The sequence below is a fragment of the Mustelus asterias genome, chromosome 3 (genome assembly GCF_964213995.1).
Source record: "Mustelus asterias chromosome 3, sMusAst1.hap1.1, whole genome shotgun sequence".
NCBI lineage: Eukaryota > Metazoa > Chordata > Chondrichthyes > Carcharhiniformes > Triakidae > Mustelus > Mustelus asterias.
In genome coordinates, this window is record NC_135803.1 from 9,540,504 (window position 1) to 9,684,682 (window position 144,179).

Consider the following 144,179-nt stretch of genomic DNA (forward strand, 5'->3'; position numbering starts at 1 on the left):
TTTCCTGTTCTGTTTGGATAAAGTTTTATTGCAATCATTGCTTTCGTTGTAGGAGAAAGGCAAAAGCAAAAAGGTAGAACATGAAGCAGTTTTACAAAAAAAAACTTGCATTTATATAGCTTTTTTAATGTTCAGAAAATGTCCCATGTCACTTCACATTGATCTTACATTTGAACAGCATGGTGACACAGTGCTTAGCACTGGGATTGATTCCAAGCTTGGGTCACGGTCTGTGTGGAGAGTGCACGTTCGCCCTGTGCCTGCATGGGTTTCCTTCGGGTGCTCCGGTTTCCTCCCACAGTCCGAAAGACGTGCAGGTTAGGTGCAGTGGCTAAGTTAACTTCTCCCTCAGTGTACGGAACAGGTGTCGTCGGAGTGTGGTGACCAGGGGATTTTCACAATAATTTCATTGCAGTGTTAATGTAAGCCTACTTGTGACACGAGAAACTGGATCCTGCACGTTTTTTAACCAGACACACAACTGATCACCCAGGTGAGTTTTTGACCAGACACACAGCTGATCAAACACAGAAAAAAGGCTGGAAAATCTCAGCAGATCTGACAGCATCTGTGGAGAGAGTGGAGCCAACGTTCCGAGTCTGGATGATCCTTGGTCAGAGCGTTGCTCATGCACCTGATCTCACAGGTGAGTCACCAAGCCGCTCCAGAGGTCCTGGACTACAAATCCCAGAATTCCCGCTGATGCGCATGCGTGTTCATTCGGTATGCGTGAGACGCAGGAGGTCTGGAATGCGATCGATCCAAACTGAGAATGTAGGGTGAACAGATTAGCAAGTTGTTCGACCCGAGATAGATTACACTGAAAAAGACACGCTCCAAACACATATAGAATAATGAAATATAACATTTTATGTTTTTAGTGTTTTGAGGGATATTTATGTCAAGTGTACTTTGTGATGATATTGGTTGATGTTACTGTTTCCCCCCCCCCCCCCGTGCCTGGTGGTGGAGTGGGCGGACCCGGAGCTGCGCGCGCAGCGGTGGTCGGTTGGCTGGGCCGGGCGCGAGAGGGTGCCGAGGGAAGTGTGTGTGTGTGGCCGGCCCTATGAGAGCGGCCAGTCTGCGGGCTTCCGATAGGGAGATGCCCACGAACCGGGACAGCATGATGTCCTACACAGCGGAGAATCACCACCAGGTCCGGATGAAAGCCTATTACAAAGGGTAAGAGTTGGAGGCACGGCCGGGTTTGGGGGGGGGGGGGGGGGGAGTAGGCACGGAGCCCCGGAGCGGGTTGGAGGGGGGGCTCCCTGAGTGGGGCCTGGGCGCGGTGTGAGGGGGCTCGGTTGTACTGTGGATGCGGGCGGGCGGTGCTAGGATCCGAGATTATGAGGGGGAGGATCACCCTGCACCAGAGCAACAGCCTGGGAGGGCTTTGAGGAAAGGTAGGTGCTCGCCTCCATTCACCTGGCCAACCTCGGGCTGCCCCAGAGCCGGGAAAGTAAGTCCCTCACTGAGGATTGTGACTGTTCTGTAGGAGATGTGAGAGCCAAATTGCACACAGCATGCTCCCAGCAACTACCGATGGGATAATGTCCACATAATTGGGTTTTAATTATGTTGATTGCGGGTTAGCTGTTGGCCGGGACGGTAGGCAAAACTCCCCTGCTTTTGTTCGAGTGTTGTGAGACTTTTTATTGTTCGAGTGGCCAAGGGATCTTTTATATCCACCCGAGAGGGCAGGCAGTTGGGTTACTTTGTCATCTGAAAGGTGCTAGTTAGGGCTGCACTGGCAGTGTCGACTTAGATTGTGTGCTCAGGCCCTTTGGAGTGGGACTTGAAGCCAAAACTGCAGACTGAGGCAAGAGTGCCCTTTGAATCACAGCTGATACAACAAAGGGAACAACGTTTTGTTTTTTGTGCGGTGTCAACCTTGACTCGAGATAATTGACCTATTGCAGGAATCCTTACCTTGTCAGCCAAATAATAATGGTCTTTTAGTCACCTCAGACAGTATTGCAGAGGATTTTGTAATAAATTAGAATCATAGCACCTCTATAGTGCAGAAGGAGACCATTCAGCTCATCAAATCTGCACCGACAGCAATCCCACCCAAGCCATATCTCGGATTGTGGGCGGCATGGTGGAACAGTGGTTAGCACTGCTGTCTCACAGCGCCAGGGACCCGGGTTCGATTCCCAGCTTGGGTCACTGTCTGTGTGGAGTCTGCACGTTTTCCCCGTGTCTGCGTGGGTTTCATCCGGATGCTCCGGTTTTCTCCCACAGTCTGAAAAACGTGCTGGTTAGGTGCATTGGCCGTGCTAAATTCTCCCTCAGTGTACCCGAACAGGTGCTGCAGTGTGTCCACTAGAGGATTTTCACAGTAACTTCATTGCAGTGTTAATGTAAGCCTACTTGTGATACTAATAATAAACTTAAATAAACTTTACACTATTTGCCCTACTCATCCCCTTGACACTAAGGGGCAATTTTAGCCTGGTCAGTCCACCTAACCTGCACATCTTTGGACTGTGGGAGGAAACCAGAGCACCTGGAGGAAGCCCACACAGTCACGGGGAGAACATGCAAACTCCACACTGAGTCACCTGAGGCTGGAATTGAGCCCATGTCCCTGGCGCTGTGAGGCAACAGTGTTTACCACTATGCCGTCCCAGTTAGTTGTTACATTATATTTGTTTATTAGTTCCTTCATGTCTAGAGTTTTCCTAAAAGCAGCGAATAATCTCAATAGGTTGGGCTGAACCGAGTTTACATTTGAAGAGAAGCAGTCATATTCTCCTCAGTGCCCTGGTGACCATCCTTTTGTGATGTGGAGATGCCGGCGTTGGACTGGGGTAAACACAGTAAGAAGATCATCTTACTGTGACCATCCTTTCAGCAGCCTTGCTGAAACAGATGCTCTCATCAATTACAAAAACAGAACATCCTGGAAAATCTCAGGTCTGACAGCATCTGTCAGACCGGCTGAGATTTTCTAACGTTTTCTGTTTTTGTTTCAGATTCCAGCATCCGCGGTATTTTGTTTTCATAGAATCCCTACAGTGCAGAAGGAGGCCATTCGGCCCATCGAGTCTACACCGACCACAATCCCACCCAGGCCCTACCCCCACATATTTTACCCGCCAATCCACGCATCTCAGGACTCTTAAGGGACAATTTTTAACCTGGCCAATCAACCTAACCCGCACATCTTTGGACTGTGGGAGGAAACCGGAGCACCCGGAGGAAACCCACGCAGACACGAGGAGAATGTGCAAACTCCACACAGACAGTGACCCGAGCCGGGAATCGAACCTGGGACCCTGGAGCTGTGAAGCAGCAGTGCTAACCACTGTGCCACTGTGTTTTGATCTCATCAGTTATCCCATTGCTGTTCGTAGGAGTTTGCTGTGTGCAAGTTGGCTCCCAGATTTCTGTACATTACAAAAGTGATTCTCATTCAAAAGAACTTCATTGGCTACACAGCACTTTGCGATATAGAAAAAATCTATTGGCTTGGATTGCAGTGTCATTTGATATATTGCCAATAACTGATCATTCTTTAATCACCCAAATTCAATTGGGCAACTTAATTTGTTTTTGTTTTTAAGTGTTTAAGTGTTAAGAGCATATTTTTGGAAGTTTGTGTTTGAGCATAGTGGACTAAGTGGGAAAAGCTGACCTGGGTTTGACATCTGTCAATTGCTTTAACATATTAGCGAATCTGCTGTGGTGGTGGTGTTAATGGTGATCGGAGGACATGTAGTTTCATAACAGTAGGAGTGTTATCAACAAAATGGGATTTGTTAGATGCAACATTAAATTGTTAGTACATACATTATATGATAACTTGCATTTATACAACACCACAACATAGCAAAGTATCTTGCATTGCTGCACAGAGACAGGACTGAAAAGTATCGACACTATCAAAATTAGTATGGATACACGTTTGGTATGCAGAGAAACTGAGGATCATTTTGTGCTGAATTGGACATTCTGTTATTGGAAATCAATCAAATCATTTAGTTTGCTGCAGTTTTGTCCTTGAAATGCTGTCAGGATTTCACATAATTTTGTGATAGCATGACTTTATCCTCTGAGCAAAGTTGTTTCCAGGCAAACTGAAATTAAATCAAGTCACGAGTACAAAAACAAAGAGCTGTCTACCACAATGAAGGATAGAGATAATTAAATATTATGAAAAGGATGGACAACATACGTCTCAGTTTTTCTCGAGTGGGTCCAGTATGACCCCTGTGATCTTAAGCCAGCTTTATTGTGGTCATTAAATTTTTTAATTGGTTCTGTGAAATTTTCACACTGTGTCCATCTCACCTATGGAAAAACAAATCCTGACTCTTTTATGACCCATCATATTTGGATAATGTCTAGAGACAGTATGCTTTGTGCTAGTTGTTACAAAGCACTACTGATGACGAAGACCCGAGATTTGATCTTCAGTTTTTGCCTGGTAGATGTGATATAGTTAAGCTTAGTGTTACTTTATTAAGGGAGGAGAAAATCAGTAAGATTTTTGCTGGGCATCATCATTCTGAGACAATTTAAAGACTGTGTTGGATTTCAGGTGAGGACAGGATAAGACTTGACTGTCATTATATGAAAACTGGCAACTCTGTCTCCACATGAATGTGTTGTTGCGTTACCAGAAATTGAGTAGGACTGTAACTAAAAATATATTTTGAGTCTGCATTGTATTTTCTTCTTCTTTTGAATTAATGGCCACTTCTTAACCAGGATAATCCCCCAATAGATGATTTGAAACGGATACTGTACATTTTTAAAGGAACCAAGTGCTGATTGAAGTATTGATGCAATTCAAGGAACTTTGTAATACCTGCATTCCTTTGGGTAGCATCTATCTAAGTATATATATTGCCCTCTTGAAGCACAAAAAGTTAGTGCACAAGTGCAAAAAGCAATCAAAAGGCTTCATTAAAATATATCTCAAGGAAACTGGAATTTCAGCATGAGGAAGTGATTCTTACAGAGCCTTAGTCAGACCTCATTTGAGATACTGAGTTCAGTTTTGACCACAGAATCCCAGGAAAGATTAATTGACCTTGGAAACTGATAGAATGATACCAGGAACAGGAGTAGGCCATTCAGCCCCTTGATTGTTTTGTGCCATTCAGTTAGAGCATGGCTGATTTGTATAACTTTGACCTGTAACTTAACCTCAGTTGTGTGCCCCTCAAAATGTTGCCCACCATGACCAAAAGGGTTATGTTGTGAGGAGAGGTTGTATAATCCTGGCTTGTGTTTATATGTTAACCGTAATCTAATTGAGGTATTTGAAAGAACAAAGGGATTTGATAAAGTCATTTGATTTGATTTATTATTGTCACATGCATTAGTTTTCAGTGAAAAATATTGTTTCTTGCGTGCTATACAGACAAAGCTTACTGTTCATAGAGAAGGAAACGAGAGAGTGCAGAATGTAGTGTTGCAGTCATCGCTAGGGTGTAGAGAAAGATCAACTTAATGCGAGGTAGATCCATTCAAAAGTCTGATGGCAGCAGGGAAGAAGCTGTCCTTGAGTCGGTTAGTACATGACCTCAGACTTTTGTATCTTTTTCCTGACGGAAGAAGGTGGAAGAGAGAATGTCCGGGTGCGTGAGGTCCTTAATTATACTGGCTGCTTTGCTGAGACGGGAAATGTAGATAGAGTCAATGACTGGGAGGCTGGTTTGCGTGATGGATTGGGCTACATTCACGACCTTTTGTAGTTTCTTGCGTTCCCTAATCATATTTGAATGATTTATTCTGGTTGGGGAATATAGGAGAATAGTTCATCTTAAAATTAGAACAAAGCTCTTTTGGAGTGAAATTATGAAGGACTTTTCACAATCATAGAAATCTGGAAATTGAACCTTGTAATGGCTGTAAATATAATAATTGAAATTTTCAAGACCAAGAATAGTTTTTTTTGGGAATGATATGGAACAAAGACAGATTAATGCTATTGATATACAAATAAGTCATGAATTACCAAACAAGAACACTAGCTTAGTGTAGTTACCTCTATGTTGGGGAGAATAAACACAGACTGGGTGACCACTTTGTGGAACACCTTCAGGAACACCTTCAGTCAGCCTGGAAACATGACTCCAACCTTCCCCTTGCTTGCCATTTCAATTCAGCATCTTGATCTCATGCCCATGTGTCCATCCTTGGCCTGCTGCAGTACTCCAGTGAAACTGGAGGAAACTGGTGGAGCAGTTTAGGCACGCTACAGCCCTTGGGACTCGATGTTGAGTTCAACAACTTTAGACTGTGACCTTTCTCCTCCAACTTAATTTTTTTCATATATCCCAAACATTTATTGATCGATGCAAAAACTTTCCTTCACCCTCCCCTACCAGGCCATCTGTCACTTGTTCTTGAATTTTGCTACATCTTTGTTGCAATCTCTCCCAGCTCCCACTGATCAGTGTTCAGGGTGGTCCATCCCCTCTTATATAGTCTATAGTCTTAATATACGTTTTTCTCTCTCTCCAGTTCTGGAGAAGGGTCATGTGGACTTAAAACATTAACTCTGTTCTCTTCCTATGGATGCTGCCCAACCTAAGTTTTTCCAGTTTTTTTTGTTTTTGTTTCAGATTCCAGCATCAGCAGTATTGCTTTTACTAACAGTAGCATAGTGTTTTGTTTACTGGGCTAGAATTCCAGAGACTTGGGCTAAGAACCCAGAGATATGAGTTTGAATCCCAGCTGAGGAATTTATACTCAGTTATATTCTAATTCTTGATTTATTTAATTATTGGGCAGTTCCTGGATTGTCGTAACATACCCATCTTGTTTATTACCTGTTGTACAAACATATAGAATAAGAGCGAAAGGAGGCCATTCAGCCCCTTGAGCCTGCTCCACCATTCGATGGAATCAAGGCTAATCTATTTGTGTTTTGAATTCCACATTCCCATCTACCATCTTTGATTCCCTTGCCTAATAAATCTATCTACCTCTGCCTTAAAAAGCTCAATAATCCTGTCTGCATTGATTCTCTTGCCTAATAAGAATCTACCTACCTCTGTCTTAAAAAATCTTGATAACCCTATCTCCACTGCCCTCTGAGGCAGATAGTTCCAAAGTCTCTCAACCCTCTAGGAGAAAAATATTCTCCTTCTCTGTCCTATAAGGGAGACCTCTAATTTTACATTAGTGCCCTCTAGTCTGGACTCCCCCACAAGAGGGACCATCCTTTCTATGTCCCTTAGTGATGGAAATCTGTTAACTATCTTTGGTCCATAGGTGAATCTGGACCTGCAGCGATGTGGTTGACCGTTAACTGCCCTCTGAAATGGACTAGCAAGCCAGTCAGTCAGAAAATCAAGAAAGCAGCTCACAATCACCTTCTCGAGGGCAACTAGGGATGGCAATACTGAATGAAAATGATAAATCTGATCTAATGGTGAACTAGTCCTTTAAAGCGGAATTGGTCTCCCTCTACCCAGATCTTGACCAATACCATTTTACAGTAATATTTCAGGAAGTTGAATTGTAAATTTACATCTGGTGATTATGATTCATTGTCATTTGATAAAAGTTCCACCTGTTTCCTTTTAAAAAAACATATTGAAGATCAGACAGAGCTTTAGGAATGTAAGTGGAATGTTAAAGCTCCTGTATGTCTCTTTGAGTAAACATTCTTAAGAGAAATATGTATGTGGCAGCAGAGGTAGGCCGACACTTCACATAGCTGGTTAACAAGCCTTTATTTTCAGAAGTGAGGGCTGATGTTGGTAAATATCACCACAGCTGAGACTCATGATTTCCCCTGTATTGTAAACAGATTATAGAAAATCAAAAACAAATACTATAATAAAATATAGCGTGGTTTGTACATGGATAGACTTAAGTTAGCCTTGTGCAAACTTAGGGTCATTTTATTCATTGTGCTTTGAAGCTGAGATTCTCGTCAAAGTTGACAAAAACTATATTATTCAGGAGAATGAAAGTATGCTGTTTATATAATTATTTGAATTTTATCATAGTATAATTTGTGAGGATGTGCTGCCCTTGTCAGCCAATATCTCCATAACATTTATGATGTATCAATTGGGACAAACACATATGCTTATAGGGTAGGGCCAATATTCCCAATTATGATCACTCCACCGTTGGAGCCTTTAGTTGCCTAGGTCTCAAGCTCTAGAATTTCTTCCCTACATTTCTCTGCTTCTCCACCTTTAAGACATTCCTTAAACTTTATCCCTGTGATTAAGCTTTTTGGTCATCTGACATATCTCCTTACGTCGCTCAGTGTCCTACTTTGTTTTATAATGTTCCTATGGTGTGCCTTAGGATGTTTCATTATGTTAAGGGCGTGATATAGACACAATTGTTACATTTGAAGGGGATAAGTTCAACAGGATCAACAGATATACGTTAGTGAGTGACTAGTAATTTACTGAAACAAGGGAAGCAAATATTGTTGATTCATTCAAATTCAAATATTTTGGAGTGTTGTTTGATGAGTAATTTGAGATGTAAAGCAAGTGTTGCATGCTCAGAACGAACAGTTAACTTTGGAGCGAAAATTGCTGAAGTTTTCCACCACTATGGGGCTTTCCTTGATTCCTGTTTGTTCGTCTCCTGTTATAGACAAGCTAATGGACGTTGATTGCCATGACGGGTAAAGAGTTCCATTATTTTATTATATGGCTATCGGAATAGTAGAAGGCAAACAAGATGGACCCTTTTCTACTGTTTCGCATGTTCTTGTGTTAAGTAATTAAACAGGCTAATGGAATGCTACCATTTGTATCCAGAGGAATAGAATATAAGCCCCTGGTTAGATCAAGTACTGTAAGCAGTTCTGGGCACCATACTTCAGGCGTGATATATTAACCTTGAAGAGATTGCAGCATGGATTTACTAGAATGGCACCTGGGCTACAAGGAGAGGTTAAGGAGACTAGGATTGTATTCCCTGGAAATTGTAAGAATGAGGTAAAATTTTATTGAGGTTTTCACAATATTAAAACAGTTAGGAAATCTGGAAGACAGATTTTGCTGGGTGGGGAGCCTATTACCGGGGGCATAGTCTACAAATTAGAGCCAGACCCTTTCCGGAGTAAAATTAGCAAACACTTTGACTTTGCTGACCAACGATATTGAGATAATAATGAATTATGTCGCAGATCAGCCATGATCACATTTGAGTGGCAGAATAGATTTGGGAGCCTCCTGTTCCTGTAAATACCATATATACACCCTTGATTCGTAGTTCATTTTTTTGTTGGTATTTACTAAAGGATGAATTCTGGCCTAAATTACCGATAGCTCCCAGTTTCTTCATGAATTGTGGTCGACTATAAAAGATGAACAGATGGGTACAACTTTAGTTTGTACATTGCAACTAAGTAAGCTACTGAGTTGTCTAGGATTGGTGAGAAGAAAGCCCCTGAGCAGTTTATAAGTCTTGAAATCCTATTGTGGACTTGATTGTATAATCTAGGCTGACATCAGTGGAATACTGAGAAAATGCTGCATTGTCAGAGCCTTTTGATGAGATATTTGCCATTTCAGATGGATGTTAAAAGGTTCCATGGTAGTGTTCAAAAATGAGCAGGGTGTTCTTCCAGTACCCTGGCAAACATTTCTCCACTGATTAAAACTACTAGAAAAGTGGAATATTTGATCCATTTATTTGCTGTTTGGGACCTTGCTTTTTGCCTGTCGTGTTGTTGTAAAGCCTGTGTGGTTTCATGGAATCAAATTTATTACCAAGAAGGAGGCCATTTGGCTTATGGAGTCTTCGCTGGTTCTCCGTGGGGCAATCCATTTGGTTCAGTGAAGTCTATATTGCTTCCCTTTGTTACATCCGTGAAAATGCATCACCTCATACTTCTATGTATTAAATTCTATCTGCTACTCATCAGCCCATTCTGCTAGCCTATGTCCTGTTGCTGTCGATTAGTATCATCCTCACTGTTACTGCTTCTGCAAGTTTGTTATCATCAAATTTTGAAATTTTACACCTTGTTCCTATATGCAAGTCATTTATTTTAAAAAAGTGACTGTTGAGGAACTTTGCTGTCTACCATCCTCTGAAAAATAACTATTTAATATGACTCGGTGTTTTCTGTCCTTAAGCAGCTTTTTTTAATCCAAGTTGATACTTGTAGAATAAAGGCTTAACCCAAAAAGAACATACTGAGCATGTGCAAAAGAAGCTAGTGATGTCACTCACTGAGAGCAGATTGCTGAGTAGCGTCTCAAAAGTTGTCTCTGTCATGGTCCTGTGTCTCTGTCGTAGCCTTAGCTAACCTTTGTAAATAGTTTGCATGCAAATAAATGTTTTTTGAAACATCTAGCCTTCAGCTAGATCTCTTTTAGAGTATGAAGCTAACAAATCCTGAGATCAAATCACGATAACAGAAACAATATTGTTAACCAGCCTTTGAGGTGGGGCAGCAAAGTGGCACAGTGCCAGGGACCTGGGTTCGATTCCCGGTTTTGGTCACTGACTGTGTAGAGTCCGCACGTTCTCCCTGTGTCTGCATGAGTTTCCTCCGGGTGCTCTGGATTCCTCCCACAGTCCGAACGATGGGCTGGTTAAGTGCATTGGCCATGCTAAATTCTCCCTCAGGCGCCAAAGTGTGGTGACTAGGGGATTTTCACAGTAACTTCATTGCAGTGTTAATGTAAGCCTACTTGTGAAACTAATAAATAAACTTTAAAACTTTGTAAACTGAGTTTTTTTGAGTCCATCTGCACAACATTCATTGCATCCTCTTCACAAACTTTCTCTATTATCAAAAATTCAATCTAAAGAAGATGCATCGTAAATGTAAATTGAATTTTAGGAATATGGGAAATTACCCAAATGCATGGAACCTGAGAATGATGAGAACGAAGGCAGAATAAAACATTTAAAAACAGAATAAGTTTGACCATTTTGAAAGAAGTGGCAAATTTAGGATTCCTGAAACAGCACCGATATCCTCCCAGGGGTGTAAATGGTTATCATTATTCTTGCGATTTTTGACACATGGCACTCATTGTTGACATGGCATTTAGTGGTTGAGTTGTACTTGTCTCAGCCAGATAAGCAAGATTTTTCCTTTACTGCTTCATGAAATATGTGCTCACTCTTTTCGTTTTTGTATGTTTTGTGTTACATTTCGCTCTCGTGGACACATTGTGAAGACAGCTCAGTAAAATCGCTGCGAAAAGGCAGGCCTAGAAAATCTAGTCTATATTGAAAATTTTGGGAATGCTGTTAAACTCCTGAACTTCTCATTTCCATTTGGCATAGCTGATTTTTTTAATGATATATAAATTATTTACCTTTGACTTGCATGTTTCTGTTATTTTGCTCGACAAGTGGTAAATGTGGGGTCACTTTTAACATTTAAGAAAAACTTGGACGGGTTCATGGATGAGAGGGGTGTGGAGGGATATGGTCCAAGTGCAGGTCAGTGGGACTCGGCATAAAATGGTTCGGCACAGACAAGAAGGGCCAAAAGGCCTGTTTCTGAGCTGTAATTTTCTATTGTTCTATGGTTCTAATGATTATTTGTTAAAATTGTTTTTAAAAAATTTAATATTGGCTGGAAAAGATTCATTTTATATTCATGACAGTTATTATTTTGTCATCCAGTTATTGTTTTTGCTACTTCTATAGCTTGTTTAACCTGCAAAGCTCCTTTGTTGCTAAATAGCGCAATAGCCGAATTCTGTGTGTTCCTCTTCTGTTAATTATACTAGATGGATTTATCACTTAAAAGAAATCCCAGTTGAGATAGGCTAAAGTATTATAAATAGTAAAAACCTAATGTGACTACACCACATTGAGGCTGTTGGTAATTTTTAGGCAGCTACCCCTTTTACTTTGTCCCTCGGTTTATTTGATTTGCCAAAAAGATTGGCAGGCATGACACTCTACACACACCCTGGTTGATCTTGTGTTTCTGACAGTTTTGCATTGCAAATTCCTCTCTTTTAGTTGAATTACAGGCTGTACCTGAAAGAAAATCCAAGTGAAGAGGTGGTGTGTTGGAAAAGTGAGACCGGTTTCGGTGTGATTTTCTAAGAGAGAGTGAGCCCATTTTAAATGAGTTGAGTTATATTCAACCTGAAAAATGGAATGGAATATTTTAGCAGTTTTATGCTCACATGAGTAAAATGCTTGCTATTAGCTTGTCCACCGTGTAGTTTAGTGTTGTAATCAGGCTGATCATATTCTTTTGAAGTTGTAACTGCTTACTCTTTAGTTATTTCAGATGATCATTGATCATTTTTGCACATTTTCTGATTTCAATCAACTATTGTCTTGACACTCTATCAAATGCTGAGCAATTCCAGCATCTCGTGTGACTTTCTCCTATTTCCAGCATATTTTTCAGTCATTTGTGGGACATGCTGGCCAGCATTTATTGCCCATCCCTAGTTGCCCTTGAGAAGGTGGTGGTGGTGAGTTGCCTTCTTGAATCGCTGCAGTCCGTGCGCTGTGGGTCCCACAATGCCGTTAGGGAGGGAATTCCAGGATTTTGACCCAGCGACTGCGAAGGAACGACGAAATACTTCCAAGTCAGACCGGTGAATGGCTTGGAGGGGAGCTTGCAGGCAGGGGTGTTCCCATGTACCTCTTGCCCTTGTCCTTCTAAATAGTTGTGGGTTTGGAAGGTGCTGTCTAAGAATCTTGTAGAATTTCTGCAGTGCATCTTATAGATAGTGCACACTGCTGCTTCTGAGCGTTGGTGCTGGAGGGAGTGGATGTTTGCATTAATGAGAGATTTAAATACATAATTCTGTGAAAGTGTAGGCAGTCAAAAGGCAAAGACATTTTTTAGGGCATAAAGTATAAGAGTAAAGAAATTATAATGGAATAGTCTGAAAAATTAATTCCATCTCGTTAGCAGCTTATATTTGCTGTTGACACTGGGTGATGTTTCCTGCAGAGGTGCCTGTGTGACACATCCTTCCCTCTGGTATACTGAAAGCCAGGGTTGCTGGCTACAGTATTAAAGTCTGCTCCAGGGATGTGGATCATGTGTCATGGTGTGATATCCAGTTTGCACAATATTATGGAGAGTACATTTGTTACTTAGATTGCATGTTTGTTAACTGCAGAGTCGCAACAAATTGAAGTTGTAGAATAAGAGGTGATATAACTGGAGAATGGAATAGTTTCCTATTGTAGCCCCCCCATTGTTACCTGTTGTATGAGCAGCACCCCGTACACCTTGCCTAAGAACAATGTTGCTTGAATTTTTCCATGGGCACTCCCAAATGCAAAAATGTGATACATTCATTTCTTATGTCAGTAATCTGTGAGCTTGCGTTCGGTGTTGTGACCCACACTTGGAAAGTGACAAGTTCTGATCTCGTAAACTAAGTTTTACAAAGAAAGACTTGGCAAGCATTGTGCCAGGCAGAGTTGCATTCAAACCCAGTTCTCAGAGGTGACTGTATTCTCACACTTTTACCTTATTTCCTGCAGACTCAGAGGTCTTTAATTGCAGAACGTTTGCAACATTCCAAAGTCAGGAGCATGAATCACTCTGATCTGTACTGTGGTGAATCAATGCTGACTGATCACTTAGGTGTGGATTGGGAGCTGTTAGTTTCGGGTGAATAATGCTTTTGACTCCATAAAATTTGTGAACAGGGTTCATGTTAATTCTCATTGTATGAGTAAAATGCACCTGCTGTATTTTTGGGAGAATCATCATTTTGTCATGATCCAAATTTTCATGTTGACTTTTTGAGAACTCTCAGATATCGATTCCAGTTTAAAACATACGACGTTTCATAGAAGATCATAGAAGATCATAGAAACCCTACAGTGCAGAAGGAGGCCATTCGGCCCATCGAGTCTGCACCGACCACAATCCCACCCAGGCCCTACCCCCACATATTTACCCACTAATCCCTCTAACCTACACATTTTTTTTTAGGATTCTAAGGGGCAATTTTAAACCTGGCCAATCAACCTAACCCGCACATCTTTGGACTGTGGGAGGAAACCGGAGCACCCGGAGGAAACCCACGCAGACACGAGGAGAATGTGCAAACTCCACACAGACAGTGACCTGAGCCGGGAATCGAACCAGGGACCCTGGAGCTGTGAAGCAGCAATGCTAACCACTGTGCCACCGTGCTGCCCCATTTCATTTTTGGCATTTATACTCGCATATAAAGCACGCTTTTCCATCAGTCAGTGAAACTAATGCATTACTTACACAACTACTTGGAATGTAAAAAACACCACAATAGTGTTAGCAATTAATTTTGAAATGATGATTTTGCCTTACACCCTGAAAATCTGTAATTGTCATTTAGACTTATCAATTATAATGCCAATAATCAGATACCCCATTAAAATTGAATGACAAATGCAGTGCAACAATGATCATAGAATCCGTACAGTGCAGAAGGAGACCATTCGGACTATTGAGTCTGCATCGACTCTTCAACATAGCGTCTTCCCCAGGCCCAACTGCCCCCCCCTGTTAAGACAATTACTCATTAAGGCTGAATCCAAGATCACTTGACTCATTGCTGTCATGGCCAGGCTTTAGCAGCCTCCGGTTGACACTTCCTCAAAAAGGTCAATTGAAGTCCGTCGAAATCATGGCTCTGAAGGTGAAGGTAAATGAGTTGACGGCACAAATCATTGCGAACGAGTATGATTTGGTGGCCATTACAGAGACATGGTTGTAGGATGGTCACGACTGGGAGTTAAATATCCAGGAGTATCAGACTGTTTGGAGGGACCGACAGGAAGGTAATGGAGGTGGTGTAGTTCTGATATTTAAGGATGACATCAGGGCGGTAGTGAGAGATGATATAGGTTCCATGGAAAAAAAGGTTGAATCCATTTGGGTGGAAATTAGAAATAGTAAGGAGAAAAAGTCACTGATAGGCATAGTCTATAGGCCACCAAATAATGAAATCATGGTGGGGCGAGAAATAAACAAAGAAATAACTGATGCATGTAAAAATGGTACAGCAATTATCATGGGGGATTTTAATCTACATATCAATTGGTCAAACCAGGTCGGTCAAGGCAGCCTTGAGGAGGAGTTCATAGAATGAATCCGTGATAGCTTCCTTGAACAGTATATAATGGAACCTCTGAGGGAGCAAGCTATCCTCGACCTGGTCCTGTGTTATGAGGCAGGAATAATTAATGATCTTGCCGATAGGGATCCTCTCAGAAGAAGCGATCACAGTATGGTTGAATTTAAAATACAGATGGAGTGTGGGAAGGTAAAATCCAATACCAGTGTCTTGTACTTAAACAAAGGAGACTACAAAGGGATGAAGGAGACGTCAGCTAAGTAGACTGGGACAATTGAGGAACAGTGGAGGACTTTCAAAGCGATCTTTCACAGTGCTCAGCAAAAGTATATACCAGTGATAAGGAAGGACTGTAGAAAAAGAGATAATCAGCCATGGATCTCTTTCTCCTCCGCATAGTCATTCACCCTCTTCAGATCCACCATTCCATTGTCATGTTTCCGTGGTTTCTCCACTGGCTGCTCCAGGTCCATGTCTCCATCAGCCTCTTCTTTTGACAGTGCTCCTGGTCATCCAACCATCCTTGATGACATTTGTCCTCCCATCAAAGTGGTGTTTCTGTTTATCCAACACTATCTCACTGTTGCAACTGATGAACCAGCGGGTAATCACATCCTGTCAGGCCTTCGGGGATACTGAGAAGGAAGGTGGACTCTAAAAAATTCAGGAAGGGCCTCAACATTTATCACGCAGTTAAGAACCTGGGTGAGGCATGGAATGAGGTCACACAACTAAATGGTGTTTGGAGAAAATTGTGCCCTAAGTTTGTATATGAATTCCAAGGCTTTACAGACATTGTTAAAGAGATGACCAGAAATATTGCTGAAATGTGCAAAAAACTAAAGTTAGATGTTGCACCAGAGGATGTTGATGGTTTGCTGGCAAAGGATTAAGAAGATTCACCCACTGTTGAAGAGACCCCTCCTTGTAAAGTTTTGACAGCAAAAGTGTTGGTTGAATCATTTCAACATTTAGAAGCGCCATGTCCCTGACTGAGGAACATGTCTCCAACATTGAATGCAAACATCATCTCTCTTTCTGTCTCCACATATGCTGTCAGACTGGTACAAGTCAGGTTAGATACTTCAAGGTGTTCCATGAAGCTCGCCTGACCTGTAACATTTTACGTTGAATTTGGCTAGGATGAGCATTAGAGGTTTCACTTCAGGCGTGATTCAACTGACCCACGAGGAGCTTTTGTCAAAAACAAAGTTTAATTAAGACTATTGTTGACGTGTATAGTAAGACAATTAGCAAGAACTTTAACAATTACAAACAAAGAAACACAACAACCACGATAAAGTTTAATTCTTAAGGAAATATCGCTAATGTGTTCCAACCAAGCCCAACATCAATACACAAAACCCTCCAAATAAACACAATATTCAATAGGTTAATGCCCACTTGTTGCAGGAATCCAGCCTCCTGAGTTGAATGCTGAAAATCCCTTATGAAGAAACTCAGAAGAGGTTGTAGTCGAATCTGTTTCCCAAAACACAGCTTCTTTAATGGCAGAGTGGCAGTAAGCCTAGTTTCAGGACCAAACAAAGGGAACAACAGGGAGAGAAAGAGACTGCTTCTTGCTACTAAACTGCTTCAAAAAAAACCTCCCCAAAACGAAACTGAAAGCCCAAAGGAAAAGCCCCCATCACCTGACTGCCACAAATGAATGAAAGCCCTATCACCTGACTGCCAGAGCTTAACTCCACCCCCCACGACATCGCTGAAGCTGTAAGCTGCATGATTTTTAAAAAACCTTTCTTAAAGGTACACTCACATGACAAGACCTGTGTATTTTCAGCATTTTGTATTTTTATTTCAGATTTCTGGCATCTGCAGATTTTGCTTGTGTTGTGTGTATTCCTTTCGCAATCTTTCAATTTGACTGGTTAAATTAACAACATGTGATTAAGATGGAATTGTAAAGTCGAGTGCATGAAATAGAGACGGAAGAATGATTGGATTAAGAGAGGGAAAAAGGCATAAAGGAAAAATTTCTTTTAAAAAATCTAATATATTTAAAATATCCAACCAGAAATAAAACCTGAAGGGATAAAATTCTACACTAGAGGAACTCAGGATGTGAAGATGCTGGGGTTGGACTGGGGTAGGCACAGTAAGAAGTCTCACAACACCAGGTTAAATTCCAACAGGTTTATTTGGTAGCATGAGCTTTCAGAGCGTTGCCCCTTCATCAGGTGAGTGGAGAATTGGGTTCACAAACAGGGCATATATAGACACAAACTCAATTACAAGATAATGGTTGAAATGCGACCATCCAGCCATTATCTTGTAATTGAGTTTGTGTCGATATATGTCCTGTTTGTGAACCCAATTCTCCATTCATCTGATGAAGGAGCAGTGCTCTGAAAGCTCATGCTACCAAATAAACCTGTTGGACTTTAACCTGGTGTTGTGAGACTTCATACAGAGGAGCCCAGTACAGTTCATCTAGTAATGCACCTATGGTTTGAGTAATATTAAACATGTTGCTGTTTTGTGTGTTGTGGGAATTTTGAAATTAAACTAAGCATACTTTGGAGTATGGTGGAGTGTTCTTTGAAAAGCATCAGCTGGAGAATATCCCCACCAAACCTCATATCTTGATAATTATTGTTGCTTTTTATCACAGGCAGAAGCTAGAAATAAAAACAGAAAATATAGAACAATGTTATTTCTTTCCTATGGAGTCTTCTTTCAACTGCTGCCTTTCACAGTTTCTTATGGAGTTTTCACATTCATTTTTAAAAAAAATGAGTTCCTTGGCAGTTGTGTTTTTTTTTTCTTGTGAAGTATCATGAACAAAAATAACATTAGTGTGAATCTTGGAGGAAAGATGCCCCTGTTTTGGAATTAGTTAGAATTTACTTTACAATTTCATAGCATTTGTGTGAAGCAGTATTTGTTTGGTGGCGTTGATTTATTTCTCACTGGTCTTTTATTTATTTCTTTGCTCAGGGACATAATGATCACGCACTTCGATCCCTCCATCACATATGAAAATCTCTGCACTGAGGTTCGTGACATGTGCTGCTTTGATAATGAACAACTCTTCACGATGAAGTGGATTGATGAAGAAGGTACAATTTTCATTGTTTATTTGCTTACTTTGTATGTCAGGCATAAGAAGTCTTTAAGAGGGACTAGAGTAGGAAGAAATGTGTGAATGGTGTGTGACCCTAGCTTGTCTTTTTCAAATCAAGTTTTTCATATTTTCCATTTTTTGCCACTGAATCAGAAGCTTGATGATTATCATGTCAACCTTTATATTTGAGATTGTGAAATGTTTTGCTTATGCAGAAAACAAAAGCATGATAACAATAGGACCAAATGTTACATCACAGTGGGGGAAAAAATCTATCGTCGCATTGCAGTTTGTAGCTGAGTTGGCTTTTAACAGCAGATTTAGAATTCTGTGCCACAGACTTCATCTGGTGATTATCACACATGCCCACTCCTCTCGATCCTAATCTCAGCCTTGCTGTTGTGGGCGAGTGCTGATTAGAATGGTAGGAGAGATAGGTGGAAAAGACACTCAGATCATGTCCTGTAGATGATCACAGCAATATCTTGGCATAGAAGCACATTATTTCTATTAGTTTGGGACAAATAGCTGGTGAATAACGAGCAAGCTGAAAGAGGAGAAAAGCACTTTAGAGGAGATTAGTGTCTCATTTGCTCCACCGTAAGGAAGCTTGCTCACAATCTCAATAACTTTGTTATCGAGGAAGTAGGAGGGCAGAAAAGCTGAAACAAAAGTGAAAAAAATATTAGAATGAAGGGAGGATGTAGATATAACGTTGTGGAAATGTTACACATCAGGTTTCAGATGTAAACGGCGCACTTTACTAAACAGGGCAACTTGTAAGCTTAATATTCCTGTTGAACTAATGAAACAATTTATGCTTTGGCTAAACTTGAAATGGTTTAATCTTTACGTTACCCAACACAGGATAAAAATGAACAGGAAACGTTGTACATTTGTAAATGATGTAAAAGATTATAATGTGATAAAAGGATTTCATTGTCTTCATGGAAGTATTGAGTTTGTTGGTGATTATGAAGCATAATGGGGGCGATTCTCCTACCCCGGTGTGCTGCTTTTGTGGTGCAGCAGGCCGGGAGACCTGAGCGGGAGCCGTTTCGTGGGCTTCCCATGAGGCGCCACGGCCTCTGCGAGTCTCCGAGTGCTGGATTTCTGGTACCATCAGTTCCATGTCAGAAATCGGCGCGGAGCTGCATAATATATTAAAATACTAATTTTAGTATCATTTAAATCCCATCAGCAGGCTTGGGACTGAAATCTCTGGGCCCACTAGCGTCGCTTGTCGCCGTGTTCCCTCCCCCACTCTCCCCATCCCCTGTCAGGGATGGTTCACTCCAGTGGGGTTTAGTATAGCTCCCCACTTTAGTATAGCTGGTGGCCCTACCCCTCTGTAGTGAAGGGAGGCTGGCCCGGACATGTTCGGGGGGCCAGCGCTCGGGCCGTCGGTGGGTCCCATGGCTAGCGATGCGAGGCCACGGGGCTTGGCCAGTGATCAGGAGCCGGCAGTGCAGGGCCACTTTGCATGCACTGATCTCCGCTCTGATGATTGGTGCATGTGTAGTGGCCCACTCAATGCTATGTTATCGGCCTCTCCAGTGGGAGTAGGCCCCACCCACTGATTTTTGGACTGGTTTACGCTAGTGCACTCTGCAGTGCACAGAGTGTGGGAGATTCATTTTGAAACTCCCTCTGAAAAAAACAGCATGATTTACTCCAGTTTTTACACAAATTCGACACTTAGTATTTTTTTGGGAGAATCGCCCCCAATAGCTTTGAATGGGAAATTCCTATAACTCATCTGAGCATTGTTTGAAACCCTGAAATTGGATAGATTGTTTCTAGTTAATCATTTCTTCAAAACTCTCGAGTCCTTCTCTGACTTGAGTTGAATCTGGTATCTTATGCTGCACTTAAGGAAAAAGAAATAACTTGCATTTATATTGCATATTTCGCAACCTCCTCAGGACACCCAGAGTGATTACAACATTGAAATAGTTTTGAAGTGAAGGCATGGTTGCAATTCAAAAATATGCAGCAGTCAAATTGCCTATAGTAAACTCCCACAAACATCGAGATACATGATTAGGTAATTCGCTTGACCATTGGTTGAGGGGTAAATATTGAGCAGAACACCAGTGTAATTCCCATATTGTTCTTCAAATGGTACCATGCAATGTTTTTCCCTTATCTGCGAGGCAGACAAGGCTTACAGTCAACTTCTCATCTGAAAGGGAACATCTCTGTCAGTGTAGTTACTCATTCAGTATTGCCCAGGAACATCCACCTCCAGTTTTGGGGTGAGGCTTGAGTCCATCAGATTTTAATTAAGAGTATGCTATTCAGCCTGTTCAGCTTGCAGCACTGGATTTGTTGCTTCTTCCAGAGGTGTCAAGACTTATGAAATGATTTTTTTCATGGTGGTTTTGGGGGTTGTAGCAGCAGAGTAAATGAACATTTTTGCTAAAGAAGCTATCAGCTTACAAACATACAAAATAGGAGCAGAAGTAGGCTATTTGACCCGTTGAGCCTGCTCTGCCATTTCGTAAGATCATGTGTTGGGTACCGTAAAGATTAAACCATTTCAAGTTTAGCCAAAGTATAAATTGTTTCATTAGTTCAACAGGAACATTAGCTTACAAGTTGTCCTGTTTAGTAAAGTGCACCATTTACGTCTCAGACCTGATGTGTAACAATTCCTAATTCTCATCTGCCCCGATAGCTTAGTTATGCAAATGGTACGCTGACAATTGTCTGCCCTGGCATTGGGTCCACTATCATAAAATTAAGTAAGTCACAGATAATGACTTTCAAGCTGCTCAGTTGGTGCTACATGGGTTGGATTCCACTGTATGAGCATCTGTTTGTGTTATCTTTCTACTTGAGGTTGTGCTGTAAATATGTTACATATCCAGATTAAGAATAGGTGAGAGAGAATGGATTTGTTTGATAAAACTTTGTTTATCTGGGCAACATGGTAACACAGTGGTTAGCACTGCTGCCTCAAAGCACCAGGGACCCAGGTTCGATTCCAGCCTTGGCTAACTGTGTGGAATTTGCATGTTCTCCTGGTGTTTGTGTAGGTTTTGTCCGGGTGCTCCGGTTTCCTCCCACGTTCCAAAGATTGCAGGTTAGCCAGATTGGCCATGATCAATGCATGGGGTTACTGGGAGAGGGTGAGGGGGAGTGGGTCATGGTAGTGTTCTTTCAGAGAGTCAGTGCAGACTCGATGGGCCGAATGGCTTCCTTCTGTACTTCTGGCGATGATCTTTGCGTCGTCGATGGAGACGGGAGAGGTTCCGGAGGATTGGAGGATTGCGGATGTGGTTCCTATATTCAAGAAAGGGAATAGGGATAGCCCAGGAAATTACCAACTGGTGAGTCTAACCTCAGTGGTTGGTAAGTTGATGGAGAAGATCCTGAGGGACAGGATTTATGAACGTTTCGAGAAGTTTAGTATGCTCAAAAGTAGTCAGCATGGCTTTGTCAAGGGCAAATCGTGCCTTCCGAGCCTGGTGGAGTACTTTGAAAATGTGACTAAACACGTTGGCGAAGGAAAAGCGGTAGATGTGGTTTACATGGACATCAGCAAGGCGTTCGATAAGGTCTCCCATGCAAGACTTCTCGAGAAAGTGAGAGGGCATGGGACCCAAGGGGCTGCTGCCTTGTGGATCCAGAACTGGCTTGCCTGCAGAAGACAGAGAGTGGTTGTAGATGGGTCTTTTTCTGAATGGAGGTCGGTCACCAATGGAGTGCCCCAGGGATCTGTTCTGGGACCCTTGCTGTTTGTCATTTTCATAAATGACCTGGATGAGGAAGTGGAGGGATGGGTTGGTAAGTTTGCTGATGACACGAAGGTTGGTGGTGTTGTGGATAGTTTGGGGGGATGTCAGAAGCTGCAGCGTGACATACATAGGATGCAAGACTGGGCAGAGAAGTGGCAGATGGACTTCAACCCGGATAAATGTGTAGTGGTACTTTTGGCAGGTCAAATGGGATGAAGGAGTATAATATCAAGGGTAAGACTCTTAGCAGTGTAGAAGATCAGAAGGACCTTGGGGTCCGGGTCCATAGGACTCTTAAATCGGCCTCGCAGGTAGAGGAGGTGGTTAAGAAGGTGTATGGTGTGCTGGCCTTCATCAATTGAGGGATTGAGTTTAGGAGTCAGGAGATAATGATGCAGCTTTATAAGACCCTCGTCAGACCCCACTTGGAGTACTGTGCTCAGTTCTGGTCGCCTCATTACAAGAAGGATGTAGAAATGATTGAAAGGGTGCAGAGAAGATTTACAAGGATGTTGCCTGGATTGGGTGGCATGACTTATGAGGATAGGTTGAGGGAGCTCGGTCTTTTCTCCTTGGAGAGATGAAGGCTGAGAGGTGGCCTGATAGAGGTGTACAAGGTGTTGAGAGGTATAGATCGGGTGGATTCTCGGAGGCTTTTTCCCAGGGCTGAAATGGCTGTTACGAGAGGACACAGGTTTAAGGTGCTGGGGAGTAGGTACCAGAGGAGATGTCAGGGGTACGTTTTTCACTCGGAGGGTGGTGGGTGAGTGGAATCGGCTGCCATCAATGGTGGTGGAGGCAAACTCAATAGGGTATTTTAAGAGACTTCTGGATGAGTACATGGGACTTAATAGGATTGAGGGTTATAGGTAAGCCTATATATAGGCCTAGGTAGGTAGGGACATGACCGGCGCAACTTGTGGGCCGAAGGGCCTGTTTGTGCTGTAATTCTTTTCTATGTTCTATGTACTGTAGGGTTTCTATAGTTCCAACTGAGTTGTGTCCCCTATTTAAATTTTCAGATTTACAAAGGCCAGTTTGCAGAAGAAAGCTGAGAAAATCACAATGAACAAGATGACTATGTGCTGGACGTTGTTGATAAATGTGATTGAACTTAACTAGTTTCAGGGTTCTGGTGTTATGATTGTCCAACATTTTCTGTTGAGAAATATTTAGACAATATTGCACCTTCGCATTTACTTAGCTGTTGTTTCTTTTTATTAACTAATATTTGAAAATGTCTGTAGAATTTTAGCAAAGATGTGCAACAAATGAAGTTTTTGTCTCTCTCAAACCATGGGATGGCAGTGTGCATCAACCCTGCGGCCTGAATCTCATTCCTGTACTGATGCTATTGTGATGAGGCAGTCTGGTGTTTCCAAAGGAAATGTGACAATGCAAATTGCATTCCATTTCAAGCTTGTGAATGATTTGGAACAAAACTGAAAATGTCTGATGGATCTTACTATGTGTGGGAACAAGTCAGTTTCTTGAGGAAGTGGAGGAGGTTCTAAAGGAAACTGCACCGCATTCTGAAATGGACAACACCCATTGTGGTTTATGGGGGAAGAATTGAATGAATTAGGCAAACCTGACTCATTTATGGTAAATTGTTGACTTCTAATATATTTCACGTTTCTACCACGCATATCCCATGCAATGAAATAATCAGAACGTTTTTATTTCCTCCCGGGTTACCCCCAGCTCTTCTCAAACTGCTGACTCAAACTGGAGCACTATCTGAAGTGGTGTGAACAACTCACTGGTATCCTGTCCAGATGGTCAATATTTAATGTGCAAGCCTATGAATGTGTCTGCAGCCTCTTCAGCCTTGTGAACAATACTATGGCTAGGCCTGTCCAGTCTTGCTCAGCTTCTACACACCTGCATATTCCAAGCAGAACTGCAGGACGCTGATTGGACTGCAGGACGACAATCGATGTAATTTTATTTCACGACGCTAGGACAAACTGGCAAGAGAACTTTCCATTGAAGTAATCTTTTTTAGCCAGAAGCAATATTCAATATCAAATGTGCTATAAATGTTTAATTGTATACAGCACAATGTAACCTTTCTGGTGAAATACATACTTTAAGTAACTAGATATTATTACTTTGCAGCTCATGATGTCTTTAATTTCTGAGTTTCACCTTTTCCCGTGTTATCCGAATAAATTTGCTGCTCAAAGGCAGAAAGAAGTGCCTAAACTTGCTAACTAAATTTTCACGGCATTTGATAAAGTACCATCTAACATACTTATTAGAGAAATAGAAACACATGCTGTTAAATTATGATGGTAACTTACATAAATAGATCAGAGATGTCAGCAGAATAAGGTTTTAAATCATCTTTTAAATCATTTGGAATGTTGCAGTTCCATCCAGTCATTATACTACTGAATATAAATGGTCAATTGATAGCACAGAATTTGAATATTTCAGTTCCCAATCTGTGCATCCTTTTTCTGACCCTCTCACCCTTTTTGGGATTGTGTTTACATCCCAGCCTGCTGCCTAGTTCTGTGAATAAATCACAATTCAACTTCTACTTCCTTATAACCCAATGACTGGTAAAGTTTGTATCAGGAGCACCCTTTCATAATTTCATCAAACAAATGTATCCTTTGTTATGGTAAATGCCATTAAAGTTTACCTCTCCGGACAAAAGGAACAAAGTATAACTGGTTTTATGGATTTCAGTAAGGGAGCCGTGATAGGCTGATGTCTCAAAGGATATTGTAAAGGGACGCCATCCTTGTGACTGTCCTAGAAAAATGTGGAGAACCATCTATTTTAAGAGAAAGGGAGATCTGGATTTAAATGTGCCAGCTATAGCAGGGGTGTTAAAGCAATTAATTTTAGCTTTATTTCCACATGTTCCACTGGGGCTGTAGAGAGCCCATTTAGAATACAACTATAAGATTTTACTTTTCCCAGAACTATTTTTACTTATCACACCAAGAAGTTGTATATTATGGTGTGGTACTGTGGCAAAATAATTTCAAAGTTTAACTATGTTGTACCACAGTTTAATTTATATACATTCCTTGTATCAAAGCTGTGTATACTTAAACCTCGATAAAAGTGTGTTTGTTTATTTTTAATTTTCATTTTATGGTAGGATAGCACGGCTATTGATGTAAAATCAACATTACACAAAAGCAAAATACTATGGATGGTAGAAATTGAAATAAAAACAGAAACCAGTTCGGCAACAACTGGGGAGAGGGAAACAGTTGATATTTCAGATTTGTGATCATTTCTCACAGCTAGAAAGAATTAGTGACATAACAGGTTTTAAGTAAAGTCAACGGCAAGGAAAAGAACAAACAGGGAGGACAGAACAAATGGGCAGGTCTTTGAAATGGTGGAAGACAAATTGGGCAATGGTGCATGGCAAAATGAAACACTCCCTCTCCCATGTTTCTTCTGGGTTGCCCTGATTGGACATGTAGCTGGTATCCATTGTGCTAAGGTTGTTGGGAGGAAGCAAGAAAATGTCCAGAATGTGGTGTAGCTGACCAAGGATCATGATGCACATCTCTGAGAAGACAGAAATGAACTTTTTAAAAAAAAAATCTACTTTCAACTATTAACCATGAAGCTATCAAGATTCCCATGCAGACAAGGAGATCGAGTGTTGGCATGTAATTATACCACGAGTGAGAAATGGGTAACTGCCATAAAAAAATGGCAAAATCAGGTCCAATTTCGTACATGGTTCAAACCGAAGGTAAACTCGTTTGGCGACGCCATGCTGACCAATTATTGTCATCGCGAAATGATTTCTCCGAATCACTTCCAGAAGTACCAACTTCTTTAGTCCCTAGTGTTGTTGATGATGGGTAGACTTAGTTGATCTGAGTTGCCAGATGATTGTATGTATGCTACAAAACCATGATACCGAATGAGAATGGTACAGAAGTAGTTCAGAGAGAAGAAATGTCTACTGAAATTCAAAATTATGAATTAGGCTCAAGGACAGCAAATTCCAGGGTGTCATACTGGAATAAGGAATAGACTTATTCCTTACTAACAAGGAATAGACGTCCTCCTGATCAACTTTCTTATTGACTGTAAAATGATTATAAATGCATAGTACTGAGTCTAGAGGATGATTGATCCTATCAATAACATTGTCATGTTTGTTGTCATGACTACACAAGTAAAGGGGGAGAGATGTTGTATATTTTAAAAGATTGCATGAATGCTTTAAGAGCTGATCACATGACTTGATGTCATTTTGGTGTTTGCAGTGGCTGTTTTTCTTTCAGTTTGTATTCTGTGCAGTGCAGAGAACATCTCTTTTAATAAAGCCTGTTGTGTTACTTTGAATCTACATATACAAACCACATTCTTTTTTTTTGTTAGAATCCGCAACCCCTTACATCGTTATGACATTACAAACACCACCACCTGCAAGTTTCCCTCCAAGCCACACAATATCCTAACTTGAAACTTTATTACCGTTCCTTCACTGTTGCCGGGTCAAAATCCTGGAACTCCCTCCATGATATCACTGTTGGTGTACCTACCTACACCACATGGACTGCAGCAGTTCAAGAAGGTAATTCACCACTGCCTTCTCAAGGGATATTCAGAACTGGCAGTAAATGCTGGCCTAGCCAATGACACCCATATCTTGTGATAGAATATTAAAAACGTCCCATCAGGATCTTGTATGCTTCAATAAGATCACCCCTCATTATTTTTCTGAGCTTCAATGGGTATAGGCCCAACTCACAAAGTAAGCCCTCATTTGATCTGTTGCAAAAGCAGTTATGTCTGTTTTCAAATAAGGAGATAAAAATTGTACACAGACCTCAATGTTGTCTCGCCAAGACCCTGTACAACTGCAGCAAAAACTCCCTACTTTTACATTCTGGTTCCTGGGATGGCGGAACTGACATATGAGGACAGATTGAGTCAGTTGGGATTTTATTCACTGAAGTTCAGAAGAATGAGGGGGGAATCTCCTGGAAACTATTTAAGAAGTGTTGTAGAGATAAACCAGGGAACTACAGACCCGTGAATCTCACGTTAGTGGAAGGGAAACTATTGGAGAAACTCCTGAAGGAGAGCAGCTATCTCTATTTGGAGAGGCAAAGCTTGATCAGGGATGGTCAGCATGGCTTTGTCAAAGGGAGGTCATTCCTAACAAACTTGGTTGAGTTTTTTGAGGAAGTGGCCAGGTGTGTAGATGAGGGTAGTACAGTCGATGTAGTTTATATGGATTTCAGTAAAACCTTTCAAGGACACTTGCCTTCATCAATTGATTGTCTGTATCTTTAAGACCTGGCTGGTTGTAGGGATTCGCATTCTAATCAGTATTCTGTAACTTGATTTTGTGTCTCTGTGCACTGTTTGAGAGCACATTTCCACTCCATCTGACGAAGGAGCAGCGCTCCGAAAGCTTATGGTATTTGCTACCAAATAAACCTGTTGGACTTTAACCTGGTGTTGTGAGACTTCTTACTATGTCCCCCACGTGGGACACTTGTAAAGAAGGTAAATGCATATGGGATACAGGGTAATTTGATCAAGAGGATTCAAAATGGGCTCAGTTGTAGGAGACGGAGGGTGATAACAGAAGGCTGCTTTAGTAACAGGAAGCCAGTGTCCATTGACGTACCACAGGAATATGTGTTGGGCCCCCTATTTTTCATCATTTACATAAATGAAGTAGATGATTTTGTGGCAGTTGGATTAGTAAATTCGCAGATGGCACAAAGATTGGCCAGGTGGTTAACAGTGAGACTGGGTGTCTTGGGCCACAAAAAGATATAGCCGGAATGGTCAAATGGGCAGATAAGTGGCAGATGGAATTTAACCCTGAAAAGTGTGAGGTGACGCACTTGGGAAGGAGTAATTTGACAAGGAATGGTAGGATACTAGGAAGTTCTTTGGAACAAAGGAACCTTGGCATGTTTGTCCACAGATCTCTGAAGGCAGAAGAGTATGTTAGTAGGATGGTGAAAAAGGACACTTGCCTTCATCAATAAGACCTGGCTGGTTGTAGGGATTCGCATTCTAATCAGTATTCTGTAACTTGATTTTGTGTCTCTGTGCACTGTTTGAGAGCACATTTCCACTCCATCTGACGAAGGAGCAGCGCTCCGAAAGCTTATGGTATTTGCTACCAAATAAACCTGTTGGACTTTAACCTGGTGTTGTGAGACTTCTTACTGTGTTCATCAATTGAGGCATAGATTACAAAAGCAGGCAAATCATGTTGGAGTTGTATAGATCTTCGGTGAGGCCACAGCTAGGGTATTGTGTGCAGTTCTGGTTGCCACATTTATAGGACGCTGTGATTGCGCTGCAGGGGGTGCAGAGGAGATTTACCAGGATGCTGTCTGGGATAGGACATTTTAAGTTATGAAGAGAGGTTGGGTAGGCTTGAGTTGTTTTCGTGGGAGCAGAGAAAACTGAAGGGCGACCTGATCGAGGTGTATAAGATTATGAGGGACATGGGCAGAGTGGATAAACAGCAACTGTTCCCTTTAGTTGAAGGGTCAGTCACGAGGAGACATAGGTTCAAGGTGAGGGGCAGGAGGTTTGGGGGGATGTGAGGAAAAATGTTTTTACCCAGAGGCTGATGACGGTCTAAAGTACGCTGCCTGGGTGGGTGGTAGAGGCAGGTGACCTCACGTTCTTTAAAAAGTACCTGGATGAGCACTTGGTACATCATAACATTCAAGATTATGGGCCAAGTGCTGGTAGATGGGATTAGTTGGGAGTTCAGATGTTTCTCGTGTGTCAGTGAAGACTCGATGGGCCAAAGGGCCTCTTCTGCACTGTATGATTCTATGAAACCTACAAAATTCTAACAAGACTAGACAGGTTGGATACAAGAAGTTAGTTCCCGGTGGTGCTTGTGTCCAGAACCAGGGATCACAGTCTAAGGATGCAGAGAGACAGGTTAGGACAGAGAGGAGGAGAAATTTCTTCACTCAGAAAGTGGCTAGCCTGTGGAATTTGCTACCACAGTAAGTAGTTGAGGCCAAAAGATTGTATGTTTTCAAGAAGCAGTTAGATTGGGGTGAAGGGGATCAATGGATATTGGAGGAAGGTGGGATCAGGCGGGATTTTGTTGATCATGATGAATGGCGAAGCAGACTCGAATGGCCTCCTGCTCCTATATTCTATGTTTCTGTTCTGGTTGCATTAAATACCAACATTCCATTTACCTTCCTGATCACTGGCTATATCAGCATTCTAGCTTTTTGTGATCCATATACTAGGACACCCAGTTCCCTTTATATCACTAAATTCTGCAGCCTCTCCTCATTTAAACAGTGTACTGCTTTCCTATTTTTCCTGCAAAAGTGGACATGTTCACATTCTCACGCATAATGCTCCCATCTGCCAAATTTCTGCCCACGTTAAACCTATCTGTATCCCTTTGCAGGCTCTTCACTTCTCTTGGCAACTTGCTTTCTTACCTATTTTGATGTCATTGACAAACGTAACTACCATACATTTGGTACATTCATACAAGACATTGATATAGCATGTAAATAGTTCAGGCCCCAGTACTGATTCCTGTGGCACTCTACTAGTTGCAGCTTGCCAACCCAAAAATGACTCATTTATTCCTGTTCTGCTTCCTGTTAGCTAACCAATCCTTTCTCCATGCAAATATGGACTGGAGTTTCTATTCTAGTGGTTATCATGTTCGCCTCAGGTGCGAAAGGTCCCCGGTTTTGGAGTGCAGCAAGGATCAGTGCTGGTGCCTCAGCCATTTACAATCTATAGGGTCTTTTTCCGGCTGGAGGTCTGTGACCAGTGGTGTTCCGCAGGGCTCTGTACTGGGGCCTCTGCTATTTGTGATATATATAAATGATTTGGAAGAAGGTGTAACTGGTGTAATCAGCAAGTTTGCGGATGACACGAAGATGGCTGGACTTGCGGATAGTGAAGAGCATTGTCGGGCAATACAGCAGGATATAGATAGGCTGGAAAATTGGGCGGAGAGGTGGCAGATGGAGTTTAATCCGGATAAATGCGAAGTGATGCATTTTGGAAGAAATAATGTAGGGAGGAGTTATACAATAAATGGCAGAGTCATCAGGAGTATAGAAACACAGAGGGACCTAGGTGTGCAAGTCCACAAATCCATGAAGGTGGCAACACAGGTGGAGAAGGTGGTGAAGAAGGCATATGGTATGCTTGCCTTTATAGGACGGGGTATAGAGTATAAAAGCTGGAGTCTGATGATGCAGCTGTATAGAACGCCACATTTGGAGTACTGCGTCCAGTTCTGGTCGCCGCACTACCAGAAGGACGTGGAGGCATTAGAGAGAGTGCAGAGAAGGTTTACCAGGATGTTGCCTGGTATGGAGGGTCTTAGCTATGAGGAGAGATTGGGTAGACTGGGGTTGTTCTCCTTGGAAAGACGGAGAATGAGGGGAGATCTAATAGAGGTGTACAAGATTATGAAGGGTATAGATAGGGTGAACAGTGGGAAGCTTTTTCCCAGGTCGGAGGTGACGATCACGAGGGGTCACGGGCTCAAGGTGATAGGGGCGAAGTATAACTCAGATATCAGAGGGACGTTTTTTACACAGAGGGTGGTGGGGGCCTGGAATGCGCTGCCAAGTAGGGTGGTGGAGGCAGGCACGCTGACATCGTTTAAGACTTACCTGGATAGTCACATGAGCAGCCTGGGAATGGAGGGATACAAACGAGTGGTCTAGTTGGACCAAGGAGCGGCACAGGCTTGGAGGGCTGAAGAGCCTGTTTCCTGTGCTGTACTGTTCTTTGTTCTTTGTTCTATATTAATGACTTAAGACTGAGAGCAATGTATCCAAGTTTGCTGATGGTCCCAAACTATGTGGAAAGATAAGCTCTGGGAAAGATGCAGAGAGGCTGCAAACAGCTATAGACAGATTCAGTGAGTGAGCAACCAGATGGCAGATGGAGTATAATATAAGGAAGTGTGAAGTTTTCACTTCAGTGGGAAGAATTAAAAAGGAAAATATTTTTTGAAAGGTGAGAAACAAGTAAGTGTTGATGTTCAAAGAGGCTTGGGTATGCTTTCACAAGGAGTGCAGAAAGTTAGCATGGGGATAGCAAGCAATTAGTAAGATAAACTGCACGTTGGCCTATATTGCAATGGGATTGACGTACAAGAATAAAGAAGCCTTGCTACAAGTTGTACAGGTTTTTTGTGAAACCACATCTGGAGCACTGTGCAGCTTTGGTCTCCACATTTAAGAAGGGATACATTTGCATTGGAGGATGTACAGTAGTACAGTGGATTTTCAATAAAATGGTCCCTTGGAAGAGGGCATTGTCCTATGATGAGACGATGAGTAAATTGTGCTTATATTCTCTGGTGACTAGGGGGAGTTTCACAGTAACTTTATTGCAGTGTTAATGTAAGCTTTGCTTGTGACTAATAAGTAAATTTGGAGTTTAGAAGAATGAGAAATTATCTCAACAGGTGAAGGGAATGCACCGTTGCTTGCACCCTAAGCTGCCAGTTCTTATGAAGCTACCAAAGGAGCAGCATATCCCCAACAGCAATTCCTCGTTGTCTGACGAGGGGTCATCCAGACTCAGAATGTTAGCTCTATTCTCTCTCCACAGATGCTGCCCGACTTGCTGAGATTTTCCAGCATTTTCTGTTTTTGCTTCAGATTCCAGTCTCCGTAGTATTTTGCATTTATCCTTGTTGTCTGCGTTTAATCAAGCATGCACTCTCCCCTGAATCATTGAATCCCCACAGTGCAGAAAGAAGCCATTCGGCCCAGCGAGACTGCACCAACTCTCTGACAGCACAGGCCCTATCCCCATAACACCAGGTAATTCCCCTAACCTTTATATCTTGGGACACTAAGGGACAATTTTACATGGCCAATCAACTTAACCTGCACATCTTTGGACTGTGGGATGAAGCCACAGCACCTGGAGGAAACCCACGCAGACTCATCATCCAAGGCTGGAATAGAACCCGGGTCCCTTGCACTGTGAGGCAGTGTTTGCAGTTCAAGAACAGTTATTAGTCTCACCGTTATTTTGACAGCAGCTTTTGAGCCATTGAACGTTTTGCAGCCACTGTTCAAGCTTTATACTTTCAGACTAAATAAATCCACTGATTAAATAAAAGCCACAGTCCTGCCTGTGGAATTTCTCTGTAACCAACTGAAGATTATGCTTCTAAATTTGTAGCAATGTTACGCTACTACCAGGAGACAGTTAAACATAGACTGTAGATGCGTTATCTGGAAATACCAGAGCACTATAAGTGCATTAAAAGAAAATTGGAGTAATTGATGTGAAACCTGACCACAGCCTTCTGACAGTTTGCAAACACAGGAATGGGATCCAGAAAACAAGGACTAGCCCTCTAACAATCAACATTTCTCTCTCACATTGTGGAATTTAATGCCCACTGGCCAGGTTTCATGGCAGTGGGATATTTAATCAGTAGGAGAGTGACAATTCTACCCCTTGGGTACTAAACTTGGGAAGGCCCAGCACTGGCAAGTTGAGTACCAGATGGGCATTTAATAAGGTGGGCCTTCCCCAACAGATGATATTCCATCCTTGTGTTCTTCCCCATTGTGTTTGTCAAATCCTTTATTTTGTATTTCCTTTTTTCAGTGTTGTTTTTGAGCAATAGGAAATCATTACACTTCAGTCATGTGCCCCAAACCTGTGCTACTTATGAGACACTTTAATTTCCTACCTAAGTTGCTGCCACAACACCAGAACCAATCTTTCACCCCAGAATTATACTCCTCTAAATAGTTTCTCCAGACAGAACCCATGTATGAAGTGGCAAAATCTATAATTATATGACTGATTTTCACTGTTGAAGTGAACAAATCTGGCATTCACTCTGGTTCACTAAAATTTGAGTAGAAAAGCGCACTTAAGGGGTTTGCAAAGGAATATAGATGGGTTAAGTTAATGGGCTAAAATTTGGCAGATAGTCTGACGTGGTGTGAACTTGTCCACTTTGGCAGGAAGAATAAAAAAGCAGCACGTTTTCTAAACGGAGAGAGATTGCTGAACTTGGCAGTAAAGAGGGATCTGAGTGTTCTGTAAAATTGACCGTGGTTGCTTAAAAAAAAACTAATTATTTCCCCAATCTCTCTCTTTGTACATCAAATCCTCTCTTAGCATGATAGAAACAGTTTGAACTGAAACCAAAAACCCCCATACATGCAAATACCCTTGTTTGACATGAATCTAGCTAGAGCTGTATCCTTTCCTACACGAAACATTAAATTAAACCCACTTAAATCTATGCCTTATTTCTAATATTTAACAATATAAATATAGATCACTGAAAACTACTTTTGTTTTCCTGACATCAGACATTATTAATGAATGTGGTCAATGCAAACGAATATTGGTTCCAGTGGTAAGTTTTTGAATGAGTCTGAGATGGTGGCTCCACATGGTTGTCATATTTATGTTTGAGGCACAACATGCACCAGAAACACATAAATAATTCTCCATTTTTCTGTATTTGCTAACTTGCTACCATGTTATTTCCATTGCAACAAACCATTTTCAAATAAAATAATTACCCAAGAAAAGCTGGTGTTGTCTTTTGGAAATTAGTATGCAGGTTGCCAAAAGTGTATTTGTGTTTGCAGTGGGATCCATGCACAAAAGAGCTTGAAAATTCCTGGCCAGAAATGTGTCAAATGTCTTGGCATTTGCCTTTTCACAAGGTGCCATATTAAAGGTTGCTGCAAAAGTAAGAGTTCATGGTTTTGAGGGTAACATGTTAGTGTGGATAGAGAATTGATGAGCTAACTAGAAACAGTAGGCATAAATGAGTTATTTTTGGGTAGGCAAGATATAACAAGTGGAGTGCCACAGGGATCAGTGCTGGGGGTCAGTTGTTTCCAATCTATGTTACTGATTTGGATGAAAGAACCAAAATATAGTTACTGATAACACAAAAAAGGGAAGTAAGTTGTCAAGAAGACTTACGGGGACTGCAAAGGGATATAGATGGGTTAAGTTAATGGGCTAAAATTTGGCAGATAGTCTGATGTGGTGTGAACTTGTCCACTTTGGCAGGAAGAATAAAAAAGCAGCACATTTTCTAAATGGAGAGAGATTGCAGTACTCGGCAGTGAAGAGGGATCTGAGTGTTCTGTTACATGAATCACAAACAGTTAGCATGGAGCTATAACCAGTGATTAGGATGGCAAGTGGAATGTTGTCATTTATTGCAATGGGGATGGGATATAAAAGTAGGCATGTTTTGCAACAGTTGCACAGGGCATTAGTAAGATCACATCTGTACAATTGTGGTTCCTTTAAGAAAAACCATAATTGCATTCGAATTCAGAGAAGTTTCACTTGACTGTCCTGGCATGACGGGGTTAACTTATGAGGAAAGTTTGGACGTGTTGGGCCTGGATCCATTGGAGTTTAGAAGAACGAGAGATAATCTTATGGAACATACAATATCTTGAGAGGAATTGACATGCTGAAAGGATGCAACCCCTTTTTTGTTTTGATTTATTATTGTTACGTATTATATACAGTGAAAAGTATTGTTTCTTATACACTATACAGACAAAGCATACCGTACATAGGGGAGGAAAGGAGAGAGTGCAGAATGTAGTGTTACAGTCACAGCTAGGGTGTAGAGAAAGATCAACCTAATGCAAGATAGGTTCATTCAAAAGTCTGATGGCAACAGGGGAGAAGTTGTTCTTGAGTTGGTTGATACGTGGCCTCAGACTTTTGTATCTTTTTCCTGACGGAAGAAGGTGGAAGAAATTATGTCTGGGGTGCATGGGGTCCTTGATTATGCTGGCTGCTTTCTGAGGCTGTGGGAAGTGTAAACAGTGTCAATGGATGGGAGGCTGTTTGAGTGATGGGCTTCATTCACGACCCTTTGTCATTTATTGCAGTCTTGGGTAGAGCAAGAGCCATACCAAGCTGTGATACAATGGGAAAGAATGCTTTCTATGGTGCATCTGTAGAAGTTGGTGAGAGTTGTAATGGACGTGCCAAGTTTTCTTAGATTCCTGAGAAAGTAGAGGCATTGGTGGGCTTTCTTAATTATAGCATCCCACATGGAGGGACCGGGACAGGTCATTGGTGATCTGGACACCTAAAAGCTTGAAGCTCTCGACCATTTCTACTTCATCCCCATTGATGTAGACAGGGGTATGCCCTCCACTACACTTCCTGAAATTGATGACTACCTCCTTCATTTTGTTGTCATTGAGGGAGAGATTGTCGTCGCACCAGTCCACCACTTGTGGCACAGACCAAAACTAGGGGACACCATTTAAAAACAAAGGGTCTCTCATTTAAGATGTAAATGAGTATATTTTTTCTCTTGACGGTAATGAGTCTATGAAACTTTCTTTCCAGAGAGTGGAGGAGTAGAGGCAGGGCCATTGATTATTTTTAAGGTAGTGATAGATAGATTCTTAACTAACAAGGGAATCAAAGGGTATTGGTGATAGGGGGGATAGTGATGTTGAAGTCACAATCCAATCAGCCGTGATCTTGTTGAGTGTTAGATTAGGCCCGAGGGACTGAATGACCTACTCTTCATATGCTTGTATGTATTTTTTCCCTCCACCCATCCCTAGTCTCATCTGTTGTTACAATGAGCTTCTTGCCAATTCTAACTTTAATTTGGGATACTTAAAACTGAAGTAATGCAATTTTCAGAAGTCAGTGTAACTAGATTAAAATTTCCTGAAGATATAAATTATGTTGTTCTTGTTTATTGAACAGGTGACCCCTGCACTGTCTCATCCCAGCTGGAGTTAGAGGAGGCATTTCGGCTTTATGAGCTGAATAAAGATTCTGAATTGATCATTCATGGTGAGATAATTTTTTATAATCTTTACATTTTGTAGCAGTATTGAGGGAAAAAATTGAAAAATATTGGTTGTTTTGGGTTAATGGTATAAAATAATTCTCCTGTGCTCAATCAAAGCACTTGGCAATGGTGGTACAGCTTGTAGTTTTCACTAGCTGTAAAATAAACATATTTGCACTTTTGCTGTCATTGATTTTGAAGGGTCAACGGTACGGTGGTTAGCACTGCTGCCTCACAGCGCCAGGGACCCGGGTTCAATTCCTGGCTTGGGTCACTGTCTGTGTTGAGTTTGCACGTTCTCCCCGTGTCTACGTGAGTTTCCTCCAGGTGCTCCGGTTTCCTCCCACAGTCCGAAAGGCTTGCTCCTTAGGTGCATTGGCTATGCTAAATTCTCCCTCAGTGTACCCGAACAGGCGCTGGAATGTGGCGACCAGGGAACTTTAACAGTAACTTCATTGCAGTGTCAATTTAAGCCTTACTTGTGACTAATAAATAAACTTACTTACTTTAATTTGATTTATTGGTGGAGAAAACAGAACTAGTTGTGCCTGTGTTTTGAGGGGATAGGATAATAATGCATATGAATAAAAACGTAATGCACTTGTACCTAGTGACAACATCAAGCTTCTATATGGTAGAGTGTGTATTAGACTCTGTTCCTGCACCTATCACTTGTCAAGGAAAAAAATATTTACTTCCTGATATATAAAACCACTCAAACAAGGGAAAATTGTCTATCTGAGCCTGTTATAATCTTGTAAACCTCTATCAGGTCCCCCCTCATCCTCCGATGCTCCAGTGAAAACAATCCAAGTTTGTTCAACCTTTCTTCACAGTCCATATCCTCCAAACCAGGCAAAATGCTGGTAAATCTCTTCGGCACCTTTCCAATGCATCAGCATCCTTCCGGCAGTGTGGCAACCAGAATTGTACACAATACTCCAAATGCGGCCAAACCAAAGTCTTATACAGCTGCAACATGATTTTTCAATTCCGATACTCAACCCCCCAACTGACGAAGGCCAGCATGCCATATGCCGCCTTGTCCACCTGAGTTGCCACCTTCAGGGAACTGTGGATCTGCACGCCTAGATCCCTCTGTATGCTAATATTTTGAAGGGCTCTACCATTTACTGCATACTTTCCTTCTGCAGTAGACCTTCCAAGTAGCATCACCACACTTTAGTCCAGGTTAAATTCCATCTGCCATTTTTTGGCCCAGGTCTCCAGCCGATTTATATCCTGGTGTATCCTCTGACAATCCTCCTCACTATCCGCTACTCCCTCAATTTTTGTATCATCTGCAAATTTACTACTCGGGCCACCTATGTTTTCCTCCAAATCATTAATATGTATTACAAACAACAGAGGCCCCAGCACTGATCCTTGTGGAACACCACTTGTCACAGACCTCCAGTTAGAAAAGTACCCTCCCACTGCTACTTTCTGCTTTCTATGTCCAAGCCATTTTAGTTAAGTTTAAGTTTATTTATTAGTGTCACAAGTAGGCTTACATCAACATTGCAGTGAAGTGACTATGAAAATCCCCTAGTCACCACACTCCGACGCTTATTCGGGTATACTGAGGGAGAATTTAGCATGGCCAATGCACCTAACCTGCACATCTTTGGAGTGTGGGGGGAAACCGGAGCACTTGGAGGAAACCCACTCAGACACTGGGAGAACATGTAGACTTTGCACAGACAGTGACCCAAGCCAGGAATCGAACTTGGGTCCCTGACGCTGTGAGGCAGCAGTACTAATCACTGTGTCACCATGCCGCCCATACATATCCATCTTACCAGCTCACCTCAGATCCCATATGATTTCACATTCTGTATCAGCCTGCCATGAGGAACCTTATTGAAGGCTTTACTAAAGTCGACATATACAACATCCACTGCCCTGCCCTGGTCAATTTTTCTTGTTACTTCCTCAAAGAACTCAATCAGGTTTGTGAGAGAAGAGCACCCCTTCACAAAACCATGCTGCCTGTCGCTAATAAGTCTAAACAATGGCAATAGGTATACAGTAAGACTCGGCTCTTATGGCTTCTGCTTTTGAAAACTCTGGAGCACAGTCTTCACTTCTTCCTGTGGCCTGTTGACTATAGCCTGCCTGTCTTCCTCTAGATGTGTGCCAATGATGTCTTGTAGCTCCCTTTCTCTTATCCCCCTGGGAGACCATTACCATTCCACATTATGCCTAGGTTTGTTTTCAGTTTGTTTTTAAAGTTTATTTATTAGTCACAAGTAAGGCTTACATTAACACTGCAATGAAGTTACCATGAAATTCCCCTAGTCACCACAGTCCGGCGCCTGTTCGGGTCAGTGCACCTCACCAGCATGTCTTTCAGAATGTGGGAGGAAACCGGAGCACATGGAGGAAGCTCACGCAGACGTGGGTAGAATGTGCAAACTCGACACAGACAGTGACCCAAGCCTGGAATCGAACCCGGGTCTCTGGCACTGTGAGGCAGCAGTGCTAACCACTGTGCCACCGTGCCGCCCATATCACTATGCCACTGGGCCACCCTTTTATTTTGTCCTGACGAATATGATTGGATCTTATAGTCCATGGACTCCCTATGCACCAGTATGCAGGTGTTTCCTGTTTTTCCCAAAGGTTCTAAGATTCATGTTTCTATTCATCGATCAACTGCTTGCATTTCTGAAGTTTCATCTTCTCCTGCCTTTCAGCAAGCAAGCAAGCACTAAGGCCTCCATCTTATCTCTCCCATTGTTATTGCACAAAGATTTTTTCAGAGTAAATATAGCCTTGAACAATAATTCATAATGAAGTAAGCATTAACTGAAACAGACTTCAATATGTTGGTGCATTTAACATTTTAGTTCTATTAGTTTAACTGTTAAGACCAAAGGAGTAGGCCTTTCAGCCCTTCAAGCCTGCTCTGCCATTCAGTTAAGATCAGGGTGTCCCAAACCTATCCAGCCACAGAACCCTTTTGAATACTGACGGAATACCGAAGAAACATTCTTAATATGTTCAAGAATTAAGCCATAAAAAAAGATCAACTTTGTGCAGTGGGTGCAAACATACGAAAAACAGTCAAGTGACATTTATGTATTTTATGTACATTTATTCTAATCAAAAAGTTCTCTTAATTCAACAAATACTTATAGAATCCTACAGTTTGGAAGGAGGCCATTCAGCCCATCAAGTCTGCACCGACCACAATCCCAATCAGGCCCTATCCCCATAACCCCATGCATTTACCCTGGCTAGTTCCCCCGACACTAAGGGGCAATTTAGCATGGCCAATCCACCTAACCAGGACATCCTTTGGACTGTGGGAGGAAACCAGAGCTCACGGAGGAAACCCACGCAGACACGGGGAGAAGGTGCAAACTCCACACAGATGGTGACCCAAGCCGGGAATCGAACCCAGGTGCTGTGAGGCAGCAGTGCTAACCACTATGCTACCCCATGTGTCTTACCTTTTTGTAATTTCTAATGGGAGTAGTGATGCTGCTTCTTTTACTCCCAAATTTATTTAATATTAGGAGTGTTGCTGGAGAGCTGGATTCTGATATCAGATATGCACACACAGACTCGCACCCGCCCCTCTCTCTCTACATGTGGTCACGCAGACAAGTTCCTCAACATTGACTAATTAACAGTTTCCACCAAGGCTAATTATCTTGCTTTACAGTCCAAACTTGATATTGCAGACTCATAAAGAATGTTACAGAATGATTATTCTGAACCAGAATATTTACTAAACCCAACAGGGGGTGGACCTTTTGACTATCTGGAAAAGTCATGGTAATAAGTCCTCAGGTAAACCACTTTGGTGATAGAATTATTATTTTTCAGAGGCTAAACACTCCTCTTCCATTGCACAGCTAATTTGATGATTATCTCTTAGTGTGTGAACTGGACAAGGGTGAAGTGCTACAAAGTTCACGGAATGCATATAGTTCATGCCTTTATTAGAGCACTTGTGAGCAGATTCCTGCTGTTGCTGGAGGAGATTTTGTTGCATTAGATCCTCGGTGTTTGTGCCAGTCTGAGGTAGCAACTTTTATGCTGCCTGAAATTGTTACTTTGTGCACTCCATAATGCTATCAGTACCAGTAGGTCAGTCTCTTTCCAGAATTAACTTTGCCCAAATTTAAAAATTTTTTTTTATGGTTTCCTGCAGTAACAAGTCAGACCTGATGGTAACGATGTAAATCCCCAGATTTTTAAGTCGGGAGAATTTAAAGATCATCATGCCACTTGTGCATTATCTCATAGTAGAAAGGAACATTTGTGTGGGTCTTGGAGTAGATTATTTCAGGGGTCTTACTGATGCAACAACTTAAATTTATATCCTGCCTTAATTGTACTGTGGTTCGGTCATGGAGGGCATTAGCTATGAGGAGAGGTTGGAGAAACTTGGTTTGTTCTCACTGGAACGACGGAGGTTGAGGGGCAACCTGATAGAAGTCTACAAGATTATGAGGGGCATGGACAGAGTGGATAGTCAGAAGCTTTTTCCCAGGGTGAAAGAGTCAATTACTAGGGCACACAGGTTTAAGGTGCGAGGGACAAAATTTAAAGGAGATGTACGAGGTGAGTTTTTTAGATAGAGGGTGGTGGGTGCCTGGAACACACTGCCGGGGGAGATAGTGGAAGCAGATACGATAGTGAGTTTTAAGGGGTGTCTGGATAAATGCATGAATAGGATGGGAATAGAGGGATATGATCCCCGGAAGTGAAGGGGGCTTTAGTTCAGTCGGGCAGCATGGTCGGTGCAGGCTTGAAGGGCCGAAGGGCCTGTTCCTGTGCTGTAATTTTCTTTGTTGTTTCTTTGTTTATTCCAAGGTGCTTGACAGGAATGGCAAAAAATAGTATTTGATGGAGAGCCACGAGCAAATAACAGGGCAGTTGACCAAAAGATTGATCAAAGAAGTACATTTTAAGGAGGATAGAGAGTCAGACAGGGAATTCCAGAGCTTAGGGTTTGGGAAACTGAAAGCAAAGCCACCAGTGGTAGAGAGGTTAAAATAGGAATGCATAAGAGACCAAAAATGGAGGAGCACAGAGATATTTCAGGATTGTATGACTGAGTTAGGGAAGGGCAAGGCCATGGAGACATTTGAAGATGAGAATTTTAAAATTGAGGCATTGCTGGATCAGGAGCTAATGTCAGTCAGTGAATGAACCAGGTGCAATTTAGGCAGCAGAATGTTGGGTAAGCTTATTGTAGAGTGAAAGATGGGAGAATGGCCAGGAGAACATCAGAGAAGTCTAGAAGTGATGTGGAGACACCGGCGTTGGACTGGGGTGGGCACAGTAAGTAGTCTCCCAACACCAGTTTAAAGTCCAACAGGTTTATTTGGAATCACTAGCTTTCGGAGTGCTGCTCCTTCATCAGGTGAGTCCTGATGAAGGAACAGCGCTCCGAAAGCTCGTGATTCCAAATAAACCTGTTGGACTTTAAACTGGTGTTGGGAGATCACTAGAAGTAACAGAGATAGAAATAAGAATTCCAGCAGCAAATGCACTGAAGCGGGGTAGAGTTGGTTCAATGATATGGAGGTGGAGGTGGAGTTAGACAGTCTTGGTGGTGGAGCAAACATGTGGCAGAAGTTTATCTTGGGATCAGATGTGATAACATGATTGCAAGATCTGGGCCAAGCTCAGCTGGCTGCTTGGGGGAGGAATAAAGAACAAAGAAAATTACAGCACAGGAACAGGCCCTTCGGCCCTCCATGCCTGCACTGACCATGCTGCCTGTCTGAACTAAAACCCACTATCTTTCCGAGGACCATATCCCTCTATTCCCATCCTATTCATGTATTTGTCAAGACGTTCCTTAAAAGTCACTATTGTTTCTGCTTCCACTACCTCCCCAGGCAAACCAGGCACCTAGCACCTTCTGTGTAAGAAAGCTTGCCTCGTACATCTCACTTAAACCATGCCGCCTAGTAACTGAATCTCCCACCCTGTGGAAAAAACTTCTGACTATCCACTCTGTCCATGCCCTTCATAATCTTGTAGATTTCTATCAGGTCGTCTCTCAACCTCCGTCGTTCCAATGAGAACAAACCAAGTTTCTCCAACCTCTCATCATAGCTAAAACCCTCCATACTAGGCAACATCCTGGGCGACCAGAATTGAACACTGTATTCCAAGTGCGGCCTAACTAAGGTTTTATAAAGCTGCAACAATACTTGCCAATTTTTAAACTCAGTGCCCCGGCCAAAGAAGGCAAGCATGGCCTATGTCTGCTTGACTATCTTTTCCACCTGCGTTGCCACTTTCAGTGACCTGTGTACCTGTACACCCAGATCTCTCTGCCTTTCAGTACTCTTAAGGGTTCTGCCATTTACTGTATGTTTTCCATCTGTGTTAGACCTTCCAAAATGCATTACTTCACATTTGTCCGGATTAAACTCCAACTGCCATCTCTCCGCCCAAGTCTCCAACCGTTCTCTATCTTGCTGTATCCTCTGACAGTCCTCATCACTATCCGCAATTCCACTAACCTTTGTGTCGTCTGCAAACTTACTAATCAAACCAGTTACATTTTCCTTCAAATCATAATATATAAATATATATATATATATACTATAATTGGCAAAGTTCCCAGCAGTTATCCCTGAGGAACGCCATTAGTCACAACACTCCATTCAGAAATGCACCCTTCCACTGCTACCCTCTATCTTCTATGACTTTAGACAGTTCTGTATCCATCTTGCCAGCTCAGCTCTGATCCCGTGCAACTTCACCTTCTGTACCAGTTTGCCATGAAGGACCTTGTCAAAGGCCTTACTGAAGTAATGGCATTTATGGTGGCGCTTGGTTTGGAGCAAGGTGGCTCAGCAATGCTTAAAATATATGTACAAATAGAATGCTATTATTTTTGAGGAGTTTGTTTACATTTGATATTAGAAAATACATTGCGATTTAATTTGGAATTTTCATTGTGCAGATAACATGCCCTTATTTAGTATTAGCTTTATCCAGTGCCGCATAATTAAAATTTGTACTAAAAACCCTTATAGCTGTGGTAAAATCCTCTTTACTCATTAACTATTGGAAGTAGAGAAAGGAAGAAAAGAACAGATTTGCATTTATATTGTGCTCTTCATGATCTGTGAACTGACAAGACTGATGCAAGATTACAGAGTTATGGAGCGAGAATGGGGCAATTTTAGCAAAGTGATTGCACAGATATGATGGGGTGAATGGCTTCTTTCTCTGCTGTAAAGTTCTATGGTTCCACAGAATCAACAAAATGTAATCTTCTGTCCTGTGGGATTGCTGACACCTGGATTTGGCATTGTCACAGAGATTTGATAAATAAGGGATGAATTATACACTTCAATGTCAACCTTCATTTGCTGTAATGAACAATCAGGATTTATGATCATTTTAATGGAACATCTTTGGATGGTTTCTGCCTTTAAAAGTACTGTATAACTGCAAGTGATCTGTAGAACATATCCCATTACAGGAAGATAGTGCATAGATCAATCCTAGCAAGTAGTATCCAGTCAGATTCCCCCTTGGGTATGGAGTTTTAAATTATGTTTATTTTCCTCTTTGTATGAACCCTTGTACCAGCTACTTGCTCTCGTGGTGTAGGCTGCCACTGGTCAATAATGATGCATACAAGGATACAAGTCTGTTCAGATTTTCTTTTCCAGCTGAGAATAGCAAGTTCTTGTGTGGGGAATACAATTAAGAAGCATTCATAATTGCAGATGTGTGCCAGATCAGCAAAAACATGTTAATCAGCTGGTCATTTACTCTCAAGGTGACAAAGGTTAAAAATTAAATCCTAGGTTTCTCATATTTGATGGACACATTTTTTTTGGTATGTTGCATTTGATAGCTCAGCCTTTGAAAGCTGTGTCTCCCCCCCCCCCCCCCCCACCCCCCGTCCTCAGGATAATATTAAAAGATTCTGGATATTTTATCTGCCAATTCTAGAAAAATCATGAATTTTTTTTATGACTCGTCTTTAAGACTTCATTAGAAATAGTTAATAGAAGAAATCTTTGCAAATTTGTTAAAGATATTGCCACATATGAGTATTGGAGGTTTTGCATTCTCCTCTCCGTGTCCCCCTCCCCCAACCACCATCTGTTGCACAGCTTCATCACATTGCATGCTGTGTATGTTTCGCACTTACTGAATCACAGCCCCAAAATTCAGTTACTGTGTTACACCCTCCTTCAAAATCTAAGAGTAGGATGTGTGCTATTTGTACAACTTGAAAGTGAAGTGGGCTTAGCTCCTAAATATTTAATATAAGAGCTAGCCAGATAAAGAAGTTACAGACCTAATTGTGGAATAGTGTATTGGCCCCTTAACCATCACATCACGCTAGGCTGCCTGGTTGAAAGTTTATGTATAATCAACATGATATGTGTCTCTGATATTGACTGGATTTTCATCTTCACAGTGTTTCCCTGTATACCAGAGCGACCAGGGATGCCCTGTCCTGGGGAAGACAGTAAGTATTTCTTATTTTCCTTCGTGATTTGACTGCTTATGGTGTATATTTGCACCATTAATTCATGAAATCAATTATTAGCCAAATCCCATTGAATATTGATTACATTTTTCACCCTTTAAATTATGTTGGTATTTGTTTTTTTTCCTCCTCCGCCTCCCTTCCTAAATACACTGACTCACACAGCCAGTGTTGCTGGATTACTTAATTGTGGGAGGCATTACAACTAAATCTGGTTCTGGCTCCTCTCAGTATAAATCAGTAGTTACCAATTAGGAGCGGGAACCTCTGGTTAGATTCTCCCCCCTCCATCTTCCAGACACAGTAAAGACAGACTACACTGTGCCAAATCACTATTACAGCTTAAACTGAAAATAATACCTGGGATCATTCTATGCATTTTAATAACTTATATCATAAAACAGTTTGTCTTTCAAATTGTACTTCATTTCTATCTGCATTAAAAATTTGTGGGAAGCCTTGATTTGAATCTTTATAAATCGGAGTATCGAGTATAAAAGTTGGAGTGTTATGGTACGGTTATATAAGGCATTGGTGAGGCCGAATTTGGAGTATTGTGTACAGTTTTGGTCACCTAGTTATAGGAAGGATGTAAATAAGGTTGAAAGAGTGCAGAGAAGGTTCACAAGGATGTTGCCGGGACTTGAGAAGCTGAGTTACAGAGAGAGATTGAATAGGTTGGGACTTTATTCCCTGGAGCATAGAAGATTGAGGGGAGATTTGATAGAGGTGTATAAGATTTTGATGGGTATAGATAGAGTGAATGCAAGCAGGCTTTTTCCGCTGAGGCTAGGGGAGAAAAAAACCAGAGGGCATGGGTTAAGGGTGAAAGGAGAAAAGTTTAAAGGGAATATTAGGGGGGGCTTCTTCACACAGAGAGTGGTGGGAGTGTGGAATGAGCTGCTGGACAAAGTGGTAAATGCACTTTTAACATTTAAGAAAAACTTGGATGGGTTGATGGATGAGAGGGGTGTGGAGGGATATGGTCCAAGTGCAGGTCAGTGGGACTAGGCAAAAAATGGTTCGGCACAGACAAGGGCCAAAAGGCCTGTTTCTGAGCTGTAATTTTCGATGGTTCTATGAAGAACTTGCTGAAAAATTTCTTAAAATGTGTATAAATGCTAGTCTCCCTCCAGAGCATAATTGTGTTCCTCTCCCAAACAGACCTTCTGTCACATTATATTGATGTTTTATTCTGATCTGTATATTCTTTTAAAACGAAAAGTTCTGGTTAAAGTTGTCTAATATTAGAACACAAACTTTAGCAGATCTTGAAGACATTTCTTTTCTCTCACTTCTGGTGCAATCATATAGTAGATGAAATACAGTCATTAATATAGCAGCTGAAATAATTTTGTACAAGTTTATTAACTATTCATCCGCAGATACCACTGTGTGCTGATAGATTTTCATGAAACTCATAACAGCTCACCTATATATGTAACAAAGCTTTTATCATATTTTTAATTAATTATATATATATATATGAGCCTCAATAACCTCATGTTTGTAGTCTTTGGCTTCTGAACAGACTGGTTCGTAGTTCTGTGGGCTCCCAATTCAGCTCCAAAAATTTGATTACATTTTACTTCAGCAACCATTAAAACTTTGGTTGCCAAGAGTGTTCAGCCCATGTGAACTTATTAATCCAGGAAGAATTGCATTACGCTGACCATAATGTCCATCTATATCCTCAATGATTGCAAGAATATAGTGAAGAATTCCATTCCATTTTTTGACTACCCTGAATGTAAAGAGCTCGTTGTATAACTTCTTACATTGTTCTAAATTTGGACTTTGCCATTTTAAATTGGTACCCCTTTGTCCTGCTGAAGTAGAGCTCAGGATTTACCTTTTCCACACCTTTGACATAACCTTTAAAGTTGCTTGTCAGTTGTCTTTGACTTTGGCTGAAATGTCCAAGTTCCACCTGGTTTTCCTGATACACTAACATTAGATGATTGAGTTATGGGTTTGGGCAGGAGAAAAGATGGAGAAAGAGTGTTGAAATAGGGCCAGTTTGGCCCTGTGACTAAACAATCTATTCTGATGGATATTTTTGCATTTCTAAATGTGATATCACTTTCCTGGGATATAATTTAATAATCAGACAGCTTAATTTGTTCTTGCGAGTAGACCGTAAACATGGCTCCAGATTTTTATATCAGTTTTTGCATCATTTTTCAGAGTCCATTTACAGACGGGGTGCTCGGCGCTGGAGAAAGCTGTACTGTGTAAATGGACACACTTTCCAAGCCAAAAGATTCAACAGAGTGAGAACAACTGTTACCTTTTATTTTCAATGTGTTGTTCAAGGTCAGTGCCAGGGAATGTAACACTTTCTACTTGTCATCAGACACTCACAATTGAGATATAACCAGGATTAAAGTTCCTTCTGTGCATTTTGTGCATGCGATTAACTATGTTGGGTTCAGGAGCAGTAAATACCAATCGCAGGTAGTTAGAATTAGAATTTAAACAGCACACACAAGCTAAGAGTGCATGGTTCATTAATAGAGAAGTCTGTAAACAGATTGTTTGGAAAAATAATATCCAGACTTGCCCAGGAATGGGCACTTTCTGATCCAAGTGCTTTCTCCATAATACACAGTTTTACTATCATTCTTTATTGGCTGATTCTGACTGTGTTCAAAACCTTGTTTGGGCTTGTACAAGGTTGCAGTTCAACACATCTTACTAAATTCTTCATAGATTATATCATATCTACTTGCAGAAGAAGGCCTCCCACACCCTAACTTTCTTCTGAAGAATCAACAACCCTTGCGCAATAAATGGGCAAAGTGAGTCACCAGAGTTTTAGGAGACCAGGAAATTTCAATTTTAATGCACAGCAGCTGCACTACATGTTGTCACCACTATACAGACACAGTGAAGGAAAGATAGTTCCTGGGAGGAGAGAGGAAGACTGAGAATAGCGCAAACACTTTGAGAGTCTAGAATAAGTAATGTTCCCAGGAGGAGAGAGAAAGAATGAGAATCAAAAGCACTTGAGAGTCTAGAATAGGTAGGGGAATGGGCCTAGACCAGAAGTAGATTGGAGTGTTCCCTATTTTAGCTACATTTCCAACAGGAACACTTGCAGGAACATGTGTAAAATTTCACTCCCTCTCACTTCCAAGTCCCAAACAATGACCTAAATTTCTAGTCTTATAAAAAGTATACACAATAATTAAGGTCACAGTTTAGAAGTTATTTTGGAGTATGAGTAGTAAAATTTGTTGTGTTGTTTTAATAAAAAGTTGCTGTAACCAACGTGTTCTGTTTGTGCTGAACATTAAACACTTAACTAAGTTTATTTTCTTGCTCTCTTCCTCACAGCGGGCTCACTGTGCATTTTGTACTGATCGGATCTGGGGCCTAGGTCGTCAAGGCTATAAATGCATCAACTGTAAGCTTCTGGTCCATAAGAAATGTCACAAACTGGTTACAATTGAATGCGGACGTCATGCAGTAAGTCTTTTTTCTTTTAAAACATTCGAAATCTTAACTCTGTTTATGGAGGAGAAAATGGTTCCATTGAAAGTATTGGCATTGGCTGCGGTGTGTTAGAATTTGCGGTGTTAAAATAAAAATGTAATTTTATTTTGGTAAGAAATTTGTTCCACGACAAAGTGTAATGCTTTGTCTGAAACCCTCCATTGGCACCTGTGCTGTCAGAGTCTATTGGAGAGGAAAGATTACAGCCATAAAATGTACTTACCAGATTGGTCAGCATTGGAAGGAGAAATGTGTGCTTGTGGACTTTTCTTCTTCATCTCTGATGTATTCATTTTCTCAAGGCTTCATCCCCATATTATCATATTACTTGCTAATGTTTCTCAGTTTTGAGTGGGAGAAAATAGTTTCAGCACAGAAATAAGCAGCCACCAGTGCCAGTTTTTCTTTTAAAGCTAGTTTAGAAACTGGTACCAATAAATGACAATGCCTTTATTTAGCGTACTGTACATGAAAAGGATTGCTTTTGCACGAGAAGAAGGCACAATTTCCGTATTAATTGGAATTGAATAAAAACTTAAATGCTTAAGTTCACTGTAGTTACAAACAATTTACATTAACGAACTACCAATATTTAACTGCGATGTAGAAACAGGAGGATACCATTCAACCCCTGAAGCCAGTTCTGACATTTAGTGAGATCATAACTTCTGCACGTTAACTCCATATCAGTTGACTTACCAGCCGCAACAGCTTTTTGCAGGGCAGTTTTCCAGATTTCCACTAATGCATTGTGTGAAAAAGTGCATCCTGAAGTGGGGAGGGAATACTTTCTACCTACTGTTACCAATCCACTTTGAACATAAACGCTTCAATTACATCACCCTTAATCTTCTGTGTTCAAGGAAATTTAAGCTTAGTTCATGCAACCAGAGAACCACGGAAAACCACAGGAAGAGACCATTCAGCCCTTTGTGTCTGCGCCGGCCGAAAAAGAAATCTAATCCTTCTTCCAATCACCTTAAATCTATGTCCCCCTAGTAATTGAACCCTCAGCTCAGGGAAATTAGTATTTCCTGTCCAGGCCCGTCATAATTTCGTACATCTTAATCCGGTCATTCAAGAAAACAACCCTAGCTATCAAAGGCCGATGAGCCTGACGTCAGTGGTAGGGAAGCTTTTGGAGAAGATACTGAGGGACAGAATATTTGGAAGAAAATGTACTAGTTAGTGACATTGTTTTGTACGGGGAAGGTCATGTCTCACCAACTTGATTGAGTTTTTTGAAGAGGTGACAAAGATAATTGATGAGGGAAGGATGTAGATGTAGTCTGTATAGACTTTAGTAAGGTGTTTGACAAGGTCCCATGTGGCAGACTGGTACTGTTGATGTTAAAATGCTCAGATTGAAGTTTCATAGTTTGGAAGCTAAATTGTGCGGAAGCTAAAATGTTCAAATTAAAGTTGCATGCCTTGTTTGTACAATTTTAAAAAATGTTTATCAGCTTGCAGACCTTCAAAGGAGTCAGTGTCTGCTATTGCAGCATCTGCATAAGCCCCATAACATTCTGCTTTTCGGCCTTCACCAGAGGGTGAGCAAGACCAGATTTTTCCATAACAAATACTAAAGGCAAAATATGGGGATATGCTGTGCAACTGAAGGATTAGCAGAAGCCAGTTTTTCATCGAATGAGAAAGGGCAAAAAGCCAAGATTTAATTGGCATATATGTATGCAAATGAAGGATTAGAAAAGTTGCTTGTTTCTGATTTGCTGTAATTGACTAAAATTGCTAAGTTGTTTTTCTGTAACTTCAGAAACACTTGCAGGACAACTGAAAGGTGGTTCTCCTTGTGCACAAATCATTAAAGACCTCACATAGGAATATGCATGGTGTCTAGTGCAATTTATACTCAAGTCGACTAAGAGTGCCTAAGATTGCTGGTACCCAGGATCTCTGAGTTGCATGGGATTCGGGGTGGGCTAGTTAGACGGATACAGAACTGGCTTAGTTATAGGAGACAGAGAGTAGCAGTGGAAGGGTGTTTCTCAGAATGGAGATCTGTAGCTAATAGTGTGCCACAGGGGCCATGATTAGGAATTCTGTTTTTGTAGTATATATAAATGATCTGGAGGAAAATATGGGTGTCTGATTACTAAGTTTGTGGATGACACGAAAATTGGTGGAGTTGCTGATAGTGCTGGGGATTGTCAGAGGATACAATAGAATATAGATAGATTGGAGACTTGGGCACCGAAATGGCGGATGGAGCTTAATCCGGACAAATGCGAGGTGATGCATTTTGGAAGATCAGATTTAGGTGTGAATTATACTGCAAATGGCAGAATCCTTAGGAACATTGACATCCAGAGGGATCTGGGCGTGCAGGTCCACGGTTCCCTAAAAATGGTAACACAGATGGCCAAGGTGATTAAGAAAGCATATGGCACGCTTGCCTTCATCAGCCGAGGCATTGAGTACAAGAGTTGGGAAATTCCAGCGATATAAAACCTTGGTTATGCCGCATTTGGTGTATTGTGTGCAGTTCTGGTCACCACACTACCAGAAGCCTTGAAGAGAGTGCAAAGAAGGTTCACTAGGATGTTGCCTGGTCTCAGGTGTTGACTATGAGGAGAGGTAGAATAAACTACTTTGTTTTCACTGGAAAGATGGAGGATGAGGGCTACAAAATTATGAGAGACATAGATGGTGGATAGTCGGAGGCGGTGGAAGTGTCAATTACAAGGGGGCACAGGTTGAAGGTGAGAGGGGGAAAATTTAAGGGAGATGTAAGGGATACATTTTTCACGCAGAGTGGTGGGTGCCTGGAACGCGCTGCCAGAGGAAGTGGTGGAAGCAGGCACATTAGCAACATTTAAGAAGCATCTGGATGAGTACATGAATAGGGAGGGAATAGAGGGATACAGACCGAGTAAGGACAGAAGGTTTTTTAGTTTAGTTAGAGCATCATGATCGGCACAGGCTTGGATGGCCGAAGGGCCTGTTCCTGTGTTGTACTTCTCTTTGTTCTTTTTTTCTCCACATAGCTACAGCTTTCAGGCCTTAGCAACAATCTTGTAAATCTCCTCTGCATTTTCTCCAGATCAGTTGTATCCTTCCTGTAATGTGCTGACCCGAACTGTTGACAAAATTCTGGCTGTGGCCTAACCTAATTTAATCTTTTAGTCCTTGTATCACCCCAGTGAATCTGCACTACACCAACTCCAAGGTCAAAATATCGTTCCTGAGGTGTCTTCCATCTCCCTGATTTCTCTCACGCTTTTAAATCTGCTGCACTTATTTTGAGGCTATGCCCCCTAGTTCTAGTTTCACCCGCCAGTGGAAACAACTTCCCTGCTTCTATCTTATCTATTCCCTTCATAATCTTATATGTTTCTATAAGATCCCCCCCCCTTCATTCTTCTAAATTCCAGTGAGTATAGTCCCAGTCATAAAGGTTTACAGCATGGAAACAGGCTCTTCGGCCCAATTTGTCCATGCTGCCCTTTTTTCTTAAAACCCTAAGCTAGTCCCAATTGCCCACATTTGGCCCATATCCCTCTATACCCATCTTACTCGTGTAACTGTCTAAATGCTTTTTAAAAGACAAAATTGTACCTGCCTCTACTACTACCTCTGACAGCTTGTTCCAGACACTCACCGCCCTCTGTGAAAAAATTCAATTCAGTGGCACAGCGGTTGGCACAGCTGCCTCATTGTGCCAGCGACCCTGGTTCAATTCCGGCCTTGGGTGACTGCCTGTGTAGAGTTTGCACGTTCTCCCCGTGTCCGTGTGGGTTTCCTCCGGGTTCTCCAGTTTCCTTCCACAGTCCAAATATGTGCAGGTTGGGTGGATTGGCCATGCTAAATTGCCCCATCGTGTCCCAAGATCCGTAGGTTACGTGGATTAGCTATGGTAAATGCATGGGATACGGGATACGGGGTTACGATGGGGAAGTGGGCCCCTTTGGAGAGTTGATGCAGACTCGATGGGCCAACTGGCCTCCTTCTGCACTGTAGAGATTCTTTGATTCTATGATTCTAGTTCCTTCTCATGATAAATAATAAGAACATAAGAACTAGGAGTAGGAGTGGGCCATCTGGCCCATCGAGCCTGCTCCACCATTCAATAAGGCCATGGCTGATCTTTTTGTGGATTTAGCTCCACTTACCCACCTGCTCACCATAGCCCTCAATTCTTTTACTGTCCAAAAATCTATCTATTAAAAACATTCAACGAGATAGCCTCAATTGCTTCACTGGACAGGGAATTCCACAGATTCACAACCCTTTGGGTGAAGAACTTCCTCAACTCCGTCCTAAATCTGCTGCACTTATTTTGAGGCTATGCCCCCTAGTTCTAGTTTCACCCGCCAGTGGAAACAACTTCCCTGCTTCTATCTTATCTATTCCCTTCATAATCTTATATGTTTCTATAAGATCCACCCCTCATTCTACTAAATTCCAATGAGTTTAGTCCCAGTCATCGAAGTTTACAGCATGGAAACAGGCTCTTCGGCCCAATTTGTCCATGCTGCCCTTTTTTCTTAAAACCCTAAGCTAGTCCCAATTACCTGCATTTGGCCCATATCCCTCTATACCCATCTTACTCATGTAACTGTTGAAATGCTTTTTAAAAGACAAAATTGTACCCGCCTCTACTATGACCTCTGACAGCTTGTTCCAGACACTCACCACCCTCTGTGAAAAAATTGCCCCTCTGGACCCTTTTGTACCTCTCCCCTCTCACCTTAAACCTATGCCCTCTAGTTTTAGAGTCCCCTACCTTTGGGAAAAGATATTGACGATCTAGCTGATCTATGCCCCTCATTATTTTATAGACCTCTACAATCACCCATCAGCCTCCTACGCTCCAGAGAAAAAAGTCCCAGTCTATCCAGCCTCTCCTTATAACTCAAACCATCAAGTCCTGGTAGCATCCTAGTAAATCTTTTCTTCCCTCTTTCTAGTTTAATAACATCCTTTCTATAATAGGGTGACCAGAACTGTACACAGTATTCCAAGTGTGGCCTTACCAATGTCTTGTACAACTTCAACAAGACGTCCCAACTCCTGTATTCAATGTTCTGACCAATGAAACCAAGCATGCTGAATGCCTTCTTCACACTCTGTCCACTTGTGACTCCATTTTCAAGGAGCTATGAAATGTACCTCCAGATCTCTTTGTTCTGTCACTCTCCCCAACGCCCTACCATTAACTGCGTAAGTCCTGCCCTGGTTCAATCTACCAAAATGCATCACGTCACATTTATCTAAATTAAACTCCATCTGCCATTCGTCAGCCCACTGGCCCAATTGATCAAGATCCTGTTGCAATCTGAGATAACCTTCTTCACTGTCCACTATGTCACCAATCTTGGTGTCATCTGCAAGTTTACTACCCATGCCTTTGATATTCTCATCCAAATCTCAGTCTATGTTGGGGAAGTTAAAATCGCCCATCACAACAACCCTGTTGTTTTTACATATTCCCATAACCTGCAGACATATCAGTCCCTCCACTTCATGCTGGCTGTTGGGAGGTCTGTAGTTCCACAGTGTGATTGCACCGCTCTTGTTCCTGAGTTCTATCCATATGGCCTCACTGCATGATCCCACCAAGGTGTACTCCCTCTGTATAGCTGTGACATTCTCCCTCATCAGTAAAGCAACACTCCCATCTTTTTTGTCACCCTCTCTATCTCGCCTGAAGCATCTAAATCCTGGAATGCTAAGCTGCCAGTCCTGCCCTTCTTTCATCCAAGTCTCCGTAATTGCTGCACACCATAGTTCCATATAGTAATCCAAGCTTTAAGTTCATCCGCCTTACCTGTCGTACACATTGCGTTAAAGCAAACACACCTCAGACCATCTGTCTTGTCATTTTGTACAGACTCCCTGTGTTTTATTTCTTAGCCTTACTGGACCCATTCACTGAGTTCCCCACAGTCTCTGTACTAGCTCTAACATGGTCCGCTATCTTGATGACTGAATACCATTTGTTCTGGAAAACTATACCAAGTAGGCAGAATTTTTTTGTGTACTTATTTGGTGTGGACCTGGAAAATCAGCAAGTTTGTGTGCAGATCTTTAACAGTAATGATGTTACCCTTAATCAGTGGCCCCTGGGCTAGTGACGAGAAAAGAAATCAGTGTCGGATCTTAATGCTGCTCTTGGCCAGAGACCCTGTTGCTCATTTCACAGATATTGATTTAGGACAAGACTGGGCTTGCCTTTGAGGCCAACTCTACCCCTCTCATCATCTCCGCTGTTATGAAAAATGAACCTTACTGCAGAGTTGCTGTGATGTTTGAAGCGGCATGCAATATAAACCTTTGCTTCCAGGAAAGAAAGAAAAGCTGGAAGAGAAACAAGCATAGCATATGTTCATTCCATATTACTCTTTTGAAAGATATATAATGCTTCAGTTTTGGAGAAATATCAAATGCTTCTGGTATTCGTAAAGTTATAATAAAAATGTAAAGAGAACCTTGAAAATTATGACTGTTATCGAACTGAAATGATGGACAAGATTTTAGCTTCAACATTCTTGGCACACCTTGCACATTGGGAAATGAAAAGGCAGAAGATTGAGTATAGAGGGTACTGAATATCAGTATTCTATCATTTAAATGCTCGCTTCACAAATGGCCATGCCCAGGCAAAACTTGGTAATTGCACTGTTGAGGGTATGCAAATTTTAAACTTTTAGCTGCCCATACTACATACAAAATCCAAGTGACAGTATTAGTGTCATCGTAAAATACTTGGTTTCTGCCCATAAAAATGAATGTTTTTGTAATTAACTGTGTTCTGTTTTACAGATCAGCGCACATCCTCATTATCCTTGGGGAAGCGGAGATCAGGTGTGAGAGTGATTCTTAGTTAATTTGATGACATTGCTGAATTATCTTCTTGCATTTTACTTGCTATAATTTACATTTGCATACTGCTTCACAGCTGAGAATCATAATTTTGTGCTTTGGTCTAGGAACATATGATTCCGGGTGCAGAAAATGCAGAAAACATTGCACCAGGTAAAGAGGATTTTTATTTTTAACTGGGAATATTTTAAACACATCATCTTACAGCGGTCATAGAATCCCGACAGTGCAGTAGGAGGCCCTTAAGTCTGCACCGACTCTCCAACTCTCTGAACCAGGCCCACCCCCACCCCATTCCTTTAACCCCATGTATTTACCCCACTAATCCCCCTAACCTACACATCTTGGAACACTAAGAGGCAATTTAGCATGGCCAATCCATCTAACCTGCACACCTTTGGACTGTGGGAAGAAACAGGAACATGTGGAAGGAACCCATGCAGACACTGCGAGAATGTGCAAACTCCACACAGTAATCCAAGGCTGGAATAGAACCAAGGTCCCTAGTGCTGAGAGGCAGCAGTGCTAACCACTGTGCCACCATGGTTTTGAATCAAATGGACAGAACTAGTGGACATACTAATAGCGTGGAACTTTTACTGAGTTATTTGCTCCCTTCAACTTTTTCCCCTCCTTCCTTGAAGACCCATACTGGAACACAGATGACAGCCTTTTTGTAATTCATCCAAAATCATTGTTAGTATGAGCAAGAAAAGTAAGTGCCAGCAGGCTGCATGATGATGCATAAGTGAACTCAGTTCTTTCTCACCTGGCAACTGCACTTGCAGCTTGGGTTATTAAATAGCAGTTGGGTACAGAAAGTATGGATGGACTTTTCCTCCTGCCTTACCTTTTTCCATCTTTACAGTGTTGTTGAAGCTAACTCAACATAAATTATACTGAATCTGAGAGCTCCCTGGCATTCAGAAGTCACTACTGCAGCCGGTAACGTATTCATTAAGCCAGCAGAGAAAGACTTTCTGGCAAATAACATTGTCCTGAGCATTCATCACTGTTCTTACCTGTGGATGGGAAGCAGTGTGAAAATAGAATAAAATTATATTGAGTGTGTGTGCGCATTTGCATGTAAATGTTAGCTGCTTTTTGTCCACAAACCTTGCTTGCTTTAAAATATTACTTATGAGTCAATATTTACCATTTTAACTAATTCTGTGTTTCTCATTCAAATTTGCAATGTTACCTGTCACAGTTTACACACTGGCACACTAGGTGCTGCTCTCGATTACTTTTCCAACTCTACCTTACATTTTCTTTTTCTTTTTCTTTCTTGCACATGAATTAAGAGCAGGAATAAGCCACTTGGCAGCTTGAGCCTGCTCCACTATTCAATAAGATGATGGCTGACCTGACTGTAACTTCAATCCCATATTCCTGCCTCCCTCTGAAAATCCTTCAACACCCCCCCCCCCCCCCACACACACACACCGCTCCTTGTTCATCAAGAACCTTTAAAAATATTCAAATACTCTGCTTCTACTGCCTTTTCAGGAAGAGAGTTCCAGAAACTTTGAATCCTCTGACAGCAAAAAATTCTCCTCATCTCTTTCTTATATGAACAAACCCCTTTTTGTTTGAACAATGACCCTTTGTTTTAGATTCTCCGACAAAAGGAACATACTCTCCATATTCACCTTGTCAATGCCCCTCAGGATCGTAAAGATTTTGATCAAGCCGCTTCTTACTCTTCTAAACTCTAGTGGATACAAACATAACCTTTCCAACCTTTCCTCATAAGGCAACCCGCCCATTCCTGTATTAATCTGGTAAACTTCAGAACTGCTTACACCTTTCCTTAAATAAGGAGACCAATACTACACACAGTATTCCAGACGTGGTCTCACCGGTGCCCTGTACAACTGAAGTATAAACCCCCCCCCCAACACTTCTGTAATCAATTCTCCTCACAATAAATGATATTCTATTAACTTTCCTAATTACTTGCTATACCTGTACACAGGCCTTTTGTGATTCAAGCACGAGGACACCAACATCCCTCTGCACCTCAGAGCTCTGCAATCTCTCGCTGCCATGGTCTGTTTATCGTTTCCCATATTAGTACCTATCTCTCGTCTCTACTCTTTGGTATATCACATCTTCCCAAATTAATGTCTTGTCTCCATTATTTAGTTTAAAACTCTCTATTTCCCTAGTTCTAAAGTGACTCACTAGAACATCAACTGCAGCACTCTGCTGCAGACCATCCCAATGGTACAGTCCCACTTTCCCCAGTACTGATGCCAGTGCCCGTGAACTGGAACCCACTTTTCCCACACTTGTCTTTGAGCCACGCAATCATTTCTCTAATCTTATTTGTCCTGTGCCAATTTGTGGCTCAAGTAATAATTCAGAAATTATTACCTGTGAGATTTTGCTTCTTAATTTGGTGCCTTGGTCCTCATGCTGACTATGCAGAACCTCCATTCTTGCCCTGCCTATGCTTTGGTACCTCAATGGGCCATGACCACTGGATCCTCCCCCTCCCACTGTAGGTTCCTCTCCAAGATGTGGAAATGCCGGCGTTGGACTGGGGTAAACACAGTAAGAAGTTTAACAACACCAGGTTAAAGTCCAACAGGTTTATTTGGTAGCAAAAGCCACAAGCTTTCGGAGCCTTAAGCCTCTTCTTCAGGTGAGACTGAAGAAGAGGCTTAAGGCTCCGAAAGCTTGTGGCCTTTGCTACCAAATAAACCTGTTGGACTTTAACCTGGTGTTGTTAAACTTCTTACCGTGTTCCTCTCCAACCCAGAGCAAATGTCCCGAACCCTGGCACCAAATAAGCAACGCAGCCATCTGGACTTTCATTCTTTACTACAGCGAACAGTGTCAATCCCCTCACTATACTGGCCCCTACTACCACTGCATTCTTGTGTGCTTCCCCCCTCTTGAATGACATTCTGTACCACAGTGCTATGGTCAGCTAGATCTTCCACTCTGCATACCCCATGCTCATCCAAACAAGCTGAAAGAAACCTCAAACCTGTTGGGCAATTGCAGAGACTGGTACTCCTGCCCTCTCGGTCCCCTTACCTGCCTCAGCTGCAGTCATACCTTCCTGTTCCTGACCACTTTCAAAACCAGAAGATTCTATCCTAAGGAGCGTGACTGCCTCCTGCAGCAAGCGTCCAGGTAACTCTCACCCTCCCTGATGTGTCACAGTGTCCGCAACAGTCTACAGCTCAGTGACTCTGAGCCGAAGCTCCTCGAGCCACAGACATTTACTACAGACATGCTTGCCCTTGATAACGCTGGAATCCATGAGTTCCCACATGCTACAACTTTGACACATCACCTGCCCTGCCATACTTATGAACTTTAATTACTTAGTTATTTTCAGTTATCTATTTTAAATATTTATAATCTTGTCACAAACTCCAGTACTATTTTAACTTTGGAAAATACCACTTATGGGATATACACCAGATACTCACCAGCAGCACAGCTCCTCCCCTGTAGTAGAGCGGAACCCAATTCCTGCAGATTGAAAAAATTAGAAAGAGCAAGGGAGTACCTTCCTCCCCTCCTCCTCACTCAACTTCCTCTTTTCACCAAACTTCTGTTCCAAGTCACACTCCAGTGCTAGTCGCACAGAGTAATGTCTGAATTTGTATGTTCTGCAGAGAGGGACGAGCTAAGCCCAGGTACAGCAAGACCAGCTCAAGTCAGTTTACTCAATTGACCCTTTCATCACGGCTAGTAGATAGGTTCTATCTGCCTATTTAGGCTCCTGGATGAGGTTTAGAAGTTAAACAGTATTTCCCTCTTCTTATCTTCTCTCTTTCAATCTTCTCCCTGCTTCTCCTTGGGCCTGAACTACTTTTACACTGCTGGATGCTGCCTTTCCATTAGCTGCCATTCTTAAGAGAGTTGAGTGCTTCAGCTACTTCCCGCCCCTTCTCTACTTTTGTTGTGTCATTTCTGTTTCTCCTGCATCATTGTCCATCCCATTTACCACTGGAGTATTAATATATCGAGCATCATTCCAGACACAGTGGTAGAAGGAGACTGAAAACTGCTTTAAAGATGGAAATGGATAAATATTTGAAAAATGGGAAAATGGGGCAGTTCCTACTCTTAAATGGATAGTGCTTTTAGAGAGCCATTGAAGGCGTGATGGGGCAAATGGTCTCCTCCCTCTGCGACTGGACCATGAACTTCCTAACTCAGAGACCACAATCAATAAGAATGGGCAACAACACCTCCTCCACGATCATTCTCGACACCGGTACCCCAAAAGGCTGTGTTCTCAGCCCCCTACTATACTCTTTATACACCTATGACTGTGCAGCCAAATTTCCTTCCAATCGATTTTTGAGTTTGTTGACGACACCACCGTAGTGAGACAGATCTCAAATAATGATCAGACAGAGTACAGGAATGAGATAGAGAATCTGGTGAACTGATGCAGCAACAATAATCTTTCACTGTCAACAAAACAAAGGAGATTGTCATCGACTTCAGGAAGCGTAGAGGAGAACATGCCCCTGTCTACATCAACGGGGATGAAATAGAAAGGTTCGAGAACTTCACATTTTTAGGTCTCCAGATCACTAACAACCTGTCCTGGTCCCCCCATGCTGACACTATAGTTAAGAAAGGCCCCCCAACGCCTGTACTTTCTCAAACGACTAAGGAAATTTGGCATGTCAGCTACGACTCTCACCGACTTTTACCGATGCACCATAGAAAGCATTCTGTCTGGTTGTATCACAGCTTGGTATGGCTTCTGCCCTGCCCAAGACCGCAAGAAACTACAAAAGATCGCGAATGTAGCCCGATCCATCATGCAAACCAGCCTCCCATCCATTGACTCTGTCTACACTTCCTGCTGCCACGGCAAAGCAGCCAGCATAATTAAGGACCCCACGCATCCCGGACATTCTCTCTTCCACCACCTTCCGTCAGGAAAAAGATACAAAAGTTTGAGGTCATGTACCAACTGACTCGAGAACAGCTTCTTCCCTGCTGCCGTCAGACTTTTGAATGGATCTACCTTGCATTAAGTTGATCTTTGACCCTAGCTATGACTGTAACACTACATTCTGCACTCTCTCATTTCCTTCTCTGTGAATGGTATGCTTTGTCTGTATAGCACACAAGAAACAATACTTTTCACTGTATAGCTAATACATGTGACAATAATAAATCCAATCAAATGGTATGGAGGGCATTAGCTATGAGGAGAGGTTGGAGAAACTTGTTTTGTTCTCACTGGAGCGACACAGGTTGAGGTTGTAGAAGTCTACAAGATTGAGAGGCATGGACAGAGTGGATAGTCAGAAGCTTTTTCCCAGGGTGGAAGAGTCAATTACTAGGGAGCATAGGTTTAAGGTGCGAGGGGCAAGGTTTAAAGGAGATGTACGAGGCAGATGTTTTACACAGAGTAGTGGGTGCCTGGAACTCATTGCCGGGGGAGGTAGTGGAAGCGGATACGGTAGTGACTTTTAAGGGGCGTCTTGACAAGTACATGAATAGGATGGGAATAGAGGGATAAGGTCCCCGGAAGGGTAGGAGATTTTAGTTAAGTTGGGCAGCCTGGTTGGTGCAGGCTTGGAGGGCTGAAGGGCCTGTTCCTGTGCTGTAATTTTCTTTGTTCAAATCCTGCCAGCATTTTATTTACTAAATAGAGCACTGTTGGGTTGCTGATTAGTACGCTCTTTGACAACCAACCCTCTGAGTTTGTGTGTATGATTTTAAATGAAGAAGGATCAACATTAATTGTGCTGGAAAACCAAAGCCCACTGAAGTCATTTAGAACTATTTAAGAATAATAAGTGTAAATAGAACTATTTAAAATAATATGTGTAAAATAGGCTGTGACAGCAAGGCCCAGAAGAATAAAGGTCAGTGAAAACCTGGTGAGTGGGGGGGGAAGGAGAGGGCTGATCTATGAGGTGAGATTGGGTCGAATGGGCCTATTTCGATGAAGTTTCGGCGAGTAAGAGATTATCTGTTTGAAATGTCTAAAATTCTACAAGAAAGTCCAAGGTTGTTGGTTGGAGGAGACAGGAAACTGGAGTTAAAGCCATGATAGATCAGCTGTAATATTATTGAATGATGGAGCAGGCTCAATGGGCCAAATGTTCTGTACCTTCTATTTCTTATATTCTGAAAGGGCTTGGATGCTAGATACCTAGGGCTGTTTAACCCTTGCTGAAGAGTCTAGGACTAAAGGTTAGAAACCCAGGTTGTGGAATCAGCCATTTCGGAGATAAGTAATTTCTTCACTCAAGATTATGAATCTGAATGCTCAAGCATTAAGTATATCCTAGACTGATCAGTATTTGAATACTAAAGGAAACAAGGGATATGTGATAGGGTAGAAAGTGGAATTGATATAGAAAGTCAACAGTGATACTGAATGGTGAAACTGGCTCGAGAAGCCATATGGCCTGTTGCTGCACCTGTTTCTTAGATTCTCTTTACTCTTGGAAGTGAGCCAAATAGCAGCATGTAAGCAAAGATAGCCAATTTAGTGTGTAAGTTACACCATGATGGGATAGTTCATGCTTAATGGACCAGTTCGTCATTTCCTTTCCTTTGTTGATGTGAAATCATTTGTATTTCTGTTAAACAAAGAATGGAGATTGCATAACTTGCAGAACCAGATTTGGGACTGGAATGGTGACATTTTGGCAATATACTTTGTACATAAATGTTGTTTAGAAAAGAATTTGGACAAAGCCCATGCCAAATAAAGTTTCAAGTTTCTAATTGTTGCATTCAGGTGTCTTAGAAATCCTGCCTGGGCTTCCCTTTTGTTAGTTCCTTTTTCTCTGTTTTTTTATCACAATTGCAGCAGTTTGAATATCTTTAGCATATGTGAACAATTAGGATAAACCACACCAAGTTTGAGCAGTTTGTGTTCTTTCAGCATTCTTGTTTTTTTTAAATTGAGTTTCATTTACTTTTATCACATGCTGCAATGTGAATTTTTACTGTCCTCTCTAAAGCGCACTGATGTATCTACACTTACAAATGGATTTTTATAAGTAGCAACATTCTTTAAGTCCATTATTTCAATGAGATCTGACGTCACGCTCAACCAAACTTTTGTGCATGCATTCTTCATGGTGTTGATTTTCTCAATTTCTTCATGCAACCAATGAATAAGGTTGTAATTTTTAACAAAATTGTTCTTCCCAGGATTACATTCTGCAGTCCCCTCTTTGTTAACTGATTTAAATAATCTTTACACCATCACGTTATATTGCCCATTGCATGTGGTGGAGACATCTTCAATAAACAACACGGGCGCTTTTTTAATGCATCCCCTTTGGGAGTTTTTCCAACTTCCAGTCCGACTATGAGCAATCTCTACAATAAACAATTGAATGTTAATAAGGACTTGGGCCCCACACCTCAGGAAGGACATACTGGCACTGGAGCGGGTCCAGCGGAGATTCACACGGATGATCCCAGGAATGGTAGGCCTGACATACGATGAACGTCTGAGGATCGTGGGATTATATTCATTGGAGTTTAGGAGGTTGAGGGGAGATCTAATAGAAACTTACAAGATAATGAACGGCTTAGATAGGATGGACGTAGGGAAGTTGTTTCCATTAGCAGGGGAGACTAGGACGCGGGGGCACAGCCTTAGAATAAAAGGGAGTCACTTTAGAACAGAGATGAGGAGAAATTTCTTCAGCCAGAGAGTGGTAGGTCTGTGGAATTCATTGCCACAGAGGGCTGTGGAGGCCGAGACGTTGAGCGTCTTCAAGACAGAAATTGATAAATTCTTGATTTCTCGAGGAATTAAGGGCTATGGGGAGAGAGCGGGTAAATGGAGTTGAAATCAACCATGATTGAATGGTGGAGTGGACTCGATGGGCCGAATGGCCTTACTTCCGCTCCTATGTCTTATGGTCTTATGGTCTTAATTTGAACTCTTTTTTTTCCCCAGCAATTTAATACCTAACAATAACCTATCCTTTTAAATCTTGAGTAATAATGTGTCTTGTTCTTTGCTCTCCGCAGTTATTCCATACAAATCTTCCAGCCAAGAAAACCTGGATCATGTTGGTGAGGAAAAAGAGGTACAGGACCAAAGTCTATGTGTTGGTTGGCGGTTAACATTTTAAAACACTGTAACATCTTAAGAGCTGGAACTACATTAAAGAAAGAGACTAACCTTCAGGTTCCCTTGCAGATAGTCAATATTAGTGTCAGTATGTGAAGAGGGAAGTGATGGGAAACATCAAATGGTTGCAAAGAATTATTGCTGGTGTTGAATGTCCTTCTCTTGCATCTATTTTACAACTTTATCAATGATTTTTGTTTAAGCTGCAAGTTGAGTAACGCAGTGCCATTATTGACTTCAAGAAATTAGTGAGGCTTATTGAAGCTTAGGGGGAGATTTGGAAGAGAGACTCATTAAGGGTTTCATAGAATATAGAATCATTGACTAATTTGGTGCAGTGTGCCTGTGTCAGCTTTTTAGCAGAGCTATGTTCCTAGTTCTACTTGTTCACTCTTTCCCTTAGCCATCCATGTTTTCCCCCTCAGGTATTTTCGCACTTTCTTTTTAAAATTACTGATGAATCTGTTTCTAGAACCCTTTCAGGCAAAGCACGCGAGATTACATCAGCTTGCTATATTTGTAAAAAAACAAAATTCCCATGTTGGCTCTGATTCTTTTGTCATTCACCTTAAAGCTGTGTCGTCTGACCCTCTGCTGCTGGAAGCAGTTTGCCCTTATTTCCACTATGAAGGCTCTTCATGATTTTGAACATCTCTTCCAAATCTCCTTTTAGGCTTCTTTTCTCGAAGGAGAACAACTCAACTTCTCCATCCCTTGACATAGCTGAAGTAGATAGGAAGAAACTGTTTCCACTGACAAGAGGATCAGCAGTCAGAAGACGCAGGTTTAAGATAATTGGCAAAGGGAATGAGATACATTCTTGAAAAATAGAATTTTGCAGGGTTCTGGGCAGAGAACAGGTATGTGATAAACATTGATTTGCTCTTTCAAGGGCCAGTAATGAGCTTGATTGGGCTCCTTCTGTGCTGCATGATTCTATGACTGTTATGGAGCTGAATTGCCGTTTGTAGGAAGATATGTTTGTAAATTCAGAACTTCTCTTTTGAACAAAGGTCATGGAGTGACTTAATAGAGGCATTTAAAATGTTTTTGGTATGTTTTGATAAGAGTGGATACAGAATGATGCCTCTTGTAAGGATGACCATAAAAAAGGCCATGAATATAAGATGGTCACTAAGAAACTGAAAGAGCGATGCGAATATGCAACTCGCTACACAGTTGAAGTGAATAGTATGGATGCACTTAAGGGGAAACTAGAGAAATGTATAAAGGAGAAGGGAATAGATGGTTATGATGGTAGATTTAGATGAAGAAAGGATGGAAGTTCAAGTGGAGCATAAACACCAGCATGAACTGGTTGGGCTGAATGGCCTGGTTCTGTGTCATTCATCCTGTGTAAATATTTAGTTGTTAGTTTAAAGCATTTGAAGGGTGCTTCAAACTTAGGTGGATGTGCTGCATAACAGAAAAGCAATGGAGTACTGCTTGGATCATAATTATGTTTACAACATGTATGTATTTCCCTAGATTCCTTCCTGATGAAATGCAACATCATTAAAAATTATAATTTGAGAATTCCCAATTACTATTTCAAATATAAATTCACCATAGCAGTTATGTTGGATCAGACTAGACTTAGTTTAAATAGTCAAAATATAGTCAACAAAGATTTATTTTGTTATTTTGTCGGTGGATTCATTGAGAGTTATAATAGTGAGGGACTGTTATGTGCTCAGAATGCAATTTGCAAACGTAGATGAGGCTGCCTGCAAAAGAGGCAGTTGAATAGACCTGCTGCCTCTAACTTATTCAGATCATCACTCAGATTCCTGGTTTTGCTGCCTTTAAAGCAAACTGATATTGGTTTGCTGTCTTTGCTGACAGGCCATGAGCAGCAGGGAAAGCGGGAAAGCTCCCACCAGTTTAGGTGTTCCGGATTTCGATCTGATCCGTGTCATTGGAAGAGGCAGCTACGCCAAGGTCCTCCTCGTCCGACTGAAAAAGACAGAACGCATTTACGCAATGAAAGTTGTGAAGAAAGAACTGGTTAATGATGATGAGGTGAGAAACTTTTAAGCATTTTTAGTTGTTAGATTCTGAAAAGGTAGAACTGGGAACAGATAACATTTTGAAAATTGAATGGTAAGAAAATTCTTGGAGATATTTACGATTTTCAAAATCTTTGAAGGATTACATGGAAGAAATTTTGGAATGTTTCGTTGCTTACCAATGCCACAGTTAAAAAGAAAGAAGGTCTCGTACGTTTTTATTGGGTTTAGTTTGTAAGGAAGCCAGAGATCAGAATCACCAAGGACAATTGTGGCAACAAGCCCAGTATATTTCTGCAAAGCAGAAAGACATTCTGCACTACTTGACTTTCTGGCCAAGGGAAATCCTCCATACACATACCTTATGCTGAGAAGATTCACTAATCCAAATGGCTTATTTTAATTGTCGTTTGGAAACAATCCATATTTTCTTTACTGGCCTTCAAGCTGTTGAATCACATTGGCATGGAGTGTAATAATGTGGTTTCTTTGATAATGTGATAGTGAATACAGAGTGCGTCCAACTTCACTGTAAATCATGCTATAGGAGTGAAATCCAAGGAATGAGCCTCAGATTTTCAATTTGAAAGGAAAATTCCTACTTCGGGTTTAAATTTGTAGTAGACCCAGAGTGCATGATGTTCATGGTAAGTCTTGGCTAATTGAATCCATTCTTTGAGGGGAGGGACTGCTGCATGGTGCATTTCCTGTTGAAGTATTCCTTGAATATTTTCTTTGCCAAACCCCTGAGTTAACAATCATTCAGATGTCTGGTTGATTTCAGATGGAGCAGGGGAGTGGTATGAGGGAATAGAAAAGTCACATTTGGTCTGCAGCTCTTCATTACTTTGAATTTTACTTTAAGGAATCTACACAGTATTTTGGCCTGCTTTCATGTAATTCAGGAAACCTTAGTTTGATTTGCAGTAAAGGACAATTGTATCCATCGAGAGCGTTCATTACTTGCAAGTGAGCTTCTGTCTGTTAAGAGGTATTGTAAACTCTTCTGTCATGGTGGTCAAAGTTGGACACAGTTAACAAATATTGGACCAAATTTTTCAAAGAAGTACAGTCATTGTCAGATTGCCACTTTACTCCTTTCTTTTACACTAAGATGCAGCTCTGCGTTTCTGGCCCAGATTTTATAAATCGGGCCTTTCTGGGAGTACGTTTTCTGGGGGAGTCCTTTACAGAGTAGGATCATCAAGGGAAGCCAAGCCATGTGCCTCCACCTACATTTTAGACACTTCATTCACCAGCACAGTGAAAAGCTTTAGGACATTTAAATAGCATTCATGAATGAGTGTGCGTAAAGCAAGTGGGTACCGTGCCAGTTGGTTAGGGTGTTGCAGTCAAGGTGAGCGGGAGGAGTCAGAGAATTGGGGATAGGGGAGGGTCAGTGAGTGTCTTTGAGATGTTGGGGGTAATTGGGACAGTTGACCTGTTTCTTTTTTCAGTCGTCTTCCATTTCCTGGGTGTAACTATCCAGGTAAGTAAGTCAGAGCCATCCAAAGTTCCTACTCTAACTCAGAGTGGGAGACTTTTTTGGAGGGTCCTAGGGAAGATGGGAATTTGCCCATCAGAAGTAGAAACTTCCCAGGCAGTTACTGTAGAATCCTTGCGTTGGGATCTCCAACGGCTTCCTCAGCACATCTTTTGGGTTACATCCAGGGCATGACCATCCAGAGACCAAGATGTTTTATGAGTTTCAAAGAAAACTTGGAAGATGTTTACGTTTGAGACAGTGCTTTGAGTTTTTTTGTCTATACAAGTCAAGTGTCTATAGGCACGACCCTGTGTTACTAATCATGTGCTTAAAGTAATATTTATGCTGGAGGCAGATAATAATCTGTTGATTGACAAAAATAGAAAACGTTAGCAGTAGAAATGTGAACGCCACCATCTCAATACCCCATCTCTGTTCCCTTTTTTCATTGTGTTCTGTGTCATTTCGTTTTATTAATTTGCTCTTCAGTTTCAGCTAATATTTACCCATTTTAATCCTCTTGCATTGATGTTAAAGTCAATTAAAATATTTATTTAGCTATATTTCAAAAATGACTTTACCATGCTGAGGTTTGTGATTTTTTAAATTTGGTTTCTGCATGCCCCAGCTTTCATGATTTGAATATGATTTTTATCTTGTTTTTTCTTTTTTTTGTGTGTTACTTGTGATTTGATGATATCTGCATATTAATATTTCAGCATATTGTTTTACCATGATATTTAGATCGAGATCCCTTTATTGCTGCAGTATTGATGTTTTTGGAGGGGGAGAGCATATTGTAAAATATAAATTTTGTCTGACCTGAAGTTAATGTAATTTTTCTATCATTTTAACAGGATATTGATTGGGTGCAGACAGAAAAGCATGTATTTGAGCAGGCATCAAATCACCCCTTCCTAGTGGGATTGCATTCCTGCTTCCAGACTGAAAGCAGGTGGGATAAGTTTTCAAAAGCTGTATCCCAGCTATGTTGTTTGTCTTTGTATGTTTGTCTCACTGAGCAAAGATAGTAGATGAATGATTTTTGTAGTTTGAACTGGGGATGTTTTAGGGACTTTCAAAATAAGATTGACTTTTTCCATAGAATGTTTGTAGCTGATAATTGCATGAATGAATTTCAATGACCCGACAGAGTGTCTTACACTGGCCCTCTCCCCCACACATTTCCATTGGCTAACCCCTCTAACCCACACTTCTTGAGACACTAAGGGACAATTTAGCACAGTCAGTCCACCTAACCTGCACATCTTTGGACTTGAGTGACCTTTCCTGATAATTTATTCCCCAACTTTATTACCCTTTGAGTGAAGGGTTCTCTCTCACTTTTAAAATCCAAATTTCCTAAAATTACTAACTTGTAACCACCTGTATTTCAAAATTTCACTTGTGAACTGAGTATGCTTGTTATTGTAACGTGATAAGTTTAAATTAAATATGGTATACCATCTATGATAGCTTCTGTCAACACTATAGTGACCAAACTGGTCTCTGAACATTTAATATATGGGGCAGCATGGTGGCGCAGTGGTTAGCACTGCTGTCTCACAGCACCAGGGAGCGGGTTCAATTCTGGCCTTGGATGACTGTGTGGGGTTTGCACATTCTCCCTGTATCTGCGTGGGTTTCCTCCAGGTGTTCCGGTTTCCTTCCACAGTCTTAAGATGGTTAGGTGGATTGGCCATGCTAAACTGTCCCTTAGTGTCTCACGATGTGTCGGATAAATGGATTAGCCAAGGGAAATGTGTGGGGAGAGGGCCTGTGTAAGATCTGTCGGAGAACTCAGTGCAGACTCGATGGGCTGAATGGCCTCTTCTGCACGGTAGGGATTCTATGATTCTATTCTATGAATCCAGTATGTTTGAATTCCTTATTTTGGAAGAGACTGATGATCAGAGTTGTTGCCTCTAAGCAGTATTGAGCAGCATAGATTCTAACTACATTTGGAGTTCCTTTTAAAAGGCATTCCACGAGATGCTGCATTGCACAAAGAAGGTACACTGGAAGAGAGATCACATTGGACAGAGTGGTTATATTTTAAAGAAGAATAAACTACCAGCCTGAAACCTGGAATCTTTGTACTGAAAGGGATGCTTCCCTCCAGATTTTCTCTTATGCTTATGTCTGCAAGGCATAACAGGTTACAAAATGAAGGCATGTAAAATCGCCGGCTCCAATGCACCCCTCCCCAATGAGCTCAATGCATTCTATGCCCGTTTTGAGCAAGGGGTCAGCGAGAGCGCACCCTCCAATGCAGAAGCCTCGGACGAACCTGTACCTAGGTCACCATTGCTGACGTCACAGCAGCCTTCTCAAAAGTCAACCCACAGAAAGCAACTGGCCCAGATGGGGTACCTGGATGAGCACCCAGGTCCTGCGCGGACCAGCTGGCAGGAGTATTTGCAGGTGTCTTCAACCTCTCTACACCAATCTGAGGTCCCTACCTGCTTCAAGGAAACAACTATCACCCCAGTACCAAAGAAAAGCCAGGCACGTGCCTTAATGACTATCATCTGGTGGCTCTGAAATCCATCATTACGAAGTGCTTCGAAAGGTTAGTCATGGCACAAATCAATTTCTGCCTCCCACACTGCCTGGATCCACTACAGTTCGCCTATTGCCACAACAGGTCCACAGCAAACGCCATCTCCCTGGCCCTGCACTCAACCGTGGATCACCTCGACAACAAAGACACCTATGTCAGACTCCTATTCATAGATTACAGCTCAGACTTTAACACAATTATCCCTATGAGACTCATCTCCAAACTTCGTGGCCTGGAGCTCGGCTCCTCGCCCTGCAACTGGATCCTAGAGTTCCTAACCCACAGACCGCAATCAGTAAGGATAGGCAACGACACCTCCTCCATGATCATCCTCAACACTGATGCTCCTCAAGGCTGTGTCCTCAGCCCCTTACTATACTCCTTTTGCGCCTCTGACTGTATGGCCAAATTCACCTCCAACTCGATTTTCAAGTTTGCTGATGACACCACCATTGTGGGTCAGATCTCAAACAATAACAAGACACAGTACAGGAAAGAGATAGAGATTCTGTTGAATTGATGCGACCACAATAATCTCTCCCTCAATGTCAACAAAATGAAGATATAGTCATTGACTTCAGGAAGCGTAGTGGAGGGCATGCCCCTGTCTACATCCATGGGAGGAAGTAGAAATGGTCGAGAGCTTCAAGTTTTTAGGTGTCCAGATCACCAACAACCTGTCCTGGCGGATGCTATAGTTAAGAAAGCCCACCAATGCCTCTACTTTCTCAGAAGACTAAGAACATTTGGCAGGTCAGCTATGACTCTCACCTACTTCTACAGATGCATCATAGAAAGCATTATTTCCAGTTGTATCACAGCTTGGTATGGCTCCTGCTCTGTCCAACGCTGCAATAAAGGTCATGATGAAGCCCAGTCCATCACTCAAACCAGCCTCCCATCCATTGACACTGTCTACACTTCCTGCTGCCTCAGAAAAGCTGCCAGCATAATCAAGGACATATTCTTTTTCACCTTCTTCCATCGGGAAAAAGATACAAAAGTCTGAGGACATGTACCAACTGATTCAAAACTAGCTTCTTCCCTGCTGCCATCAGACTTTTGAATGAACCTACCTTGCATTAAGTTGATCTTTCTCTACACCGTAGCTATGACTGTAACACTACATTCTGCACTCTCTCCTTTCCCTCTCTATGAATGGTATGCTTTGTCTGTATAGTGCAGAAGAAACAATACTTTTCACTGTATACTGATACATGTGACAATAAATCAAATCAAATTGAAATCCTGGGGGGTAGGTTACGGATAAAGGAAGATCGCTAGATTGATCCGCAGTGGTGGTGCCTGAGTGAGCCAGGGAGGATACGACAACTCACCCAAGCTTCCCTGGAGGAGGGAGTCAAAATAAAGCCTAATGTGTCTTCCCTAGGGTGGATTAATTATTTAAATTAGTTTAATTTGTTCAAAAAAGAGCCCTGATGGTGGCGAATGATTTTTCTTTAAGGATCTTAGTGTTCACTTTCATTACTGTCTTTAGTGTTGTGGGATGGTAGTTTGGAGTAAAACATGGCAGTGATGACTTCACACAGGTTCCAAGACTTTGGGTGAATATTTTATGAGTTGGCTTTCTAAATTCTTTTCAATCCACATCAACCTCCCAGTAGCTCTGAATTCTTAAATAAATTATAAAGGTACATTCCTTTTACTAGTCAAAGGAGTGACTCTTTAAAAACAAAATGTGTAATTGAAGATTTTGTTCATCCAGTGAAGGAAAAAACTGCAGTTGTCTGATGGTTGATTTAAATTATTTTGTTGCAGGCTATTTTTCGTCATAGAGTATGTGAATGGTGGAGATTTGATGTTTCATATGCAGAGGCAACGGAAGCTTCCAGAAGAACATGCGAGGTTAGAGGAATTGGACTGTGGTTTCTATTTATTTCAAAAATAGAATGCTTTCCTGGTGTCCTCTCTCCGGGCACCCGCTCTCCAAGGTCCCTTCCCATAAGACATAAGAGCAGAATTAGGCTACTCAGCCCATCGAGTCTGCTCCACCATTCAATCATGGCTGATATTTTTCTCATCTCCATTCTCCTGCTTTTTCCCCATAACCCCTGATCTCCTTTTTAATCAAGAACCTATCTATCTCCCACCATGCAGGCTCCCCATTGCCTCCTCCAGTTCCCTCCAACCTGGCTCCGATGACCACCCCCCCCGCCCCCCTCCCTGGCCCTCCCCCACCAGGTCCCATCTCACCCTGACCTTCCTGGTTGAGGGAGAATAGAGAGTTTTTATGTGGCATCCATGGTGGCAGAGAAACCTTGGAACAGAACCATGCAGGAATTTGATTTCAGAGATGGAACAATTTTTCTGCTACAGTCATTGCTGGACAAAGGGACCTCCATTCCAGCATTTCTTTAATCAGTTTCAGCCACATATTTAACTGTGTGCCCTATATTTCCTATTGTAGATTGTGAAGGTTGTCTACATTTCATTATTTGTATTGCCCATAGCATCAAGTTGCTGCTTATATCATAGGCTAATTACTTTGGGTCTGCCAAGAAGTGTTCATGTTTTACAGGTGTTTGTGTTTTGGGGGCATGCATTCGTACAGGTTTTCCTGTATTCCGTTCTTAAACTAAATGAGCTCAGAAGATTAAACTTGTGGGAACTGGAGATTTTTGTTAACTGAGAAATCTAGTTGACAGACAAAGACCCATGCTGCAAGACTCCACCAAAGCTGAAAAGCCTAGGGCTGGAGATCAGGGAAATTAAGATGTGGTATTTACCTGAAACAAGTATAGGTTGCAAAAAATCAGACATTGTTGGTGGAAATGAAGACCTATGAGGTTTATGAGCTCCACAGTTTTGGAAAGTTTGGAATAGAATGAATTGGACATGGTACTGATTTCAATACACTGAGAGAAGGGTGACTATGAACTCGCCAATCAGTGTTGTTATGCCCTTAGTTAAGAAAACACGAGATAGAAAAATGAAACTGACTTTCTAGCTAGATATGTTTTCATTTTATCCAATTTTGTTTTTGCAAAAGACTTGAACAATTTTTCATTTGTGGCAGATTTTACTCTTCAGAGATCAGTCTGGCCTTAAACTACCTTCATGAACATGGGATCATTTACAGAGATTTGAAACTGGACAATGTCTTGCTGGATTCTGAAGGACATATTAAACTAACTGACTATGGAATGTGTAAGGTAAAACCATTTTGCACTAAAAGTTGAAAAAGTGCTCGCTCAGATGAGCCAGTGCTTGAGTGTGGTGCATGCAGAGAGTTCAGTTTTTGAATTGGTGTGAATTTACTTTGACCTCTTGTGCATATTTTTCCTGTTCTTTGTCAGGTCAATTGCTAGTGTACTAGTCAATCTTGAGTAATTAGGTGGGCCTTGTTTTCTTTTTGGGATGTGAGCGTCTCTGTTGAAGTCAGCATTTGTTGTCCATTCATAATTCCCCATGAGGAGGTGGGGGTGAACTGTTTTCTTGAGCCACATGATGTAGGTACACCTACAGTGCTGTTAGAGAGGATGTTTAAGGATTTGAGCGACTGAGAGAAAGGACGACATTCAGTTTCCAAGTCAAGATTGTGTGAGACCTGGAAGAGAATTTGCAGGTGGTGAAGTTCCCGTACATGCTGCCCATGTCTTTCTAGGTAGTATAAGGTGCTGTCGATGGAGCCTTGAGAAGTTGCTGCAGTGCATCTTGCAGATGGTACACACTGCCACCACTGTGTTTCGGTTGTGGAGGGTGTGAACATTTAACATGGCGGTGTGGTGTCTTTGAAGCAGGCTGTTTTGTCCTGGATAGTATTGAGCTTCTTGAATGTTGAACCACTTGCTTGGAACCGCATTCATCCAAGCAAGTGGAAAGTATTCTGTCACACTCCTAACTTCTGCCTTGTAAATAGAATATAGAACAGTACAGCACTGGAACAGGTCCTTCAGTCCATGATGTTGTGCTGAATGGTGGACAATGCAGAATTCCGAGCCTTTAATCTGCTCTTGTGGCCGCGGTACTTATTTGACTGATCCAGTTCAGTTTCTGCTCAATGGTAACCCCCAGGATGTTGATGGTTGGGGCTTCAGCGATGGTAATGCATTGAATGTTAAGGGAAGGTGAATAGATTATGTCTTATTGGAGGTGATCATTGCCTGATACTTGTCTGCCTGACTGTGCAACATTTCTCTATTCCTCTCCATCCCTTTTATTGTGGAGTAACATTAGTAGTGACTTAAATGAGGCCTTGAGAACCACATTTTGGCTGAAAAAGAAAGCAAAGAGAAGGTGGCTCAGAACCTGAAGGATAGAAAAACATTTGCAAATGAATTACAATTTTTAGGACTGAGAACATTTCCAATAGCATTTTTTTTTTAAAGTGTTCTGAAGAAAGCCATTATTGAAATCTATACTGTATTTTTTGTATTCTTATGATTGCATTATCTTGAAAGAATGTGACAAAGCAATTGGCAGAAAAAAATTGGTTAAATTTACCGATGTACTCGACTGAATTATGATTAAAATTAATCCTTCACTTTACTTATAGGAAGGTCTGAGGCCTGGCGATACAACCAGCACATTCTGCGGTACTCCCAATTACATTGCTCCAGAGATCCTGCGAGGGGAGGATTATGGTAATGGTGTTTTAGTGGTTCTTTATTCTAGAATGCATTCTAGCTGTTAAAAATCTATTTTCTATGTTAATCAACTTGTGAATAGAGTGATAGGTGCTAGTTTGGAGGTTTGTGTTTGTAAGTGCTGACTCTGCTATGAAGAGCATAGCATTAAATCTTCTTCAATTTTCATGTGTTTTCAATTGGGCCATCTGTAGAGCTGCACAGTGAACAAATCATCTTCTCACCTCGTCAGATGAGGAAGGTATATCGCATTGGAAGTTCATGAAGGGAAGGAGAGAAGTTATTTTTATACCTTAAAACAGCAAAGGGCCAAAAGTAAATTATAAGTGATCAGCATGACAACTATAGGATTAAACTGTTTTTGTATAATATCTATTGTAACTTCATAAACCCTTGTCTACTCAAGTAGGGCATCCTAGCCCTTTTGTGACATCTTGCAAAATCAAAACGGAACATTACTTGGACAATACTAAGCTTTTTTTTCTTAAAGAAAACCTCTGTGCTTGATTGCAGCTACCCAAGGTGTTACTCATAGAAACATAGAAACATAGAAACCCTACAGTGCAGAAGGAGGCCCTTCGGCCCATCGAGTCTGCACCGACCACAATCCCACCCAGGCCCTACCCCCACATATTTTACCCGCTAATCCCTCTAACCTACGCATCCCAGGACTCTAAGGGACAATTTTCAACCTGGCCAATCAACCTAACCCGCACATCTTTGGACTGTGGGAGGAAACCGGAGCACCCGGAGGAAACCCACGCAGACACGAGGAGAATGTGCAAACTCCACACAGACAGTGACCCGAGCCGGGAATCGAACCCGGGATCCTGGAGCTGTGAAGCAGCAGTGCTAACCACTGTGCTACCGTGCCGCCCCGTACTCAAATCTTTCCTGTTAGTTTTTTTGTTGTTATTTACCCACTATTTCATTATTTGATGCTGGGTGTAACGCGTAATGTGTTACTGTAAGAGTAAACTGACAATTTTGTTTCAGCATGACATAATCTTGAGAGTATTCTGTCAAACGCCCAGTGAAGTATTGCATACTATTCCAATACAGAAGCTGGTTCTTTGACCCAAGCAATCAATACTGGTGCTTATCCTCCATGCAACTGTAGCCCTAATCCCATAATCTTACTCCATTCCCTTAGTTCGATTTCTACAGCCACCTAGCCAACCTATTTTTAAATGCTGGCATTGTGTACAATGCTGACCAGTGGTTCAGACACCAGTGCCTGAATATCAGCTTTTTTTTTGAAAGTATTTAATCGATAGTGAGTGAGTTATGTTCTGTGATGCACTTTTGGAAGGGTTGTGGAAACAGGTTCAATAGTAACTTTTGAAAGGAAATAGAACATATATTTGAAAAGGAAAACATTTGCAGGGCTGTGTCAGGGAACAAACGGGGGGAAAGACCAACCAGATAGCTCTTTCAAAAGCCAATGCAAGCATGATAAGCTGAATGGTTACCTTGTGTGCTTTATAATTCTATACTATAATGGATATTATTGGTTACATAATTAGCTTAATTTTCAAACATACAAATAATTAGGCACATGGAATCAACTGCTGCCACGGTAGTTAGTACTTTGTTTGAATATTTTTTTAAAGACCTTTGGTCAAAGTATGATTAAGAACATAATTGAACTTCTTTATGTAAATACAATGTATGTGACCATGTGAAAGATTATACCTCCAATGCTGTTGGAGCTATGATAATGCCAGCTGAGCAATATTAGTTGAATTTCCTGGAATTGAACTGGATGTTGTATTTGTGTGTTTGTGTTTTTATTGAAAGTTTTTCTTGTGATTGGGTTATGTTCCCAAGGAGTGTAATCATTTAAAGTCCCCAACAGTGAGTAGGTACTGGCTTGATGAGGCTGTTTCCTGAAGCTTGTTTATAAAGTTCATTGGGTTTTTTATCACCTAAACTTATTTTTTAAAAAAATTTTTTCAATCAACTTTCCTTGTGACAACTGGTGAAGTATCCATTATCTGAAATCCTTGGGCTGATTTTTGTTTTTGAATACCACGTGTAAGACTAGGTCTACTTGCAATAGCTTATGCCCAAACTATGTTCCAAAGTAAATAAGAAAAAGAAAAGTAAGATATATCACTGACTAATAAATACAGGGTATCGGCAATATGTTCCCACCCATTGCGCCATCTGTGGCTCTGCTAATAGAAGAATGTTCTGAGTGTCGATATGCAGACAAACAACTTGACTTCCTGCGTTAAAGGTCGGGTGCAGTTGGTGAGATTCATTTAGGCTTAGGTGTCAGTTCAGATCATGGATTTCCCATGCTAAAGGTTGATGAGGTTTTAAAAAAAAATTTGCTTTTTGGGTGTGTTTGGTTTTCAGATTTACAGATAAAGGATATTCAACCTGTAAATGGTTTGGTTAATCCTAAATGTGATGCACAAAATGTGTTCACACATATGGGTCAAGGAAATAGAATTTTTTTAATAAACTGGGGTATCAATGAATGGTGATTAATCTTCTGATGAAATCTTAATTTTTTTTAAATCTTGGAAGGGGTTGAGGTGGGAAGAAGAACATAAGAAATAGAAATATGAGCAGGCCATTCAGCCCTTCTAGTCAGATAAGTTAATGCAGAATCTTTCTACTTCAACAGCTTTTATCTGCACTATATCCCCATATCCCTTGATGTTTCCAATATGTAGAAATCTATCTCATTCTTAAACATACTCAACGACTGAGCTCCACGGCTCTTTAAGGCAGAGAATTCCAAAGATTCACCACTGAGTGAAGAAATTCCTCCTCATTTCAGTCCTAAATGGCCTGCCTTTTTATTCTGAAACTAAGTCCCCTTATTCTAGATTCCCCGAGCCAAGAGAAACATCCTTCATGCATCTACCTTGTAGAGAGCCCTGTAATAATTTGTTTGTTTGAATGAGATCACCTCTCTTCCTTCTAAACTCCAGAGTATAAAGGCCCGTTGCCTTTAATTTTTTCTCATAGGACAATCCCTCCATCCCAGGAATTAACTTAGTGTACCTTTGCTTCGCTCCCTGTATGGCAAATATATGTTTGCTTAGGTAAGGAGACCAAAATGCGCACACTACTTCAAGTGTGGTCTCAGCAAGGCTCTATACAATTGCAGTAAGACATCTTTACTCCGAGATTCAAATCAAGGCCAAAATACAATTTGCCGCCTTGATTGTTGTACCTGCATGTTAACTTTCAGAGTCATGAACAAGAGCAGCCAAGTCCCTTGGAAGTTCAACACTTCCCAGCATCTCTCTGTTTATGAAATACTCTGTATTCTATTTTTCTGACGGAAGTGCACAACCTCACATTTCTCCACATTGTATTACATCTGTCAAATTTTTGCCCACTGGCTTAGCCCCTCTAAATCCCCTTGAAGCATCTTTACATCCTCCTCGCAACTCACATTTCCGCTTTGTTTTGTGTCATTTGCAAACACGGAAGGACTACTTTAATCCCAACATTCAAATTATTGACATAGATTGTGCATATCTGGGGTCCAAGCATGATCCTTGTGGCACCCCACAAGTCACAGCCTGCCAACCTGAAAATGACCCATTTATTCCTACTCTGTTTTCTGTTCGTTAACCAGTTCTCCATTCATGCCAGTAAATTACCCCAATCCCATGTGCTCTAATTTTCTTTAAGGGCTCAGCTTTCTGAAAACTAAATATAGCAAAAACAAAATCCATGTATACCATATCCACTGGTTCCCCCTTACCTTTTCTTTTGGTTGCATCGTCAAGAAACTTTAACAGATTTTTAAACATGATTTCCCTTTTTATAAATCCATGTTGACTTTGCCCATTCCTACCATTATTTTCTACGTGTCCTATTGTCACATCTCTTCTGATTTAGATTAAAGGATATCTTTTAGTTCTGACACTTTCAGTGAAAACATCCACAGTCATACTTCAATAAAATCCTAGAGGCAGAACTGAGAGGAATTTAATCCAGAGTACCACATGATGGTAGGTATTTTGACTGCTTACGGAGAGAGACACCAAATTATAGTTTAAGTGCGTTATTCTGATCCATTCTGCATCTACTTCTGAACAGTGAGTTAAAGGATGGTACTGGAAGAGAATTGGATGCAAGTTGCCTGCCAGTGCACTCTGAAGAGAATAGCAGAATAGTGTGGAGGAATGAAAATGAAATTCAAGAGCAAAATTACATTTTTCATTGCAAACATGGTTTTGATTCTTTTTATGTTTATAAGTTGTTTTAAATCGTTATCTGTTTTATCCGCAGGTTTTAGTGTGGATTGGTGGGCTCTGGGAGTGCTGATGTTCGAGATGATGGCAGGGCGATCACCTTTTGATATAGTGGGGAGCTCAGATAATCCAGATCAGAACACGGAGGATTACCTCTTCCAAGGTGAAATGTTGCATCTTTTCTTTTGTTTCTGATTTTTCCCCTCAACTCGGTTTCATAGAAACTAGGAAGTAGGCCATTTGGCCCTTCAAGCCTGCTCTGTCACCTAACATGATCACGGCTGATCCTCTATTTCAACAACATACTCCAGCGCTCTCCCCATAACCCTTGACACTTTAGAATATAGGATATATTCAATGAGTTGGCCTCCACAACCTTCTGTGATCGAGAATTCCACAGATTCAGCACCCTCTGAGTAAAGAAATTTCTCCTCATCTCAGTCCTAAATCGTCTACCACATACCCTGAGACTGTGACCTCTTGTTCTAGACCACCCCTCCAGACCCTCTCCAAGTCAGTGGAAATAACACCTCTGCATTCAGTCTGTCCAGCCCTATCAGAATTTTATACGTTTCAATGAGATCCGCTCTTATTCTCGTAAGTTGCAGTGAATACAGGTCCAGTCGACCCAATCTCTGCTCATATGACAATCCCGCTATCCCAGGAATCAGTCAAGTGAACCTTCGCTGCACTCCCTCAATAGCACGTTATCCTTTCTTAGTTAAGGAAACAAAAACTGTATCAGAAGAAAACCAAACTGTATCATAAGACCATAAGATGTAGGAGCAGAAGTAGGCTATTCGGCCCATCGAGTCTGCTCCGCCATTCAATGAAATCATGACTAATCTGATGTGACAATCCTCAACTCCATTTTCCTGCCTTATCCCCATAACACTTGATTCTTTTACTGTTAAAAATTTGTCTATCTCAGCCTTGAACATATCTAATGAACCAGCCTCTATGGCCCTTTGGTTAATACTCCAGCACATGATACTCCAAGTGTGGTCTAACCAAGGCCCTTATTGCTGCAGTAAGATATCCTTGATCCTGTACTGTTGCAATGAAGGCCAACATATATTTGCCTCCCCAGCTTCTTTTTGGACCTGCACACTTGCTTCCATTGACTGGTGTACTAGGACACCCGGTCTCTTTGTAGATCAATGTTTCCCAATCCATCACCGTTTAAATAATCTCTGCCCAAAGTGAAAAACCTCACATTATATGGCACCTGCCATCTATTTGCCCATTCATTCAACTTGTCTAAATCACCTTGAAACCTCTTAACAGCTTCCTCACCACTGACATTCTTACCGAGTTTCATGTCGTTAGCAAACTTGAAAATATTACTTTTGGTTCCCTCATCCAAATCATTGATGTACATTGTTAACAACTGGGGCCCAAGCACTGATCCATGCGGGATCCCACCAGTCACTGCATGCCACATTGAAAAAGACCCATTTATTTCTACTCTGTTTCCTGTCTTCAAACCAGTTCTTGATCCATGGCAGTATTTTACCCTCAATCCCATACGTTTTAATTTTGCACACTAACCTCTAATGTAGGACTTTGTCAAAAGCTTCTTGAAAATCCAAATACACCACATCCACTGGTTTGTTCATATCTCTTCTACTTGTTATGTCCTCAAAGAACTGCAGTATGTTTGTCAAATATGATTTTCCTCTCATGCACTGAGGCTGGTGATAATGGTGCCAGTTAAGCTCCTGGCACACTCCATCTGGGCTCTCACATGAGGATTGGCCATTTGGGCTAATCATTAGTGATCCTTATCAATGACTGCATTTATAGATTAGAATTTAGAACATTGTCAAGATAATAAATTGCAGGGGCAGGCAATGAAGGTGGAACCCTGATCCAGTAGAGGGTGCTGTATGTAGACTGGAGTAAGTTATAATGATTTTGTATGTGTGTAAGTAACGAGATTTAAACTGTGCTTCACTGTGCCTCATCAGGGTGTGCTTAATGTTGCCACTGGGGACAAAAGAGGAATTCCCCTGCGTACGAATAAATGAGAAGTGGGAAAATACCTTCAATATTCAGAAACAAGAACAAGTCATCTTGGGATCTGTAACTGTAAACCAGTTAAAGATCTGACATATAGTTTGTGTTTCTCGTGATATGCAGCAGCCAGATTCATTAAGAATGCTATGTGCAAGAAAGAAAAGTTTGATTTGTTTTTTTTAAATTAAAGTTAAAAATCAACATGTCTTAGCAGATGTTAACGGGGAAAATGGGAGGTTGGAGCACTTCAAAATGTTTTGGAGTGAAGGGAAGTGAGGAGACGAACAAAAGTAGTTTAATGGTAACAGTGGTGGCCTCAGCTTAGCGGTTGCACACTCACCCCGAGTCAGAAGGTTGTGGGTTCAAGTCCCACTTCAGAATTTGCATTTCAGATGAGCCATTAAATCCTTTTGGGCGAGGGCAAATGATCAATTGAACAATTCCACAAAATGTAGGAGCAGAAGTAGCCCATTTAGCCCATCGAGTCTGCCCTGCTTTCAATGAGATAATGACTAATATGATAATCCTGAACTCCACTTTCGTGCCTTATCCCTCAGAACCCTTGATTCCCTTACTGATTGAATAGAAACATAGAAAAACTACAGCACAAACAGGCCCTTCGGCCCACAAGTTGTGCCGAACACATCCCTACCTTCTAGACCTACCTATAACCCTCCATCCTATTACGCTCCATGTACTCATCCAGGAGTCTCTTAAAAGACCCTATTGAGTTCGCCTCCACCACCACTGACGGCAGCTGATTCCACTCGCCCACCATCCTCTGTGTGAAAAACTTACCCCTAACATCTCCCCTGTACCTACCCCCCAGCACCCTAAACCTGTGTCCTCTCATAGCAGACATTGGGGCGGCACGGTAGCACAGTGATTAGCACTGCTGCTTCACAGCTCCAGGGACCTGGGTTCGATTCCCGGCTTGGGTCACTGTCTGTGTGGAGTTTGCACATTCTCCTCGTGTCTGCGTGGGTTTCCTCCGGGTGCTCCGGTTTCCTCCCACAGTCCAAAGATGTGCGGGTTAGGTTGATTGGCCATGCTACAAATTGCCCTTAGTGTCCTGAGATGCGTAGGTTAGAGGGATTAGTGGATAAAATATGTAGGGATATGGGGGTAGGGCCTGGGTGGGATTGTGGTCGGTGCAGACTCGATGGGCCGATTGGCCTCTTTCTGCACTGTAGGGATTCTATGATTTCCACCCTGGGAAAAAGCCTCTGAGAGTCCACCCGATCTCTGCCTCTCAACATCTTATACACCTCTATTAGGTCTCCTCTCATCCTTCGTCTCTCCAAGGAGAAAAGACCGAGCTCCCTCAGCCTATCCTCATAAGGCATGCCACTCAATCCACGCAACATCCTTGTAAATCTCCTCTGCACCCTTTCAATCTTTTCCGCATCCTTCCTATAGTGAGGCAACCAGAACTGAGCACAGTACTCCAAGTGGGGTCTGACGAGGATCTTATATAGCTGCATCATTATCCCCAGACTCCTAAACTCAATCCCTCGATTGATAAAGGCCAGCACACCATACGCCGCCTTAACCACCTCCTCCACCTGCGGGGCCGATTTTAGAGTCCTATGGACCTGGACCCCAAGGTCCTTCTGATCCTCTGCAGTACTAAGAATCTTTCCCTTTATATTGTACTCCTTCATCCCATTTGACCTACCAAAATGGACCACGACGCATTTATCTGGGTTGAAGTTCATCTGCCACTTGGCCGCCCAGTCTTGCATCCTATCTATGTCCCTCTGTAACTTCTGACATCCCTCCAGACTAACCACAACCCCACCAACCTTCGTGTCGTCAGCAAACTTACCAACCCTCCGCTTCCTCATCCAGGTCATTTATGAAAATGAAAATGACAAACAGCAAGGGTCCCAGAACAGATCCCTGGGGCACACCACTGGTGACCGACCTCCATTTAGAAAAAGACCCATCTATACGCACTCTCTGCCTCCTTTGGACAAGCCAGTTCTGGATCCACCGGGCAGCATGCCCTCTCACTTTTTCGAGAAGCCTTTCATGGGGGACCTTATCGAACGCCTTGCTAAAATCCATATAAACCACATCTACCGCCTTCCCTTCGTCAATGTGTTTTAGTCACATTTTCGAAGAACTCCACCAGGCTCGTAAGGCACGATCTGCCCTTGACAAAGCCATGCTGAGTATTCTTGAGCATGCTAAACCTCTCTAAATGCTCATATATCCTGTCCCTCAGGATCTTCTCCATCAGTTTACCAACCACTGAGGTTAGACTCACCGGTCGGTAATTACCTGGGCTATCCCTATTCCCCTTCTTGAAAATAGGAACCACATCCGCAATCCTCCAATCCTCCGGCACCTTTCCCGTCTCCATCGACGACGCAAAGATCATCGCCAGAGGCTCTGCAATCTCTTTCCTCGCCTCCCACAGTAACCTGGGGTACATCCCATCCGGACCCGGCGACTTATCTATCTTGATGCCATTCAAAGATTCCAGCACAACCTCTTTCTTAAAGTCCACATACTCAATCCTTTCAGTCCACCGCACGCCCGCAGTACATCCACCCAGGTCCTTCTCTGTGAAAACCGAGGCAAAATACTCATTGAGCACCTCTGCCATTTCTGCTGGTTCCGTACAGACTTTCCCGCCTTCACCTTTTATAGGCCCTATTCCGTCACGTCTCATCCTTTTACTCTTCACATATTTATAGAACACCTTAGGGTTCTCCTTAATCCTACCTGCCAGGGTCTTCTCGTGACCCCTTCTGGCTCTCCTAATTTCCTTCTTTAGTCCCTTCCTACAAGCCGTATACTCTTCTAAATTCCTATCTTTGCCAAGCTCTGAGCCTTTTGTCCGCTTTCCTTTTCTTCTCGACTAGGTCCCGCACAGCTTTCGTGCACCGACCAACACCTCCCTGTCTGCTCAGAACGTTGTCCTGTAGAACTCTAGACAGACATTCCTTGAAAAACTGCCACCTCTCTTCAGTATATTTCCCCGAGAGTACCTCCTTCCAATTTACAATACCTCCTTCCAATTAAATGTCTATCTCAGCCTTGAACATACTTAACGATCCAGCCTCTAAAGCCCTCTGGTGAAAATACTGCAGTGTGGTCGAACCAGGGACCTTAGAGCTGCAGTCGCTCCTGTACTCGAGTCTTCTTGCAATGAAGGCCAACGTACTATTTGCCTTCCTAATTTCTTGCTGCACCTGCATGCTTGCTTTCTGTGACTGGTGCACTCCATAATATGTCTAATATTTATTCCTCAACCAACATCACTAAATAGATGATCATCTCATTGCTTCTTGTGGGATCTTATGCACAAATTTTCCTATATAACAAGTGACTACACTTCAAAAGTACATTGGAACTTCCTTTGGCTGTGAAAGATGCAAGTTTGTTCACCTAGTGAAGTATCACAAAGTTTAATTGTCTATGTGTATCAGTTCTGTGTTCCTTCCTCTGTCTTGCATTGATTTCTTTTTTGATTTTTTAATTGCATATTGTTGTGCTGACAGCTAAACCTGTTCCTGCTCTCATCCAACACTTCCATTCCAACATGAATGATTAGAAAGTAATCAGGAACAGGAAAGTAATCCCTGGCTGCTTTCTTTTCTGATATCCAGTCTGGAAATTTCCTTTCAATTTGTCCAGATTTTGCTGGCAACTTCAGGTTCAATCTGCAATTCAGTTCAGTTTCACCTGTGTAACTGTGCACATAATTCAGATTTTTTGACTGCTCTCGATTGCCTTTGTGATTTTGATTTGGTCTCATGGGTTCGTTCATTTTACTTATCAGGCCTAAGGAAAAAATTATTGAAACAACCCTTTAATGATTCATTTTTCCCCATTGTCATGGCCTTGTTTCAATCATCATCAGCGTTTGTGTAACTGATCTCATTTACAGTTCCTCGGGCAGAAAAGGAAAGAATTGAAACTACACCAGTGTTTCCTTAGCAACATGATGCCAACCTATGCTGCTGCTGCTCTGCTGAGGCACTGACTAGAAAAACTGGGTGGGGCTGTCTCTTTTGAAACTAAGGTTGCACAAAATGGTGACAGATTGTCTTTCACTTCAAACATACCCAGGCAAGAATGGAAGGAACTGAAGTTGGGCTTGTGCCAAATCAGATTCATAGGGTATAAAAAATCTGACAGATTGTAATGTAGCAAATTTAATCAGGGAATTATAGACCTGTTAGCCTGATATCAGTCATAGAGAAGATGCTAGAATCTATTGGAAAAGAATGTGATAACTGGACACTTAGTTGGATTGGACAAAGTCAACATAGATTTATAAAAGGAAAATCATATTTGACAAACCTGTAGGAGTTTTTTAAGGCTGTAATCAACAGAATAGGGAAAGGGAAACCTGTCGATATAGTGTACAGTATTTGGATTTTTGGAAGGCTTTTGATAAGGTCCCACACGAGGTAAGTAAACAAAATTAGAGCACATGGGATTGGAAATACTATACTGGCATGGATTGAGAATTGGTTAACGGACAGAAAACAGAGTAAGAATAAACAGGTAATTCACAGGTTGGTAGGTTGTGATTAGTAGGGTACCACAATGATCTGTGTTTGGACCCCAGTTATACACAGTCTATGACTGAGTAAGAATAAACAGGTTATTCACAGAGTAAGAATAAACAGGTCATTCACAGGTTGATAGGTTGTGACTAGTAGGATACCACAATGATCTTTTTTTTGGCCCCAGCTATATACAGTGTGTGTCAATGATTTGGATTGGGAACCAAATGTATATTTCAAAGTTTACTGATGACACATTGAGTTGTGAGAAGGGTGCATAGAGGCTTCAAGGGGATTTCAACAGGCCAAGTGAGTGGCCAAGAACATGACAGAATATAATGAAAAGTGTGAAGTTATCCAGTTTGATAGGAAAAACAGAAATGCGGGGTATTTGTTAAATGGTGAGATTGGAAAGGTTCACCAGACTAATTCCTGGAGAGAGAGTTGTATGCATGCATGCGTATGAGCACATGATCATGGAGCCCATTATTGAGACCAATGTTCAGTTCCAGATTGTACTTTAAATTGGTGGGCTTTGAACTTATGTTCCCAGTATTAGCCTGTGCCTCTGGATGACTAGCCCAATGACATTACCACTACATCACCATCCCGAGGACTGAGGGAACTGGATCTAAAGTTTCTGGATTTTAGAAAAATGCGAGATGATCTCATTGTAATGTATAAATTCTTACAGGGCTCATCAGAGTAGATGCGGGAACAATGTTTTTCCTGGTTGGGGGCTCAAGAACCAGGAGACTGAGTCTCAGAATAAGGGGTAGACAATTTAGGACAGAGCTGAGGAGGAACTTCTTCACTCAGAGGATGGTGAATCATTGGAATTCTCTACCCCAAAGGGCTGTGGAGGTTTAGTCATTGGATATGTTCATTAGAGATCAATAGATATCTAGATAGCAAAGGCATCAAACGATATGAGGATGGTGAGAGAAAATGACATTGAGGTAGATCAGTCATGATCTAGTTGAATGGCGAAGCAGGCTTGAGGGACCAAATGGCCTACAGCTCCTATTTCCTATGTTCTATCAGAAACTGTTGAAATGATGAACGGTCAATAACCTTCACAACATTAAATGTAAATGTGAGGTCATCCATTGTAAATGTGAGGTCATCCATTTTGGTCGGAATAACAGCAAAATGGACTATTATTTAAATGGTAAAAAATTGCAGCATGCTGCTGTGCAGAGGGACCTAGGTGTCCTTGTGCAAGAATCACAAGGAGTTGGTTTGCAGGTGCAGCAGGTAATTAAGAAGGCAAATGGAATTTTGTCCTTCATTTGCCCTAGAGGGATGGAGTTTAAAAACAGCAAGGTTATGTTGTAGCTGTATAAGGTGCTGATGAGGCCACACCTGGAGTACTGTGTACAGTTTTGTTCTCCTTACTTGAGAAAGGATATACTGGCACTGGAGGGGGTGCAGAGGAGATTCACCCGGAGTTGAGAGGGTTGGCTTATGAGGAGAGACTGAGTAGACTGGGGCTGTACTCATTGGAATTCAGAAGGATGAGGGGAAATCTTATAGAAACATATAAGATTATGAAGGGAATAGATAAGATAGAAGCAGGGAAGTTGTTTCCGCTGGCAGGTGAAACTAGAACTAGGGGGCGTGGCCTCAAAATAAGGGGAAGCAGATTTAGGACTGAGTTGAGGAGGAACTTCACACAAAGGGTTGTGAATCTGTGGAATTCTCTGCCCAGTGAAGCAGTTGAGGCTATCTCATTGAATGTTTTTAAGGCAAGGATCGATAAATTTTTGAACAGTCAAGGAATTAAGGGTTATGGTGAGCGGGCGGGTAAGTGGAGCTGAGTCCACGAAAAGATCAACCATGATCTTATTGAATGACGGAGCAGGCTCGAGGGGCCAGATGGCTACTCCTGCTCCTAGTTCTTATGTTCTTATTAACTCTTGTCTATCCATAGATGCTGCCAGACCTATTTAGTATTTCCAGCATTTACTGATTTTATTTCAGATTTCCTGCATCCGCAATATTCTTCTTTGCAGTAAGGTTGAAATGGTAGTCAGTGTTGCCTAGCAGAACTTTTAAAAACTTGTCCCAGCTATGTTATTTCCTTTTAATGGCCCTTTTATTTGATGATTTGCTGACCTAATGCTACATCTTAAGTCTAATCAGTTTGCTCAATTGTCCAGCCGCCTTCACGACACCAAGGCTACTTTGTACTGAGTACTGTATTTCCCTTTTCACGACCCAACATCTTTATCTTTTGTCTCTCCCTCATTGCTCCATCTGCAGGTTAACTATAAAGTATGATTGCTATTTGGCAACTATCAAGCTGGGAGATTTTAAAATAAGACTGGGGAAAGTGTTACTGGAGAAATTGAGTCCCAAGGAGACCATATCAAGAATTTTCAATATTCCAAAAGGTTAACTGAACTCTGAAAAATTGGCATAATCTGAAACCAGGGTCATGTGCTCAAACTTGGAAAAAATAAGGTGGAAAGCTCTGAATTATCAGCTTCACTCAGAATTAGTTTTCCCATGTATTGACCCAGAGACACAGTGGAGGTTTATATCAAAATTCAAGGTTAAGCTGAATTTTTATTTTGAGAAACGAACAAAAATGTGGAATTAAAAAGTTATGAATGCAGTGTGGTAATTTTAAACTGCCCAAGTGGATTATAGTGGTTGTTCCTGATTCTGGGCATTTTTAATTTTCTGTAAGTCCAGTTAAGTCCTGATCCTTCATTTAGCCTGATCAGACTTGCACCTGAGACAAACGTTGTTCAAAGTAACCATTCTCTTTTCAGATTCTTTACAGCCCTAAGTCTAAATTAACTTTCTTCTTTGAAGTTAACTGCAATGATATCATAGAAACCCTGCAGTGCAGAAGGAGGCCATTCAGCCCATCCAGTCTGCCTCGACAGCAATTTCACCCAGGCCCTATTCCCACTTAATCACCCTGCTAATTCCTCTAACCTATCACATCCCAGGGCACTAAGGGTTAATTTATCATGTCCAACCAACCTAACCCGCAGATCTTTGGACTCTGGGAAGAAACCGGAGTACCCGGAGGAAACTCACGCAAACACGGGGAGAATGTGCAAACTCCACACAGACAGTGACCCAAGTCGGCAATCAAACTACGGCTCTGAGGCAGTAGTGCTAACCACTGTGCCACCATGCTGCCCCGAGGCTGAAAAGCATACAATCAGGATCACAAAGTTTTAACTAGTAGGGTGATGTGTTAAATACTGGTATAGTACTGATGCTGAGCATACTATTAATTCAATTCTCTCTCTGTGAATTTCAGTCATTTTGGAAAAACAGATCCGTATACCACGTTCCCTCTCTGTCAAAGCTGCAAGTGTATTGAAAGGATTTCTCAACAAGGTATGGGTTGTTTTATTGCCTATGTTTTATACTTTGACTTTCTTAGAAATACAAAAAGATTGCAGAATATCAGTATAATCAGCATATTTTTTCTTGTTTGTTTTGCAAATTACGAACTTCAACTTTTGCTAAGTTTATTTGTCAACTTATAAATGTGTAAAACTGAAGAAATTTCCAACCCTTTGAAATTTTGCAAGGGAGATGGAGTATTACAGTAAGGAAGTCTTACTGGAACTATAAAGGCTTTGGTGAGACTGCATCTTGAGTACTGCGTACAGTTTTGGTCACCTTACTTAAGGAGGCACATACGTGTACTGGAAACAGTTCAGAGGTTCGCGAGGCTGATTTCTGTGATGAGGGGTTTGTCTTGTGAGAAAAGATTGAGCAGGTTGGACCTATACTCATTGGAGTTTAGTAAAATGAGAGGTGTTCTTATTAAAACATATAAGATTCTGCAGGGTCTTGACATGATAGATTTATCCTTGTAGGAGCATCTAGAACTAGGGAGAGCGTTTTAAAAATAAGGGATCTCTTATTTAAGACTGAGATGATGCAGCATTTCTTCTCTCAGGGTCATCAGTGTTTGGAATATTCTTCCCCAGAGAACAGTGAAAGCTGGCTCATTGAATATATGTAAAGCTGAGTTAGACTGATTTTTGATTAACATGGAAGCTGTGGTTAAGGGGGAAGGAAAAATGTGGAGTTAAAGTTGCAATAATGCCAGCATGGTTGGAGTCATACTTCATGCAGAGGAAGATGGTTGTGGTTGTTGGAGGTTAATCAACTCAGTTGCAGGACATCACTACAGTAGTTCCTCAGGGCAGTGTCCTCAGTCCAACCATCTTCAATTGCTTCATCAATGACCGTTCTTCCTTCATAAGGTCAGAAGTGGGGATGTTCGCTGATTATTGCACAATGTTCAGGACCGTTCGCAACTTTTCAGGTACTGAAGCAGTCCAGGTCCAAATGCAGCAAGACCTGGACAATATCCAGTCTTGGGCTGACAAGTGGCACACAAGTGCCTGGCAATGACCATCTCCAGCAAGAGTGAATCTAATCATTTCCCCACGACATTCAACGGTGTTACCATTGGTGAATCCCCCCATTATCAGTGCCCTGGGGATTACTGTTGACCAAAAACTGAACTGGACGAACTATATAAATACTGTGGCTACAAGAGCAGGTCAGAGGTTAGGAATCCTGTGGCGAGTAACTCATCTTCTGACTTCCTAAAGCCTGTCCACCATCTATAAGGCATACGTCAAGAGTGTGGTAAATACGCTCCACCTGCCTGGATAAGTGCAGCTCCAATAATACTCATGAAGCTCAACAGGACAAATTAGCCTGCTTGATTGGCACCCATCCACAAACATTCATTCCCTCCACCAACACATATTGGCAACAGTGTGTACCATCTACAAGATGCACTGCAGGAGCTCACCAAGGCTCCTTTGACAGCATCTTGCAAACCCATGACCACTACCGTTTATAAGGACCAGAGCAGCAGGCACATGGGAACACCAGTAGCTGGAAGCTCTCCTCCAATCTGCTCACCATCCTTAGAAATATATGGCCGTTCATTCACTGTCACTGGTTAGAAAACCAGGAATTCCTTCTGAGAAGATGTAAGGATTGTATTGGCTAGTATAGCTCAGGAAGTTTTCTTCATGTAAATATATTCCTGATATATATATATATATATATATATGGGCGGCACAGTGGGTAGCACTGCTGCCTCACAGCTCCAGGGACCTGGATGCGATTTCCGGCTTGGGTCACTGTCTCTGTGGAGTTTGCACATTCTCCCCATGTCTGTGTGGGTTTCCTCCGGGTGCTCCGGTTTCCTCCCACAGTCCAAAGATGTGTAGATTGGGTTGATTGGCCATGCTAAATTGCCCCTTAATGTTCTGGGATGTGTATGTTAGAGGAATTAGCAGGGTAAATACGTGGGGTTTTGAGGATAGGGCCTGGGTGGTATTGTTCTCAGTGCAGACTCGATGGGCTGAATGGCCTCCTTCAACATTGTAAGGCTTTTGTGATTCTATGAAATTATTATTAGAGTGCACAACCCACAATTACATATTAACGTTGATAGAATCCCAGAATTGCAAACTTTGCTAAGATTTATCTGTGTTTTAGTTTAAACTGTACGATCTTCATTCATTGAATTTCAACATTAGGACTGGCTGTTCGCGGAACAAGCATGATAGGCAGAATATCATAAGGGGTTAAGCGATACAGAAAGCTAACATGCTAGCCCCACTCAACAGAAATGTTTCTGTAATAGGGAGGTAAGAGTGCGGGAGCAGATGTTTGACAACTATCCTTAAAATCCAAAACACTAAGAGACTGAGTGTTGTGGTAAGTTAGATGCTAGTGTTGTGCCTCTAACGTTGGTTCATATCCAGCTGGGATTCTAGGTATGCGAGTTTCCTTTGCTGTCTATAAAGGACCTAGATGAAATGAGGCTGCCAGTCTCAGTCCCAAAGAACATAATCACAATTCTAACTCCGTACTAATTAACACCAAATTGGTAATCCTATGATGAAAGGACATGGATTGGCAGATTTGGGAAGTGGATAGGTATTCTGTTGGTGCCATGTGGGGTGCGCTTTTTAAAAGTAGGTTGCGACACATTGCTCGGGTAGATAAGAAGTAACTTTGGTTGCACTGATGGTCTTACATGACTTGGGAGTCTCAACACTAACATTTTTAGTAACATCAAACTCGCATTAGGAAAAAAAACTAAAATCTAAATGCTGACTGACGTAGGATTAACTTTGTTCTTTAGCATTGTTTTATAAATTATGTTTTTGTTTCAGGATCCAATAGACCGGCTTGGATGTCACCCACAGACAGGGTTTGCTGATATTCAGGGCAATCCTTTCTTCCGCAACGTAGACTGGGACTTGGTAAGTTTGGTTTGGACTGGAACAGATTCATCTTCAGATAAAAGCTAGAGTGGAAAATGCATGATAGTGCAACCAAATGAATATTTTTTCTTATGACTCATTGTTTTGTTTGTACAACTTTTTAAAATGTTTAATGTTTTATATATAGTGTATGATGGATATTGTTAACATGTATCTGCTCACTAGAGGTTAAAACTCTAGAGACCGTAATTTGGATGAAATTTATACTCAACTGGAAAGTCAAGGGTTAATTAAGAACAGTAAACAAGTGTAATCATGTTGACAATGTAACATAATGTAGTGATGGAGAAAATGCAGTGCTTCTATGTGTTTTACTTGCATTTAAGGCATTTGAGTGATGTGCTGGATAAAGGCCCGCTGATAAAAATGATGGCAAACTGTTTTAATGGGAATATGGCAACAGGAATAGGAAGTTGGTTGATAGACAATGTTGTGATTTAAGGCCACCTGCTATAGGCATCTATTTGTTTTCAATTATGCCAGTTTCTCTTTTAAGCAATCTGGTTGTTTGTTTTTAATGAAGGTTGACTCCACTTGAATGTATCTCCTAGAGCAGTAGTCAGGGACAAGAGTGTAACAGTAGAACTCCCTTCCGATCTGGCTTGGGTCTGTGTGTTAACTACATGTACTCTTCAATCTCTCTCACCGGCAGGAACTTTTGGTGTTGTTTGTAAACCAGTTTATTTCATGGTAGATGAGGAATTTAGTTATGAGCAGAAACTGGAGAACCTGTAGCTCTCTTCATTAGAATGAACAAGGTTAAGAAGAGATCTAATAAAGGTGCAAAATTATGAGAGGGCACCATGAGAATAAAATGGGAGTGGGGCAACATTTTGCAGTGAGTTGGTACCTAGAAAGCATGCATTTAATGTCTAAAGTAAAAGAATGATTGGCACGGTTAAGATCATTTTTATTTACATAAAGCATTGTTAGGACATAAACCTATTTGAAATGGTGGTTGAAACAAAATTACTAGTTTTTTTGAATATTGAAAAAGGAAAAAAAACAAAGTGTGAGTAAATAGAAAACCAGTGCAGGAGCAGGCTTTGTGTGCTGTACAACTAAGATTTCATCTTCCTTTCTTACCAACTATTTTCTCTTTTATTCCCCTTTTTTCTCCCTTTTTCCCATCCCAAGAAAAAAATAGCTTATTCTGAGGTATGATAGCTAGCCATGACAGCTCTCTACAACCCTCAGCATTTATTGAGCTAGTAAGTAGAGACCAAAATATCTTAATTTGTGTGTGATTCTAGTCTAGACATAGGGCACTTAAGATATGCTTTATCTTATCTTTGCCTGATGTACATGTGTGTGCAGGTGTGCCTTGAAACAATGAGGGAAAATAATATTCCTACATATAATTATCATTGCACTGATCAGCAAATGTCACTGGCCGCTAATTTGGGTTACGAATGCACCTTAGGGGACCCTGCTTCAGTTGCGAATGAAATCATCAAACGGAGCATAAAGCAGAGACCACTGTTCCTGATTTATATGACTCAGTAAAGCACCAGCAACTGAATGAAGAAAGGGTAGCTGGGTTGAGGGTGTATTGGAGCACTTGCTGTGTACATTCTCTCTTTTTCTTTCCCCCCCTCCCATGTATATCTTGTTCGAAAGCTTACATCTGTGTCCCCTAGTCCTTGTACCATCAGCTGATGGGAAGAATTTGTACCTACCTTATCTAAACCTGTCATCATCTTGCACATTTGCTTTCTTTTGCAATCTCAAAAAGAGATTAGTATGCCTGGATTTTCCAATTAGCATTATTTTATGCCAGGGAGAACCGTTTTAAATCAATATGTTACTGCTACATTAAATCACAACAAATCAGAAAACTGCCTGATAAATCCAACTGTGACACCACTGCCCAGTGTAGGAATTCTCACCAGCCACATTTCTAAAATTGTTCGAGGTGTAGATCTTTCATCAGGATTAGAACTGTAAATGCATTCATAGGACTGGAGACAGGAGAGAATGGCAACATTTAAAAGTCAAGATCACTGATTCCTATCGGGGAGAAACAGTTAATGGGTTTAATAGTCTGTATCGAGTGAAGAAGGTCTGATCATGGGTAGCTAGCTCACAATCTTTTCAGTAAAGGTTAAAAGTTATGTTTAGAACAAAACAGCTGAGTAAGACTATGAAAAAGCATGGTCACGACAAACACTTGAAATCTCCACAGAGGAGGGGATTGAAATAGAGAATGGATGGGAGAAAATGTGCAATGTCACCAAGCTGCTGAACGAAGGTTTGGGGCAAAAGACTAGAGTACTTAGGAGAACAATAGGATAACATCTCTCTGAATCTTGCATTGAGTTTAGTTGGAATAATATGAAAGGCAAAAGGACAAAGGCTTGGTGTGGAAAGGGAGAAACCACACAGGGAGGTCAGTGTCACACTTTAAACAACAAAAATTAAAATTGACAACCTGCATTTGATCTTCCCACTATATTGGAAGTTGCACTGTGACCAACAATTGTAGTACATTTGATTATAGGAAGAGTGCTTAAATTCCTTTTTCATAATTTCTATTTTATGCTCCTTAGAAACATGCTCCAAACCTTATATATCTGGTAATTTGTCTGTATTGAGTATCAGAGTCTGGATTATGTAACAAATTCCCCTTTAAAGTGGGCAAATGCTTAAATTTTACAAAAGGAATAATTGGGCAGAGGCAATAACATAGTGGTATTGTCACTGGACTAGTAACCCAGAGACCCAGGGTAATGTTCTGGGGACCTGTGTTCAAATCCCACCAGGGCAGATGGTGAAATTTGAATTTAATAAAAATCTGAAATTAAAAATCTAATAACCACAAAATGACACAAAACGTTAGCTCTATTCTATCCCCACAGATGCTGCTTGACCTGCTGAGATTTTCCAGCATTTTCTGTTTTTGTTTCTGATTCCAGCATCTGCAGTATTTTGCTTTTATCTATAGAATTAACCACAAAACCATTGTCAATTGTTGTGAAGGCCCATCTTGTTCACTTATGTCCTTTAGGGAAAGGAAGACAATCTGCCATCCTTACTTGCTCTGGTCCACATGTGACTCCAGATCCATGACAATGTGGTTGACTTTTATCTGTCCTCTGAAATGGCCTAGCAAGCTACTCATTTCAGGGCAATTAGGGTTGGCCAATAAATGCAGACCCAGCAAGCAATTCCCACATCCCATGAACGAATAAAGAAATGTGTAACTGTTTAAATACTGCATAATAAAACTGAATCGGTAGAATTAAATTAGGGGAATTAGACCAAAGCTTTGCGGGAAATAAAAACAGAAAATGCTGGAAAAACTCAGCAGGTCTAGCAGCTTCTGTGGAGAGACAATCTATGAATCTTCAGTATTTCAACATTTTGCTTTTATTTAAATATTTAATTTACTGCCACTTTTCGCTTCCAAGAATCCCGACCTTGAAGTACTGCTCTTCTTTTCGACTTCCAGCATTCGTAGTATTTTGCTTTTATTTCAAAGTTTTGGAGGAGCTGCATTAGCAATGCAAGTTTAAACTAGTGACCATTTGTCATTTGTCAAAAGCTTTACTGCAAAAATATACTTTAACCTGAATAGAACAAAGAACAATACAGCACAGGAACAGGCCCTTCGGCCCTCCAAGCCTGTGCCGCTCATGTGCCCACTAGACCATTCTTTTGTATCCCTCTATTCCCAGTCTGTTCATGTGGATATCTAGATAATTCTTAAACGATCCCAGCGTGTCCGCCTCAATCACCTTGCTTGGCAGTGCATTCCAGGCCCCCACCACCCTCTGTGTAAAATACATCCCCCTGACATCTGTGTTGAACCTTGCCCCCCTCACCTTGAACCCGTGACCCCTTGTGTTCGTCACCTCCAACCTGGGAAAAAGCTTCCCACTGTTCACTCTATCTATGCCCTTCATAATTTTATACACCTCTATTAGGTCGCCCCTCATCCTCCATCTTTCCAGGGAGAACAACCCCAGTTTACCCACTCTCTCCTCATAGTTAAAACCCTCCATACCAAGCAACATCCTGGTAAACCTTCTCTGTACTTTCTCCAATGCCTCCACGTCCTTCTGGTAGTGTGGCGACCAGTACTGGACGCAGTATTCCAAATGTGGCCTAACCATCGTTCTATACAGCCGCAACATCATATGCCAACTTTTATATTCTATGCCCCGTCCAATAAAGGCAAGCATGTCATATTCCTTCTTCACCACCCCCTCCACCTGTGCTGCCACCTTTAAGGATCTGTGGACTTGTACACCCAGGTCCCTCTGTGTGTCTATACTCCTGATGGTTCTGCCATTTATTGCATAGCTCCCCCTTACATTAGATCTACCGAAATGCATCACTTCGCATTTATCTGGATTAAATTCCATCTGCCATTTCTCCGCCCAATGTTCCAGCCTATCTATATCCTGCTGTATTCTCTGACAATGTTCATCACTATCCGCAGCTCCAGCAATCTTCGTGTCGTCCGCAAACTTACTGATCACACCAGCTACATCTTCCTCCAAATCATTTATATATGTCACAAACAGCAGAGGTCCCAGTACAGAGCCCTGCGGAACACCACTAGTCACAGACCTCCAACCGGAAAAAGACCCTTCCACTGCTGCCCTCTGTCTTCTATGGCTAAGCCAGTTCTCCACCCATCTAGCTAGCTCACCTTTTATCCCGTGAGATTTAAACTTTTGCACCAGCCTGCCATGAGGGACCTTGTCAAACGCTTTACTAAAATCCATATAGACGACATCCATGGCCCTTCCCTTGTCAATCGTTTTTGTCACCTCCTCAAAAAACTCAACCAAATTTGTGAGGCATGACCTCCCTCGTACAAAACCATGCTGTCTATCGCGAATGAGATTATTCAGTTCTAAATGCGCATATATCCTATCTCTAAGAATCTTCTCCAACAACTTCTCTACCACGGACGTCAAGCTCACCGGCCTATAATCACCCGGGTTATCCTTGCTACCCTTCTTAAATAACGGGACCACATTTGCTATCCTTGCAATCCTCTGGGACCTCACCTGTGTCCAGTGAAGAGACAAAGATTTCTGTTGGAGGCCCAGCAATTGCATCTCTCGCCTCCCTGAGTAGTCTAGGATAGATGCCATCTGGCCCTGGGGATTTGTCTGTCTTATTGTTTCCTAAGAAACCTAACACTTCCTCCCTTGTAATTGAGATTTTTTCTAACTGGTCAATACATCTCTCTAAGACACTACCAGTCGACATGTCCCTCTCCTTTGTGAATACTGATACAAAGTATTCATTTAGGATCTCACCTACTTCCTTTGGTTCTAAGCATAATTCCCCTCCTTTGTCCCTGAGAGGTCCGATTCTTTCCCTAACAACCCTCTTGTTCCTAACGTATGTATAAAATGCCTTAGGATTCTCCTTAATCCTGTCTGCCGAGGACATTTCGTGACCCCTTTTTGCCCTTCTAAGTCCCTGTTTGAGTTCTTTTCTACTTTCTCTGTATTCCTTCAGTGCTCCATCTATTTTTAGCTGCCTGGACCTCACGTATGCCTCTTTTTTCTTTTTGATTAGACCCACAATTTCACTGGTTATCCACGGCTCTCGAATCCTACCTTTCCTATCCTTCCTCTTTACATCTTTCAGAGGATACCTCCTTTTTTCACCAATGTGTCATTTTTAGTTCCCATGCTACTATTCTTATTTATTTTCCAAAGTTGTTAATTGGTGACAGTTATTATGTAATGAAGGGTGGTTTTATGTTTAGAATTTGCATTAGGAAGTGCTTTGAGGTTAACAATAGTCATTCCCCATCAAAGCCCTGCAGCTGGCAGAATGAGACTGACTATACAATTTACCATAAAGAAAACTAATTTATGAAAATTGAACATTTTATTCTTATCATTGATAATCTAGATGGAGCAGAGACAGGTCATCCCACCCTTCAAGCCACACATTTCTGGTGAATATGGACTTGACAACTTTGACTCGCAGTTCACGAATGAACCCGTCCAACTCACTCCTGATGACGAGTAAGTAGCAGTGCTGGTCATTTTCTTCTGTTCTCTGTTTAAGCACCAGATAGTTGATGTTGCATATCTGGGATTGGAAGAGATTAATTCACTCCTGTTTATCACCCTCGCCCAACAAAACTATAAACCTTGTGAATAACTAAAGTTGTTTCAGCATACCTTCTGCATGTTGGTCTAAATTATTTGTGCCTTTAATACTTCATTTGGCCTTGGTTTTTATTCTAATTAAAAATGTGTTGTAAAGGAAGCGAGGAAGCTACGACTATATTGTGTGCATCTGTTGCATTGGCAATCATTTATGTGACATCTACTTGTGAATAAACAAGAAAAATTCATATGGTTTTGATGTAGCTTAATTCTATAGATAAAAGCAAAATACTGTGGATGCTGGAATCTGAAACAAAAACAGAAAATGTTGGAAAATCTCAGCAGGTCAGGCAGCATCTGTGGGGAAAGAATAGAGCCAACGTTTTGAGTCTAGATGACCCTTCGTCAGAGCTCTGATGAAGGGTAATCTAGATTCAAGATGCTGTCAGACTTGCCGGGATTTTCCAACATTTTCTGTTTTAATTCTATAGATATTTTACATTGAATTTAACATGAAATAATCTAAAATTAAACTAATAGTGTCATAGATTTATACAGCCCAGAACTAGGCCCATCATGGCCATGCTAGCTCTTTGTGAGAGTTATCTGATTAGCCCTATTCCCCTGCTCTCTCCTTGTAGCTTTGAAACGATTTTCTTATTCAGTATATATCCATATAGTATAGAAATTATTGCTGAGTCTGCTTGCAGTGCAAGCCTTTAGGCGGTGCATTTCACATTATCAAAAAAAAACTTTTTATTTCCCCCTACTGTTTTTGGCAGTTATCTTAAATCTGCATCCTCTGGTGACCTTCCTGCTAGTGGAAATAGTTTTGTCCATTCTTATTTAAATGCATTAAAATTTGACCCCTCTCCTGATCTTCCTCATCTAAGGAGAATAATCCCAACTTCTGAACGCCCTAAATATTTAAATACTGGTAGTATTCTGGTAAATCTGGTGGTTAATATCAAGATTTATACCTTTATTCATAAAGCCAAGGATCGCAACTTTATTTTTAATGAACAGCTCCGTCGACTTGTTTTTCTATATGCAAAGAATTGTGGTGTAAAATTTGATAAATGCAAAATTTTCTTTCATAAATCCCTGGTGATGGTTTCTGACTCTTGTAAGATTATGTTTAGAGCAAACGATCTGTTGTGTCTCAAACGGTTTTCACTGCAATGCAGCTTTTTGTGCACAATTGCAGTACTCAATCAGCAATTTCAACTACAGGTAGGATATGTTGTAGGCTGTCATACTGCAACAAAATCACCTGCTTTAGTTTCATTCTTGACCTTTTAGACCTAGGTTTCCCTTGCGTCTCTCCATGCCATGAGCTATTTACCTAACTGAAAGTACAGTCAGACACCCGGCTGCCAAGTCTCTGTTATTGCTCTATTGTACTGAATTGCAAGAATTTGTGTATCCACTCATTTTCCTCCATCTGAGTATCTAGAATTACTTTCTCTAAGGCAGCTTAGCAACAATTATATATTACAGTTAAGAAATTGTACGGGGCTCCCCCTTCCCCTCCCTCCATTCCCACTGTTGTGTTGTTTAGGATTATGTGAAGTGGATGGCCTGATCTGATGTGTCGTTGTTACTCTTGTTATACCTTCCATGTTCCCAAATTATTGTTCTTTTTTGTTTTGTTTCCTTAGTGATGCTGTAAAGAAGATTGACCAATCAGAATTTGAAGGCTTTGAATATATCAATCCCCTTCTGATGTCAGCTGAGGAATGCGTCTGAGCAGCTGGAATCTGTGCACTGTGCCTAGTGCCTCCAACCTTGCATGTGAAAGAGCTAAAAACAATGAATGCCTTGCTTTAGTAGCAGAAGCCTTTTCTCTGTACATCTAATGGTTTGAAAATGCTCATCCCAACTCTAATCCAGCAAATGGCCAATGAGTACTTGTGTATTTCTATTCCAGTATAACTATAGGTTGCAGGTTAATTGCCTGAGTTCTCAGCCACAGCAGCTGAGGTGTTACCTTTTTCCCCCTGATATTTCCTGCTGACTATTAACTTGATGGACAGGATAGTTTATGTCAGGGAGCAAGTGCTATCTTAACTTGCCTAAGAAATGACTGCTTGTTGTCCTTTCCATTGGGAGGTTGGGTGGAAATTTAACTTTATTCTCTTGGTGTTATGGCAATCCCTATGTGCACGACTTACTCCCCCAAGATTTCTCTACCAGCCTGCGGCTTGTAGTATTGCTCAGGGAAATGGCAGCTGATGGCTTTGACAAAAAAATGCTTTTGCTGGTAAAACATTGCCCTTATGTACTGGGAAGGTGTGTCAAAGGTTATGGAAGGAAAAACATTTCAAACATTGCTTCCAGCTACTTGCATAGTACCAGCAGGATCATGTACAGAAGCTGAGTTTTGTAGAAAAACGGACAGCATTTATTTCATTTGACTATTAGTTTTTTTTAAGTTATCAGAAGTTGTTTTGGGACCACATAAATGATAATTACAAAAAAGTGCACAAACATACTGTGACTATACTTTTGTCTGCACTGATGTGAAAGGTGTCTTTTTTTATATAAATGTATATATAAGCAGGTAAAGTTTTATCCTGCACCACATTGTGTCGATTGAGGCTTTCAGTCCTGCCAGTATAGTCCACTGGAGCTAAGGGGTTATGCAGAGCAGGGAGTGATCTGCCACATATTGTCACTGTTATACTTCATACATAAATTACTAAAATGATTTTCTGTCTCCTGCTATTTGTAGTGTTTGCAGCTGATGCCAAGGAAGCAGAACAAGGTTTTCCTAGGAATTGCTCAGATACTTGGAAATGAAAGATGCATTCATAGCCTTCTTCCTCCCACTTCCCCTGGAAAAAGAACCACATTTCAATACATGAGTAAAAATCAATAGCATTCACCAAAATATTGTGCTACAGACCTGACACTACATAAAGTTTGTTTCTTGCCCCATGAGAGATTCAAACTTAAGTCATTTCATGTGAAGAAGCAGAAGCAAAACTAGGTACAGATTCCTGGGCAAATATATTTTAATATTCATCAACTTCACTCTTGACATTTCCCATCTTCCCAAATTCTTCTGTTTTGTGACAGCTCGGAAGGATCACCCATTGTCCCTTGTAAAGGAAATTGTTACCATTACTTTGGTAAATTGCAATTGCACTTAAATATCAAAGGGACATAACCTGCTAAGTTGAATTTATTTTGGTGATCTCTTCTACAGCTAATCGAACAGATTTTACATATTTGTGTTGTTACGACTTCCTGTCCCTCTTTTTCCCCATCCATATTAGTTTACTGAATATAGCTTCGATTATGTGTTAGAAATTGTGAGAAGTGTAACATTGCCAGATATGGGCTGCAATTCTACCTGGTCATAACCTTAGTTTCTTTAGTGTTCCTGCCTTGTCCACACCTACATAAAGTTCAGATTTTAGTAGTTGCATTCAATACTTAGCATATGGTTACTGAGTTCCTTACCTCTGAAAGAGATTTTATTCTACCGAGTGTGACACAATCCTAAACGTTGCAAAAAGAAATGACCATAGCCCTACCAACATCACTTGTTTTGTTTTAAGACTGCTGTATACAGCCCAGCTAAAATGAGACATTCTGTGTGTGTCTTTCCTTATTTAGAGCCCTTTGTTTAAAATAACTGAGTAAGTTAAATTTGTTTTTTTTAATTACTTGGGATTCAGGAAATGTTCAAGATGTTTTGGGGTTGCATTCAACAATTCCGACCATTGTTCTGTGAGAGTAGAAAACCAGTGCCATTACTTATGACTGAAAGAGAATATTTTTTGTTACATTCAGAGTCATTGGTTTACATTTAATGAACAGGTCAAATTCAGCTGCATTTTAGGATTTTGGTATATTTAGACTATTTTGTTTTGCAATATCATCCTTTTTTTGTGATGACAAAATGGGCTTACTGATTGCTCAAATGTTCTCCTGCAATGATTAATGTCAATGGGAAGAGTGATGTATTTAATATTTAACTTCCCATTCTGGGCATCTATCAATTTAAAGCACGTAACTGCTGTTGGGAAATCTGCGAAATACCAGTAAATGTACCATTAGCATTGCGGTGTAGTTCAAGATGATACACATCCTCTTCAAATCCGTCACGCATTTGGAAGACTTAGTAAAGAGATGATATCCCCTTCTTGTTTAATGGTATTTTCTGCTTTTTGAGCACTGTCGTAACACAGTCAGTACTTTCTGTATATTTAGACAGATGAATGTAACAGTTGGTTGCCATTATGACTTGCATCATTGTTGAAGTTTATTGTTGTCAAACTGCATGCTGGATAGTACACAGTTGCTGGAGCAAGATTATATTTTTCCAAACTCTTGACTCCCTTCCCACTCCCAATCATTCTTTTTCAACTCAAGGCTTGCTGGGGAATATAAACTGGGTGCCAGGAGTTCTATGGTATCTTGGCAAAGTCTGTATTCTTCATGTGGATGATGGTGAGTGTTGATGGGTTCAAATATGAATTGTAGGGAGCAGTGACCAGTCATTGCTGTGGTGAAAGCATCCATGCTTAACATACCAAGAGAGTGAAATAGGGCCTCTTTAAGCTTTATTCATTCAGAGTGCTGAAATGCAGAAGGCCCAACCCATCAGGATGAGCATTGTTAATGATTCAGAAATACTCATTGCAGAATTTAATTTGGAAACTGTATGTCATTTCTTCATAAAGTACCAGTGAACTAGTCATACAACTCGATGGTTATTTGGAACGTGCCTAGTTGTGGACTGTGTAGCAAAAGTATTGAACTATTGGCCAATTTACAGGAGAATCAATGCGTGCATATAGTTTAAAGTAACTTTTTGGTTTTTGTAGGAGACTATTCTTGATTGTGTCCAATTGCCGAGAGAGAGAGAGGGAGTTTGGTGGTCGAAAGATTCATTAAGATTTTGATTTATTATTGTCACATGTATTAACATACAGTGAAAAGTATTGTTTTGTGCATGCTATACAGACAAAGCATACCGTTCATAGCGAAGGAAACAAGAGCATGCAGGATGTAGTGTTACAGCCATAGATAGGGTGTAGAGAAAGATCAATTAATGCAAGGTAAGTCCATCCAGAAGTCTGACAGCAGCCGGGAAGAAGCTGTTCTTGAATCGGTTGGTACGTGACCTCAGACTTTTGTATCTTTGTCCCGACGGAAGAAGGTGGAAGAGAGAATGTCGAGGTACTTGGGTCCTTAATTATGCTGGCTGCTTTGCTGAGGCAACGGGAAGTGTAGACAGAGTCAATGGATGGGAGGCTGGTTTGCGTGATGGATTGAAAGCTTCACATACAGAATGATTCGTAAACCAAATAGTGCAGGTGTAAAATGCTATGTGGCCACCCAAGTGTTTAATTGCTCTGTAGTAATTTATTTTAAATTGTTCTTGTTCCCTGTCCCTCAAAGAACCTTTAATGTTTTAACTTTATGGAGATGAAAAATTAGTTTATGATGAGTGTTACTGGTTACTGGTCATTCAAGCACTTTTCCCTTTTAAAGGGGTAAGTAATGTTGTTTCCACTGACTGGCCTAAATAGTCCAAGAAATCTGCTGTAGGAAAAGTATCAACATGACCTAATAGACCACACCTGAAATGGTACCCATGATCCTATATTGTTTGGGAATATCTTCAAATAAGTTTTTTGAAATAAAAACAAAAATACTGGAAGTGTTCAGCACTGTGGCTATAGAGGTTTGTAGGCTGTTAAAGACCCAACTGGGTTGGTGTTCAACAGCCCCTACTTGTATTAATTTTTTCTCCTGTCTAACTCATTTTCATTCAGGTCCTTTTATCATTTAAAAGAGTTAGAGGAGAAAGAGAGCAACTTCCCAATATTTGTCATAGTACTAATTCGTGCGCCCTTAACAGGCAGCATACTTACTATGACGTTTCTCTTGTCTCTTTTTCACCAAGTTGCAATTCACCTATAAACCAACCCCTGATGGCAGTAGCCTCCAAGTCAATTAAAAGTAGTAAATTGGTGGTTTGAGGTGTTCCACAGTCATATTGCACCCTCAATGTTGTTGCTGGTTGAAATTGTCAGTGAAACTTGGAACCAGGATTTTGAGGACTTGACAGTTAAACACTAGCTTTTCATTCATATACATGGTTAGTGCTTTAAAAATTGATTGAATATTGGTTTATTTTAAACTAGAGGTCAAGTACAGCTATGTTTCTGGGATTTCTGATTGTTACATGTACCCTTTTCCCATTATTGTCCCGTTCATTGCTCTTATGTAATTTTTGTAATTTAATTTGTCTTAACCCCAATGTTTGTGGCTCTTTTGATTTATTAGATCTCAAGCACCAAGTTTTCAGTTAAGCAGAAGATTCTGCTGTTATCTTTCTGATTCGTAACTATTTAGCAACAACTACTGATTGCTCTTTTTATATTGCTAGTGTGCAAGAATATTAATTTAGTTTTATCCTGTCATATGTATATGCTGCATGACTGCCTTTCAAGTACAATGTAGACTAATATAGTTTGTCTACTGTAGGATCCAATACTAAGGACTGGGTCAGTTAAGTACCCTAATTACAATTATATACTGACATCAAGTTAAGTGGGAATCTATCTTTTGTCAATTTGTGAATGGTTATAGGTATTTAATTTCTTAATATGCGTGGTTTCTTTCATTAGGTAGTATCTCTTGCTGTTCTGCTTACATGGTATATTAAGTGTTTGCCCTTTAAATTGGAGTGTATCATCTCACTTCTAAGCTTGCTTTGTACTGCATGAAGTCACAATTTTGTTATCTGTCCCAGGATAAAAAATCAGCCCTGGCTTGCATTTCTCTCTCTTCCCTGATGTTTATCTTAATGGGTTATCTTTCCCTTGGACCAAAAAAATTCACTTTGTGCCAGCCCTAATGTAAGCTCTGATATGGTAGCATTCCATTACAGCAAGAGACCAAGATTTACAGAATTCATTTTCTCATATAGGTGTGATTTGCATGTCATTTTGATGAGGGAGAAGTGAGTGTTGTGTTAGTTTGGTTATATCTAATATCCACACTTCACTGATCATTCAGTGATCCAACATATTGTGCTTTTATGAAATAATCAGATATTGAGTTCAGGTGAATCCCTCTATTAACCCATGCTCTGGTCCTACTATTTCTGTTGTGGCAATTCCTTGGAAGAAGGAGCTACCTGATAAATGTAGGATAGAGATTTCTGCTGCTCACAGCTTATAACAGTCATAAATATGCACACAAATGAACGTCTAGGTTTTTGACATTACCAGTGAACAGTAAAAATCTCCTCACGGAGTGATTTGAAAGAGAGTCATTGAAATTTTGGTTTTTAGTTTGAAGTTAAGATAGTAGTTTTCTCGAGCATAAATGATCTCTACATTTGTGCGGGAGCTGAGGGAGCTTCCACAGCAATATCATATCCCTGATGAGTTGGCAAATCTCTGCATTCCGTGTTAGCTTGTTAACCATACTGTCTGAATAATTTTACTGAAAAACACCTCCAATCCATTTCCATAATCACATTCCTCTGAATGTAAAGTAATGAATTCAGGCCTGAAGACTCTGCAATCTCGGATTTCAGAAACAGGCTCATATCTCTGGAAATATCCCCCCAGTATTTGTGTGTGTGTGTGTGTTTGTGCCTGAGCAGAGTCTTGTGTACTGGAGCACTGCAGTGAAGACCTGGAATCTATCCAAGGAGTTGGCTGAAGGATGATCCAACAGGCTAATATTAATAGCTGAAGAGATCAATTGTAAATAGTGAAAATTAATTCTTGTCAGTATCAGACCACTGTAAAAAGATTGAGATTCGATTCCTGTGCATGGGGCTAGTGAATGATTTGCTCTATGCTCTGCAAAAGCTACACTGTTAATATTGACTTGATCAGGAGTGTGTCCAGAATATTGAGCTATGGCCTCTGCCTTAGTCCTGGTATATTATAAATGGGATTGTGGTTTGTAGTAGTGTTGAATAGAATTGAGGGGATGGAGAATATCCCGATGAAGATCCATTTGATTATGATGATGCATTATTTTCAGAATTAACACATCTAAACTATTTTTACTAGTTTTTATATGGTAATCCATTTAAATGCTGTGCTGTAAGTTTTAAGTGAAATTAGGAATGAGAACGGGACACTCTGACAAGCTCCAACCCTTCAATAGCTCAGTTGGTTGGACAGCTCGTTAATGAAGCAGAGTAATGCCAACAGTGGGTTCCTGCACTGGCTGAGGTTAATCGTGAATTTCAACCTTGTCCCTCACGTCGGGTGTGGTGATCCTCAGATTAAATCGCCATCAGTCAACTCCTCTCATGGTCATCTGAGACAATGGTGACTTTACCGTAACACTTATGTAATTGCCCTTGAATTACAGAAATAGGTTTGCTTGGCAGATGAGTGGATCAATATTTCCTTTGAGTGGAGCAGTACTTTTTATCATTTTTTGTCCATTTTCATTATTTTGTCTGCCTGATTTTGGGGTTAAGTAACAATCTGGATTTCCCTTACCCTATATTAAATATCTTATATATTCTGAACTGAGTAACTCCTTGTTGCTGCAGGAGTTTTCTCAAAGCAAAGGAGATTTAATGAGTCTCAGTCCATTCTTGATTCAATGTGCATGTGCCAAAATGCAACAAAAGTAGTAAAAGAGATCATGTGTTGTGTTTTTTTATTCGATTTGGAGGAATAGTTAAGCTTTTTGTTTACCATTTTTTAATGGTAAACAAGTAAATAATAGGGGACCATAATTAGCCAATTTTATACATTTCACAATCAAGAATTTAACGTCTTCATAATGAGGCTTTTTAGTCTGGAGCATATTCAGCTGGGTAGTGATGATTTCCATGTTAAACAGACCACAGTCATAGCCTGGTATGTTTTTATTTTTTTTAAAGGGGAGGTTTAATGTAGGTGGGATTTGGAATCTACCTCAAGTTTACATAGACCTTTTGGTCATTTCCTGCAATTCCTCCCTGTCAGCAAACAACAGCCCATAAAGGCACAAGTTGTCTCAAGTTGGCATCATCGCACTAGGCCTAAGGTTATTAAACCGGGGCGGCACGGTAGCACAGTGGTTAGCACTGCTGCTTCACAGCTCCAGGGTCCTGGGTTCGGTTCCCGGCTCGGGTCACTGTCTGTGTGGAGTTTGCACATTCTCCTCATGTCTGCGTGGGTTTCCTCCGGGTGCTCCGGTTTCCTCCCACAGTCCAAAGATGTGCGGGTTAGGTTGATTGGCCAGGTTAAAAATTGCCCCTTAGAGTCCTGAGATGCGTAGGTTAGAGGGATTGGTGGGTAAATATGAGGGGGTAGGGCCCGAGTGGGATTGTGGTCGGTGCAGACTCGATGGGCCGAATGGCCTCCTTCTGCACTGTAGGGTTTCTATGATTTCTATGTTTCAAAAGTGAATACTGTATTGGCAACCATGTGTAGTGTGATCAGACAGTGAGTGCTGACAGGCTATTTGGTCGTGACAAGTATCACCACTCAGTTTGACCTTTGCTCTCACATGACTTCTACACACTGTACTATCCAGCAGGTTTCTAAGATTGTGCTCGAGAGCCCTAGCTGGTCTTCCTTGCTCCCTCCCCAAGCTCAAGACCCCACCCCACTGATACCCTGTTTGAGATAATAGGCTTCAGGGAGTAAATCTGGGATATCTTTGTTGTGTGGTTCAATACTGCAATAGAATTTACTAACTGCAGGGAGATTCTTGCCTCTTATCAACAAGTAAAGAACAGGAATAAACCATATGGCCCATGAGTGTGCTCTGCATTTGATATGATTATAACTGATTGCCTCAACTCCACTTCTATGCCTACTCTCCAAATACCTTGATTCCTTGAGACATCAAATATCTGTGTATCTCAGCCGTGAATATATTCAATGATGGAGCATTCACAAACTTCTTTGGTAGCAATTTCCAACGATACACAACCCTTTGAAGAGATTTCTCAGTCATCTCCATCTTAAGTGATTGACACCTTGACCTGAGGCTGTACCATCATGTTCTAGATTCTCCAGTCAGGGGAAATAACCTCTCATATCAATCTTACTTCAGAATCCTGTATTTTTCTTCTTAATCTGAAGAGTATAAGCCCAATTTATTCAGCTCCTCATCTTGCTTGACCCAGCAAAATGAGGGACTGTCTCACCAATTGCAGTTGAACAGGAAATCATTCTTCTGGTGTCTTTGTATCTTTGGATATGTCTTTATTAAGCATTAACCAAATTTAATGGTGCTGGGGACAGGTTAACTCTTAAGGAGAGTAAAAAGGATTTCACATCAGAGCAATCCAATCCATATTTGCATTTAAAGTGAAAGTCGATGCCTAACCATGTCATTCTGACATTGGTGTATGTTGTGTGAGGTCAGAGCTGGGGGAATATGATCTATAACTTGCCCGTGGTGTTGTCTTTTATGAGCTGTCAGATCAGTCCCCTTTCTAATGCAAGCTTACAGCTGGGGCAAGTCATTTGGCACATGTGGTATCTCTTGAATTTGTACGCTTTAACTAGAGTTTTCCAATTCTGCTCTCGCAAGTCTGTAATTTTCCACTCAGTGAATTGAATCACTGGCTGGCTAGCTAGTGCAAAATGAAATATCTCAGTCACCTTCTATGATGCAATCCAATATCCCAAAAACTCAATTTTGCATGGCAAATTCACAAGGTGACAATAATACCCAGATCAAAACAATAATTATCTCTTTTGCTACCCATAACATGTGTTTGTGCATGATATATTCTCCATGTATACTCATGGCAGCCTGCACTTCAGATCCAAGAACTATTGTGCGATAAACAAGGAACTAATAAGTCTGGAAATGAAGTGAAAAAGACAACTGCATTTTCCATATATGTAAGTGAAGCTTTACTCTCAAGGTTGAGGGATGTCCCTGTCAATTAACTTGCCACTGAATCTCATAAAAATGCAGTAGCATTTTGTGAAATAATGTTTTCTATTATATTCAGGCTGTACTAACCTCAGACTCCTACACAAGGATCTCTGAGGAATCTTCAGAAAATATTCAATGTCCTGATTTTGGAACTATAGGATACTTGCATTGTGGTTCCCAAACTCAGTTACTTATGGTGGCTGTCGGCAATGTGCATTTCAGTAATTGGTCTTAAGTCCTTACTGGTGTTCTAGCCATTAAGTTGGACCATAAGACGGAGGAGCAGAAGTAGTTCATTTGGCCCGTTGATCTGACTAATCTGATATAATCCTCAACTCCACTTTCCTGCCTTATCCCCATAACTCTTGATTCCCTTACTGATTAAAAATCTGTCTATCTCAGCCTTGAACATACTTAACCCAGCCTCTAAAGTCCTTTGCTGTAGAGAGTTCCACAGATTCGCTGTTTGACCTTTCCACCTCGTTATTAATACAGCTTTTTAAAAAACTCAATTTGAACAAGGGAAGAGTAGTGTCAATTTGGGAGTGACATTTGAAGTCTTGATGTGGGAATTTGAACTCCAGGTTTGTGCAAGGAAACTATCAGAATGTAAGTCTTTAAAGAGATTGCACTAATTTGTGACTTTACACGACAGCTCTGTAGTGGATATGTGTAAAATGAGCAATAATTTGTGTTGTAGGGTAAAGTAACTGGAGTTGCTGAGTCAGAACTATAACTCTTTAAGCATGAATTAAGTTTTCATATTGTAACTGCACCTTGGGTTTTTGAGTTCGGGTTCTCTTAAGTGCGGTTGTCTTAACCTGTTCATGAACCCTTTCTATTCGGCTCTTAAGGTAATAAAGCACAAGTGAATCCTTAAGTTTTGCTTTTGAGCAAACTTATGTAAAATAAATATTGTCACCCTCAGCTCCTGTAAATTTGGTGTTTTTATATGTTCAGCGTGTAAAGGATAGCAGAAGGGCTGTGGTCCCTGGGATTAGTTTTCAGGGAACTATACTACTGTAAGTATTTTCAGTTAAACCAATGTTCTTTATTTTGTATAGCCCTCCTGTGGGCCTTGGAGTCCATCCTCATGATTTAATTACATCAGTTTGAATTTTTCTTTATGTTTGAGCATGCATGTGGAGCAGGTGGTGCAAATGCTGAAATAAGACTAGTCCAAAATAGTGTACTTTTCTTGCACATTTTCTAGCTTTCACTTTGGAACTTGAAATTTTAATTTTTTAAGTTGGGCTGAAGCCACAACACATTTGTGCTTTGTACTTTATATATTCACTGGGTTAAAAACCTTTTCAAAACTACTGCATTGACTGCTGAATTGGTGCAAAACGTGTCATAGATTGATGCAACATGCTGCGTATATTAACACGAAATGCCAAATACTGTCATTTACATTCCTGAATGTGGGAGAACATTCTGTGGGATTTTTTTTAAAATAAAGATTTGGGAAAGATACAATATAAAAAAAAGTGTCCTATTGTGTATTGAACGTCAAGTGAATTCTTCACTTTTTTTCTGTCAGTCAGTCAATAAACATATAAGTCTTAAGGAAAGGAGAAAATCACTGCCAACTTCCTTCTGGAAAGTACTTAAATGAGAATGTTGGGTGAGAATGGGAAAATACAAGAAGCATCCTTTTGAAACTGCTTGTAGAACAGTATGTGTTTAATCTAGTAGTGCCTAGATAAACTTTGCCTGTTCATCTATCCTGAGTTTAAATAATGCAATTTCTCCAGTTACTGGAAGAATGTCTAAATGCTCAACATTTGTCCATAAAGATGGAAAGAACTTGTGTTTGCATAGCATCTTTCACAACCTCAATGTCCCCTAGTGCTCAACATCCATTGGAATACTTTCCTCCGGGTGCTCCATTTGCCTCCCACAGTCTAAAGATGTTCAGGTGAGGTGAATTGGACATGCTGAATTGACCCTTAGTGTCAGGGTGATTAGCAGGTTAAATACATGGGGTTACGGGGATAGGGCCTGGTTGGGATTGACTTGATGGGCCGATTGGCCTCCTGCACTGTAGGCATTGGAATTTGATTTGATTTATTATTGTCACATGTATTAGTATACAGTGAAAAGTATTCTATTCTATAAGTGTTGTTGCTATTGCAATGAAGGAAATGCTCAATTTATGCACAGCACATTCCACAGATAGCAGTGTGATAATGATCAGATTATCAGTTTTAGTGATCTTGGTTGAAAGATTTTCATTGTCCAGGACAACTGTTCTGCTGTTCGCAAAGGTATTATGGGATCTTTGATATCCTTGAGATCGTCAGACGGGGTTTCAGTATAGTGCCTCATCAAAAATGAAGCATTATGGCAACAATGACTAATCTAGGGACCCTGTCTAGCTAAACCATGCCTGGAAGCCCAGGGACTTGAGTTATATTTGTGTTTATGTATTTTTTACGCTATTATCCAGTTTGAGTCTGTGCATTTGAATGTTTGAAAAGGGCTGTTCCTAGCCCAGCTGCCTGATTGCCAGCTAAACCTTAAATCTGAACTAAATATTTGTGCACGTGCTCCCTGGTCTCTTTGCTCTTGTACCACCTTTAAAATTGTGCCATTTATTTTCTTTGCAGTTCCTTGTTTGTCTTTTTAAAAATGCATCACTTCACACTTCTCTGTTAAATTGCATCTGCCATGTTACTGCCCATTTCACAGTCTTACTTTTAAAAATTCTTTCATGGGATGTGGGCAAGGCCAGCATTTGTTGCCGATTCCTAATTGCCCCTGAGCTGTGTGAACTGAACTAAGTTATTTTAGAGGACAGTTAAGAGTCAACCGCACCGGGTCTAGAGTTACATCTAAGGAACAGGTAAGAGTGGCAGGTTTCCTTCCCTAAAGGACATTGGTGGGTTTCCTTCCCTAAAGGACATTGGTGAATTAGAAAAATGTTTACCACAATCAGTGATAGTTGTCATGGTCACTGTTACTGAAACTAACTTTCAATTCCATATTTTATTAATTGAATTTAAATTGCACCAGCTGCTGTGGTGGGATTTGAACACATGTCCCCAGGGCATTAGCCTTTTGAATTACTACTCCAGTGATATTGTCACCATGCCACTGTCTCTCCGTATTCACCACCGCCACCCCACACATTTTGTGCTGAAGTCTCTTATTCTCCTCAATGCTTACTACATTTCCAAAATGATGTAATTCATCTTTTGATTGTCTCCATTCGATGATAAGGTTAGTCAATCGTAGAATCCCTACAGTGCAGAAGAAGCCATTTTGGCCCATTGAGTCTGCACTGACTCTCTGACAGAGTATCTTACCTAGGCTCTCTCCTCTGCCCTATTCACATTACCCCACACACTTACCATCGCTAATCCGTCTAATCTACACCATTTTGGGGCACTAGGGGACAATTTAGCATAGCCATCCACTGGATCTGCACATCTTTGGACTGTGGGAGGAAACCCCCACAAACAATGAAAGAATGTGCAAACTCCACACAATCACCCAAGGCCAGAATTGAACCAGGTCCCTAAAGCTGAGGGGCAACAGTGCTAACCAATGTGCTGCCCACTAATCAGAAGATTAATTCTCTCAATTTGGAAACCTAGTCAGTGGTGAGGAGGGCATAGGCTGGTGAAGTGGGCAAGACGTAGCAGAGAATTGTGAAGTGATACATTTGAAGGCAAGCAAGGTGATGCAATTTGAAATAGATAGTACACTTTAGAGGGCACAAGAGGAGAGAGACATGGGTGCTTGTGTACACAAATATTTAAAAGTGGTAGGACACATGTGAAGGCTGTTCAAAGAAGCATGAGATCCACAGATTTGTTAAGATAGGGGTAAGAGTACAAAACTAAGAAGTCTATCCAAACCATAATAAATCCCTTACTTAAGCCCCACTAGATGCTGTGTCCAATCCTGGATGCCACATTTTAGGAAAGATGTCAAGGCACAGAGGAGAATTAGTAGAACAGTAGCTACGTTCAAAGACTTAAGTTATGCGGATAGACTAGAGAAGCTGAAGATGGTGGCACAGCGCCAGGGACCCAGGTTCGATTCCCAGCTTGGGTTACTCTCTGTGCGGAGTCTGCACGTTCTCCCTGTGTCTGCATGAGTTTCCTCTGGGAGCTCTGGCTTCCTCTCATAGGTGCATTGGCCATGCTAAATTCTCCCTCTGTTCCTGAACAGGCACCGGAGTGTGGCGACTAGGGGATTTTCACAGTAACTTCAAGCCTACTTGTGACACTAAGAAATAAACTTTAAAAGAAGGGGGGATTTAATAGAGATGTTCAACATGATGAATGGTCTTGATAGAGTACATAGGAGAAATAGCTCTACCACTGGCGAAAAGGTCAGTAACCAGAGAACATAGATTTAAGGCAAATGAGTCAGAAGTGAGATGGAAGTTTGTTGTGTATAAGCAACAAGTTGTGATCTGGAATGCCAGAAAGGGTGGTGAAAGATTAAATAATTTTCAAAAAGGAATCGGATAAATAATTCAAAGGGACAAATTGGCAACGCTATGGAGAATGGACAGCAAAATTAGACTAATTGCATAGCTTTTTCAAAGAGCCAGTCCCGGTTTGATAGACTGAGTAGTCTCCTGTTTCATTTCATTCATTCCAAAGCCAGAAGAAAGTTGGTTGATTCAGATGTTTTCTCAATATCTAAGGAACATACCATTCGTAGTTGTTCTGGTAATTGTGTGCTTGGTGTTACATTCAAAGGCTGGTGATCTCATTGAAGTACTGTTGAGGAACAATTTAACAGCTGCGACATTCAGAGTTATGAACCATGGTCAACCGTAAACCAGCGAATTCTCAGTAATAATGCTGGGTGGGCTAGAAGTTCAAAGACAGTGGCTGCTTACAAATGGAGGATCCTACCTGAAATGGATTTGTATTTCCTGAACCACGCATGAGGCAGGTAACGGGATATGACTTGTGTGTATTCGTTTTGTGAGTCATATTGCTCACTATTCGAAAATGGAAGTTTCCTGCAAGCAACTGAAGAGAAAAGTGCAAGACCACATAGGGTTGACAAATGAGCAGAGAACCTGCCCTTAGGCACGTTACTACCACACTACTGGAGAAGGTGATGGCCTGGTGGTATTATCACTAGACTGTTAATCCAGAAACTCAGCTAATGTTCTCGGGACCTTGGTTCGAATCCCACCACTGCAGCTGGTGGAATTTGAATAGAAAAGGACCTGGAATTAAAAATCTACTGATGACCATGAAACCATTGTTGATTGTCGGAAAAACCCATCTGGTTCACCAATGTCCATTAGGGAAGGAAATCTGCTGTCCTTACTTGGTGTGGCATACATGTGATTCCAGAGCCATAGCAATGTGTTTGACTCTCAACTGCTCTTGGGCAACTAGGGATAGGCAACAAATGCTGATGAACCAGCAACACCCATGTTCCATGAATGAATCAAAGGAAACATATTGTTGAAGCTCACGGCTAGTATTTTTCGAAACAATATTTGAATTACCTGGAATCTATAGATTCTGGAATGGTTCCTTAAGATTGGAAGGTAGCAAATGTCATCCCATTATTTAAGAAAGGAGGGAGAAAGAAAGCAGAATTACAGACCTGTTAGCTTTACATCAGTGGTAGGGAAAATGCTGGAACCTATTATAAGGGATGTGATAAATAGACAACTTGGACAATCATGATCTGATTGGGCATAGCATGGATTTACGAAAGGGAAATCTTGTTTGATGAACTTATGCCTTTTTTTTTAAGGTGTTACTAACAAAATTGATAAAAGGAGAGTCGATGGGCATAGTATGTTTGGATTTTCAGAAGGCTTTTGTGAAGTCGCCCACATGCGGTTAATTAGCAAAATAAAAGCACATTGAATAGGAGGCAACATACTGTCATGGATTGAAGATTGGCTAACAGGCAGATAATAGAGTAGGAGTAAATGGGTCATTCTCGCATTGGCAGGCTGTGACTAATGGGGTACCACAAGGATCAGTACTTGGGGCCCTGGCTGTTCACAATATATATCAATGATTTTGAATTCTCTACCTCAGAGAGCTGTGGAAGCTCAGTCATTTTTTGTTTAAAGCAGAGTTTTCTGATTAACAGTTATGTAAAGGGTTATGTGGATAGTGGGTGTATATGGCATTGAAATGTCAGATAGCCACGATTGTATTAAATGGTGGAGCAGGGCAGGCTCGACGGGCTGAATGGCCTACTGTTCCTATGGAAGATGTAAATAAACAGTCCATCGAGCACAATGGATTGATGGGCAAATATATACAGCGGTAATGTCAATAAACTGAGGTATTTCAACTTCAGTAACTGTCCCATGGAAGTAAAAGTGAAACGATGAAGGCAGGGGAAATACTTGGGGGGGAAATTTTCCCGTCCCCCCTGCCACGAGAATTGTAGCGGGCGGGTGGGGGGGGGATGGAGTGGATCATGCAAAGATCCATTGACCTTGGAAAATCCCGCCTGGTATTTCTCGTGTCTCTCCAGTAAGTGGAATAAAATAAGAGTCCAATCTGCTCTTTGCAGTATAGACATGGGTTTATTTTAAACAGTTGCACCACGAATAACAAGACAATGAGAGCAAAAAACTAATTTTTAAGGTGTTAAAATTTGAGTCACTATTTACGTAGTAGAGACTTGACCTTCTTTGAAAGTCTGTTCACCAGATGTAATTTGTACTAATTATGTACTAAATGTAATTTAGACTATTGCAACAAGGCAATGATCGATCTAACCAGAAACTAAAAGCTAAAACCACAAATGAGACACTCAGCATAGCAAGCAACACCTCAGTTGTGTGGAGCCAGCCTTGCAGATTTCCTCAAATGTACCATGTTAACAAATTTGATATGGTGTCAGACAAAGAAATGAATAACAACAGCAATCAACTGTTCTGTTTGAGTTGAAGCTGTTAACTGCCAGTAGTCAAACCCAGTTGCTGTGGAGCACACCCAAAACCACAAGATGTCTGGAACGTCCTACTTCTGAAACTTGATAAACTTGAGTTCCTGTGTGTCTAAACCTTTCAAAAACAACAGTCTGGTCGAAGTTGAATGAAGAAGTCATGCCTTTGTAGACAGACTGCATCCATAGAATTATTGTCGGTTGAACCGGGGTTCAAATGTTTTAGTCGAAGTAGGGAAGGAGGTAGAAGAGGGGGAGGGGTAGCATTATTGGTCAGAGATTGTATCACAGTGTCAGAGAGGAGGTTTGATGAGGACTTATCTGTTGAGGTAGTATGGGCGGAGATTAGAAATAGGAGAGGAGAGGTCACCCTGTTGGGAGTCTTTTATAGACCTCCTAAAAGTTCTAGAGAGGTTGAGGAAAGGATTGCGGAGTCAATCCTGCTTAGGAGTGAAAGTAATAGGGCAATTGTTATGGGGGATTTTAACTTGACTAATATTGACTGGAATTGTTATAGCTCTAGCTCGTTAGAGGGGTCAGTTTTTGTTCAAAGCGTGCAGGAAGGTTTTTTGACTCAGTATGTAGACAGGCCAACTAGAGGTGAGGCTATATTGGATCTGGTGCTGGGAAATGAGCCAGACCAGGTGCTAGACTTGGAAGTTGGTGTGCATTTTGGTGATAGTGACCACAATTCGGTTACGTTCACCTTAGTGATGGAAAGGGATAGGCATGAACCTCGGGCCAGTGGTTTTAGCTGGGGGAAGGGTAATTATGAGGCTATTAGGAGAGAATTAGGAAACATAGGTTGGACTAGGAGATTACAGGGACTGGGAACGTCCGACATGTGGAGTTTTTTCAAGGAGCAGCTACTGCGAGTCTGTGATAGGTATGTCCCTGTCAGGCAAGGAGGAATTGGTAGGGCTAGGGAACCGTGGTGCACCAAAAAAGTTTCTTTGTTGGTTAAAAAGAAAAAGGAGGCTTATGTTCGGATGAGACGTGAGCACTCGGGTAGTGCACTAGAAAGCTTTAGATTGGCTAAGAGGGAGTTGAAGAGCGAGCTTAGAAGGGCTAAAAGGGGACATGAGAAGACTTTGGCGGATAGGGTTAAAGAGAATCCTAAGGCGTTCTATAGGTATGTCAAGAACAGAAGGTTGGTTAGGGCAAGTTTAGGGCCAGTTATAGATGGCAGAGGGAAGTTATGTGTGGAACCGGAGGAGATTGGTGAGGCATTGAACCAATATTTCTCTTCGGTGTTCACGCAAGGGGACATGAATATAGCTGAGGAGGACACTGGGTTGCAAGGGAGTAGAATAGACAGTATTACAGTTGATAAGGAGGATGTGCAGGATATTCTGGAGGGTCTGAAAATAGATAAATCCCCTGGTCCGGATGGGATTTATCCAAGGATTCTCTGGGAGGCAAGAGAAGTGATTGCAGAGCCTCTGGCTCTGATCTTCAGGTCGTCGTTGGCCTCTGGTATAGTACCAGAAGATTGGAGGTTAGCGAATGTTGTCCCATTGTTTAAGAAGGGGAACAGAGACTTCCCCGGGAATTATAGACCGGTGAGTCTCACTTCTGTTGTCGGCAAGATGTTGGAAAAAATTATAAGGGATAGGATTTATAGTTATTTGGAGAGTAATGAATTGATAGGTGATAGTCAGCATGGTTTTGTGGCAGGTAGGTCGTGCCTTACTAACCTTATTGAGTTTTTTGAGAAAGTGACCAAGGAGGTGGATGGGGGCAAGGCAGTGGACGTGGTATATATGGATTTTAGTAAGGCGTTTGATAAGGTTCACCATGGTAGGCTTCTGCAGAAAATGCAGATGTATGGGATTGGGGGTGATCTAGGAAATTGGATCAGGAATTGGCTAGCGGATAGGAAACAGAGGGTGGTGGTTGATAGTAAATATTCATCATGGAGTGCGGTTACAAGTGGTGTACCTCAGGGATCTGTTTTGGGGCCACTGCTGTTTGTAATATTTATTAATGATCTGGATGAGGGTATAGTTGGGTGGATTAGCAAATTTGCTGATGACACCAAAGTCGGTGGTGTGGTAGACAGTGAGGAAGGGTGTCGTAGTTTGCAGGAAGACTTAGACAGGTTGCAAAGTTGGGCCGAGAGGTGGCGGATGGAGTTTAATGCGGAGAAGTGTGAGGTAATTCACTTTGGTAGGAATAACAGATGTGTTGAGTATAGGGCTAACGGGAGGACTTTGAATAGTGTGGAGGAGCAGAGGGATCTAGGTGTATGTGTGCATAGATCCCTGAAAGTTGGGAATCAAGTAGATAAGGTTGTTAAGAAGGCATATGGTGTCTTGGCGTTTATTGGTAGGGGGATTGAATTTAGGAGTCGTAGCGTTATGTTGCAACTGTACACAACTCTGGTGCGGCCGCACTTGGAGTACTGTGTGCAGTTCTGGTCCCCACATTACAGGAAGGATGTGGAGGCTTTGGAGAGGGTGCAGAGGAGGTTTACCAGGATGTTGCCTGGTATGGAGGGGAGATCCTATGAGGAGAGGCTGAGGGATTTGGGATTGTTTTCGCTGGAAAGGCGGCGGCTAAGAGGGGATCTTATTGAAACATATAAGATGATTAGAGGTTTAGATAGGGTGGATAGTGATAGCCTTTTTCCTCTGATGGAGAAATCCAGCACGAGGGGGCATGGCTTTAAATTGAGGGGGGGTAGTTATAGAACCGATGTCAGGGGTAGGTTCTTTACCCAGAGGGTGGTGAGGGATTGGAATGCCCTGCCAGCATCAGTAGTAAATGCGCCTAGTTTGGGGGCGTTTAAGAGATCCGTAGATAGGTTCATGGACGAAAAGAAATTGGTTTAGGTTGGAGGGTCACAGTTTTTTTTTAACTGGTCGGTGCAACATCGTGGGCCGAAGGGCCTGTTCTGCGCTGTAATGTTCTATGTTCTATGTTCTATACTAACTTGTGAGCAAGTTTGTAATGTTGGTAAAGGCAGTCGGAAAGAAACTGTGGAGGACAAAGCAAGGAATCTTCAGTGACATACATGAGGACCGATTCTGGAGAGTTTCCTTGAGGTTAAATATCAACCTCACAGGTAAAATACAGAATCACACTGTGCAGAAGAGACACTTTGGTCCATCAAGACTGCACCGACACATGAGAAACAACTGACCTACCTACCTAATCCCATTACCAGTACTTCGCCTGTAGCCATGAATGTTATAATGTGCCAAGTGCTCATCCAGGTACTTTTTAAAGGATGTGAGGCAACCTGCCTCCACCCCACTCCCAGGCAATGCATTCCAAACTGACACCACCCTCTGGATAAAAAGGTTGTTCCTCACATTCCCGCTAAACCTCTTGCCCCTCACCTTGAACTTTTATCCCCTCGTGACTGACCCTTCAACTCTGGAACAGCTGCTCCCTATGTCCCTCATAATCTTGCATATCTTGACCAGGTGCCCATCAGACTTCTCTGCTCCAACGAAAACAACCCAAGTCTACCAAATCTCTCTCCATAACTTAAATGCTCCATCACAGGCAGCACCCTGGTGAATCTCCTCTGCACCCCATCCAGTGCAATCACATCTTCCAATAATGTGACCAGAACTGCACACACTACTCCAGCTGTGGCCTCACAAAAATTCTATACATCTCCAACATGACCTTCCTGTTTTTGTTATCTATGCCTTTTTCACCCCCCCACCACCATGCTCTTCTGCCTTCAGGGATCTCTGGAGAAACATGCCAAGCTCCCTTTGTTCCTCAGAACTTCCTAGTGTCAGACCATTCATTGAATACTTTCTTGTCAAATTACTCCTTCCAAAGTGTATCACCTCACACTTTTCAGGGTTAAATTCGCTCTGCCACTTATATGCCCGTGGTCATCCCATCTATATCATCTTGTAGCCCAAGGCACTCAGTCTCACTGTTAACCACCCGGCCAATCTTTGTGTCATCCGCAAACTTACTAATCCTATCCCCTACATAATCATCTATGTCATTTATATAAATGACCAATCGTCGGAGACCCAGCACAGATTCCTGTGGTACGCCACTGGACACTGGCTTCCAGTCACTAAAGCAGCCTTTTGTCATCACTCTCTGTCTCCTCCATCTACGTCAATTTTGAATCCATTTACCTTATCAAATTACTCTGAATCCCATGTGCATTTGCCTTCTTTATAAGTCTCCCATGTGGGACCTTGTCAAAGGCTTTGTTGAATTCCATATAGACAATATCAATTGCATTACCCTCATCTGCACACCTGGGGTCACCTCAAAAAATTCAATCAAATTTTGACTCTGCATCCCCCCCGCCCCCACCTCCCCAACAAAGCCATGCTGACTATCCCTGCTCAAACCTTGCCTCTCCGAGAGGAGAGAGATTCCTTCAGAATTTTCTCTAAGTTTCCCGACCGCTGATGTGAGACTCACTGGTCTGTAGTTCCCTGGCTTATTTCTACAACCCTTCTTAAATAGCAGAACCACATTAGCTGTTTTCCCATTCTCTGAGCCCCTGCAATCTCCTCCCTTGCCTCCCACAGCAGCCTGGGACACAATTCATCCAGACCTTGAGATTTGTCCACTTTTAAGCCTCCAAACCTTTTCACTCCCTATGTCAATTTGCTCAAGAACCTCACAGTCTTTCTCCCTGAATTTCATACCTTCATCCTCATTCTCTTGGCTGAAGATGGATTTGAAGTGTTTGTTCAACACTCAACCGATGTCCACTGGCTCCACCCACAGATTTCCTCCTTGCTCCCTCATAGGCCCTGCTCTTTGCCTGGTTATCCTCTTCCCATTGATATACTTATAGAATATTTTGGGATTTTCCCTACTTTTACCAGCCAGAGCCATCTCATATCCCCTCTTTGATCTCCTAATTGCTTTTTTAAACTTCACCTTGCACTTTCTGTCCTCCACTAATGCAATGCTTCTGCTGATTTTCTTCCCTTGTAGCTGCTAATAGCTTCTTTTCCTTCTCATTATGTCCTGAATATCTCTGGTCATCTGTGGTTTTTTGGGTTTGTTACCCCTTTCTATCACCCTAGAGGCTGCTTCACAGCTCCAGGGTCCCGGGTTCGATTCCTGGCTCGGGTCACTGTCTGTGTGGAGTTTGCACATTCTCCTCGTGTCTGCGTGGGTTTCCTCCGGGTGCTCCGGTTTCCTCCCACAGTCCAAAGATGTGCGGGTTAGGTTGATTGGCCAGGTTAAAAATTGCCCCTTAGAGTCCTGGGATGCGTAGGTTAGAGGGATTAGTGGGTAAATATGTGGGGGTAGGGCCTGGGTGGGATTGTGGTCGGTGCAGACTCGATGGGCCGAATGGCCTCCTTCTGCACTGTAGGGTTTCTATGATTTCTATGATTTCTATGATCCTCATTTACTTTTTGAACACTGCTCTTCTGTAGATTTCCCCACAAGCAGATGTTCCCAGTCTAACTTGGCTAGATCTTGCCTTATTTTACTAAGATCCGCCCTCTCCCAATCCAGAATTTTCATTTTGCACTTGTCTATTTCATTGTCCATAGCAAATCACTAAAATGCTCCCCAACAACCACCTCAACCACCTGTCCGACTTCACAGTGCTAATCACTGTGCCATGTGCTGCCGCTAGCTAGCAATGTGGCTGCCCCTTTTGTTTTCCTAAGATCTCCCCACAAAGCTTCATTCGATGCCCCCTTCAAGATATCATCTCTCCTTCCTGCAGTAACTGACTCATTAACTAATAATGCAATGCTTCTCTTTGATATGGATGTCTTTGTTATCAAGGCGCCTTTATTGTGTAATGTCAAGGTTCTTGTGACTTAGTATCAAATTTTGTTCAAGTTCCTTGGGAAATTTCAAGGTGTTATCTAAATTCAAATTATTATGTTGAGCTATTTCTCAATGCTTTATACTTGGTGCCAATACAAACACCTGTTTCCATTGGCAAGCAGTCACTCCCTATCAATAAACATGATCATGTCCACAATGGAAGGGTGGTGGGACTGGAAAGGAAGGGGTGGGGGTGTTGACATAAGCAGTAGAAATGACACATTCTCCTACCTCACAGTTAACCAATTGCAGCTAAGTTGTCAAGTGTACGTAGATTGATGTTGTCTCAAATAGAAAATGTGTGAAGACTGTGTTAGACTTCTGCCCCTTATCTGATTAATTACTCGATCAAACAGCCTTGTCTTTATGCTGCAGAGAACTGTTACTGACGTTATCGCTGTACAACTCCCACCATCGCCCATTCAGATATATATATGCTGCTCAGTGTAATTATAGAAGAACCATTGCTCTTTCAACAGTTGCACCATTTAAACAGCCAGAGGTCAAAGATTGCTGGATTCCTCACTGACACATAACATGTATTTCAACTATACATGAAGGTAGTCCTCTTGGTGAGCAGTCACGTAACTCATCATGTTATGAAATTGGCATAGCTGCACACCATTCTTACAATGCACTGATTCTTATGATCTAGAGTAAAGCCCTCTGGTCTGTCATTGTTTATTTCTAGTTGACAACCTTGCCTGTGTTGTGAATATCTAGTTTCATAATTCATATACTTTTAGCTAGCTGGATTTTTAAAATAAATGTACTCAACATTTGGCTGAGAAATTGGTAAACACAACTTTGATGTAAATGCAAATTGAACAAACTGAGGTTACTTAGAGGTAAATGGTAACCCATGTTCATTAAATAAGTCAAGTTGGTAATGGGAAAACACAAACAATGGGTGACCCATTTGAGGGCTTTGAGTAGAGCCATGGCATCTATAATTAGGTGGATTGGCCATGCTAGATTGCCCCTTAGTGTCCAACGATGTGTAGGTTGGGTGGATTAGCCATGGTAAATGTGCAGGGTTACAGGGATAGGACAGTGGGGTGGGCCTGGGTAAGATGTTCTTTTGGTGCAGACTCGATGGGCTGAATGGCCTCTATCTGGGAATTCTATGATTCCATTCCAGTAGGGGATTTAAATTACTCCCCCGCCCCCGCCTACACACGCACACACAGGTCAAAATAAGCTGAATACAGCTTTGTAAATGCATAGGTTTCTTGATGAACCCAGCAAGTCTGGAGAGAGTGAAATCATATCCATTAGAGATATAAAATCCCACAGTACAGAAGGAGGCCACCCGGCCCATCGAGTCTGCACCGACCACAATCCCACCCAGGCCCCGTCCCCAAATCCCCACGCATTTACCCTAGCTAGTGCCCCTGACACTAAGGGGCAATTTAGCATAGCCAATCCACCTAACCTGCACATCTTTGGACTGAGGGAGGAAACCGGAGCACCCAGAGGAAACCCACACAGACACACGGAGAATGTGCAAACTCCACACACACAGTGACCCAAGCCGGGAATCGAACCCAGGTCCCTGGCGCTGAGGGGCAGCAGTGCTAACCACTCTGCCACCGTGCCGCCCCATATAAATTAGTTATGTAGGTAACAGAATCAAAGACTTGTGTTGAAGTTAAACAAATAATTAGTTTACATACTGTTTGGCGCCTTCCAAAACATGGTGTTGTCATGTTGGATCTGGGCTGTGGAAATTAGGATGGTTCCTTTTGTTTTAAAGTTTAAAATTTATTTATTAGTCAGAAATAGGCTTACATTAACATTGCAATGAAGTTACTGTGAATGAATCTTTTTGCTTGCTCTCTGAGGCAGCTAACTGAGAAGCAGTCAGCTAGGTCAGTCGGAGCTGTGGGATCAGAAACATAAAAACGAGAAGTAGGAGATGGCCATTCGGCCCTTCAAGCCTGTTCCGCCATTCATTTTGATCATGGCTGATCATCGAATTCAATATCCTGATCCCCCCCCCTTCCTCCCATATCCCTTGACCCCCTTTGGCCGCAAGAGCTACATCCATAGAATATATAGAACTGTGAACCAGGAACTGAACTAGGAGCATAGAGGGCCATTAGGAAGCAGGGATGTTCCTGATTTTTAAATCCAGAAGAAAATAGGGAAGCCTGCGCTTGAGGTGAGGAGTCCACAGTTATAAGATCTTAAAGGAAAGTTGTTGGGCGGGGGGTAGGTCACTTCTCCCAATGCTAATGGAAGGATCCTCATGACATGTATATGTCAAGGAATATCTGCACCTCTGAGGAGAATTAAAGTGGATTCCAGAGATATAGCATAGCTTTTAAGAAGTGAATGAACTTTTAAGATATTATAAGAACAATGGAACTCTTAAGAACATAAGAACATAAGAACATAAGAAATAGGAGCAGGAGTAGGCCCTCGAGCCTGCCCCGCCATTCAATAAGATCATGGCTGATCTGAAGTGGATCAATTCCACTTACCCGCCTGATCCCTATAACCCCTAATTCCCTTACCGATCAGGAATCCATCTATCCGTGATTTAAACATATTCAACGAGGTAGCCTCCACCACTTCAGTGGACAGACAATTCCAGAGATTCACCACCCTCTGAGAGAAGAAGTTCCTCCTCAACTCTGTCCTAAACTGACCCCCCTTTATTTTGAGGCTGTGCCCTCTAGTTCTAGCTTCCTTTCTAAGTGGAAAGAATCTCTCGACCTCTACCCTATCCAGCCCCTTCATTATCTTATAGGTCTCTATAAGACTCCCCCCTCAGCCTTCTAAATTCCAACGAATACAAACCCAATCTGCTCAGTCTCTCCTCATAATCAACACCCCTCATCTCTGGTATCAACCTGGTGAACCTTCTCTGCACTCCCTCCAAGGCCAAGATATCCTTCCGCAAATAAGGGGACCAATACTGCACACAGTATTCCAGCTGCGGCCTCACCAATGCCCTGTACGGATGCAGCAAGACATCTCTGCTTTCATATTCTATCCCCCTTGCAATATAGGCCAACATCCCATTTTGCCTTCTTGATCACCTGTTGCACCTGCAGACTGGGTTTTTGCGTCTCATGCACAAGGACCCCCAGGTCCCTTTGCACAGTAGCATGTTGTAATTTTTTTCCATTTGGATAATAATCCAATTTGCTATTATTTCCTCCAAAGTGAATAACCTCGCATTTGTCAACTTTATACTCCATCTGCCAGATCCTCGCCCACTCACTCAGCCTGTCCAAATCTCTCTGCAGACCTTCTATGCCCTCCATACGATTCACTTTTCCACTTATCTTTGTGTTGTCAGCAAACTTTGTTACCCTACACTCAGTTCCCTACTCCAGATCGTCTATATAAATGGTAAATAGGTGAGGTCCCAGTACCGATCCCTGCGGCACGCCACTAGTTACCATCCGCCAACCAGAAAAGCACCCATTTATTCTGACTCTCTGCTTCCTGTCGGATAGCCAATCCCCAATCCACGCTAACACCCTACCCCCAACTCCGTGTGACCCAATCTTCTTCAGCAACCTTTTGTGAGGCACCTTATCAAACGCCTTTTGGAAATCCAAAAACACCACATCCACCGGTCCCCTCCGTCAACCGCACTAGTCACATCTTCATAAAAATCCAACAAGTTCGTCAAGCACGACTTTCCCCTCATGAATCCATGCTGCGTCTGCTTAATCGAACCATTCTTATCCAGATGGCCTGCTATTTCTTCTTTAATGATGGATTCCAGCATTTTTCCAACTACAGACGTTAAGCTAACTGGCCTGTAGTTACCCGCCTTTTGTCTATTTCCTTTTTTAAACAGCAGTGTAACATTAGCCGTTTTCCAATCCGCCGGCACTACCCCAGAATCCAACGAATTTTGATAAATAACCATTAACGCATCCGCTATTACCTCTGACATTTCTTTCAGTATCCTGGGATGCATTCCATCTGGGCCCGGGGACTTGTCCACCTTCAGTCCCGTTAGTCTACCAAGCACTGCCTCCCTGGTAACATTAATTGTATTGAGTACCTCTCCTCCCACCAACCCTCTATCGTTAATATTCTTGAGAAGTGGGGGGAGCAAAAGAGGAACTAGATTTTATACTATCAGTAGTTACAAGCCACAGAGTTAGCTTAGTGATGTTTACCTTTTTTAAAAAATATATACTGTAACATTTTCTTTGTTTAAGAACATGAAATATTGTGGCGTAGTTCTGTCAGTTTAAATACTGTGTTCAAATTTCTCTTTTAAACATTAATGGTCCCTATCAGAATTGTAGCAGTGTCTACAATTGAACAAGTGAAACAGATGGCTCACAGTTTTTCTACAAGAATGGTTGACGCTGAATGTAACATAAGGCACTCATCGATTTAGAGAGTCTGCAAGGACATCCTAATCATGCTAGGTGATGTCATTCGAAATGTGGAATTTTTAAAAAAGCAAATCACACTTTTGCATATATTGGATCATCATTTCTGAGCTCCAGTGTGTCACATTTGGGAATTCTCCCAAAAATTAGCTGGGGATTCCTCTGCCTCATGTTCCCAAGTAAGGTTTGCACAGTAATTTCCTGGGAACTGCAAACTTCCCCTGAGCAATTATCTTTCACTGGGGACTGTTCAAAAATGTGATGTAAATCATAAGCTTCGGATAGTTCCAGCGATCCAGGATATAGGGTGAGGTATCTAAATGGACACAAAATTGGCTTCTTGACAGAAGCCAGAGGGTGGTTGTAGAGAGTTGTTTTTCAAACTGGAGGCCTGTGACCAGCGGTGTGCCTCGGGGATCAGTGCTGGGCCCACTGTTATTTGTCATTTATATTAATGATTTGGATGAGAATATAGGGGGCATGGTTAGTAAGTTTGCAGATGACACCAAGATTGGTGGCATAGTGGACAGTGAAGAAAGTTATCTCCAATTGCAATGAGATCTTGATCAATTGGGCCAGTGGGCTGACGAATGGCAGATGGAGTTTAATTTAGACAAATGCGAGGTGATGCATTTTGGTAGATTGAACCAGGGCAGGACTTACTCAGTTAATGGTAGGATGTTGGGGAGAGCTACAGAACAAAGAGATCTAGGGGTACATGTTCATAGCTCCTTGAAAATGGAGTCACAGGTGGACAGAGTGATGAAGAAGGCATTCGGCATGCTTGGTTTCATCGGTCAGAGCATTGAATACGGGAGTTGGGACGTCTTGTTGAAGTTGTACAAGACATTGGTAAGGCCAAACTTGGAACACTTTGTGCAATTCTGGTCACCCTATTATAGAAAGGATATTATTAAACTAGAAAGAGTGCAGAAAAGATTTACAAGGATGCTACCGGGACTTGATGGATTGAGTTATAAGGAGAGGCTGAATAGACTGGGACTTTTTTCTCTGGAGCGTAGGAGGTTGAGGGGTGACCTTATAGAGGTTTATAAAATAATGAGGGGCATAGACAAGGTAGATCGTCAATATCTTTTCCCAAAGGTAGGGGAGTCTAAAACTAGAGGGCATAGGTTTAAGGTGAGAGGGGAGTGATACAAAAGTGTCCAGAGGGGCAATTTTTTCACACAGAGGGTGGTGAGTGTCTGGAACAAGTTGTCAGAGGTAGTAGTAGAGGCAGGTACAATTTTATCTTTTAAAAAGCATTTAGATAGTTACATGGGTGCGATGGGTATAGAGGGATATGGGCCAAATGCGGGCAATTGGGATTAGCTTAGGGGTTTTAAAAAAAAAGGGTGGCATGGACAAGTTGGGCCGAAGGGCCTGTTTCCATGCTGTAAACCTCTATGACTATGTTATATCAATATTTACCCAGAAACAGTTGTAGCATCTGGGTAACTATTTACAGACCCCTTGGGAGATCCCACACCCCCCCAAACACCCATGGGACTCTGGACTCCCTCAACCACTGCTTACCCCCTTCCCCACACCGGACATGCAAACCAAGGGGCAATGGCAACCCCCCCCCCACCCCGCCCGCTCCCAGAACTTCAGGACAACACAACACTACTCCCCCCCCACCCCCCCCCCACCCCCCCGGCCCAGATCGGAACTCCCTATCCCACTGGGTACCCCTCACTGCTACAGAACTGCCCTGCCAGGCCTAATGCCCAATTCCCCCTGACCCCTTGCTGCATCCACAGCAACCCCTGCCCCACCAGTCAGCTCCTCCTGGACATTGTTGCTCTGCCCAGGTCTTGCTCGGCCTGAGTCAGAAGGTCAGGCCAAATTGGATCACTTGGATTTCAAGGTAAGCACTTTCAAGCAGAGTGGCCAATCAGCCTCAATTGCCAGTCCATTGACAATTAAGGTCATACATCTAAATGATTTATGTTAATAGGGAAACCGCATTGTGAAGAATATGATTTGATTTGATTTATTATTGTCACATATATTAGTATACAGTGAAAAGTACTGTTTTTTGTGCACTATACAGACAAAGCATACCGTTCATAGAGAAAGAAAGGAGAGAGTGCAGAATGTAGTGTTACAGTCATAGCTAGGGTGTAGAGAAAGATCAACTTAATGCGAGGTAGGTCCATTCCAGACAAACTTAATTCATTTCCACATCTTTTCTAAAATTTATTCTCAGGCTGGCAAGGGCAGCATTTGTTGATCTTATATCCTGTTGCTACAACTGAATGACTTGCTAGACCATTTCAGACAGTTTTAAACACTTTGATGTGAGGGTGGAGTCCCGTATAACCCAGACCTGGTGAGTGAGGACAACAGGTTTCCCTGATGATAGGACACAAATGAAACAACTTGAGACTTTAATAATGATCCAGTAGCTGCATGGGTACTTTAAATGGTCCCATCTTTTTACTTCTAGATTTGTTTTTAATTGAATTCAAATGTATAGACCACCAGGGTGGTTTCCAGGATGACTAGTTCATGTCTCTGGATTGTTTGGTCCAATAACATTAATGTAATGTTAACTTTCCTGACAAACCTTTCATAGCCTTGCCACACACCAAAGCTCATCATAGCCAGTGAAGAATTTTTGAAGGATAGTTAATGTTGTGAGGTAGAAAAATGCTGCAGTTAGTTTGCAAACAACAAGACCCCACAAGCAACGAAAGGATAAATAATTTGTTCACTGTTGTTGGCTGAGGGATAAACATTGGATAGAATGCCAAGCCTCAAGTTAACATTTCATATGAAAGATAGCACCTCCAATTGTGCCGTGCTCCCCCAGTACCCCACTGTGCTCAAGTCTCTGGAGTGGGGTTTGAACCCATAATGTTCTGACTCATTGGGAGGGTTACCAAACCATCGGCAGAAACCACAATGTATATTATATTAATAGTTTTTACACCAACCTATTTTGTTCTATCCTTATGCGAGCAAATAACCAGCCAGAAATGATGGGGTGAATAGAAGTGGCTACCCTGCCCCTTCAGCAGCTTAATAACTCACCTTCATACAACAGAGTGAGCAGATAGGTTCACTTTTAAGAACATAACAAATGGGAACAGACCATAAAACCTCTTAATCTAATTTATCAGGTATAAATTGGAGGTTTCAAGTTAGCCTTTAACCACAGCAAAAGGTGTAAGAGCTGAACATGACTGGGAAATATGGGCCAAGTTATTCCTGAAAGTATTACAAATACTTCCCATACCAAGCAAAACTGTTGCTGGCAAACTTCACATTTTTTCTTTCTTAATATTATGTTATTGCTTACAGGGTCTAAGTAGATGTATAAGGGAGTTGGGTGGCACGTTGGCACAGTGGTTAGCATTGCTGCCTCTCAATGCCAGGGACCGGGGTTCAATTCCGGCCTTGGGTCACTGTCTGTATGGAATTTGCACATTCTCTACATGCCTGTGTGGGTTTCCTCCGGGTGCCCTGGTTTCCTCCCACAGTCCAAAAGACGTGCTGGTTCGGTGCATTGGCCGTGCTAAATTCTCCCTCCGTGTACCCAAAGAGGCACCGGAGTGTGGCGACTAGGGGATTTTCACAGTAACTTCATTGCAGTGTTAATGTAATCCTACTTGTGACACTAATAAATAAACTTTAAACTTTTAGAAATTATGCTAAACTTTTATAAATCAGTAATTAGGCCCCTGCTGAATTATTGTGTTGAAAGCAAATTGCTGCGGATGCTAGAATCTGAAACAAAAACAGAAAATGCTGGAAAATCTCAGCAAGTCTGACAGCATCTGTGGAGAGAGAATAGAACTAACATTTTGAATCTGGATGACCCTTCATCAGAGCTGAAGACAAAGAAATTGATACTGTAAGGGTGAGGAGGGCATGGAGGGGTTTGTGTAAATGACCAAGATGTCACAGAGAAAAAGACAAAGGGAATGTAAATGGTGGTGATAAAGACTGAGAATGGTGCTAGCATCCGTTCAGAGATCAGAATGTGTAAAGGGCAGAACAAAGATGCAGAGTGCAGTGTGAGAGTATTGTGTTCAATTCCAGGCATCACGTTTTAAAAGGAAGTCAGAACATTGGAGACTTGTTCGGATAGGGACTTCATTTAAAGTCAGAGGTTTACAGCAGGGTAACGGGCCCTTTGGCCCAACTGGTCCATGTCGCCCTTTTTTTTAACCACTAAGCTAGTCCTAATTGCCCGCGTTTGGCCCACATCCCTCTATAGCCATCTTACCCATGTAACTGTCTAATCGCTTTTTAAAAGACAAAATTGTACCCGCCTCTACTACTACCTCTGGCAGCTCGTTCCAAACACTCACCACCCTCTGTGTGAAAAAATTGCCCCTCTGGACCCTTTTGTATTTCTCACCTCTCACCCTAAACCTATGCCCCCTAGTTTTAGACTCCCCTACCTTTGGGAAAAAAGATTGACTATCTAGCAGATCTATGCCTCTCATTGTTTTATAGACCTCTATATGATCACCCCTAAGCCTCCTACGCTCCAGGGAAAAAAGTCCCAGTCCAATTTACATGGAGTGACCAGAGAAACTGGGTTTGTTGTAAGATCAGAAAAAATTAAGGGCAAGTTTGATATAGATGTTCAGCATTATTCAGTGATTTTATGGAATAATTAAGGAGAAATTGTCTCCACTGGCAGGAGAGTTTATCACAACAGGACACAGACTTAAGGTAATTGGCAAAGGAACCACAGGGGGATGAGGGAAATGTAATGCATTGCCTGAAAGGATGGTGGAAGCTGGTTCAGTAGTAACTTTTAGAAATGGAAAAATAGCTGAAGGGGAAAGATTTTGCAGGGAAATGAGAAAAGAGTGTGGGAAGCCTTATGTCGGTTAGAATATTAATGTAACAAATTTTCTTCTTGGAAGTATTCACTTTGGAGGAAATAATAGCAAATTGAATTATTATCTAAATGGAAAAAAATTACAACTTGCTACTGTGCAAAGGGACCTGGGGGTCCTTGTGCATGAGACGCAAAAACCCAGTCTGCAGGTGCAACAGGTGATCAAGAAGGCAAATGGGATGTTGGCCTATATCGCAAGGGGGATAGAATATAAAAGCAGAGATGCCTTGCTGCATCTGTACAGGGCATTGGTGAGGCCGCAGCTGGAATACTGTGTGCAGTATTGGTCCCCTTATTTGCGGAAGGATATCTTGGCCTTGGAGGGAGTGCAGAGAAGGTTCACCAGGTTGATACCAGAGATGAGGGGTGTTGATTATGAGGAGAAACTGAGCAGATTGGGTTTGTACTCGTTGGAATTTAGAAGGCTGAAGGGGGAGTCTTATAGAGACCTGTAAGATAATGAAGGGGCTGGATAGGGTAGAGGTGGAGAGAATCTTTCCACTTAGAAAGGAAGCTAGAACTAGAGGGCACAGCCTCAAAATAAAGGGGGGTCAGTTTAGGACAGAGTTGAGGAGGAACTTCTTCTCTCAGAGGGTGGTGAATCTCTGGAATTGTCTGCCCACTGAAGTGGTGGAGACTACCTCGTTGAATATGTTTAAATCACGGATAGATGGATTCCTGATCGGTAAGGGAATTAGGGGTTATAGGGATCAGGCGGGTAAGTGGAACTGATGCACTTCAGATCAGCCATGATCTTATTGAATGGCAGGGCAGGCTCGAGGGGCTAGATGGCCTACTCCTGCTCCTATTTCTTATGTTCTTATGTTCTTATGTTCTAAAGGTATTTTGCACTTTCACTTGAAGACATTCCTGTCTGAGAATAGCAGCTAAAGAACAGCTGAGATCAGAGACAGGATGAGCTGACAGAGAACAGCCGAGAACCAAATCAAGGGGGAGAATTAAAATTTGAGTGCATTTCCTTCATATTTCTTTGTAATCATGTAGAAGCTGTTAATACATGTTTGTCCTTATGATGCTGCTGTTTTTAAAGAATTTAACATGATGCCAAACATTAACGGACTGTGAAGGAGATTTTATCGAAGGCGGCTGAGGGAAGGGTGGAACACATCCTGTCTGCACCACATCCTGTTACCCAGAAATAGTGGTGCTTTGTAAGAAGCGGCATTCACTCCATCTGTACTTGTGTACCTTTGACCCAGCTCTTACAGTTCACCACAAACCATACTTGTGCAAAGAGCCTTATTATTTGTTCTACTCTACAGAGAGGAGATGGTTCTCACGAGATGAAAGCAATGACAAAGATGAGGGTCTACTCTGTGTTATTGAGAGCTGAACCAGCATCATATCACATTAAAGTTAGTCTTTCTCTGTCCATAATAATTGACTCAACAACTTTGAACCATTACGGACCAAGTGGATAGTCAGATGTTCTTTCCTAGGGTAGAAAAGTCAAGTACTAGGGGACATGGGTTCAAGGTGCATGGGGAAAAGTTTAGAGGAGATGTGTGAGGCAAGCTTTTTACACAGAGGGTGGTGAATGTCTGGAACGTGCTGCCCGGGGAGGTGGTGGGAGCGGGTACGATAGCGGCATTTAAGGGGCATCAACACAAATACATGAACAGGATGGAAATGGAAGGATACGGACTCCGTAAGTGTGTATGGTTTTAGTTTAGGCAGGCATCATGATCGGCGCAGTCTTGGAGGACCAAAGGGCCTGTTCCTGTGCTGTACTGTTCTTTGTTCTTTGTATTTTCATCCAATCTTTATGATTTTATAAGAAATTGGTGGTAGTCATGCAATAAAAAGGTAGGACTCTAAATGGGGTCTAACCACAACATTAAATAACTGTTACGGGATCAATGTTGTACTTTGAGGAATATATTGGCCTTGGAGTCAATGCAACATCTGTTCACTGGAATGATAATGGGGCTAAAACAGTTTTAAGTTTATTAGTGTCGCAAATAGACTTGCATTAACACCACAATGAAGTTACTGTGAAAATCCCTGGGGCAATCTTGTGGATGCACTGTCTAGGCTTGCATTTCCTTTATTTTAGAAGATGTAGGGGTGATAACTGAGGTGTTCAAGATGGTTAAATGGGTTCCTCTGTATCTTACCCTATTAACTTTTTCCTCGGGTGGGGGATTCAAGGACAAAGAGGCATAAATTGGATGATATAGGAAGCGCTTCACACAAAGGTTAGTGGATTTTCTGGATCACTCCCCCTCAAAAAGATGTTGAGACTGGAGGCTCATTGAAATTGTAGAAACGGAGATTGTTGGATTTGGTTAGGCAAGGTTTTTTTTAATGGGCTACAGAACCAATGTGGGTAGATGGTGTTTAAGATACAAATCCACTGAAATCTAATTGAATGTTTGCAGTCTACCAAGGGTGCAACGTGTACCAATGGTGGGCATCACCTCAAATACCATTATTCCTATGAAACACATCTCCAAACTCTGTAGCCTGGACCTCAGCTCTTCCCTCTGCGACTGCATCCTGAACTTCCGAACTCACAGGCCGCAATCAGTAAGGACAACATCTTCTCCATGATCATCCTCAACACTGGTACCCCACAAAGCTGTGTTCTCAGCCCCCTACTATACTTCTTATACAACTATAACTGTGCGGCCAAATTCCCCTCCAACCTGCTTTTCAAATTTACTGATAACACCACCGTAATGGGTCGGATCTCAAACAATGATGAGACAGAGTACAGGAATGAGATAGAGAATTTGGTGAACTGGTGCGGCAATAATAATCTCTCCCTCAATGTCAACAAAACGAAGAAGATAGTCATCAACTTCAGGAAGCGTAAAGGAGAACATGCCCCTGTCTATATCAACGGGGATGAAGTGGAAAGGGTCGAGAGCTTCAGGTTTTTAGGTGTCCAGATCACCAACAACCTGTCCTGATCCTCCCATGCCGGCACTGTAGTTAAGAAAACCCACCAATGCCTCTACTTTTTCAGAAGACTAAGGAAATTTGGCATGTCAGCTATGACTCTCTCCAACTTTTATAGATGCACCATAGAAAGCATTATTTCTAGTTGCATCACAGCTTGGTATGGCTCCTGCTCTGCCCAAGACCGCAAGAAACTGCAAAAGGTTGTGCATGTAGCCCAGTCCATCACACAAACCAGCCACCCATCCATTGACTCTGTCTACACTTCCCGCTGCCTCAGCAAAGCAGCCAGCATGATTAAAGACCCCACGCACCCCGGACATTCTCTCTTCCACCTCCTTTGGGAAAAAGATACAAAAGTCTGAGGTGACATACCAACCGACTCAAAGAACAGCTTCTTCCCTCCTGCTGTCAGACTTATGAGTGGACCTATCTTGCACTAACTTGATCTTTCCTACACCCTAGCCGTGATTGTAACACTACATTCTGCACCATCTCGTTTCCTTCTCTATGAACGGTATGCTTTGTCTATAGCATGCAAGAAACAATGCTTTTCACTGTATGTTAATACATGTGACAATAAAGCAAATCAAAATAAAAAATTTGTTACAAATCTGGTAATCACAGGGAGGTCATGAAAATGATTGGGGCAGTTTACTATGCTCTCGTGAAGTGGAAGCAAGGGGAACGATTCTTTTTTGTTCACTTGAGTTGGTTAGAGTCAATAAGTTGGTTCTTGAGTCAGTAGGCTGTGGATTCAGGTTTCACTCGAGATGTGAGCACAACATCCAGGCCTACACTCCTAGTGCAATACTGAGGGAGTGCGGATGTCATAGTCATAGGGCCCGATTTTACCAACGGGTGCGAAATCGCGGTGAATTCGGGCGTCGGGCCTTTAACGTGATCTGCACCCGAATCTGAGCAGATCGCGGCTTTAGCATCACCCGATTCGGGCGTGGATCCGGTCCGCGTTTAATGAACTGCCCGCCCAACTCTACCGCCAAATCCCACTTTACCACCGCACGGCCCAATCCGGATCCGCGCTTTTAGCGACCTGCTGAATAAAAGTCGGAAGCAAGCGCTTCCTCAGTGAGGGTTGGCGAGGAGGTAGGTGCATGGTGTCCGAAAGCTTTCCGGTACTTACGGGTGTCTTGAAGTCGCAGCCATTCCGCTGTCCCAGGTCGGTGGCGGCTCTGTGAGTGTGTGGGGGGGAGGATGGATCTCTGGTTGGGAGGGCGTGGAGGATGGATCTCTGGTTGGGGGGGTTGGAGGGGTGGAGGATGGATCTCTGGTTAGGAGGGGGGGAGGATGGATCTCTGGTTGGGGGGGGCAAAGGAGGGGGGAGGATGGATCTCTGGTTGGGGGGGGAGGATGGATCTCTGGTTGGCGGGGGGGGAGGATGTAAACCATTCCAGGCACGTAAACCATTCATTATCTTTACTGTTAAAGGATAGGAATTGAAACATTTGAATGTTTTAATTCCAATCCTTTAACAGTAGAAAGCATCTCTTTTCAAAATATTGTTACACTTTAGAAAGTTAATAAACTAATTTTAGCATAAACTACCATTACATTCATTTGATCTAAAATATTAAACTTCTGACATTGTTTAAGTATATCCTAGATGTTCCTGGGACTAGAAATTTCTTCTAAAGAACTGTTGCTTCAGGATATATGCTACAAGTACTGGGTTTGTTATATATTTATTTTACAATATGTTGATGGGGAGACGTCTCTGTGACAACAGGAATGAACAGACACTCAAAATGCTATGGATGTACTTTGTTCTGTGTGGTCGAAGATTCTCAGAAATGCAAATGTTATTTTTCACTTGAGCCCTGCAAGTAGACACAATCAGCCCAAAATAACCCAAGCAGCTCACATTCATTACTGAGACAAAAGTAGACAGTTGAAATAGATGCAAGTGTAATCTTTCAACAAAAGCTTTGAGTTTAATAGCGTTATCAGATAGTTAGAACAATATTTTCTCTAACAAGAGCAGGTATAATTATTGCCAACTCTTCCATGTGTCAGAGAGCTGCGCTCTCTGCTTTTTTTTCTTTCCCGCCCGGGCGCGCTGCTTCAGATTTGTTTTCGAACTGTGCATGCGCAGTTCAGAGCTCCGATCGTTCCGGCAGTGCTAAGCCCCGCCCACAGCACGGATCGGACCGGAGCCGGCAAAAAGCGTATGGGCGCGCTGCAAAGAGGATTCTGGGCTCGGATCTGTATTATGCCCAGATCCGAGCCCTTAGACTCCAAATGGTAAAATCGGGCCCATAGAGTCAGAGATTTACAGCATGGAAACAGGCCCTTCTGCCTAACCTGTCCATGCCGCCCTTTTTTTAAACCCCTAAGCTCGTCCCAATTGACCACATTTGGCCCATATCCCTGTATACCCATCTTACTCATGTAACTGTCTAAATGCTTTTTAAAAGACAAAATTATACCCCAGATGTCCTGTCTTTTGGAAGAGAAGTTAAATAAAGATGGACGCACAGAGTCTCGGGCAGATGTATAGAGTCCCATGGCAGTATTGTGAAGAAGAGCAGGGGTATTCCTTGGTGTACTGGATAAAATTTATCGTTAAATCAATATCACTAAAACAAACTATGTGTCATTATCTTATTGCTGTGTGTGGAATTTTGCTCTGGGCAAATTAGCTGCCAAGATTCCCAATTTACAACGGTGTCTACACTTCAACAAAGTAGTACTTTATTGCTGTAAAGTGCTTTGAGATTTCCTGAGGCCATGAAAAGCACCATAGAAATGCAAGTTATTTCCCTCTGTCCTTTACTCGTCCCTAGAAATACTTGATTACTTAAAAAATATTGCAGGATGATCGTTGAAAGAGTTGCAGGAAATATGAAGGCCCAGACAGTCACTGGTCCCCTGTCTGTGGCTTGGCTGAATGGACACCTTCTGTGTTGCTATCATTCTATGACTGAGCCTATGGATGAGGCATGGGGAAAACCTTTGCTAATTTCTTTCAAATTCACTTTTAAAGGAAAATCACAAATATTCCTCCTCTGCATTGGGCTTGAAGAGATAGAATTTGCTCCAATAGTGGTTTCAATATAAGATCAATATTTACATAACTTAGAACAGTACAGCATCAGGATCAGGCCCTTTGGCCCACGATGTTGTGCCAAATACAACGTCAAATTAAACTAACCCCTTCTGCCTGCCCTTGGTCCATATCGCTTGATTCCTTGCATATTCATGTACTTATCTAAAAGCCCCTTAAATGCCCCTATTGTATCTACCTCCACCACCACCCTTGGCAGCGCATTCCAGACATCTACCACTTTGTGTAAAAACTTGCCCCTCACATCTCCTTTGAAAAGCACAGCAATTCACCAATAACCACTTTTATTTATAGAGCATAGTAATATATCTCACGACCCTCCACAGAAAGGTAATTAGAAGAGGGAAAGCAGCAAAGAGATAACATTTTTATCTCTGCTATCCTTGTTATTAGATGTCTTTGATGTTGACAGTGGGAGCCTGCAGGAGTCCACCAGCACTGATACCCTTTAGCTTGGTAATGTCAAAAGTTTATCAACAATATTTTAAAATTGATATATCACGATGCAGCTCAGCAAAACCAAAGCAAGGATCTTTCCTTCCCCGAAGTTCTTTCGCATTGCCCTTTTAAGTGAGCTGATGAGGAGGTTGCAAGAATTCCAATTAGATCTGGAATGAGTGGGTGGACTTCGAATGTTTTTAGATGCAATATCTGATTTCCAAATCACAGCTGCTCCTGTATCTGCTTCTACTCAACATCATAGTGACTCACATGAGTTGCTTCCATTTGGGAATTCTGAAGAGCCCGCGGATTGAGAAGAGGACATATGATGATTTTACACAGTGGGTTACTCCTAAGTTTTGCGCCTGCATTTAATGTGGCACACACGATCCCTCAGAAGCCATGCAAAGAATTGGAACATGTCAAAAATCCTTTGAGTGGCTGATAAAGCTGACAGGTCTCTCAGGGTCTGTGCTGCATTACCTGACTGGGATGCTTCAATTGTTCAACAGGCTGGGTGGGAGGGAGGGAGGAAGGGGAATATCAGCCCAAGGGGTCTATTCCTAGCAGCAATCCAGTGACCTATACTGTCACATGGGACATTGAAGTCATTGAATGGGAAAATTATCAGGTTAAAATGTAATATTCCCATGTAGACACACATTCAGCTGAGACCCATGACTCAGGGCTGAAAGTACATGGACTTTGTGATGCATTAGATTTTTTTCAAAATTCATTCATACAATGAGAGCATCACTGGTAAGGCTAGAATTTATCACCAAAATCTAATTGCCCTTGAGAAGATGATGTTAACCACTTTCCTGAATACAACTGAGTGGCTTGCTAGGGTTACTTCACAGGGCAGTTAAGAGTCAACCACATTGCTATGGATCCCATGCCCCTCATCGGTCATTGTCCCAGGTTGAACCAGACTGATTGCAACATCACCATCCTACTTGCCCAAGCAGAGCCCCGAGCCCCATTTCCTAGAGGTTATACGTTGCTGGATGAATGATCCATGAGTCCAAAATCCTACCACAGGAATGGGGAATTTAAATTCCATCAATAAATGGGGGCCTGGAATGTGCTGCCGGGCAAAGTGGTGGAGGCGGACACACTGGGAACGTTTAAGACTTATCTAGATAGCCACATGAACGGAGTGGGAATGGAGGGATACAAAAGAATGGTCTAGTTTGGACCAGGGAGCGGCGCGGGCTTGGAGGGCTGAAGGGCCTGTTCCTGTGCTGTATTGTTCTTTGTTAAAACAAATCTAGAATGAAAAACTAGTAGTAGTAGTGGTAAATATAAAACTGCCAGTTTGTCATAAAATCCCTTCTGGTTCACAACTATCCTTTAGGGAAGGAAATCTGCCATCCTTATCTAGTCTGGCCTTCATGTGACTATTACAGCATCACCCTGGAACACCGATATCAAATGCAGATACACTCAGCAGGTTACTCCAGCCACAGACAGTAGCACCGGTTCCTCAAGAGATTGGACTGGCGCTGCATCTGGGAGAGACTTTGCCAGTCTCTGCTGAACACATAAAGATGTGGATAGAGAGAGAGAGAGACCCTGTAGTATCGAAAGTTTAAAAGATGATCATGCAAGGGTGGTGATATGGGGTGGTCAGAGTTGCAGAAACTTCACCAAAACAGAAGGATGGAAATAACCTGTGAAGATGAGAGTGTTGCTATGGGGGGCTAGAGTTATAGTCCCACCCCAGGGGAGCCTACTCCTGGTACAGGAACTGCACGACTCCCATCCAGGACAAAGCAGAATGAAAACCTGAGCCTGGAGGTGGCTGGGTATTGATAAGGAAATAGAAAAGATGGTAAGTCAATGCCGTAGTTGCGCAGCTCAACAGGCTTTACTGCTGCAGGGCCAATTTAGATCCATGGCAGTGGCCTGGTGGATCATGGGCAAGACTACATATTGATTTTGGTGAACCATTTATGGGTCATATATTTTTTATATTAGTACATGCACAGTCTAAGTAGTTAGATGTACAAGTGATGAAGTCTACAACAGCCACTATTGACAAGTTAAGAAAAATCTTTGCTATTTATGGCATTTCATAAGTGGTTGTGTGGGACATTGGCACATCATTCACAGCAGAAGGATTCCAAAAGTTGGGAAAGTCAAATGGCATTCACCTTGTAAGGTCAGCACTTTAGCACCCAGCCTCAAATGGACTAGCGGAGGATGCAGTACAAACATTCAAGTCATCAATGAAGAGACAAGCAAATAGACTATTAATTAAATTAAGTTAACTATAGTTAAGAAAGTCCACCAACTACTTTCTTAGGAGGCTAAGGAAATTTGGCATGTCCGCTACGACTCTCACCAACTTTTACAGATGCACCATAGAAAGCATTCTTTCTTTGTATCACAGCTTGGTATGGCTCCTGCTCTGCTCAAGACCACAAGAAGCTACAAAAGGTCATGAATGTAGCCCAATCCATCACGCAAACCAGCCTCCCATCAATTGACTCTGTCTACACTTCCCGCTACCTCAGCAAAGCAGCCAGCATAATTAAGGACCCCACACACCCTGGACATTCTCTCTTCCACTTTCTTCCATCAGGAAAAAGGTACAAAAATCTGAGGTCACGTACCAACCGACTCAAGAACAGTTTCTTCCCTGCTGCCATCAGACTTTTGAATGGACCTACCTTGCATTAAGTTGATCTTTCTCTAACCCGAGCTATGACTATAACACCATATTCTGCACTCTCTCCTTTCCTTCTCTATGAACGGTATGCTTTGTCTGTATAGCACGCAAGAAACAATACTTTTCACTGTATGCTAATACATGTGACAATAATAAATCAAATCAAATCAAGACCTCTTCCTCTACGTACAGCCAGCTTTTTGTTGTCTTATAACATCACGCCAAATACGACCACAAGGGTCACGGCAGCTGAGTTACTGATGGGGCACCGTTTAAGTACATGATTGGACATGATATGTCCAGACTTGGTGAGGAGGTTGGAGGCTAGGCAAGGCAAGCCTCAGAAGGAAAATCATGATTCAAGGAAAAAAGACAGTGTGTTCCAAATTGAGCATTTAGTCACGGTCAGACATTTTGCAGCAGGATGGCATGGGCGGCTGGTAAGATTGTGGAGAGAACAGGACCAGCCTCCTACGTTGTGGAGGTACAAGACTGTTGTCTCAAGAATCATGTAGACCACCTGAGGAGGAGAGCAGTGACAGACGTGGGATCAACAGGTGACCCCTGCCGTAATTTCGAAGATGCCAGGCTTGGTTACTGGGATTTCGGTTGAGAATGTGGGACCAGAGCAAGCGGTGGTGATGGGAAGTGAAGAGCCAGCAGCTAACAACAAGCAGCAAGAGCCTGGATTGATGAGTCTGCCATTTGCCTCTGTCCGGTCTATTCCTTTAGAATTCGAAGAGTCTACCACAGAACTGAAGTGCTCTACCAGAACCCGGAAGTCTCTGGACCGACTAAATTTATGATGTATTTTTCCATGGAACATTCCTGTTGCATTTTAATTAAAACAATTGTTTGCCTGACTAACCCTGTTCTTTGTTCCTCTGTAGATGAATTCTGGAGTTAAGGGGGAGGGGGCGTGGTGGGGTGGCCCTTTAAGGGGCATTACCTGAGGGTGACATGATCAGGCTGGAGTCTATGGATTGTCAAGGTGGGAAGCTGAGCTAATCAGGAACAAGGGCACGTACCCCGGGTCAAGGAGGTTTTGCTGCTGGAGCCATGGTGAAGAGCTGTCCAGTCAGGTTGTTGCTTCAGGCTTACCTTATGTATATATATTATGGTTGGTAATATAGCCTTTGTTAATTCAAGCCACATTGAGTCACCCTCGATCTATTACAATTACTGACATGCCTGACAGTGGAAGTAATATAATCTTAGCTACTGTTCCAAAACACAATGCTTTATAGAATCCCGACAGTGCTGAAGGAGGCCATTTGGCCCATCAAATCTGCATCAACTCTCTGACAGAGCATCTTACCCAGGCCCACCACCCCACCCTATTCCCGTAACCCCACACACTTACTGTAGCTAATCCATCTAACCTACACATCCTGGGACACTAAGGGGCAATTTACCATGGCTCATCCACCTAACCTGCACATCTTTGGATTGTGAGAGGAAACCCATGCAGACACAGGGAGAACGTGCAAAGTCCACACGGACAAGAACCCCAGGCTAGATTTGAACCTGTGAGGCAGCAGTGCTAACCACTGTGCCACTTATATTACATTTCCCTTTAACATTCTCTGTTCTTAGGAGACTAAGCCCAGTTTCTCTATCTTTCCACAAAATTGAAATCCCTCATCACTGGGCAGCTTTTTAGTGTGAATGGAACAATCCATTGGGTTGAAAAGTCTGGAACACTGATTAATGCCAATGATCTCTCCGAAGGCGGAGTTTCTCATCTCAGCCACGCCACTTGGGGAAATGTTCAGTGGAATGAAATGCTGCCACGTGCAGAGCAGAGGGAAAGCTATCTGTCGACTGTACATTGAATCAACCAGTTCCAGCATCTGAAGGAAAAATGGATAGAAAGATGGGCTAATCAGCTTAGCTGAAGAGGGTGGAAGGAGATTTGTGTGGAGAATAATAAATTCTAGCATTGACCAGTTTTGCCAGATGGCTTTTTTGTTTGCTGTGGAATTCGATGTTTTCATTTTCTAGTGACACATGCACTTGGTTTTATCAGCACAAGCAGACCTCTGATTCTACATGCGCATATTTCCTTGGGGGATTTCTCCAAACAGGTCATTTCATTTGAGGCATATTAACTTTAAATCTATTCCCAGCAGTCCTGTGGTGACAGCCTCACCAACACAATTGTACCTACAGTCATTTTTATAGTGGCACAGTTTCAATTCGGATTCCGATGGAGCAGCACCTTGTGAGTCATCTCTGAGCATTTGTGCTACCAGATTCAGTTTACTTTTCCCACGAACAAACCCCTAGTCACGATGCCCTCGTTACGTGCCTACCGTTGCGTAGTGGATGGTGCGCTCACTACTGCGGATCAAAAGATTGTGGGTTCAAGTCTCACTCCAGCATTGGGCACGTGTTCCAGGTTGGTATTTCCAGATGTTTTGGGGGTGACATCTTTTGGAGAAGGATTTAAATTGTTGCCTTGTCTGCCTGCTCACATCGGTGTAAAGAATCCCACGGCAATAGTTTGAAGAAAAGCAGGGAAGTTGTCTTTGGTATCCTGTGAATATGTGCCCATCCACTAACCACTAACACAGATGATCCAAAACACTCAGTTCTCTGCTGTTTATGGGAACTTGCTAGGCACAAATTGGCTGCTGCATTTCCCACATTACCACAGTGATTGCACTTCAAAAGCACTTTAATTAACTGACACAGTTTGGGTGCCCTGAGGTCATGAGAGATGCTGCACAAATGTAAATCTTTCATTCTTTATCTTCATAAAAAGCTGCATTTCTGATTTTGTGGCTTTAAAACAAATTTGGATCCAGTGGTGCAAACAAAAGGTGGGATCTTATGGGAATTTGGCCGAGTCTCAGTTCTGGTGAGAAAACTGGTGTGGAACTCTCCAGCTCTACTGGCCAGTTTTCTCTCCACTTCTTGTCACTGTAACTGCCAAAAAAAAAGAGTGGGCGTTGTTTGCGCTGTCACTCTGGCATGGCGAGGGGCTGGGAACCAGCTCTAATGAGATCGGGGCGCTGTTCTTAAAGGATGCCCTGATCGCTGAAACAAGAATTAATCTCTTACCACCCCCACCCCAACATGGAAGTATCTAAGGCCTTTCCCCCACCTCCCCGATGATCGCCGGCATCCCCATGCCCGCTCACCCCACCCCTCCCCCGATCATCGCCATCATCCCCCCACACCCCCCTCACCGATCATCACTGGCATCCTCAGCACTCTCTCTGTCTGCTCCCCATCCCACCACAAATAGATGAAACAGGGGAAGGCAATGGCCTAGTGGTATTATCGCTAGACTATTAATCCAGAAACTCAGCTAATGTTCTGGTGAACCGGGTTCGAATCCCACCATGGCAGATGGTGGAATTTGAATTCAAAAAAATATCTGGAATTAAGAATCTACTGATGACCATGAAACCATTATTGATTGTCGGAAAAGCCCATCTGGTCCACTAATGTCCTTTAGGGAAGGAAATCTGCCATCCTTACCTGGTCTGGCCTACATGTGACTCCAGAGCCACAGCAATGTGGTTGACTCTCAACTGACCTCCAAGGGCAACCAGGGATGGGCAATAACTGCTGGCCCAGCCAGCGACGCCCATGTCCCACAAATGAATTTTGAAAAAGTCCCTGTACGTGAGGCTCCCCCTAGGGCCCACCCCTGGCACAGGGTGGCACTGCCAGGTTGACACTATTTGGCAATGCCAACCACAGGGCATTGCCAGGGCATTACTGGCGCAACTCGGCCAACGTTGTCTACCTGATACGCTGCAAGAAAGGATGTCCTGAGGCATGGTACATTGGGGAAACCATGCAGACGCTACGACAACGGATGAATGAACACCGCTCGACAATCACCAGGCAAGACTGTTCTCTTCCTGTGGGGGAGCACTTCAGCAGTCACGGGCATTCAGCCTTGGATCTTCAGGTAAGCGTTCTCCAAGGCGGCCTTCACGACACACGACAGCGCAGAGTCGCTGAGCAGAAACTGATAGCCAAGTTCCGCACACATGAGGACGGCCTAAACCGGGATGTTGGATTTATGTCACATTATCAGTAACCCCCACAGCTTGCCTCCCTGGCTTGCAGAATTTCACTGGCTGTTCTGTCTGGAGACAATACACATCTCTTTAACCTGTGTTGAATGCTCCCTCCGCCCACATTGTCTGTACATTTAAGACCTGGCTGGCTGTAGAGATTTGCATTCTAATCAGTATTCTGTAATTTAATTTCTGTGTCTGTTTGCACTGTTTGAGAACAGATAACCACTCCATCTGACGAAGGGGCAGCGCTCCGAAAGCTTATGGTATTTGCTACCAAATAAACCTGTTGGACTTTAACCTGGTGTTTTTTTATATACTTTTCCAATTCAATCAAATCAAATCCAATTCAGAGTCTCAACAAGTTGAGACATTTCAGATCCAGGCTGACAAGACAGGGCGAGCGACCAAATCACCCTGTCCTGGGCCTGATCTACATGAGCCAAGTTGATTAGAGGAGCAAAGCAACACCTCCTCCAAGACTTGAGCTCATTTGCATCTTAGCCAAAAGGCCGGGATGCAGCTTTTAAAAATTGCTTCATATGAAGCACATGAAGCTTCAATGCAACCCAATGACCTCAACCAAGTGCAGCATCCATAAGAACAGATACTACACTTGATCTTAGCCAAAAGGCCGAGAAGCACACAGTATTCCTGGTGTTAACCTGGTGTTGTGAGACTTCTTAATGTCCCTCTCTCCCAGGAGCTATAGTGACCTTGGTGCCCCCCCAAGGGATCCCCTCATCATGCTCATGTCTGGGTGAACCTGTTGTACACGTCACGTCAAGTGAGGTATGAAAATGTCATGGGGGGAAATCTGCCAAGGGGGGGGGGTGTTTATTTAGATTTAAATTTATTCAAATGTATTAAAATCAGGTTCTTGCCCATTATGGTTACCAGTGAGGATTGGCGAAACTGGGAGATTGCAATCTAGCCGGTGAGATTTGTGATTTTCAGGTTTGCTGGAGCCCCCGCTGGCTAGCACCCGGGCGTAGAGTGTGAGCTCAAGCTCTCGCTCATCGACAACCTCATTCTACAACAGTGATCTATCTCCCAGAATGCAAGCTAAATCTGCACTCACATGGAAGCAACAGTGCAAAAACCTTGTAGTTTTGCAGAAAATGTCTTTTAGACACAAAACCAGTATCAAAATGTAATTGCATGAATTACTAAAGTTAGCAGAATAAATGTGCCTGTTGTTAGGTTAAAATCATATCGCAAAATTGGTGTTAAGTTAATGAACTTCATTTGCACTTTTCCTGTTACTGGTGTCAACGACTCCTGCAGCATTACAGTTTGTTTGAGACTCAAGTGTTACATTTTCCACACTCCCCACGCATCTCATCCCCTCCAGAAGCGTGAAAACCTAAAGTTATTAAAAGAATTCCATTTTATCCTAGAATGATACAACAGAGAAGGAGACCATTTGGCCCATTGCGTCTGCACTGGTGTTTTGAAAGAGCTATCCAATTAGCCACACTCTCCTAATCTTTCCCTATAGCCCTGCAAGTCAGTGTAAATCAAATTTCCTTTTGAAAACCACTATGGGGTGGCACAGTGGTTAGCACTGCTGCCTCACAGTGTCAGGGACCCAGGTTCAATCAAGAAGGCAAATGGGATGTTGGCCTATATCGCAAGGGGGATAGAATCATGGAAAGAATATAAAAGCAGAGATGTCTTGCTGCATCTGTACAGGGCATTGGTGAGGCCGCAGCTGGAATACTGTGTGCAGTATTGGTCCCCTTATTTGCGGAAGGATATCTTGGCCTTGGAGGGAGTGCAGAG

General features: G+C 42.0%; 1 protein-coding gene and 1 pseudogene across 2 annotated transcripts; one reads left to right on the forward strand and one right to left on the reverse strand.

Moving 5' to 3' along the window:
- The first annotated feature begins 1,012 nt into the window (after positions 1-1,012).
- On the forward strand, positions 1,013-108,866 carry prkci (protein kinase C, iota). Of its 2 annotated transcripts, XM_078204701.1 has the most exons (20): positions 1,165-1,182; positions 17,973-18,094; positions 22,865-23,447; positions 35,577-35,666; positions 44,087-44,137; positions 46,346-46,431; positions 47,498-47,629; positions 54,440-54,481; positions 54,607-54,652; positions 62,498-62,556; positions 64,446-64,622; positions 66,953-67,050; positions 70,438-70,524; positions 71,696-71,831; positions 73,175-73,262; positions 77,529-77,654; positions 87,320-87,399; positions 90,222-90,311; positions 96,216-96,331; positions 98,080-108,866. In XM_078204701.1, exons 5-20 carry the CDS (start codon positions 44,116-44,118, stop codon positions 98,165-98,167), a joined length of 1,473 nt encoding a protein of 490 aa, XP_078060827.1. In that variant the 5' UTR covers positions 1,165-1,182; positions 17,973-18,094; positions 22,865-23,447; positions 35,577-35,666; positions 44,087-44,115; the 3' UTR covers positions 98,168-108,866. The 2 variants fall into 2 exon arrangements, with proteins under 2 accessions (XP_078060826.1, XP_078060827.1); XM_078204700.1 differs by lacking the exon at positions 22,865-23,447 and having other exon boundaries at positions 1,013-1,182.
- A 33,966-nt stretch (positions 108,867-142,832) lies between these two features.
- On the reverse strand, positions 142,833-143,040 carry LOC144491987 (U2 spliceosomal RNA; annotated as a pseudogene).
- Between the last annotated feature and the right edge of the window lie 1,139 nt (positions 143,041-144,179).

Excerpts from the sequence above, each read along its gene's own strand:
- prkci (XM_078204700.1), top strand. The coding sequence starts at position 1,067 with ATGAGAGCGGCCAGTCTGCGGGCTTCCGATAGGGAGATGCCCACGAAC. Across the intron at positions 47,630-54,439 it reads TTGAATGCGGACGTCATGCA|ATCAGCGCACATCCTCATTA; the intron begins GTAAGTCTTTTT and ends TCTGTTTTACAG. Across the intron at positions 54,482-54,606 it reads CTTGGGGAAGCGGAGATCAG|GAACATATGATTCCGGGTGC; the intron begins GTGTGAGAGTGA and ends GCTTTGGTCTAG.